At 38.2% G+C, this 144179-nt stretch overlaps 16 protein-coding genes across 16 annotated transcripts in view; 9 read left to right on the top strand and 7 right to left on the bottom strand.

Moving 5' to 3' along the window:
* Window positions 1–2424: 2424 nt before the first annotated feature.
* LOC141626057 (F-box/FBD/LRR-repeat protein At5g22700-like) lies at window positions 2425–3924 on the top strand. The gene has a single exon (XM_074440150.1). It carries the CDS (start codon window positions 2425–2427, stop codon window positions 3922–3924), a length of 1500 nt encoding a protein of 499 aa, XP_074296251.1.
* Window positions 3925–6157: 2233 nt separating this feature from the next.
* Window positions 6158–8299, top strand: LOC141626218 (putative F-box/LRR-repeat protein At5g02700). Its single transcript, XM_074440169.1, has 4 exons — window positions 6158–6553; window positions 6987–7316; window positions 7404–7493; window positions 8282–8299. The coding sequence occupies exons 1-4, from the start codon at window positions 6158–6160 to the stop codon at window positions 8297–8299; spliced, it is 834 nt and encodes a 277-aa protein (XP_074296270.1).
* A 6689-nt stretch (window positions 8300–14988) lies between these two features.
* On the top strand, window positions 14989–16440 carry LOC141626322 (FBD-associated F-box protein At2g26860-like). The gene has a single exon (XM_074440218.1). The coding sequence runs from the start codon at window positions 14989–14991 to the stop codon at window positions 16438–16440; it is 1452 nt and encodes a 483-aa protein (XP_074296319.1).
* Window positions 16441–29979: 13539 nt separating this feature from the next.
* On the top strand, window positions 29980–30639 carry LOC141626505 (FBD-associated F-box protein At4g10400-like). The gene has a single exon (XM_074440292.1). It carries the CDS (start codon window positions 29980–29982, stop codon window positions 30637–30639), a length of 660 nt encoding a protein of 219 aa, XP_074296393.1.
* Window positions 30640–38255: 7616 nt separating this feature from the next.
* On the top strand, window positions 38256–39698 carry LOC141626608 (F-box/LRR-repeat protein At4g14103-like). Its single transcript, XM_074440336.1, has one exon. It carries the CDS (start codon window positions 38256–38258, stop codon window positions 39696–39698), a length of 1443 nt encoding a protein of 480 aa, XP_074296437.1.
* A 5423-nt stretch (window positions 39699–45121) lies between these two features.
* LOC141626698 (FBD-associated F-box protein At4g10400-like) lies at window positions 45122–45973 on the top strand. The gene has a single exon (XM_074440400.1). It carries the CDS (start codon window positions 45122–45124, stop codon window positions 45971–45973), a length of 852 nt encoding a protein of 283 aa, XP_074296501.1.
* Window positions 45974–52200: 6227 nt separating this feature from the next.
* Window positions 52201–53035, bottom strand: LOC141626796 (putative F-box/FBD/LRR-repeat protein At1g78760). Its single transcript, XM_074440451.1, has 2 exons — window positions 52881–53035; window positions 52201–52735 (listed from the first exon to the last, which is right to left on the bottom strand). Exons 1-2 carry the CDS (start codon window positions 53033–53035, stop codon window positions 52201–52203), a joined length of 690 nt encoding a protein of 229 aa, XP_074296552.1.
* A 15416-nt stretch (window positions 53036–68451) lies between these two features.
* Window positions 68452–69336, top strand: LOC141626901 (F-box protein At5g03100-like). The gene is made up of 2 exons (XM_074440501.1): window positions 68452–68667; window positions 68908–69336. Exons 1-2 carry the CDS (start codon window positions 68452–68454, stop codon window positions 69334–69336), a joined length of 645 nt encoding a protein of 214 aa, XP_074296602.1.
* A 6438-nt stretch (window positions 69337–75774) lies between these two features.
* LOC141627105 (F-box/LRR-repeat protein 13-like) lies at window positions 75775–77184 on the bottom strand. Its single transcript, XM_074440588.1, has one exon. The coding sequence runs from the start codon at window positions 77182–77184 to the stop codon at window positions 75775–75777; it is 1410 nt and encodes a 469-aa protein (XP_074296689.1).
* Window positions 77185–89346: 12162 nt separating this feature from the next.
* Window positions 89347–90906, bottom strand: LOC141627416 (F-box/LRR-repeat protein At3g26922-like). The gene is made up of 3 exons (XM_074440720.1): window positions 90594–90906; window positions 90006–90487; window positions 89347–89784 (listed from the first exon to the last, which is right to left on the bottom strand). Exons 1-3 carry the CDS (start codon window positions 90904–90906, stop codon window positions 89347–89349), a joined length of 1233 nt encoding a protein of 410 aa, XP_074296821.1.
* A 659-nt stretch (window positions 90907–91565) lies between these two features.
* LOC141645939 (F-box/LRR-repeat protein At3g26922-like) lies at window positions 91566–94441 on the bottom strand. The gene is made up of 2 exons (XM_074454112.1): window positions 92990–94441; window positions 91566–92826 (listed from the first exon to the last, which is right to left on the bottom strand). Exon 1 carries the CDS (start codon window positions 94438–94440, stop codon window positions 93007–93009), a length of 1434 nt encoding a protein of 477 aa, XP_074310213.1. The 5' UTR covers window position 94441; the 3' UTR covers window positions 91566–92826; window positions 92990–93006.
* Window positions 94442–104542: 10101 nt separating this feature from the next.
* Window positions 104543–106009, bottom strand: LOC141627508 (FBD-associated F-box protein At2g26860-like). Its single transcript, XM_074440769.1, has one exon. The coding sequence runs from the start codon at window positions 106007–106009 to the stop codon at window positions 104543–104545; it is 1467 nt and encodes a 488-aa protein (XP_074296870.1).
* Window positions 106010–126156: 20147 nt separating this feature from the next.
* Window positions 126157–127671, top strand: LOC141627629 (F-box/LRR-repeat protein At3g26922-like). Its single transcript, XM_074440882.1, has one exon. The coding sequence runs from the start codon at window positions 126157–126159 to the stop codon at window positions 127669–127671; it is 1515 nt and encodes a 504-aa protein (XP_074296983.1).
* A 481-nt stretch (window positions 127672–128152) lies between these two features.
* LOC141627692 (F-box/FBD/LRR-repeat protein At5g53840-like) lies at window positions 128153–129439 on the bottom strand. The gene has a single exon (XM_074440935.1). The coding sequence runs from the start codon at window positions 129437–129439 to the stop codon at window positions 128153–128155; it is 1287 nt and encodes a 428-aa protein (XP_074297036.1).
* A 10055-nt stretch (window positions 129440–139494) lies between these two features.
* LOC141627740 (F-box/FBD/LRR-repeat protein At5g22700-like) lies at window positions 139495–140250 on the top strand. The gene has a single exon (XM_074440983.1). The coding sequence runs from the start codon at window positions 139495–139497 to the stop codon at window positions 140248–140250; it is 756 nt and encodes a 251-aa protein (XP_074297084.1).
* Window positions 140251–144075: 3825 nt separating this feature from the next.
* LOC141627803 (F-box/FBD/LRR-repeat protein At5g22700-like) overlaps window positions 144076–144179 on the bottom strand; it is a 1398-nt gene continuing 1294 nt past the window's right edge. Inside the window, exon 1 of the mRNA XM_074441036.1 lies at window positions 144076–144179. This exon is cut by the window's right edge and continues 1294 nt beyond it. Coding sequence (XP_074297137.1) covers window positions 144076–144179 — 104 coding nt within the window.

Raw genomic sequence — 144179 nt, forward strand, 5'->3', positions numbered from 1 at the left:
ACAAATAACATAATGGTCGATACAAACACATACATGCAAAAGAAATAAATAGAAAAAGAAAATAATGACGATGAAACTAACGGTGTGGCGAGATTTACCTGATAAATACAGAACGTAATAGACGATGAAAATCACGGTGACGGCGAGAAGATAAAGGGACGATGAGAAAGAGAGAAAGAGAGAAAGAGAGTGTGTATGTGTTTTGTGTTTGTTTGTCTGCTGTGTTTGTGTTTGTGTATTAAGGGTTGTGTTTTGTGGCTGCAGCAGACTTCTGTTTGTGTGGTTTATAGTATGAAAAGTATTGACAACGGTTATTAAACAACAACCGTTGTGAAATATGTTTTAACAACGGGTTGTAAAAAACACCCGTTGTTAAATAAGTTTTAACAACGGGTTCCAAAATCAACCGTTGTGATTACTTTTCACTAACTTTGCGCCAATTTTGCGCCAAATTATTAACAACGGTTGTGCATGTGTGACCCGTTGTTAAAACTAATAACAACGGTTTTTATAACCATACCCGTTGTAATTTATTTTAGTAAAATTCGCGCCATACATTCTACAACGTCTATTGTGATTTTCGTGAATAATCGTTGTTAAAGGGGCGTTGTAGTTGCCTGGATTTGTAGTAGTGTATACTCCGTACTAATTAGAGATTCATAAAGAACTAGTTTAGATCCCGCACAATGAATGCGCGGTATTTATAAATTTTTTATTTTTGTATTACCTAATCATACTAAATTAGCAGTTTATTAATTTTTCATATTTCACATTATTATTTTTTGAGGAAAAAAATTGAACTGTAAAATTATCAAGAAAACTAAGTAAAATTGAACTGTAAAATAATAGTGGTATCTCATTAATTGTCCAGTTTTCTTGTTATTATATTTTATTTCGAGCAAGAAATAAAATTAAACTAAAAATTAATCAAAGAGGATTGAGTAATGTGCTGAAATATACTCCCTCCTATCCGGAATAACTGTCCTATTTGGACAATGGCACGAAAATCAAGGAATAAAGTTAAAATAATGAAAAGTACTCTATAGGGGTAAGAATATATGAGTTAAATAATGAAAAATATTGAATATGATGGTTTAGAGGTGGTTGGGGTGATAAATAAAGAAAAAAGCAAAGGGTAGGAAAGTAAAAAAAACATGTCCTAATATGGCTGTTCCGGGTGTAATTCCAGAGCAGATATTTGTTACCACTCGTAGCTTGTAGAATGACGTCTTCGCTTGAATCCTCCTTTCGGTCTCCTGAAACGATGAACAAACTGAGGGCTCGGCTTTGGCCGAGCGTACTCACTCCGACGCTCAAGTCAGTAAACTTAGAGAGGCAAGTTGCTATAACTTGGCTAAGAGTATATTGTAGAGAGATAAGGAGGATATTACCAGATGAATAGTGATTATTAGGTTAAATTGTGGATCCTTTCCTCAATGAAGGTTGAGGAGTATTTATAGACTTTCACCTTTTGTCACGTAGTGGCCAAGTGGCCAAGTGGCTAGCAGGTGGAAAGACCGTTCTACCCTCGGCCGATGGGCCTATGGCAGGCCGGCCGAGGGATCTTGGATATGAGTACGCGGATATGTGCCCCCGTTTGGGGTTGCCGTGAGACCCAGTGACAGCCGACGGGTTGCATCGGTTAGACTGTCTAAGTCGTTGACTTTGCTGTGGATACCCTTGACCTTGCTCAATATGTTGACTTGGTCAGCGGTGCAGAATATGCCCCATCAATGGCAAATGGGACAGTTATGTGAATAGATGGAAATGACAAATGATACCGTTATTCTGAATAGGAGGGAGTATATTTTTTAAAGTATTTTTTTATACCATAACGCTAATGATTCCAATTTATAATTTCTCTCAACTTTTTTTTTTTTTTTTTATGAAAGTGTTATAGTTTGTTTATACATAGTATAAATAGTATGAGTCAACTCATTATCAAATAATAATATCAATAAAAAATTCAATAGTTTATAGTCTTATATTATTTATATTTTAATTAAAATATAATAGTTTAGTGTTTAGTGAAAATTATATAATTTGATAAAAATATTAATTTTAATGAATTTTTTTTTATTATGAAATACATTATAATTATTAATTTCCTTATTTAGTGAATACAATTAAATTATCAATAGATTCCTTATTTAAAAAGATGCTTTTTGGAGGGAAAATTTGTGAGTTCACCTATTCGTTTAGTAAATAGGGGATAATTGAACTCTGCTTTTAGGGTTACTCTACCCATTGACAATTGGTTTTGAGATGGACCCTCCTTGGATATATAGAACGGGCATTCTCCCCTCCTTGACGGGTTCGGCCTAGGCCCATGTGCGATCTAACATAAACCCTAAAGTTATTAAAAAATAAAGATGAAAAATTTGAACCCTAAAACCCCTTGAACGTATTCTTGAAGCATTACCAATGGCCGAAGAACGTGAAACTGCAAAATTGATAAGAAGTTCATGGACGAACAATAATAGTGAAGGAAGAAATCGAAGCGTAGACAGGCTGAGCTCTCTCCCTAACGACATTCTTATCGGAATTATTTCCCACCTTCCTCTCCGATTAGCCATCGTTACCGGGTCTTTATCCCGTCGATGGCGTGGTCTCTGGACTAACACAACCTCTATCGACATCACTCCCGATGATATTGATAAGTTATATAAACTCGATACCATAAATTTGCTTAAAGTTGATACTGCATTCAAGGAAATCATCAAGCAAATTACCTCACCTTTCATCGATAGATTCCGTCTTGAATTCGACAAACTCTTTTACATTTTGGTGCCTTCCATGGATACTTTAATTCGCGAAATTTGTGACCGGAACATCCATGAACTTAAGGTAATGTGTCCTTATACTCGTAGCGATATGTCTATAGTACCAAGTGTTATTTTCCAAACTCGGTCGCTAGTGTCGCTCGAATTGGGCTCGACTTATGATCGTTGTTGGGAGTTCCCTGATGATTGTAGTGAAACTATCCATCTTCCAAATTTGAAGAAGTTAATCCTTACGTTTGCTGCTACGCGGTTACAATGGATCGAAAAACTACTTAACGCTTGTCCATCACTTGAAGAATTGTCTTTAACTTGCGAGATCGACTCGGGGCCTTTGCAAAGCTTGAAATGTTCGAATAAAAATTTAAGATGGTTGCTTATCAAGTTCGATTTCATGGAAATTAATTCGGTTTCAATTAAAGCTCCAAAGTTGGAATACTTGGATATTTCAGCCCCAAAATCTGCGACCTTTTTCTTCGAGGAGGAACCAATTATGCTTCGTGAGGCGAAAATCAAATTTACTGATGAAGAAAACGGATTAATGTCGAAATTTTATGAGGCGATTTCTAATGTTACGTTCCTTACCCTTAATGTTTCTAAAATAGACAACTTGCCTAGGGTGTTTCGCAATGCAACTCGACTCACGCTTGATATGAATGTATCCTATACTTTAAAGACTATGTCATCAATATTAGAGATGTGTCCTTTACTAGACGTTTTGACCTTGAATGTTATGGATATCGGTAAAGACAACGAGCAGTCGTTATGTCCACTGCCTGTTAATGTAAGCAACTTACCGCGATCACTCAAAAGGATTCAGATCGAGATCTACAATTGTTGCAAGCCTGCAAAATGTTTCTTAGACCTAGTCGCGTACTTGTTGAAATTCATCCCGAATTTGGAGCACTTCAATCTTAGTGTACAAGGTTGTCAACATTGGCTGGCGGGCGATGTGGAGCGTAAAGAAGTACGCGAGTTGATGTTATGCAAGCTACTCTATCGGTGTCCAATGATCTCCAAGGGTTGCGATGTTGAGTTTAAAGGTAGATATCTCAAGATGTCCCGAAAAGATGGTCCTAAAGCTTGGATTCCAAACGGCCAAGTTATCAATTTCCGTCCTTCACCATTGAAATATTTCACTTAGAAATAATAATTACTTTTCCAGTTAGCGATCATCGATCATATGGTACGTATCTTAGCAGAAGTATCTATTACTTATGACGATATTCCCAAAATCTACGCAGTTTGTCCTATGAGGCATATGACTACTAATTTAGATTAAAATACTTAAAGAGTGTTTGAAAAGTCTTGATTTTTGGCACATATTTAGTTTACTCTTTTAGATAATTTTTCACCAATTTTCAGGATTTGTCGAGGTCATTTACTATTTTTACTCAATTTACAAAGTTTATTACACTGCAGTGTTGCTTGCCTTGTGCTCAGGAAGCATAATTCAAGCTCGAGCTCACCAACTATGAAAAATTGAGCTTATTATTAAGCTTGCAAATATAATCCCGGCCTGAGACGTGCTCAAGCTCAACTTGAGCCTATATAAGTACAATAGTTGGAAAATGTACTGTGAAAAGTATACATTATTGTTTCTTTTTCCTAGGTTGTGTTGAAAAATGCTATTGTATTTTCCTTTTTTTGTAAGGAAAATGAGATGGCGCCAATGGGTGGTATCCAATTTCGGCGCCATCGGGGATATATTTATAATTTACACGTGAGTTTCAATTCCCTCCCATCCATTTGAAACTTCAAATTAAATTTTCTTATAAGGGTATCTTTGGAATATTATAATTGGTTGCCCGAATCAATGAAATTAAAATCGTAAACTAGAAAAAAAATCGCTTTCACCATTAGTTTGTCATTAATTGCATTGCAAGTGCAATCGCCAATTTGTGCAGACAAAATCTTTGTGTAAAATACCGTATGCCAATTCGATCTTATTGTGTAAGATAACTAGTTAGTCCATGCTAATCATGGCATAAATTTAAAAATGATAAGGATGGTTAGGATCTTTTGCCAAAATAACCATTTCGTAAAAACTAATTTACCAAAATAACCATCTTCTAAAATTATTTTCCAAAATAACCAATTTCGCTAAACTGGTTTCCTAATGACCAAAATTTAAAATATGAAAAAACATTTTTTTTAGCTTCCACGATTGCTCGACGACAACTTTGGTTGATAATTAGAATGATTTTTGCTGATGTTTTCGGTGTTCTTGTCTCCTAGAAAATAATCAATCTCCTCCTACCTCTCCATTAATATCTTCATTGCTAATCTTGCGGACATGGTTCAGCTGTTGAGCCCCCTTATTCTATGGGTTTGTTTCAGTACCAAACATTTATTCGTAAATCAGTAATAAGATTGCTAATTTATGATTGCTAATTTATGAATCGATTGATCACAACACTAAAGCAACAAGCCAAATGACTTTTAAAAGTTGTGGCACAGACTTTGGAAGATCAACATAGTTAATCCCAAATTTTTATGGTTGCAAAAATTGCTCCCATGCTCCCATGCTCGTATACATGTCATTCTCCATGTATGAGATTATATTGAGAACTCTAAGTTCTTGAATTTGCAACAAGATTTATGCTTAGTATTATTTATCAAGATTGCTAAGGTTAAAAGAAGATTAATGATAGAATATTTTTGAAAGCATTCATGATAGTTTGGTTAAATTGGTAAATAATTTTAGAAAATGATTATTTTGATAATTAGTTTTACTAGAATGGTCATTTTGGCAAAGGACCCGGATGATTAAGCATGGTACAACTGTACAAGACAATAAGCTAAGTGTCACATAATTCATTAGACTTGTATGTATTTGGATCTTTGCGGCATGATGGGATTAGTGGATTAGCACAGAAGGATATAAGGAAGAAGACAACTACACAAATTACTTTTCTACCCTTTTATATTTAACCGCGAAATATATCGCAGATTTGTTATTTTACAATTTATTGATTTTTTTCATTATGGCACTAAAATAATGTGCCACCCGGTGACGCCCTATTGCCATCTTTTTTGTAATTATGCCATATATTCACCCAATCTCAAAACGCAACTTTTTCAGTAGATTTTAATACACGTCCTTACCTGAATCACCCTATATTTTAATGCACAAAATTTACCTTATTTACTAAATTAAATTAAATTTAGCCATAAAATCGAGTTTTTTAAACGGGTTCGGGTTCGGAGTTTAATTAGCTTGGTCAAGAATCAGGATTCTGAGTTTTAGGCATACAAATCTTTGGTCCATATCCAAGTGAAACTAAACCCAACATCGTAACTCATAGTACAAAGTCTACAAACGTATAAATACCAAATGAAAACTTAAACCCCTAAAATCTTGTTAAACCCTAATAATGGCTGCCAAAAACAGAGCAGAGCAGAGGAGGCAGAGGACTAAAAAGAAGGCAGACGCCAAACAAAAACAAGACAGGCTAAGCTCCCTTCCCGACGACATTCTTATCGGAATTATCGCCTACCTTCCTCTCCCTCAAGCCATCGCCACCGAGTCTTTATCTCGTCGATGGCTTGGTCTCTGGACTAACCGTACTACAATTCAATTAAGCAACCGTAATTACGACTGCTTACTTGAATTCTTTATCGCTTTTGATGATATCATGACTTACTTTACCTCCCCTGTCCTTCGTAGTTTTAGTTTCGAGTTAGTTGGCGTAAATAACCATTCGTTATATCTGCCTTCCATTGATTCGAAACTCAAACAAATTTGTGAGCTGAATGTCCGTGAACTCAAGGTAACATTCCGTGTTAATTATGATGGTATACATATCGTTAATTTTCCGAGTGTAGTTTTTCAAACGCAGTCGTTGGTATCGGTTGAGTTTTGCTCAACGGTTGGTTGGCAGTTGCCTGAATCGATCAATCTTCCCAAGCTGAAGAACTTAACTCTTTATCTTTGTCCTTTAAATTGCAATTGGTTCGAGAAACTAACCAAGGCTTGTCCATCACTCGAAGAAGTATCTTTAAACTACGAGGATCATAACTGTTTTTGTTGGCCGATACAATTTGGAAATTATACTTCTAATATTGAGTGTAGCAATCGAAATTTAAGACGGTTTGTTTATAAACTTGGAAAAAAGCGAATACCTTAAATTTCATATTAATGCCCCAAAGATAGAGTTATTGTCTGTTCGAGCTCCAAAATCAACGATTTGTACCTTTGGAAAGGTACCGATTATTTTACGTGAAGCAAACATCGAATTAACCGGTGTTGAACCTCCAGCGAAGGTAGATTACGAGTTAATGGCAGAATTTTACAAGGTTATGTCTAATGCTCGGGTACTGTCGCTCCATGTTTTTGCACTAGATAATTTTCCTACTACCTTGCTTCGAAAGGCTACCAGCCTTACACTCGACACGAAACTGTGTAACGATGTTGACACGAAGATTGCGTTGTCGTCTTTCCAAGAATTATGTCCAAAATTAGACGCTTTGACCCTTAAATTTTCGGATTTTGGGAAGAATAACGCGAAGTGGATCCTCCCGAAACCTTCCAATGTAAGCACACTACCACAAGGACTTAAGACGATAGTGCTCGAAACTCACTGGTACGCTTATTGTAAGCCTGTGAAATCTTTTTTACAGTTAATAAGATACTTGTTAAGTGAGGCCACATATTTAGAGCATTTCAAGTTCGATGCAAGAGGTTCCGAAGAATTGGAAGATTTCGAATCAGTAAGTGTAGAGCGTAAACAAAAAACAGAATTGATGTTTTGCAATCTACTCTTCCATTGTCCTACGACTTCGTTAGGGTGTGAGGTTGAATTCGTCGGGAGATTTTTCAGGATGTCTTGAAAATCCGGCCCCAAAGTAACTAGTTCAGATGGTGAAGTTATCCCTTTTAGTCGTTTGCCAAGGCATATTTTCAATCCTCTAGAATGACAAGAAAAAAAACTATCTTTTTGCTTTTATTATTGGGCGTTAGTATGGTACTAAGTATTTATGTAGTCGGATGGTATACACCAAAAAAAAAAAAAAACAGTATCGTAGTATTATGTATGAAGCAACTTCGTTTTTTTCAAAAGTTCATTGATGAAGCGTAAAATTTTATAAATTTATCGCCTCTTTTTTTTGTTTTGTTTTTTATAAACCGGATCCCATCATAACGTACTTAATCCCTTTTTATCGTCACACAAAGGTACAAATATAACACAAATGGGAGGGGGGTGTGGTTGGCATCATTGGAATAGATTTGAATGGATTGATCCATTATTCTAATATTTGGCTGGATTATTTTGGAATGGAGTTAGATACCCAATTGATTCTAACTCCATTCCAATCCCTTGTAAGTTGTAATCTCATATTTTTGAGCTTATTTCCATAAACTTTATTTGTTTTTGAGTATTTCTATGTTTTTTTGAGCTTATTAAAATTTATAAGTTAGATTTTATTTGTTTTCCGTCAAAACTCAAATTTTACTAAACTTATATGTAATGTTTTTGAGTATTATTGCAATTTTGTAGAGCTTAATGTTTAAGTAAATAAACTCAAAAAATTTATAATAAAACTCGAATTTTTTAAAACAAAACTCAAAAATTTTATTATAATGCTCAGAAACTATGGATTGGTAGTAATACACAGGGGCGAAGCCAGGATTGAAAATTTGGGGTAGCGAAAGTAGCGTGAAGCCGTGAGCACAATAACAACATAAAATTTATTTTATAAACAATTTGTTTTTTTGTTGTCAATAAGAACTACACTTTCAATTTGTAAATACGAAAAAAAATGTTTTCGCGATAATTGACGTGGTTGTTGACGGGGATGACGGTTGTTGAGTCAAATCCTAGGTAGTTAAGACCTTTCATTAAGCATTTTTTTTTGGCTCAAGCTAGTCGAGCCTAAAAAATTGAAGCTCGAACTCGGCTCGGGAAAAGCTCGAGCTCGGCTCGAACTCGAATCGAGCTCGTTTTATCATTATATATTTTCACTTTCTCACCTTTTAAATCTAACTAAATATAAATATTTTTGAACAATAAATAAAATTATAAAATATTAAAAATTATTATATTATAACATACTTATATAAATATCTAAATAAAATATAATTTGAAATAATAATAATATTACAATATAAAGACTATACAAAAAAATTACTCCCTTCTATTCACTATATTCTTCCCTTTTCCTTTTTGCATAAGGAATAAGAAATCGATTTTGGACCACATAAAACACACTACCCACATGTAATTTAATTTAGACCACACAAATCAACCCCAAAAAGGAAATAGGGAAAAAAACCCGAATAATCCGAATAAGGAAATAGGGAAGAAAATGGTGAATAGGAGGGAGTATAAACGAGCATTCGAGGGAAATAGAGTTCAGAATTATAGAATGGGATATTAGGAGAGATATTAGTGTAAAAAATTGATTATTGTAGGAGTCGAACCCGACTTTCGTGAGAGATGTACTTATACTTTACCACTAGACCATGTACATTCTGATGCTACCTTAGAAACATATTATTTTTTTATCCTTTGACATATATCAGCGATATATGGAGTAGCAAAATTTCGTCTTCTTAGTCAAATTTTCGGGATTTGGGGTAGCGGCTGCTACCCCATGCTACTAGGTAGCTATGCCTCTGGTAATACATCAGATGTATAATCCACTTACTGAATGGATTCTAACTCAATTCCAACCCCTTTACTTTATTTCCAATGAACCAAACCAGTTTGAAAGGTATGGAACTAGAACCCCATAATTATATGGTTTCTCATTCTATTCCTGAGCAGCGAACCAAACGGCCCCTAAAATCATTTATTTATAAGTTAGAAATATAACGTCAATGTCACCATAATAAAGAGAGGCGTTGTTGCGAATCAACTCGGTTTTTATTCCATATTTTCAATCCTCTAGAACGACTAGAAAAAACTATATTTTTGCATTTATTATTGGGCGTTAGTATGGTATTTATGTAGTCGGATGGTATACACCAAAAAAAAATTATAGTATTGGAGTATTATGTATGAAGCAACTTCGTTTTTTTCCTATATCAATTAAAAATGGTTACAATATATGATAAAATAGCTAGCTATGATTGTTAATTATGAAAACTTGTACCCACATAAACCTGTTTTCTTATAACAAATATAATATACATATTGTTTAATTTATGTCATATATACTGGGTTTGCCTGGAACCCATGGAATTATTAAGGGGGTAAGTTTTATTGGGCGATAATTACTGGGGAAATTAATTAGTGGGGTAATGAGTTCCTTGGTGATATGTTTGGCATAAGAGTAATGATTACTGAGTAGATCTTTTACTCCCTTAATCATTACCGAGGGGGGAGGACGGGTAATGTATTAACCCTTCACAAGGGTAATAATTCCAGGAGGTGAATAATTATCCGCATACCAAACATGAGAAATACACCTCACATATTGTAAACCATAAAAATTTGAACCTGCAATAATAAATAAGGAGGAACAAAAAAACAATATGGAAACAAGATTTTTATTTTATAACTGAAAGATGGAGGGTTACAATTTCCGTAACTCTCTTAATTCCATCTCTAAGGGATTTAGGGTTTTGATACTACTACGAGGGTCTAATCGACTTATTCTCGTAGGGAGATGATGGAGTCGTTTTGTGACTTATTCCATCCTACCTACAATTTGGTAGTAGGAAGACGGGGTCGTTTGACTTAATCCATCTGCTCTCCTTCTTTACCTAAAAACGGGGTTGTATTTATAGTTGTAGCTGCTTAGAGGGAAAGATAAAGATTTCTAAAATATCTATGATATTATCACAATATTTATTGATAATTATCTCTAAATACTAAAGATTTTATTCAAATAAATAGATACCAAAATATAAAATTTCGGTGTCTACACATATTACTCCCCTATTCATTCCCCTCCTATTACCCTCAATCCAAGCAAGCCCTAAATTGTGGTAAAGCCTATATTTACTATAGTCGAATTTGATTTAAAAAATAAAATAAAATCACAAATTCCTTGCGAAGAGAAAAGCTAAAAGACATAAACCCTAAAAACCCTTGAAGCCTTAGCAAAGATGGAAAGGACGAACAGGAATAATAGAAGGAGAAATCGAAGAGTCGACAGGTTGAGTTCTCTCCCCGACGACATTCTTATCGGAATTATTTCCCTTCTTCCTCTCCAATTAGCCATCACTACCGGGACTTTATCCCGTCGATGGCGTGGTCTCTGGTCCAACACTACCTGTATCGACATCACCGTCCATGACACCGACACTTATAAATTATTAGTACTTAATCCATTGAATAATACCATAAGACAAATTACCTCACCTTTTATCCATAGCTTCAGTATCGATTTTGTTGGATCCTTTAATCTGGACTTTTGGGCGCCTTGCATGGATATTATAATTCGCGACGTTTGTAACCGGAACGTCCATCAACTTAAGGTAACATGGTGTAATCCTGAAACTAGGTCTATGTATACATTACCAAGTGTTATTTTCCAAACTCAGTCGCTAGTGTCGATGGAATTGGGCTCCAAAGGCCGCGCTTATTACTATTATTATCGCGATTGGCAATTCCCTTATGATTGTGATGCCATCAATCTTCCAAATTTGAAGATTTTAACCATTTACTTTGCTTTGGAGTTCAAAACCTTAAAATGGATTGAAAAACTAATTAAGTTTTGTCCATCACTCGAGAAATTGTCTTTAAATTGCTTTGAAAGAAAATTTTATACGTCTTTGGAAAGCTACAAAATCGTGATTAATGCCCGAAATTTAGAATACTTGGCTATTTCTGCTCCGAAATCATTGACCTTTTCTTTTGAGGAGGAACCAATTGTGCTGCGTGAAACGAAAATCGAATTTACTGATCTCTTCGAAGGTCAAGCAGATAAAGAAAAGTTGACTAAATTTTACGAGGCGATTTCTAAAGTAAGGATCCTTACCCTTGATATTTCTACAGTAGATACCTTATCTACTCCGGTGTTTCGCTATGTTACTCGGCTCACTTTTAATATGAAACTGCGCCTCTGTTTAAATACTCTGTTGTCCGTGTTAGACATGTGTCCGGTATTAGACGTTTTGAACCTTAAATTTTGCGGTGTTGATGATAATAATGATAAGAAGCAGCCGTTATACCAAAAGCCTGGCGATATAAGCACCAGCTCACAGCAAGCAATCAGAAAGATAAAGTCGATAAACGTGGAAATCGATAACAGGAGAAGTTATTACAGGTATGCGGAATCTTTCTCACGCCTTATAATGGATTTGTTAAGAAGCGCTTGCGATTTGGAGCAATTGAATCTTAGAGTAAATTATTTTCTTCAAGATTGGTCACCACCGGGTAATTTGTTGCTTGATGAAAAAGACGAGATAAAGTTGTGCAAGAAACTGTATTGGTGTCCAACGATCTCCAATTGCGATGTTGAATTTAAAGGGAGTTTTATTAAGATGTCTCGAAAAGATGGTCCCAGAAGGATTTAATTTTACAAAAACAGTGACCCTGATATACTCTGTATTCAGTAAAATCTACAGGTATTTAATTTGTTTTATGATGCATATTAGTATGTGACTATACTAATTTGGTTTGAAATCTTTGATTGTTAATTACTCATCGGTAAAACATGTATTAGGAATATTAACATGCTCATAATATGTTCCACTCAGATGAGCATGTTTTTCGACGATGTTGAAATATTTTCGTTGTGTTAATCGTAAAAAATGCTCATAATATGTTCCACTCATCGATGAAAATGTGTACTCCTATATCCCACCCGTCCGTAGACCATAAGTAGTCCATCTTTCCAGCAGATATGATGTGCTGCTGCCTGCTTGTTTGCAAATAAATTGAAACAATGAGCATCTTCAATGGTTATATGAAAGGACCGATTTGCAATTTATTAAAGTTTTTAGGCAGGTTGCTTACCATTGGAGTCGAAAAAATACAACCTGCTAGAAAGCTACACCCGCTCTACCAAGTTACATGCTTGATTACAAGGTGCTTGCTTTTTATTGGTTGGTTTTATAAAGTGGGCCTATTCAAGCTACAAGATAATGATACCTTATAAGCAAGATTGCTAGAAATAACTACATGACAAATCAAGCTACAATAAAATATGGCTCACTACTAAAGATTAGAGACTTGAGTGGATAGGTTTGCATTTTGCAAATAACACAAGAACTCATGATACCTTATAAGCTACAAGATAATGATACCTTATAACCAATTTATTTAAGTAAAATATTAATAACAAGATTGCTAGAAATAACTCTATTTAGCATTAAATTTTATTTTCAATTAAATAAAAAAAATTACTTTAAAGTTGCATAACTCATAAATTTATCATTAATATACTGTATATTTCTATGACATCTTAAAAGTACGATGAAATAAATTATAAGACAAATTTACTCTCGCTATTAATATTTTACTTAAATCAATTGGTTAGCTAATATTGATAATTTTACTACTCCCGTTGTTACTTCTATTACTTCACTACTCCCCTCGCCGCTAATATTGTTATTTTGACTATTCAAATGAGTGATTGCTATCATATTACGGTGTTGTTTGGCCAAGCTTTAAAAATGATTTTCTAACTTAAAAAGCAATAGCTAGACCAAACACTATAAAATAGGGATATGCAAAACCACTTTTAAAAAGTTAAAAAGTGATTATTGACTCCAAAAAGTAGAAATAGATATTTTCTACTTCTCATTCTACTTTTCAAAAAATGCTAAACCTCTAATTATCTTGCGCATTTTTTTTTTGCCTCCAACAAGCCATAATCTAGACCTGGCAAAACGGGTCAACGGGTCTGGTTCGGGTTGGGCCAATTCGGGTCAGATCAGATCGGGTCTCTCACTGAATTCGGGATAATTCGGGTCGGGACAGGTTATTTCGGGTTTTGGGTCTGTTTCGGGTCAAGCGGGTCGGGTTGTTTCGGGTCAATGAATAATAAAGAAATAGTCATTTTAAGTCTTTTCGGTTCAATTAGAGTTATATTTTGTCGGGTCATTTTCGGGTTTGGTGGTTTCGGATCGGGTCATTTTCTGGTCGGGTCAGTTAGGGTCAAGAAAAGTCGGGTCATGTTCGGGTCGGGTCAATTCAGGTTTTCGGGTCATATTCGGGTGATGTAGTTCGGGTCACTTCGGGTCTCGGGACAGTCTTTTCGGTTCGGGTCAATCGGGTCGGGTTACTTTTGCCAGGTTTACCATTATCCCATATGTTGTATTATAGTGTGCTCCATTTTCTCTCTTCTCTCAATTCTTTGCTTCTCTCACATGTACCCAATAAAGTAACATGTAATTAATCGTCTACTCCAACTATTTTTTACTGCTACAATCTTAGTTCTATGATCTTATACTCCGTCCGTCCCAATAATTTATTTATCGTTAATCTTATACTCTCTCTGTCCCGATAATTTATTTACTATTAATTAAAATATCTGATAAAGAATATAAAAGGTAAATAAATGAATGAGACGGAGGGAATAACTATATATAAACAGCATGATTAATAAATAAAGCAAAAAAGCTAGATGGAAGTAGTTAGGCCAAACATGTAATTTTTATAAGAAAGAGTTTTTACAAAAGTATGGCCAAACAACCACAAATTTTCCAAAAAGTAACTTATAAATAAACTCCTTTTAAAAAAGAAAAGCTATTTTAGAGAAGCAAGGCCAAACAACACCTACTCAGTGTTATTACAATTCTTTTCTCTACTAACAGAATTACTTTTACTATTTTGACATTCAATTTTAGGGGCTTATATGTTTCTATAAAAATAATACATATATGCATTAAATCAAATCGAAATAAGTATAAAATATTATATTTTTTTTGGAAATCTAGCTTAGTTTATTTATCTTATAATAGTTTTCAAAATATAACATATTATATTATATTTGTGTATGTTAAATAATTAATATCTTTATACTAATTAATACCATCAGTGGGGGAGGTTTATTTTTGGGAAAATCTCAATATTCTAGTTTCTATTTTTATAAGGAGAAGAATATTTATGAAAATTTTATGGAAATTTGTATGCTCGTATAATTGAGCATGCAATTAAGAAACTACGTTATTTATAATCAATATATAAATATCCTTAACTTAGCCGAGATTGACATAGAAAAAAAAAAAATAGAAGCAAAATCAGAAAATTCTTGCAAAGAGAAAAGCTAAAAGACATAAACCCTAAAAACCTTTGAAAACTTAGCAAAGATGGCGACGACGAACGAGAACGATAGAAGAAGTAGTAATCGAAGTATCGACAGGCTGAGCTATCTCCCCGACGACATTCTTATCGGAATTATTTCCCTTCTTCCTTTCCAATTAGCCATCGCTACCGGAACTTTATCCCGTCGATGGCGTGGTCTCTGGTCCAACACAACCTCTATTGACATCGCCTTCCGCGAGACTTATAAATTACTTAATCTCGATACAACATTGAATGAAACCATGAGACAAATTACCTCACCTTTTATCCATAGCTTCAGTATCGATTTTAAAAAATCCTTTGATCTCAACTATTGGGCGCCTCTCATGGATATTGTAATTCGCGACGTTTGTAACCGAAACGTCCATCAACTTAAGGTAACATGGCGTGATGCTGCTTGTTGGTATAAAATATATACATTACCAAGTGTTATTTTTCAAACGCAGTCGCTAGTGTCGATTGAATTGGGTTCCAAAAGTGGCTCGTATGATGATTGGCGATTCCCTGAGGATTGTGATACCATCAATCTTCCAAATTTGAAGAACTTAACCATTCACTTTGGTCTGAATTATCAATGGATTGAAAAACTAGTTAAGGCTTGTCCGTCACTTGTAAAATTGTCGTTAAATTGCTGGGTTGGCTATATCGTCGTGTCTTTGCAAAGCGGTAGATTTGTGATTAATGCCCCAAATTTAGAGTACTTGGCTATTTTCGCTCCAAAATCCATGTGTTTTTCCTTTGAGGAGGAACCGATTGTGCTGCGTGAAACCAAAATTGAATTTACTGATCTTCACCAATATCAATCAGATAAAGATAAATTGTCTAGATTGTATAAGGCGGTTTCTAATGTAAGGATCCTTACCATTGATATTTCTGCAGTAGATGCCTTATCTACGGTGTTACACAATGTTACTCGGCTCACAATTAATATGAAATCGAGCCATAGTTTAAATACTTTGTTGTCACTGTTAAAGATGTGTCCTAAAGTAGATGTTTTGACCCTGAAAGTTTGGGGTGTCGATAATTATAAAGAGCCATTGTACCGAAATCCTGGCAATGTAAGCACCTCACGACGAGCACTCAGAAGGATAAAGTCGATAAATGTGGAAATCGATAATTGGAGAACTTATTGCAAGCCCGCGAAATCATTATCACGCCTTATAGTGCATTTGTTAAGAAGCACTTGCAATTTGGAGCACTTCAATCTTAGAGTAAATGATTTTCATCAAGATTGGGACTGGCTGCCGTCGGCTAATTGTTCGAGTAATCAAGAACATGAGTTAAAGTTGTGCAAGAAACTCTATCGATGGCCAACGATCTCCAGTTGTTGTGATGTTGAATTTAATGGGAGATTTTTCAAGATGTCTCGAAAAGATGGTCCCAAAATTACGACTACAAATGGCGAAGCTATCTATTTCCATCCTTCCCGGAAAGGTTTGATTTATAAAGAAAAATAAGTTTTTTTTGGTATAATAGAAGTATGTATTGTTTTCGATGATGTTGCAAAGATGTACCGAGTATTTAAGTTTCTGCTATACTAATTTGGTTTTGAATCTTTGTTTGTTAAGTACTACTCCGTCGTTTATTTAAGATTCTGCTGTATATTTCCATCAAAATGTTTCCTGTTTCCTAATAAGATAAAAATAGTTGGGTCTCAATTATCAGCATTTCGAAAGTGCTCGTCAGTCATCATGATTTGATCTTTGCCATTGCATCAACAGGTCAGAAGATGGACTCTTTACCATCGGACATGGGCAGATCACCGACCTCTTTGATGACTGTTTACAAATCGCATACCAACAGGTCTATATTTTAACTTGATGGGAATCAAACCCCTGACTTCAAGATTCAAGAGGTCAGAAGATGGACTCTTTACCATCGGAGCCAACCCTTGTTGTGGGCATAAAATGGGTGCTAAAACAAAATGGATATGATTTCGATTGGGCCATATTCAAATTAATGGGGTATTTATATAAATGAATACACGTAGTATAACAGAACACAAGTGAAAAACTAATAGGCTATAATATCGGAATAATATCGGATAATATCACAACGATATTATACGATATTATCACGATCACATTATTATTGTATTCCCTAATTACTAGGATTATGCTCACATTGTAAGCCTTATAAAAGGCCATGGATTGATTGAATGAAATACACACTTCACCTTCTCCTCTCCTCTACAATCTATACTCTTCTAATCTTATCAATAACCCTGAAATGTTAATAGTCAATTAGGCTGCCATAACCTCATCGATGGCCGTCAAAGATAAAGCAGCCAAGAGACGGAGAACAAATAGCAACTCCGAAGGCGGAGGCGGAGATCGAGGAGAAGATCGACTGAGTACCCTCTCAGACGACATTCTTATCGAAATTATTTCCTATCTTCCTCTCCGATTAGCTATTGTTACCGGTTCTTTATCTCGTCGATGGCGTGGTCTTTGGACAAATAGAACATCCATCTACATAAACAACCGTACATTAGGAGTGTCTCCTAATAATTTTTTTTTTCTCTATTGTTTTTCGTAACATCACGAAGCAAATTAGGTCACCTTCCATCCATAGTTTCTTCCTTGAATTAGACGGGTATATTCCGTATTGGCAGACTACTCTCTATTCTTGGCTTCATCAAATTTGTTGCTCCAATGTCCAACAACTCAAGTTAACGTGGCCGGATTTTTATTCTCATCCCAAGCCTATATTGCCTTGCAACTTTTTTCAAGTACGCTCGTTCGTATCGGTCGAATTAGACCAAATGTTCGGTTGGGTATTTCCTATGAATGTTCAAATCAATCTTCCCAATTTGAAGAAGTTGAGCCTTAAATTTCACGGTTCGCAACATAAATGCATAGAAAATTTGATCAAGATGTCTCCATTACTCGAAGATTTGTCTTTAAAGTTGGAGGATAAAGGTACGAGTTGCAATATTATGAACTATTCGCATCAAAATTTAAGGCGTTTGTCGTTGAAATTGGATATCAATTACAAAATCGAAGTTGTGATTAATGCCCCAAAATTAGATTATTTGGATGTTTGTGCTACTACAAATCCCTTGCATTAATGACGCTTTTTTAAGCGTTTGTGACGCTTTAAAGCGTAATTTTTTTGTTTATCGACGCTTTAAAAAAGCGTCACTTTTTTGGCCGTCATTATTTTTTGACGCTTTTTTTGTTGACAAATGTGACGCTTTAAAGTGTCTTCAGTGACTATTGACACTTTTTTTGTCAACAAATGTGACGCTTTAAAGTGTCTTCAGTGACTATTGACGCTTTTTTTTTGTCAACAAATTTGACGCTTTTAAGCGTCTTGGGTGACCATTGACGCTTTTATTTGTCAACAAATTTGACACTTTTAAGCGTCTTCGTGACTATTGATGCTTCTATGTGTCATTTGATGAGGCAAATTAAGCGTCAACTTTTTATATATTGACGCTTCAAACTGAATTAACGCTTCTTACTGTCACAGTATAATTTCGACTTTTAGATTTTTGGGAATTTGACTTCCTAATAAAAACGTAGAGATTAAATAGACCTATAAGTAGTAGTAGTACTCTTAGCTAACTATTATTAAATCACGAAAAAACATAATGCAATATATAATGAAGTAGTACCCACGTACTTTTATAAATATACGTCAGATGCATATATATCGTCTCCGTCACAAACATTAGTATTGACAATTTAACTAATATAAAAGTACTTTATAGTACGATGAAATAAAAAATATCAATTGGGATCCGGATGATAGTAAAATCCAACATAAAGTTGTCCAAAAAAATCGTAAATAGTGCTACGTAACTAGCTAGACCGGTACATTTGGTAGTTGTCCAAAAAAAATCATGTCGCCACTGGCGCAATGTCAAAGGGGCTTCAATCAACATATGACGGCGCATTGTCACCATCTGACGAATCTGAAACCTATAATGTCATACAACATATAGTTTATATGAATATATTTGAATAGTACAGTATATATACACTAAAGCAGGAATAACATAAAGCAATAATCAAACCGGGAATATGGCTTTCTTTCTAAGTGCACACTTGCAAAGTTGCAGACTAAGTTTCATGTTTTAGGAAACTTTAAAAAGAGCTCTGACGCTTTATCATCTTTGTTGCTCCAAATCTTCATATAACCTCTAATATAGTCAACTAGTCGTACATGATCAAAAACAGAGTTTTTCATAAACTAGCAAGGTTCGACACTTGGCCACACACTTGTCTTTGACTCGCTCGCGAGATACATATACATAGTGTACGAGAGATGAGCACGAGAATGAATAGAATCATTTTTCTTCTAAAAAATGAATGAACAAGTGAGCAACAATCATATACATGGCGAGCCAATCAGCCAATTAATTAAGAGCAGATGCAGAACAAAGACACACATGGGAACTTTGTACCTCCTCTTGCAACCGATTGACGACTTCTAGTAATCTTGCCGGAACAAAAGATTAGCAACCAAGTTCAAATTAGCACACTATAGGACTAATAGGTGAAAGTGTGGAACTAATAAGCCTAAAAAGACAACATAAAAAGCAATACTAGCTAGTCTAAGAAAGTATCGTAGATATAGCTCATTCAAGAGCACATTTATAGGAAAAGAAAATAAAACTATATTTCTTCCATCCTAGAACCTGACAATAGAATTGTGATTTAACACTAGCAGGTCATCTGAAACGAAACGAAACTCATCAGAATTTGATGTCTTATTGGCAAAATTATTATGGAATCATCTTTTCTCATGAAAATTGGAAAAACAACAAAAAAAACATAAAGATAAAGCTAAGGAGAAAAAACATGTACCTACAACTTGCAAATTCATAAAGTTTTCCTCAAGGAGAAAAAATGATAAGATCAACATCAAGCATCACAAAAAATCGAACCGAGAATGTTACTTCTTTGCTTTTTGCATTCTCAATCCTCTTCATTTGAGTCTTTCCTCTCACCATCTTCCTTCTCTATAATTACCTATTATTTATTGTCAACAATTTATTCATATTTGAGCTAAAATTGAAATAATAATTAAGAAAGCAAGGTATAAATAAAGTTAACTTACAAAAGAAATGGAAGCTTTCACGTAAGAAACGGAAGCTTTCACGTATCTAGTGAGAAACATGTAAGGTGTAGGAACTGTCAAATACCACTCCAAATTCCCAAGTATTACTTTCTCCATCGCCAACACTTGCTCTTAAGCATTCTCTGATATCTGAACAAAATCATTGACCTCAAGTGCCCAAATTTCTTCATACTTGCAAGCGATAAGCATCGACGCAATCCCTACCAACTGAAGCTCCTTCCTAGATACCGCCTTCATGGACAGGACGCAATCAATGATGTTTACATGAAGATACGAGTTTCCCCCTAAGTTCAAACTTGCTGAACTTCAATCAACCAGTCTACCAGGATTGACCTCATTTTCTCACTGATATCAGGCTGCGTACACATGTCATCACGAATCCTACCAACCTGATTCATAGTAGAAACTCTGTTTCCATGTTCACGAATATGTTAGGTTAGCTTAATTACTTGCATGATTTTAGCTATTAAACCAATATTGGTTTGGATTCTATGCTATACTAGTCCATATGGTCCTAGGAATGCTTTTTATGCCTAATCAAACAATATATTCTCGAAGGTTAATCAAGTAATTTGTGTATTGTGAGTTGACAACTATTATAAGCATGAAAGATCACAAAAACTTATACGAACCGGCATACGTTAAATCACTTTTATTTATAATATAGCTAGGATTATGGTGTGATTTGATACTTTTTAAGCTATTTTCATAGTTTTATGAAGGACTTGGATGATTCGATAGCTGATTGCTTCCTTTCTCTTCTTTCCTGTCTTTCTATGAGGTGTATGAAATTAAGAAGGGGTAAGGGAGGTTATACGACAATTAAGGAAGACGTTGTTTACGTTGAACGATATGTGTTGCTATATGGTGTGAATTCATGTGGGGTAAGACCGTAAGAAATCATTGACGGTTAATAGCAGGCTTGTGTATAACATGACATTGATCACAAACCAAAAAAAAAAAAAAACAACGAAGAGAGAATTATTTAATTTATTGTTACCTTAAATCCCAAAATTGATGAATCGGAAACTTTGAAACGAAACCCACAATTTCAATTAGCAGCAATAGTATCACAGTAGCAATTGTACCAAAGTAGCCCTGTGACTCAAAATGGAAAAAAAATTATCACTGACCAAATTGTTAGACGAAAAAAATGATCACTAAACAAAATTAATAATAAATGTGGGACTGGAATAGGGGAAGCAAGAAGCACGGCATAGTTCGATTAAATCATAACTTTGTGACTTACGAGTCAATAACTTCCGATTAATTGAAATTATCAAACTTAATCGTCTTCGTTGATCGAAAGTATGAAGCACGGACATAATTCGATTAAATCAATAAAGATTGCCATCAATAACATACAAGTAATTGAAAATGAATGAGAAGTAGAACCGTACCTATGATATGTAATTGGCAAATTGTATCTTTGTGATCGAGTTGAAGAATTAGAGGTGATCGGCAGATTAAATCATGTTTTTCGCTGATGATTGAACAAGAAGTTTAGGGGTTAGGGTTTTTAATTTGTAAAAAAATGATAGAGATAGTGGACCAGGTAGGGTATTAGACATAGTAGCGGGATTTTTTAGGTTGAATTTTAGATAATTGCCGCTTCCTTCTTAGTATAAGGGCGGTTCTTTAAATTATAAGATTGGAGGGTCATTTTTGAGGTCGACGCTTTATGAAAGCATCAATACGAAAGCGTCATCAATGTAAGGGATTTGTAGTAGCGTGGTCGGTATGACACGGTATTTTGTTTTGAGGAGGAACCAGTCGTGTTAAGCGAAGCAAAAATCCAACTTGATGACGACATGCCTTATGATGAAGGAGAGAGGTTGATGATACCATTTTATGAAGCGATTTCTAATGTCGAAACTCTTACATTGGATGTTTTGGTACTACATTATTTCTCTACTGTTTTCAGTAATGCAACTCGTCTTACACTTAATATGCGAACGTGCTATAAAATTGAAATACTGTCGTCATTACTGGATATGTGTCCTGCGTTGGACGTTTTAACCATAAAATTTGGTGATATTTCTAGCCATTTCAGATGGAACTTGAATCCCCCGAAGCATGACCATGTACGGCCCGTACCACGAGTTCTCAAGCGGATAGAGATCGAATACTTTTTGGGCGAAGATTATTACAAGCCTGTACAGTCTTTCTTAGAATTAGTTGAATACTTGTTATTTAGCAGAACCATTGCTTCAGAGCATTTCCATTTTAGTTTAACCGGTGATAAATATCGCGAAATGGAATGTGTAGACCGTGAAAAAAGAATGGAATTAGACTTGTGTAAGGTTTTCAGCAAGCTTCCATTGATTTGGATAGAAGGTGAGATCGAATTTGTAGGGGAGTATTTTAAGATGTCGCGAAGAGCTGGACCTAAAGGTCGGGGAGCAAGTCGCAAAGTTATCAATTTTAGTTGTTCGCCAGGAGACAATTTCAAATTTTAGAAAGAATAATTGATTTTACGTTTTTTTTTTAACAATTGTACCTTGTTAATTTATCAATTTGCTACTACTTTTTATTTGCGCTTACATTGTTATTGATTGTATTCTTGGCAGGAGTCTTTGAGACATTGCGATGAAAGCGTTGTTAGAGCTCCATATGGCTATAGTCATATTTATTACCATATATAACAAATCTCAAATGAGCATTAAACTATTAACTTTTCATTAAAATATAACTTTTCATTAAACTTAATTAATTTTTTAATTAAAATAAAATAAAAGTCTAAATACAAATTTTTAATCTTTGTTGGGGAATAATTTAAAGCATATTTGCTCTATATAAACCAAAAATATAAACTTATATTTTAGATTTGTGAAAAAAAAAAATAATTTGAGAAATTTATAAAATGAAATTATTAGCTTAGTGATAAAAAAAATTCATTTATATACACATTTCATGACATTACTAAATTTTATTAAATAGTTTTGTAGTTCAATATTTTTTCTCACGGCAAAATATAATAATGTGAAATATGAAAACTTAATGAGGTGTTAATTTAGCATCATAAGTAATAAAAAAAATAAAGACTCTATAAATACCACGCATTCATTGTGCGAGATCTAAATTAGTATTTAAATAAATGTATTAAATTTATTTGGGATATTCTACATGGTAGATTGGTAGCACTATATTTTTTTATATTTTAAGGGGTACCCCTCCTTTCCTACTAAAAAACTTTGACCGCGCATAATTCATGGTAATGAAATCGGAACGCGGCGTAACTGTTTTTTCAAATTGATCGTTTTTCCGAGATATTTGATTTTAAAAAAAAAATTGTCACTTTATGAACTTGTTGCAAGAGTGATGGTCGGTCAAATACTTTTAACCAAATAAATTTTGACTGACTATAGCTCATGGATACGAGTTCATAAAGTAACGATTTTTTTTTTTTCAAATTGATCATCTTTATGAGATGTTTAGTTTGGAAAAAAGATTTGTCGTTTTTGGAGTTCGTAACCAAGAATTATAGACAGTCAAAAATTTCTAGCTCAAAACGAGGGTAGAATATACAAAAACAAAGGGGTACCATATTGAATATCCCAATTTTTTTTTTTTTTTTGAAATAATATCCCAATTTATTTTCATTTGCGGTAAAAGTCAAATTAGGTTATACACAGTCAAATCATAACTCAACCAAAACACTGGGAAGATCTTGTGAAAGAGTGAAAACCCTTGAACGTTAAACTCCTGAACTCTCTTTAGCCACTTTAAACCACATCGATGGCCGTCGAAGAAAAGGCGAAGAAGAGACGGAGGAAAAATAACAACTTTCAAAGTGAAGAACAAACAAATGACCTGCTGAGTTCACTCCATGACGATTTACTTATCGTAATTATCTCCTGTCTTCCTCTTCGATCAGCCGTTGTCACCGGGTTACTATCCCGTCGATGGCATGGTCTATGGAAGAACATATCCTCCATTATCATAAGCGATCATAAGTCCGATTATAAGTTTGTATTCTCTGATGTTTTTCTTAACGTCATGAGGCAAATTAAGTCCCCTTTCATCCATCGTTTCCATCTCGAATTTGACGGCAATTTTTCGAGCAAGCATTGGCAGCCTCCTGACTATTCTTGGCTTCGCCGAATTTGTGACTGGAATGTCCGTGAACTCAATTTTACGCGCCCCTCTTATTTTTATGGTAAGTATAAGCTTAGATTACCGAGTTATATTTTTCAAACGCGGTCACTGGTATCCATCGAGTTGGACTCAATGGTCGATTGGGAGTTACCTAACGATGCTGATCCCATCATTTTACCCAATTTGAAGAAGCTAAGCCTTAATTTTTCTTATATTCGTTGCGAGTTCCTGGGAAAACTAATCAAATCTTGTCTATCGCTTGAAGAGTTGTCTTTAGATCAGTGCCTAGAGTCTAGGACAGATGGTTATTTGAAATGTTCGAATCAAAATCTAAGACGATTATTTATAAACTGGAAGTCCGGGAGTAAAAGCAAAATTGTGATTAACACCCCAAAATTAGAGTATCTGAATGTTTGTGCTCCGTTAGCTGCGATAGTTTGCCTCGAGGAAGAACCAATTGCGTTGCGTGAAGCTAAACTCCAAGTTACTGAAAAGCATCATCATCTAGACGATGAAGAAAAGAAGTCGATGTCAAAATTTTACGAAGCGATTTCTAGTGTTGGCTTGATTACTTTGGATGTTGCAGTACTAAATTGCATATGTACCGTGTTTCGCAATGTAAATAGGGTTACGTTAAACATGAAACAATACGTCGATACCCTTGATAGTAATTTAGTGTTGTCATTACTAGACTTGTGCCCCGTGCTAGACGTTTTTGCTCTAAAACTTGAAGGCGTTTGTACTAATACTAAGAATATACCGTGGTTGAAACTCCCCTCACATTCTCGCCGTTCAAGCACCTTACGACGAGTACTCAAGAGGGTGGAGGTAGAAATCGACTGGTGGAATTACAGAGTCCCATCAAAATATTTCGTGGAGTTAGTAGGATTCTTGTTACTAAGTAACACTATCGATTCAAAGCATTTCCATTTTAGGTTACATGCTGCAAGATATTGTCGAAAGGAAACTGTAGAACGTATAAAAAGAATGGAAATAGATTTATGCAGGATATTTCATCAAGCTCCAATGGTTTCTAAGGGACATGAGGTTGAATTTGTAGGGGAGTTTTACAAGCTGTCTCGTAATGCTTGTCGGAAATTTTCAAGAGCAAATCGGGAAATCATCTATTTTAGTTGTTCGCAACCACGAATAGAAGATTAGTTTACTTAAAGTTTCAATCTTTATTATATTTTCATTATGTTTAATATTGTTATTAGAGTAGTAGTTAGCATATTTAATGTTAATTCAAGTATGATTATTGAGTAGTATTCTCACTAGGGTTCGATTAGACCCCAACATGTTTATTTTATATGATTAAGTCTTGATTTTGATGAGTTGTTGAATAATCGGTTGGGATTGGTTAAGGGATAATTGGGAAGTTAGATGTGGCCCTAATGACTTAGACCATGACTAGGATATCATGGGAGTGGGTTCTAATTTTTTGAAGTACCATCATTGCGTGAATGTTATGGTTTGTTATGTACTTATAAATTCCAAAAGTGAGAGCTTTGGATACTTGGCCAACATGTTTCGCTATTGTGGTGTGGTGGATTTGGAGGTGGAGGAATTGTTGGAGTTTTGGTAGGATGGAGGATATCCCTCAAAACATGTTCACTTTCTTAATGCAAAGAATTTGGGAAATACGGAATGCGAAGGAATCCATTGACTTGCTAGCTGAACCAGGTCGTTTGAAGTACCAAGAAACTTTTGTCAGGTGGGTTGCACCACCAAAATGGCGAATTGTACTTAATATCGATGGAGCCTCAAAGGGTAACCCGGGTCCGTCAGGGGCGGGGGGCATTTTCAGCGACACTTCAGAGAACTTGCTTCTAGCTTACGCAGAATGCTTAGGACTAGCGACGGTCACTAGGGCTGAGTTGATGGCCTTGAAGCGGTGGTTGATGATTGCGAAGGAGAGATTTGGTGGTCGGCTTATTATGCAAACGGACTCAAGCACGGTTGTAACTATGCTGGAGGAGAGGGAGGAATTACCGGCGGCACATGCTCATTTGGTCCAGATTTACAAGTGTTTCCTAAACGACCATCCACGAAATATTGAGGTACACCATATTTATCGCGAAGCAAATAAATGTGCGGATTGGCTCGCAAATATGGGTGTTGGGCAGGTTCAGCGAGTGGTTGTGTGGGAGCCTGATGATATACCGAATCCGCTTTATCGTTTTATGCAGCAGGACATTGGAGGCGTGTCATGGCCAAGGATTGTCCCAATCAATAAGTCGTAGTTTGTTTGCTCTGTTTTTTCTTTGTACTTTCCTTTTCATGTTGTTCGTTATCGTTTTCGCTTTTACTTATTTACTAGCTTAATACCCGTGCAGAATGCACGGGTATATATAATATCATTTGATATTCTCATAGCATAATATTCAGATAGTTTACATAGATAACCTCCTACGAATCAATTGACTCCTCCCGAGAAAAAAATATAATGAACAAATCAATTAAAAATAATATGAGAATGTCACCAAAATATGTGAGATAACTTGTAGTCTTGTACGCCAGTTTCAATAAGGAATACTCATGAATTCAAATTTAAACTAATTGATATCATAAACTAATTGTCGAAATATACTTTCATCGAATAATCCTATAAATTGTCTACCAGCATTAGATATAAAGCTATTTTCTTACATCAGTTTAGATTAGTTAAAGTTGTTGTCTCAATACTCATCAAACTTTTTCTTCCTTAAAGTTGCAAGAGAGATGATTTAAATTGGTTAATATCTATCAATACAAATTGATCAATTTTTCAGATCCTATGAGTCATTTTCCATGTTGACGTGAGTGAAACCACCTAACATAATCTCCATTTACTAAACTTCATCATTAAAGTTTCAGCAACACATGCCTATGTTACGGTTAATGAGTGCCTGTGATAAACAAATCTCCCATTCTTTTATTAATTTCTTGCGACTTGCGAGTTATCACTTTCTCTTATAAAAGAACTGAATTGGAGAACAATTATAGAGCACGAAGAAGGGAAGTACAATGATGATTACATATATTTAAAAACAGAAGAAAATGTGTGTTTAAGCATTTAGGGTTTTGGGTGAATGGGGAAGAAAAAAAAAATTCGAGTAGAAAGAGAACTTAATTAAATTTTTAAACATGTCATAATTGAAATGAAAAAAGAGGATGAATATTAGCCATAAATTTAAACACTGAACTTACATACTCCATCGTCATCATACTGTCTTATTCATTGTAAATGCTCGACCCGATTGCATTGTTTAACAAAATTTTAGTAATTGAAGCCTAAATTAGCCAAATCAATAATAACATACATACATAAACATCATGAAATCACTCTATTGAAACTAAATTATTCAGAAAATAGGTAAAAATTAAACAATACCAAGTAAATGATCAATAAACTTAGAACTCTGCCTCCGCTTATTAAAGGATAGGTATATGTGATATGAGAAAATAAGGTCCTTTGAATTTAGTAGGTGATTGTGTAGTAGGCGTGATGGTCTCAAGTCAAACCTCGCAAGTGCACGATTTTATCGTTGTACACTTAAAAGGGTCGATCCCACAAGGAGTAGGTGGAGTACTAATCGTTCTAATTCACCGGTTTAGCTAAGTCGATAAATAACAAAGAGGGTAGTAACAAACTAGCACTAAACTATTAAATTTAAAGACTAAAGACAAGGTAAGGTAAAAACAAGTTAAAGATAAAAGATAAATCAAATAAAGAGAAAGACTAGAACTCGGTCCGACCATGAATATGAGTAATTCCACATACTAATCGTCTCGGCTAATCAAAAGGGGTAGAAAGGTAAGGGGGAGATGGCTCTAATTCGCCTAGAACCTCCCTTCCGGTCTCGCACTAGGACACTAGTTACTCCGACTAACCCCCCTCCCGGGTTCGAAAGCCGGTCTCCCTAACTCAAAACCCGACAACCCCCAAGAACATGCATTTTCCCAAGGAGGTCAAGTAAATGGTCAAGGTCATTAAGCCCTCATCTTATTCCGGGTCATCCCACTCCCCCTTCCGGAGGTCGATTTCAAACACTAGCCTAGGGGCACCCTCCCTCGGTTCTCCCTTCCGGTCTCAACCTTAGTTGGTGACAAGGGTCGGTCCCCAAATACTCGACTAACAACCTAACCAACTTCCGTTGGTGTGGCAAGGGTCAAAAGCCGACACTACCCGGAAACCAAACCTTAAGCATGAAAATTCCCCAAGACTACCCTAACCAATTTTCCCCACAAATTAGCCTTAGTGACAATTAATTAGTGAAATTACCCATATCGGGCCAAACCGAGTCCTAGAAGGAGACTACTCACTAATCATGGTTCTAATTGCAAAATAAACAATAAAGATGGAAACTTTGGTCACAAACATGGTGAGGAGATAAATCTTACTACTAAGCATGCAACAAATCAACAATAATTAAGAGGAAAAGTGATATTAATCTAATAACAAGGATTATTAAACTAAAAGGCACAATCTTTAACCAAATCCACTCAAAGATTAAGTCTTTAAGGACAACTAACCAAAGATGAACAAATGAAAGAGAATCAAAACAAAGATGAACAATGAAAAGATGAACAATGGTGAAAATAAGAACAACAAACAAACAACAACAACAATTTTAACATAAACAATCAAATAAACTTGAAGGAAGAACAAAATGTAAACAAATGGAAATAAGGAAAGAAATAATACCAATCAAGAAGCAAGAAAGGAAGAATGATAGAATAAATAAGTATAAACTTTCAATCTTCTTCTTACAACCCAAATTCAATCACAAATTGATTGAATTACTACTCTAATTAAGGAATGATTAGCAAAAGGATTAGCAAAGTTTTAAACTTGAAAGGGAAATATTCTTAGATCTAGGGTTGTGTGTACAAAAGGGTTTAAGAGAGGGTATTTATAGGTTACACAAGGATTAGGACAGAAATTGGAAATGGGCTTTGAAACACGTATATGCATTCCCTACGGTCAGCCGAACCGCTTTGCGCCGGGGCCGGGAGATCTGGAACTTTGAACGAGTTTTGGAGGTCATCAGTGTGCACGGCCGGTCAACCGCCGCCGGTCACCGACCGGGGGGCACCCTTGACTTCAATCTTGACTTTTGGCCTTTTGGAGGACTCCCGGTAGCTAGCTGGCCACGGCCATTTGATTGACCTACTGGGAGTTTCCTGTAACATTCCTTCATTTTCTTGTCTTCAAGCTCATATGGTCTTCCCAGCCGGCTAGCCGGCTGGGGATGCTCCTTCCAACTTCTTCCTTCATTTCCTTGTAAATGTACTCCCAGCCGGCTAGCCGGCCGCCGGCCTACCGGCTGAGGGTACTCCTCAGCATAACTCCCTTCATCTTTCATGCATAGCTTAGAAATCCCGTCTTTCTAGCTTCGTTTCGCCCGTTCCCGCCTCAATTTCTGCAAGGGGGCCAAAGTGTCATAGTAAAGGGAATCGGGACTAGAAACGAGAGTAAAGGGGGTACAAAACCGCCTTAAATGGGGTTGAATATGCATGAAAATAGAGGGAAAAAGAGTGCAAAATGGTCCTATATCAAGGCGGGAAAAAACACATGTGTGGTTTCTGTATTATAGATTAGTAATTAGTAATGGGCTTAATCCCGCTTCTTGTAACCCAAAAACAAATAGAGTTTTTTAAACGGGTTCCGGTTCGGAGTTTAATTAACTTTGTCAAGACTCGAGTTTTAGGCATCAAAATCTTTGGTCCATATCCAAGTGAAACTAAATCCAATATCGTAACTCATAGTACAAACGTATAAATACCAAATGAAGACTTAACCCCTAAAATCTTGTTAAACCCTAATAATGGCTGCCAAAAACAGAGCAGAGCAGAGGAGGCAGAGGACTAAAAAGAAGGCAGATGCCAAACAAAAAGAAGACAGGCTAAGCTCCCTTCCCGACGACATTCTTATCGGAATTATCGCCTACCTTCCTCTCCCTCAAGCCATCGCCACCGAGTCTTTATCTCGTCGATGGCTTGGTCTCTGGACTAACCGTACTACAATTCAATTAAGCAACCGTAATTACGACTGCTTACTTGAATTCTTTATCGCTTTTGACGATATCATGGCCTACTTTACCTCACCCGTCCTCCGTAGTTTTAGTTTCGAGTTAGTTGGCGTGAATAACCATTCGTTATATCTGCCTTCCTTTGATTCGAAACTCAAACAAATTTGTGAGCTGAACGTCCGTGAACTTAAGGTAACATTCCGTGTTAATTATGATGGTGTACATATCATTAATTTTCCGAGTGTAGTTTTTCAAACGCAGTCGTTGGTATCAGTTGAGTTTTGCTCAACGGTTGGTTGGCAGTTGCCTGAATCGATCAATCTTCCCAATCTTAAGAACTTAACTCTTTATCTTTGTCCTTCAAATTGCAATTGGTTCGAGAAACTAACCAAGGCTTGTCCATCACTCGAAGAAGTATCTTTAAACTACGAGGATCATAACTGTTTTTGTTCGTAGCAATCGAAATTTAAGACGTTTGTTTATAAACTTGGAAAAAAAGCAAATACCTTAAATTTCATATTAATGCCCCAAAGATCGAGTTATTGTCTGTTCGAGCTCCAAAATCAACGATTTGTACCTTCGGAAAGGTACCAATTATTTTACGTGAAGCAAACATCGAATTAACCGGTGTTGAACCTCCAGCGAAGGTAGATTACGAGTTAATGGCAGAATTTTACAAGGTTATGTCTAATGCTCGGGTTATGTCGTTCCATGTTTTTGCACTAGATAATTTTCCTACTACCTTGCTTCGAAAGTGTTGGACCTTTAGTCCTAATTAATTGTTTTGATAATGACAGTAATGATTTGTATGTGGACTTAATATTATAAACATATGCGTGTAATTGTGTGCTTAAGTGTTAATTTAGATAGGAACAATTACAATGACGCAAGCTTGAAGTATTGGACCAAGGAGGTTTTACTTCAAAGATATTTGATCGTAATGTTCAAGATCAAGACCAAATAACAACCACGAGACTCAAGATGAGAGACTTGTGAAGAGACGATTCGTTTCTTCAAGATCTACTCAAGATTAGATAGTATAGGTCGTCATTCGGTAATGGCTTTACTTTGTTTGATTTAAAGGTTAGTGAAGTTATGACCTAATAGCCATAATTTCATTGCTAGACAAAAATGATGCGTTAATTTTTGGAAAATGTATTTTTAGTGATTTATTAAATAAGAGAGTATTTATTTTAATTGGAATTAATTAATAAGAATTTAAGTTGAATAAACTGTTGGTTTGTAACACGATATTTATATCGTCATGCAACCTAGGGCTTTAACTAAATTCTATCTCGATTTGTTGTGGGCTATGGAAGCAATAGTGGACCGAAGAAGGCCCAGAGGCCGGCCGAACCCTAGGGAGGCCGAACCCTAGGTGGCCGAAAACCCTAGGAGGCCAAACTCCTTCTTCCTTTGCTTCTTACTTGTTCATCAAGTCGTTTTGGGATTTATTCTTCCAGAACATTCCTATGCCCTAATTTCAGAACATTCCTAAAACCTAATTCACTCTACTATAAATACTCTCATTCATTCAACATTAAAAGTAGAACACACATCTACACTTTTAGAGAGAAAAATATTTTAAGCAAAATTCTTTGAGCCTTAATTTTTATTTTCCAATTTGCTTATACAAAAATTGCGCATCAAATTTGTCAATCACTCGAAGTAAAATCGTTATAGGATACTAAGTACACAAGATATTGTACTCACTCGCATAACGTGAGATTAATATTTATCGTTGTACTTTTCTTATTAACGTAAGAGCAACCTAGAGTATTTAGCGATACTCAATCTGAGTTATAATCATATAGTTGATTATACGAGTGGATTGATAATTTTTGTAATCCGGAGAAAGGTACTAAAAATTATTAATCGAGAATAGTGGACGTAGGTTTCGACTTGTGAAACTGAACCACTTCAAAATCCTGTGTGTCTCTCTTTCTCTCTCTCTCTTTATTATTGTTATTTCGATTTTGCATTTATTGTTAGTAATTTAATTAGTTGATTTTAATCAATAAAATCAAATAATTAATTTATATCATATATTTCGAAAAAGCGGTCATCGTTTTTAATACTCAATTCACCCCCCTCTTTCGTATTCGATCAATAGACTCCTCAGAAAGGCTACAAGTCTTACACTCGACACGAAACTGTGTAACGATGTTGACACGAAGATTGCGTTGTCGTCCTTCCAAGAATTATGTCCAAAATTAGACGCTTTGACCCTTAAATTTTCGGATTTTGGGAAGAATAACGCGAAGTGGATCCCCTAAAACCTTCCAATGTAAGCACATTACCACAAGGATGTTTTGCAATCTACTCTTCCATTGTCCTACGACTTCGTTAGGGTGTGAGGCTGAATTCGTCGGGAGATTTTTCAGATGTCTCAAAATCCGCCCAAAGTAACTAGTTCAATTCAGATGGTGAAGTTATCCCTTTTAGTCGTTTGCCAAGGCATATTTTCAATCCTCTAGAATGACACGGAAAAAAAAACTATGGTACAAAGTATTTATGTACTCGGATGGTATACACAAAAAAAAAAAAAAAAAAAAAAAAAAAACTTATGTCATAGATACTCGTAATTGTGCTAAAGCTTATTTATTATAGTCGACTTTAATTTAAAAAATAAAATAAAATAAAATCACAAATACCTTGCGAAAAGAAAAGCTAAAGGATGTTGAAGATATTACGGTATATTGCATGTAATATACGGTAATCGGAATAATATTAGTATTATAGAATAAAGTATATTATGCTACTACTATTAGAAGATACGATTGTTATCTTCGGATCTTTGGACTAATATAAACGCGATATCATTGTAATTGGTTCAGACACAAACGAACTATTATCAATAATATGATAATTACTCTTATGCAATTCTCCCTCTCATTTCTATTATGGTTTCCGAGCCTCACGCTCTTGAGGCCTAAAAACAATATTATTGCGCCGCTTGCTGGAGGGACTAATAAATTATGATGCCCTCCGGCGGGAATTTACGAAAATATAATTATTAGTGTTGGCGAAAATTTTATATAGAATAATATTTCTTTTATTAAGAAAAAGGGGACGATTTTGAATAGTTTTGGTTCGTGGCTAAACAAATTGAATTGGCCAATGATGGCTTTCAATTTTAGCAAATCTATCATTTTGATTCATATACACCGTAATGGTGTTGTTTTGATCTGAATTACGCCCAGATGGTGTTTTTTAATGGCTGCTTTTATCATCTGGTGATATGGTATTCCGACATTTGGACTGCATTCATCATGTAATGATTGGTGATGTGGGACGTTATATTATTGGCGATTTACGCGAAGCTCGGTTTGGCGAGTCCTATACGCATCGACTGGCGAGTCACGCACCAAAATTTGTCAAGTTCGAAAAAATGCGACGTTCTTGACAACGAAATTTCAACGATTTGGTGGGTTCGAAAAGCGACGACGTTCCCATTCGCCAAAGCAGTTCGAAAAAGAATGGCCTTCCTCTTAAAGATCGAAGGTTTAAAAAAAATGGTTTTATTGGTCTTTGTTTTCCTTGCAAACCCTTGAAAATTTAGACAAATTACCATGGGTTTGAGGAGGGATGTTGAAGATATTACGGTATATTATAATATACCATAATCGGAATAATATTTGTATTATAGAATAAAGTATATTATGCTACTACTATTAGAACATATGATTGTTATCTTCGTATCTTTGGGCTAATATAAATGCGATATCATTGTAATTGTTTCAATAGGATAATATTACAATTACTCTTATGCAATTCTCCCTCTCAATTTCTATTAAAGGACATAAACCCTAAAAACCCTCAATTTCTATTAAAGGACATAAACCCGAAAAAGCCTTGAAGCCTTAGCAAAGATGGAAGGGACAAACAGGAATAATAGAAGGAGAAATAGAAGGGTGGACGGGTTGAGTTCTCTCCCCAACGATATTCTTATTTTAATAATCTCCCTTCTTCCTCTTCGATCTGCCATTGCTACCGGGACTTTATCCCGTCGATGGCGTGGTCTTTGGACTAACACAACCTCTATCGATTTCACCTTTGGTCCTTACCGGAATCAATTTAATCTCGATACCGCATTGAATGGAACCATGAGACAAATTACCTCACCTTTAATCCATAGCTTCAGTATCGATTTTGTTGAATCCTTTAATGCGGACTTTTGGGCGCCTTGCATGGATATTGTTATTCGCGACGTTTGTAACCGGAACGTCCATCAACTTAAGGTAACATGGTGTAATAATCCTTTATGTAGGTTTTCTAATTCCTATACATTACCAAGTGTTATTTTTCAAACGCAGTCGCTAGTGTCGATGGAATTGGGCTCCAAAGGCGGCTCGTATGATTATTATTATCGTGATTGGCAATTCCCTTATGATTGTGATGCCATCAATCTTCCAAATTTGAAGATTTTAACCATTTACTTTGCTTTGGAGTTCGAAATCTTAAAATGGATTGAAAAACTAATTAAGTTTTGTCCATCACTCAAGAAATTGTCTTTAAATTGCTATGATAGAGAAATTGATACGTCTTTGGAAAGCTGTAAAATAGTGATTAATTCCCCAAATTTAGAATACTTGGCTATTTCCGCTCCGAAATCATTGACCATTTCTTTTGAGGAGGAACCAATTGTGCTGCGTGAAACAAAAATCGAATTTACTGATCTCTTCGAAGGTCAAGCAGATAAAGAAAAGTTGTCTAAATTTTGCGAGGCGATTTCTAAAGTAAGGATCCTTACCATTGATATTTCTACAGTAGATACCTTATCTACTACGGTGTTTCGCAATGTTACTCGTCTCACTTTTAATATGAAACTGCGCCTCTGTTTAAATACTCTGTTGTCCGTGTTAGACATGTGTCCGGTATTAGACGTTTTGAACCTTAAATTTTGCGGTGTCGATAATAATCATAAGAAGCAGCCGTTATACCAAAACCCTGGCGACATAAGAAGCTCACAGCGAGCACTCAGAAAGATAAAGTCGATAAACGTGGAAATCGATAACAGGAGAAGTTATTACAGGTACGCGGAATCTTTCTCACGCCTTATAATGGATTTGTTAAGAAGCACTTGCGATTTGGAGCACTTGAATCTTAGAGTAAATGATTTACATCAAGATTGGTCACCGCCGGGTAATTTGTTGCTTGATGAAAAAGACGAGATAAAGTTGTGCAAGCAACTGTATTGGTGTCCAACGATCTCCAATTGCGATGTTGAATTTAAAGGGAGTTTTATTAAGATGTCTCGAAAAGATGGTCCCAAACTTAGTACTCAAAATGGCAAAGTTATCTGTTTTGGTCGTCCCAGAAGGGTTTAATTTAACTCCGTATTCAGTAGAACTATCTATTGTTTTTGGACGATGTTGCAAAAAACTACAGGTATTTAATTTGCTTTATGATGCATATGAGTTAATTTGGTTTGAAATCTTTGATTGTTAATTACTCATCGGTAGTTGAATTATATTTTCGTTGTATTAATCCTATATCCTACCCGTCCGTAGACCATAACTAGTCCATCTTTCCAGCAAATAAATTGAAGCAATTAGAAACTTAGAGTGGATAGGTTTGCATTTTGCAAATAACACAAGAACATTGTTTCATCGTGTTAGTTTCGGAAATCGTATAATGTAAGACCGTATCAGTGTGAAATGTTATTCTTTTATTTAGTGTAAAGGGAGCAATAAGAGGGATTTTGATTTTGATGGTGACAGGATTTGAACCCAGGTTATGAGCACCACTGCTCATGACTTTATCAGTTAAGTTAATTGACACGCACAATTACCCTTATTAACGCTATGTTATCCACCACCTAACTAAATCTATAAGCTATATTACCTTAAAAAATTTAGTAGGAAAAAACACAGATCCTCGTTTGAATGTCTTTTTATTTATAAAGGCCATGAGAAACATTTTTTTTTAGAAGGAAGACGATCCTTACAAAATTTGCCCAAACTAAATGAATAGTTCTACAACTAGCCATCGTACCATATAATTCACACTTTTTAATTGGGTTACTCTTATCTATAAAATCTAATTAAAAAGATACCTAAAATAATGTGACATGAAAATTTTTGATGTGACATGACATCTTCAAATGCGATGTTACATATTTTAAATGTGACATGGATTATCAATTTCACTACTCCCATTGTTACTTACTTCTATTACTTTCATTACTCTCGCTCGCTGCTAAGGCTCTGTTTAGTAAAACTACCTGAAAAGATACCTGAAACCTGAAAAGGCACCTGAAAATTGAAAAGCTAACTGAAACCTGAAAAGGTAGCTGATATGGTAACTGAAAATTGGGAGCTGAAAAGGTAACACTGATTATATAGAAAATGTTTGGCAAACTAGCAGAAAAGGTAGCTGATTTTTGGTAAAATGACGTAAAAGGATATAATAATTATTTAATATTATAAATTGAAGGGGTAAAACATGGAAAATAACTTATTTCAGGTACCTGAAATCTCAAATGCTACTCTAGGTAGCATTTCATTTTAGGTAGCTTATTTGGACAAATAAGCTACTTGCCAAACACTTGCACAAAAATTAGGTAGCTGAAATTTTGGTCAAATAAGCTATTTTGGTCAAATAAGCTAACCTGAATTGACATGCCAAACAGAGGCTAAGATCGTTATTTTAACTATTCAATCATATTACTATATCCAATGTTATTATAATTCTTTTCACTGCTAACATGAAATACTTTTAGCATGGGTGGTGCTCATTCATGGACAAGTTTTACTCTTTCATGAACGTAAATGATCATAATACCCTTTTTATTTTAATGATTTTCGTTCTAAAACCCTTCTTTCATTCTATCTCTATCTTCTTCATCTACTCTTTTCTCACTCTAACTACCACCATCCAACCACCACTACCCGCCAGCCACCACCCTCACCGCCGCCTCCCTTGCGCTCCCGGTTGGTCTTGACGACCTCCTCAGACCGACCATCAGACGATTTCACAGATCCGCCTCTCACCACATATACCCCTTTCCCTAACACCACTGAAGCATCTTGTGACACCACCGAGAGGACGAATCATGAATAACACCGCCGGACCACCCGAACACTGTACTCATCGTCCACCCCCTACCATACTACCACAAAACAATTAACAAAATTGAAAGGAAAAAAAAACGAATACCTTAAACTACAATGGCCGAACAATACTCTTGGATATACGACTTAATTTATTACTCATTTGTAACTCAAAATCCTTAGTGTAGTATATACTTCATGATAAACCAGTAAATCTAATTTATCAGTGACGGTTTAAACAGACCCTAATTTAATTAGTGTAAATCAATTCCTTATTTTGATATAATATAATTAACAGATTGAGAATTAGAATTATTACTTAATCGATACGAGAATTAACATCCATAATTGTGTAATTTGACGGATTTGATTAATGTTGTGAATTTGATTAATTTTGTGAGGGAGAGAATTAGAGAGATTTTTTTTGTGTTTCTAGGCAAATGACATATTGTGGAAAAATAATGAAAAAAGTCCATGAAAAGAGTAAAACCCGTTCATGATGAGCAACTAACTATTTAGCCATGCAATTTTAAAAGGTTTATATATACATAAAAAAAATACATATATGCATTAAATCAAATCGAAATAATTACGGAATGTTATATTTTTTTGGAAATCTAGCTTGATTTATTTATCTTTTAATTAATTGTTTCCAAAATATAACATACTCATATTATATTGGTGTTAAATAATTAACATCTTTATACCAATTAATATAATTAGTAGGGCATGTTTATTTTAAGGAAAATCTCAATATTCTAGTTTCTATTTTTATAAGGAGAAGAATATTTACGAAAATTTTATGGAAATTTGTACGCTCGTATAATTGAACATGTAATTAAGAAATTACGTTATTTATTAATGAATAAAAATATTCTTAAATTATGTCATAATCATTCGAAATAGTAAACTTATAGCCGAGTTTGACCTAAAAAAAAAAAGCAAAATCAGAAAATTCTTGCAAAGAGAAAAAGCTAAAAGACATAAACCCTAAAAACCTTTGAAAACTTAGCAAAGATGGCGACGACGAACGAGAACGATAGAAGAAGTAGTAATCGAAGTAACGACAGGCTGAGCTATCTCCCCGACGACATTCTTATCGGAATTATTTCCCTTCTTCCTCTCCAATTAGCCATCGCTACCGGAACTTTATCCCGTCGATGGCGTGGTCTCTGGTCCAACACAACCTCTATTGAAATCGCCTTCCGCGAGACTTATAACTTACATAATCTCGATACCACATTGAATGAAACCATGAGACAAATGACCTCACCTTTTATCCATACCTTCAATATCGATTTCAAAAAATCCTTTGATCTTGATTATTGGGCGCCTCTCATGGATATTGTAATTCAGGACGTTTGTAACCGGAACGTCCATCAACTTAAGGTAACATGGCGTGATACTTCTTGTTGGGATAATTACTATGCATTACCAAGTGTTATTTTCCAAACGCTGTCGCTAGTGACGATTGAATTGGGTTCCAAAAGTGGCTCGTATGATGATTGGCGATTCCCTGAGGATTCTGATACCATCAATCTTCCGAATTTGAAGAATTTAACCGTTCACTTTGGTCCCAAGTATCAATGGATTGAAAAACTAGTTAAGGCTTGTCCGTCACTTGTAAAATTGTCGTTAAATTGCTGGGTTAGCTATATCGTCGTGTCTTTGCAAAGCGGTACATTTGTGATTAATGCCCCAAATTTAGAGTACTTGGCTATTTTTGCTCCAAAATACATGACTTTTTCCTTTGAGGAGGAACCGATTGGGCTGCGTGAAACCAAAATTGAATTTACTAATCTTCACCAATATCAATCAGATAAAGATAAATTGTCTAGATTGTATAAGGCGGTTTCTAAAGTAAGGATCCTTACCATTGATATTTCTGCAGTAGATGCCTTATCTACGGTGTTACACAATGTTACTCGGCTCACAATTAATATGAAATCGAGCCATAGTTTAAATACTTTGTTGTCACTGTTAAAGATGTGTCCTAAAGTAGATGTTTTGACCTTGAAATTTTGGGGTGTTGATAATTATAACAAGCTGCCGTTATACCGAAATCCTGGCAATGTAAGCATCTCAGGAAGGATAAAGTCGATAAATGTGGAAATCGATAACTGGGTAACTTATTGCAAGCCTGCGAAATCATTATCACGCCTTATAGTGCATTTGTTAAGAAGCACTTGCAATTTGGAGCACTTCAATCTTAGAGTAAATGATTTTCATCAAGACTGGGACTGGCTGCCGTCGGCTAATTGTTTGAGGAATCAAGAACATGAGTTAAAGTTGTGCAAGAAGCTCTATCGATGGCCAACGATCTCCAGTTGTTGTGATGTTGAATTTAATGGGAGATTTTTCAAGATGTCTCGAAAAGATGGTCCCAAAATTACGACTGTCAATGGCAAAGCTATCTATTTCCATCCTTCCCGGAAAGGTTTCATTTATAAAGAAAAATGATTTATTGTCTTATAATGCACGTCACTCAACTTAACATCGGAGGCAAGTTTGATGTCTATTAGTAAAAAAGTCCGATGTCTATCACGGTTTTTGTAGTAGTGTATATAATTATAGTAGAAGTATGTATTGTTTTCGTTGATGTTGCAAAGATGTGCCGAGTATTTAAGTTTCTGCTATACTAATTTGATTGTTAATCGTAAAACAAGTTCAGAATATGTTGTACACAACAATGAAAATGTGAGTATCCGACTCCTCCAGGAACCATCAAAAGTTAGGTTCATGGGTATGTCTTACCCACTTCAAGGACTAGGCAGATCACCGACCTCATCCCTTAACCATGAGGTCAGGGGTTTAATCCCTTCTCATGAAAATGGAGCAAACTCTTTGACCATCTTTTTACCTTTTTGTGAGAGCACCATGGCAAGGATTATACCGTTGTCAACGGTGGACACCTCGCTTTACAAAAAAAAAAAACAAGTCTATATTTTAACTCTATGGGAATCAAACCCCTGACTTCAGAGGCGTAGCTACCTAGTAGCATGGGTAGCAGCCGCTACCCCAAACCCCGAAAATTTGACAAAGAAGATGAAATTTTGCTACTTCATATATCGCTGATATTTGTCAAAGGATAAATAAATAATACGTTTCTAAGGTAGCATCAGAATGTATATGGTCTAGTGGTAAATTAAGTACAGGTACATCCATTAGGAAATGCGTTTGACACCTATAATAAGCAATTTTTTTCACACACTCACGTGTTGAGTTGTATATTGCTTGTATATGGTACCCACATTATTTTTTAACCTAAATAATATCTCTCCTAATATCCTATTCTCTAATTCCCAAGTCCATTTCCCTAAAAAAAAAAAAAAAATCTCAAATCATAGGTAGTTAAGACCTTTCATCAAGTATTTGTTTTGCGAGAATAATTCGTATGACCATGTAACTAATAAAATAAAATACAATATTTAATAGACTAATACGTCAACTGAAAGTCTAGTTCTTATCGACAATAAAAAAACGAATTGTTTATAAAAAAAATTCTATTTTGTTATTGTGTTCACGACTTCACGATACTTTCGCTACCCCAAATTTTTAATCCTGGCTCCGCCCCTGTCTGACTTCAAAAGGTCAGAAGGTGGACTCTTTACCATCGGAGCCAACCCTACTTGTGGGCATAAAATGGGTGCTAAAACAAAATGGATATGATTTTGATTGGGCCATATTCAAATTAATGGGGTATTTATATAAATGAATACATGTAGACATGTAGTATAACATAACACAAGTGAAAAACCCTTATCGATGGCCGTCGCCAAGAGACGGAGACCAAATAGCAACTCCGAAGGCGAAGGCGGAGATGGAGGAGATCGACTGAGTACCCTCTCAGACGACATTCTTATCGAAATTATTTCCTACCTTCCTCTCCGATCAGCTATTGTTACCGGTTCTTTATCTCGTCGATGGCGTGGTCTTTGGACAAATAGAACATCCATCTACATAAACAACCGTACATTAGGAGTGTCTCCTTATAAATTTTCTTTCTCTATTGTTTTTCGTAACATCACAAAGCAAATTAGGTCACCTTCCATCCATAGTTTCTTCCTCGAATTAGACGGGTATATTACGAATTGGCAGACTACTCTCAATTCTTGGCTTCATCAAATTTGTTGCTCCAATGTCCAACAACTCAAGTTAACGTGGCCGGATTTTTATTCTCATCCCAAGCCTATATTGCCTTGCAACTTTTTCAAGTACGCTCGTTGAAGGAAAGAGGTCGATGATACCATTTTATGAAGCGATTTCTAATGTCGAAACTCTTACATTGGATGTTTTGGTACTACATTATTTCTCTACTGTTTTCAGTAATGCAACTCGTCTTACACTTAATATGCGAACGTGCTATAAAATTGAAATACTGTCGTCATTACTGGATTTGTGTCCTGCGTTGGACGTTTTAACCATAAAATTTGGGGATATTTCTAGCCATTTCAGATGGAACTTGAATCCCCCGAAGCATGACCATGTACGCCCCGTACCACGAGTTGTCAAGCGGATAGAGATTGAATACTTGTTGCGCGAACAGTATTACAAGCCTGTACAGTCTTTCTTAGAATTAGTTGAATACTTGTTATTTAGCAGAACCATTGCTTCAGAGCATTTCCATTTTAGTTTAACCGGTGATAAATATCGCGAAATGGAATGTGTAGACCGTGAAAAAAGAATGGAATTAGACTTGTGTAAGGTTTTCAACAAGCTTCCATTGATTTGGATAGAAGGTGAGATCGAATTTGTAGGGGAGTATTTTAAGATGTCGCGAAGAGCTGGTCCTAAAGTTCGAGGAGCAAGTCGCAAAGTTATCAATTTTAGTTGTTCGTCAGGAGACAATTTCAAATTTTAGAAAAATTTTACGATTTTTTTAAACAATTGTACCTTGTTAATTTATCAGTTTGCTACTACTTTTTATTTTTTATTTGCAATTTACATTGTTATTGATGTATTCTTGGCAGGAGTCTTTGAGACATTGCGATGAAATTATACATGTCGTTGTTATTAGAGCTGTCAAACAATGACACGATACGAACCCGACACAAAATTAATGGTTTTCAGTTAAGGTTTAATGACCCATTTATGTAAGTGGATCGACATGAACACGACACGATATTTAATTGGGTTGGGTTTGGGTTGAGCTCTCTAAACACGAACCCGACACAAATGACCTGTTTATCATATTAATCCTGATTTTTCTTGATCCTCCATCACATAAATATACTTAAACTTTCCAAATATGCACATGACAAAACACGACACGAACCCGACACGAAATTAACAGGTTAGGGTTGAGGTTTGATGACCCATTTATGTAAGTGGGTCGCCACGAACACGACACGATATTTAATTAGGTCGGGTTTGGGTTGGAGGGTTTGTTACCCATTTACATGTGACACGGATATGAACCCAACACGACCCGATTTGTTTGTCAGGTCTAGTTGTTATAACTTCATATGGTTATAGTCATATTCATTACCATATATAAGAAGTCTCAAAAAGTTTCCTTCGGAAACAAATGAGCATTAAACTATTAACTTTTGATTAAAATATAACTTTTCACCAAACTAAATTAATTTTTTAATTAATCTAAAATGAATGTCTAATAAATACAAATGTCTAAACTTTGTTAAAGAATAATTTAACGCATATTTGCACTATATAAAAAAAAACTTATATTTTAGATTTGTGAAAAAAAAAACATTAAAGTAATTTGAGAAATTTATAAAATGAAATTATTAGCTTAGCGTTTAAAAAAATTCATATACATTTCATGACATCTCAATTTTATTAAATATTTTTGCATTCAGTTTTTTAGTGAGTAATAAGTAATAAAAAAAATAAAGAATCTATAATTACCGCGTATTCATTGTACGGGATCTAAATTAGTATTTAAATAAATGGGTTAAATTTATTTGGGATATTTTACATGATAGCCCTATATTTTTTTTATATTTTATGGGGTACCTCTCCTTTCTTACTGAAAAACTTTGACCGCGCATAATTCATGGTAATGAAATCGGAACGCGACCTAATTTTTTTTTCCAAATTGATCGTCTTTCCGAAATCTTTGATTTAAAAAAAAAATTGTCACTTTATGAGCTTGTTGCAAAAGTGATGGTTGGTCAAATGCTTTTAACCAAATAAACTTTGAGTGGCTATATCTCATGGATAGGGATGGCAACGGGTCGGGTCTGGATCAGGTCTAACTAGATCCAGACCCGACCCGTGAAAACTCACCTTAGACCCAGACCCGACCGAAACCCGCAAGGGTCTAAAATTAATAGACCCATACCCGACCTCTTCGGGTCTAGGTCTGGTCCGGGTCTACCCACGGGTCCAAAGTTTCACAGTTTTTCCCTCTACTGTGCCCTCCTTTTCTGCTTTTTCTTTTATCCCTCTCTCCTTCGTGCTTCTTCATCCAACGAATATGAACATTCAATCAACAATGTTTCACACATCTCACTTCCCTGGATTTATTTCTTCTATTCAACCATCCAACAATAATTAAAACCTCTAATTTCTCCCTAAAAAACCCTAATTTCTTTTACCCATGTAAATCAAAATCCAAAGAATTATGGGAAACCCTCGGAAACTTTCAATCAATATCAGCAAAGAACAAAGAAAAATAAGATTTGCTCATCAATCAGAAATTTATCCTTTTTCCTCTACAAACATGAAAACCTTGTCCTACAAGAGTACAAATAGATTTATTTTGGCAAGAGGATTTAGGTTTAGAGAGAGTTGAATTTATCTTAGAGGAGGATTTGGGTTAGAGGGGAGAAGAATGAAAGGAAACAAATGAATCCCGTCATCCCGTGTTTGTGTGTTTGTTAAGTTTAAGTTTTTTTTTTAATTATACGGGTCTATGGGTCGTGTCTGGGTCCCATAAATCAGACCCGGACCCAGACCCAAAGTATTTTATTAAGACCCATACCCGACCCATACCCATTCGGGTCTCAAAAATTCAGACCCAGACCCGACCCATTAGGGTCCGACCCAAAGGGTGTGGGTTGGGTCCCCGACCCACTGCCATCCCTACTCATGGATTCAACTTTATGGGCTTGCCTGAATCCATGGAATAATTCGGGGGTAAAATTTAATTGAGTGATAATTACCGAGGAAGTTAATTACTTGAGTAATGAGTTCATTGATGATAGGTTTGACATAAGGATAATAATTACTTAGAGTATGTTTTACTCCCTTAATCATTACCCAGGGAGGAGGGTGGGTAATGCATTACCTTTCCATGAGGGTAATAGATTCGGGAGGTGAATAATTACTCTCATGCCAAACATGGAAAATGCACCTTATTATTACTCCCATATTCATTCCCCTCCTTTTACCCTCCAAGTAAGCCTTATAAAGTAACGATTTTTTCTTTCAAATTGCTCGTCTTTACGAGATGTTTAATTTGGAAAAAAGATTTGTAGTTTTGGAGTTAGTAACCAAGAATTATAGGCGGTCAAAGATTTTCCCAGCCCGGCCCGTCCCCTGGCCTGGCCCGTGTTCCATTTTCCCAGCCGGTCCCGCCCAGGTCCGTCTATTTTAGAAAAAAATTAGGTTAGGCCCGCCAGCCCAACCCGTCCCCACCCCATCTCGGGCCCAGACCAGGGTCAAGCATGTCACAGCCCGGCCCGACCACTAGCCTGACCCGGGTCTGACCAAAAGAGCCCGGCCAGAGTACAAGTCTAAATTGAGGATACCATATTGAAATATCCCAGTTTATTTTCATTTGTTTGCGAGAAAAGTCAAATTAGGTTTTACTCGGTCAAATCATAACTCAACCAAAACACTGGGAAGATCTTGTGAAAGAGTGAAAACCTTTAAACGTTAAACTCCTGAACTCTCTTTAGCCACTTTAAACCTCATCGATGGCCGTCGAAGAAAAGGCGAAGAAGAGACGGAGGACGAATAACAACTTTCAAGGTGTAGAACAAACAAATGACCTGCTGAGTTCGCTCCATGACGATTTACTTATCGTGATTATCTCCTGTCTTCCTCTTCGATCAGCCGTTGTCACCGGGTTACTATCCCGTCGATGGCATGGTCTATGGAAGAACATATCCTCCATTATCATAAGCGATCGTAAGTCCGATTATAAGTTTATATTTTTTGATGTTTTTCTTAACGTCATGATGCAAATTAAGTCCCCTTTCATCCATCGTTTCCATCTCGAATTTGACGGCAATTTTTCGAGCAAGCATTGGCAGCCTCCTGACTATTCTTGGCTTCGCCGAATTTGTGACTGGAATGTCCGTGAACTCAATTTTACGCGCCCCTCTTATTTTTATGGTAAGTATAAGCTTAGATTACCGAGTTATATTTTTCAAACGCGGTCACTGGTATCCATCGAGTTGGACTCAATGGTCGATTGGGAGTTACCTAACGATGCTGATCCCATCATTTTACCCAATTTGAAGAAGCTAAGCCTTAATTTTTCTTATATTCGTTGCGAGTTCCTGGGAAAACTAATCAAATCTTGTCTATCGCTTGAAGAGTTGTCTTTAGATCAGTGCCTAGAGTCTAGGACAGATGGTTATTTGAAATGTTCGAATCAAAATCTAAGACGATTATTTATAAACTGGAAGTCCGGGAGTAAAAGCAAAATTGTGATTAACACCCCAAAATTAGAGTATCTGAATGTTTGTGCTCCGTTAGCTGCGATAGTTTGCCTCGAGGAAGAACCAATTGCGTTGCGTGAAGCTAAACTCCAAGTTCTTTGAAAAGCATCATCATCTAGACGATGAAGAAAAGAAGTCGATGTCAAAATTTTACGAAGCGATTTCTAGTGTTGGCTTGATTACTTTGGATGTTGCAAGACTAAATTGCATATGTACCGTGTTTCGCAATGTAAATAGGGTTACGTTAAACATGAAACAATACGTCGATACCCTTGATAGTAATTTAGTGTTGTCATTACTAGACTTGTGCCCCGTGCTAGACGTTTTTGCTCTAAAACTTGAAGGCGTTTGTACTAATACTAAGAATATACCGTGGTTGAAACTCCCCTCACATTCTCGCCGTTCAAGCACCTTACGACGAGTACTCAAGAGGGTGGAGGTAGAAATCGACTGGTGGGATTACAGAGTCCCATCAAAATATTTCGTGGAGTTAGTAGGATTCTTGTTACTAAGTAACACTATCGATTCAAAGCATTTCCATTTTAGGTTACGTGCTGCGAGATATTGTCGAAAGGAAACTGTAGAACGTATAAAAAGAATGGAAATAGATTTATGCAGGATATTTCATCAAGCTCCAATGGTTTCTAAGGGACATGAGGTTGAATTTGTAGGGGAGTTTTACAAGCTGTCTCGTAATGCTTGTCGGAAATTTTCAAGAGCAAATCGGGAAATCATCTATTTTAGTTGTTCGCAACCACGAATAGAAGATTAGTTTACTTAAAGTTTCAATCTTTATTATATTTTCATTATGTTTAATATTGTTATTAGAGTAGTAGTTAGCATATTTAATGTTAATTCAAGTATGATTATTGAGTAGTATTCTCACTAGGGTTTGATTAGACCCCAACATGTTTATTTTATATGATTAAGTCTTGATTTTGATGAGTTGTTGAATAATCGGTTGGGATTGGTTAAGGGATGTGTATTGTTATTGTTATTGTGACTTGATCCTTGACCCTTGTCCACCGGTGGTAACCTATTGTTATTTCACTTGGCTAGTTTCGCCGACTTAGGTTGAACACAGGAGTGGGAACCGAGGTGCCCTTGACCTTCAATTACAAGCCTACCCTTGGGAAAGGGAGGGGGATAATTGGGAAGTTAGATGTGGCCCTAATGACTTAGACCATGACTAGGATACCATGGGAGTGGGTTCTAGTTGTGACCTGGGATACCGATTGTGAACCCGAGGGAGGTAATCGAGACTACTTTATTGACCTTTATTGACCTCGAACCCGGAAGGAAGGTGGGAGATACCTTGAGACGTTTTCCTCCTAAATCGGTTGCTTGACAACTAGTTAAGGAGACTTATGAATGTGGATGAAACTTGTCGGTGGTGTAATCGGACCCTAGACTTTTCTTTATTGCTCAAATCTCTATTTCATTACTTGTTTAATTAGTTTAGTAGTCTTAGATAGTTATTAATTTAGTTAATTAGTTTAATATCAATCATATTCTTGATTCGCGTAGCTAACCTATAATCTAAGACAAAACCAGTACTCAATACTTGATCTCCTTGTGGTTCGACCAAGCTCCAATGGTTTCAAAGGGACATGAGGTTGAATTTGTAGGGGAGTTTTATAAGTTTTCTCCCAATGCTTGTCGGAAATTTTCAAGAGCAAATCGGGAAATCATCTATTTTAGTTGCTCGCAACCACGAATAGAAGTTTAGTGTTTTTTTAAAATATACTTCTGATTGTTTAAGTTGCCGTTTGTATTTTACATTTGGCAGGAGTCTTTAAAACATTGCGATATGGCTCTAGTTCATGCAACAGCGACTGGGTTATTGCTTTAATTAACAATGACATTTAATTTTCTGATCATTACAAGAGACAGCGACTGGATTCTACTTGGCAGTACTTTCTTTGTTCCAATGAATTATTTGGTACAAGATTTCAATTCTTTTAAAGAACGACCAACTGATTTGTTTACTTTTTAATTTGACACAAAGGACTAAAGAAGGAGGAACAAACCATATGTAGGTCATGTTAATACGAAGCAGATGACAAGTTGTCACGGTCCGCTACTTTTGCCGGACCGTGGCGCGCACCCTTGCCCGTCTCAAGGCAAGATGCAAGCGACAAGGATCTTCGTACTAGTGAGGGATCGCCCACTAGCACGATACTCGGGTCTCGGGTCGGTGTGTGTCGGGAATCCTAGTCACGATTATCAAGTCCGGCACACGAAAGCAATAAAAGTAAGCAATACGATTATTGAAAGCAAGCAACAAGCAACAACAAGCTTTTGGATGAGAAGCGGTTTTTCATTGACTAGCACCTCTCAAAGAGGCAAATTTGATAGTTTGGTCCTGGTAGCAGGAAACATTGAATTTACAAGTTTAGTGTAGAATAGCGATATACCTATTTATGGAAACCTATTCTAAAACTACTAAGAAAATACTTACTACAAATGCACAATGGAAAATGAAATTACATAAGCATAAATAAATCTAAGGGTTCAAGTGTGCGGATCGTCACACTCTCCCCCACCTAATCTGTTGCCGCCCTCGGCAACACAAATATCTTGAATGGTGCTTCCGTGAGACATCCTCGGTGAGCTCTGACTGTCCATGCGGTGTTGGGGGTTGGCTTGTACAACTCGGCTTGAATCTGCGCTTCATCCCAAAAAATGACTGGCATCTTCGTCCCTTCAAGGATAGGCTGGAGTTCCTTGACATAGAAGCTGCCGAACATCATGTTCTCCAAGTCCACCACATGCTCCTTGTCTCTCGGGAAAGTCCACTTTGCCGCTGCTTGAAAAGAACTCTTTCGGGCTTTCTCCAAGTACTGGCTCCAACGGACCTTCATCTTGTCTCTCGTCACTTCAACACCTGCATTCAAGGGAATGTGAGTCCTCCAGGACGCCGAATCAGCATTTCGGCGCGGCCCCCGATGGTACGAGGCCTTCTCTCTTGGGTCGATGACCCAAACCGAACCAGGACGTCGATTCAGCACATCGACGCGGCCCCCCTGATGGTACGAGGCCTTATCTCTTGGGTTGACTGACCCGCAAACCAGGACGTCGATTCAGCACTTCGACGCGGCCCCCTGATGGTACGAGGCCTACTTCTTTGGGCACATCTGCCCTCATTGTCTACTCCTCGGTGAGGGGGTAGACTCTTCTTCCGTCCCCCAGGCCACTTAGCATCGTAGTTAGCCTGGGTCTTGTTCGCCCTCGGCTCCACCGAACCCTTAGGCATTCTCCAAGGTCGCATCCCTTGTTTCGGCATCGGTATCACCCTCATAGCCGAAATTCGATGCTGCCCCTTGTCTTCGTCGCCATCTACCGTATTCACTACGATAGACCCCATTAGTAGCATCGATCCGTCACTTGGTTTCAATACTACCAATGCTTTCTGAAAGAACTGCATCCCGAGTACTAACTTGAAGTCATCCAGCGGAACGGTGGTGAAGTCGAGCTCCCCTGCCCACTCACCCACTTGGACCGCGACCTTCTTAGCCACTCCTTGGACGCGCCTCATTTTCCCATTGACCGGCTTCAGGCAGCTGTTAGCATCCCGCAAAACTAGCCCCAACCGATCAGCTTCTTCTTTCGTAACAAAGTTGTGGGAGGCACCCGAGTCGATCAAAGCTCGTGCGTGCTTCCCATTCACCATCATGTCCACGTACATGAGCCCGTCGGATTTCTTGGCGGAGGAAGCTTCGTACTTCCCCATCGCGCTGATCCTTTGAAGTGAGCCCATCCGTGGTTGGTCTTCACCATCACTCGAGTTTTCGTTACACTCTTGGTGATAGTCGGCCAACGCCCCATCAAGACGTTCTTGAGCCCCCTTCGGCATCTTCTTGAACATGGCATTGAACTCCGCTTGGTTCGGACAATCGGCCATCTTGTGAGGACCCTTGCACACAAAACACGCGAACGGTCTCTTCGTTGAGGAAGCAGTAGAGTTTCCCACCTTCGAAGACGAGCTTGAGGGCGAGTTTGTAGTGCTCGCCGATTGGGCTTGACTTCCTTGCGAGCGGAACCGGCTGTTCCCAGCCGAAATGGCGCTGTTTTGTGGCCTTTGTCCATTGTACCCACTCTGTGAGGCACCAGTATTCCCCGTTGGTGCCACCACTCTTGGTGCCTCTCGCTCCCCGTGAAAGTTGAGCAGGCGTTCCGCAGCTGATATGGCCGAAGACAGAGTTTTGGGATTCTGCCTCATGACCTCCTGTTGTGCCCACCTCTTCAACCCGTCAATGAATTCGAATGTCTTATCCGTCTCGGACATTTCTCTAATCTCGAGCATGCACGCTGAGAATTCACTCACATATTCTCGGATTGATTTGGTGTGCTTGATTTCCTTCAACTTCTTCCGAGCAACAAACTCCGTGTTCTCGGGGTAGAAGTGATCCTTCAAGATCCTCTTGAAGTCGGCCCACGATGTCACCGTAATCGTGCCCGCATCGATTTCCTTGTACCTAGCCCTCCACCACATCTTGGCATCGTCGACTAGATACATGCTTGCCGTGACAACTTCCGCGTCTTCGTCGAGCCCACTTACTCGGAAGTATTGCTCCATATCGAAGATAAAGTTATCCACCGCTTTCGAATCCCTCGCCCCATCGTAGGCACGAGGTGGAGGGGCCTTCACGTTATGGCTCCCCACAGATTTCCCGTCATTAGCCACCGCTTTCACGAGCGTGGCACACGTGTTCTCTAACATCTCAACCTTCCGATGCATATGATTGATCTCTTCCTCCCGATCGTCGGGGATCGCACCACTGATCGCTTGGATGCGGGTATCCATCCCGTCCACCTTCGTCTCAAGGTCACAAACCGTCTTTTGCAACTCCTCGAGGCTCGCGGCCATCCGCATAACGATGTCCTCGAGTTTGGGAAGCTTGACGTCGATTGCGTCCTCTAAGGCATCCACTCGGTCCTCGATTGTTCCGCCCATTTTCTCGATCTCGATGAACAAATGCGGCGTGCAGAAACCCGTCCGAAGACCGGGCTCTGATACCAAATGTCACGGTCCGCTACTTTTGCCGGACCGTGGCGCGCACCCTTGCCCGTCTCAAGGCAAGATGCAAGTGACAAGGATCTTCGTACTAGTGAGGGATCGCCCACTAGCACGATACTCGGGTCTCGGGTCGGTGTGTGTCGGGAATCCTAGTCACGATTATCAAGTCCGGCACACGAAAGCAATAAAAGTAAGCAATACGATTATTGAAAGCAAGCAACAAGCAACAACAAGCTTTTGGATGAGAAGCGGTTTTTCATTGACTAGCACCTCTCAAAGAGGCAAATTTGATAGTTTGGTCCTGGTAACAGGAAACATTGAATTTACAAGTTTAGTGTAGAATAGCGATATACCTATTTATGGAAACCTATTCTAAAACTACTAAGAGAATACTTACTACAAATGTACAATGGAAAATGAAATTACATAAGCATAAATAAATCTAAGGGTTCAAGTGTGCGGATCGTCACACAAGTGGACCAAAATACTTTATACTCCGTAGTCCATACCATGCCTATTCTCAAAGAACTTGGGTCAACCGATGGTAACTCGGCCTACTTATTGGGATGGTCCTTTCGTTACATTGCCAGGTTTATTTTTCAAACACAATTAGTTACCTCGGTACCGATTATCTCGCATTGCCATACAATTAGTTATACTGGCAATTGGGCATTGTTTCTTGTTGCGTATGTATGAAGGGGCTATCGAATAATCTTGAGCTCCGGAGTCATTTTAATCAAAGGTAAACAAATGATTGGGATGGAAGAGTATATAGGATGGTAGCCACGAAAATATTTTCAAGATTCGAGCATGTATTGACAGAATTATACAATCAGTTGATTATAACTCCAAAATATAACTGTTAGATTCGCACATGGTAAACCTAAGTTAATTGATCGACGGGCACTACACGATATAAGAATCATAAGTTAACAGAGAGCTAAGCATAATTTACAGAGTACATACTAAATACCATAAAATCATGCAGATGTCGCGCTTGATCATAAAAGTTTGAAACTGGATAATACGAGTACATAATGATATGATCGCCAACAAAAGTAATTGTTCTTTCTAATTGAAATATTTCAATGGTGAACGACGAAAATTAAATGGACAACTTAGCTGTTTAGAGTCCGAGCTTTATGATGGACAATCTTTCACATCTTGACATATCTACCTTTAAACTCAACATCGCAACTTGTGGACGCTATTGGACACTGGAATAGTAGCTTGCTTAACATCAACTCGCATGCTTCATTATTCTCGTCATTGCCTACCAGCGAATATACACGAGAATTTACACTAAGATTCAATTATATTGCTCCAAATTAGGGGCGTTTCTTAACAAGTACGCGATTAAGTCTAAGAAAGATTCTGCAGGCTTCTCACAAGTGTAATTCCATATCCAGATATCTATGTGAATCCTTTTAAGTGCTCGCAGTAACGTCTCCTCGTTATCTTTACCTTTATCCAAAACATCCACGGTCCAAGCGTCTAGTACAGGACACATCTCTAATAATGATGACATAGTCTTTAAACTTTGGGATACATTCATATCAAATGTGAGTCGAGTTGCATAGCGAAAGACCAAAGACAAGTTACCTACTTTGGAAATATTAAGAGTAAGGAACCGAACATTAGAAACCGCCCCATAGAATTCTGACATAAGCCCGTTTTCTTTATCAGAAAGAGCACCAACATCATTAGTAAATTTGATTTTCGCCTCACGAAGCGCAATTGGTTCCTCCTCAAAAGAAAATATCCCTGGTTTTGGAGCTGAAATATCCAAGTATTCCAATTTCGGAGCTTTAATCACAATTGAATTGCTTTCCGTAAAATTAGTCCTTATAAGCAACCACCGTAAACTTTGATTACAACATTTCAAGCTTTCCAATTGATGCAAAGACCACGGGTTCTTTCTCAAGCGAGTTAAATACAATACTTCGAGTGATGGACAAGCCTTAAATTAGTTTTTCAATCCATTGTCACCGGAAAGAAACAAATTGAAGGCTTAACTTCTTCAAATTTGGAAGATTGATGATTTCACAATCATCAGGCAACTCCAAGCTATTACCAGAAGACGAGCTTAATTCGATTGACACTAACGACTGCGTTTGGAAAATTACAATTGGTACGACTAACATATCCCGACCAATATAACGCCCGCCTATGGCCCATGTTACCCTAAGTTGATGGATGTTCCGGTCACAAATTTTGCGAATTAAAATAGGTATGTTAGGTACGAGAATTTCAATTACGAGACAGAAACTATTGATGAAAGGTGAGGAAATTTGCATCAAGATTTCATTCAATGTAGTATCAAATTCGCGTAACTTAGAATCACGGTACGTGAAGATGTCGATAGAGGTTGTGTTAGTCCAGAGACCACGCCATCGACGGGATAAAGTACCGGTAGCAATGGCTAATCGAAGAGGAAGGCGGGAGATGATTCCGATAAGAATGTCGTTAGGGAGAAAGCTCAGCCTATCAAACTCCCATTTATTTCTTCACTATTTTTCGTCGTTGAACTTCCGCTGTTGGTAAGGCTTGAGAGAGAATACGTTAGGGTTTTTGAATGATTTTGTGATTTTGCTTTTTCAATTGCTTTTTCATAGGGCACGCGTTAGAAAAATCGTTAATATAGTCATTAGGAATGTAAATAACGACTAAACAATATTTTCTAAATTCTAATATACCTGGCAAACAGATCGGGTCGTGTCGTGTTCGTGTCCGTGTCAACATTAAATGGGTCACAACTACCCCAACCCTAACCCGACCCAATTACATAAACGGGTCATTTGTCTCAACCCTAACCCAACCCATTTAATTTTTCTATAACCCAACCCGACTTGTTTAACCCATTTATCATTTAGCAGGTCATTTTTAACACACTTAATCCGTTTAACCCAATAAGCTAATAACATAAACTAAGCTTTATAGCCCTATTATCCTAAAAATAACGAATGAAAATGCTTATTTTTAAGTTGTTTGATTGGGTTATTGATTCAACCCAAATATATTATGACACTTTTAAGTAAATGAGTTATTCGTGTCGGGTTCGTGTCAAAAGTGCACAACCCTAACCCGACCCATTTAAGTTTCGTGTCGTATCCGTGTCAACTCAATTACTTAAATGGGTCACAATGTCTTTACCCTAACCCGCTAATTTCGTGTCGGGTTCGTGTCGTGTTTTTGGGTCGTGTCAATAATTGCCACCTCTAATTTCTAATGACTATATACGAAAAATATATCACAATATAGTATAGTGATAAATAAAAAATAAAATAATAATATCCCTTCCGCCTCGTTTTTTGTTTGCCTATTTTACGCGAGAGTGGTAATTAAACTTCAAGCCCCTTAAGTTTCACCAAAAGTGAAATTCAATCCCAATTGATAAATTTTCACCAAATTCTTATAATAAAACCGTTTTATAATCCAATTTATCAAATATAAAATAAGTTTTTTTTATGATTTTAGAATTTTATATATTTATATTAAAATTTGAGATTTTTTTTTTTTAGTTTTATAGTATTTAGACTATTTTTATACATACATGGAAATTAAATAAATAATGATTTAACCTAGCTCGAGTTGAGCTCGAGCCTAAACCAAGCTGATTCCGAGCTTTGATTTTTTAAGCTCGTAAAATTCTGAATTGATTCTGAGCTCAAGCTCAAGTTTCCGAGCCGATTCCAAGCCCACTCAAGCTCGAGCTAAAATCAGCTCGGTTACACCCCTAGTCCCAAGTATTTTTCATGTTTTTGATTAAAAAAGTATTTTTCATGTAATTAAAGTGGTGTTTGCCTAAACTTCTTATATTGTTTTTGCCTCTTATAGCTTCTTTGTTTTCCTTTTATTGTAAAAAATTTAAGGAAACTGTGTTTAATTGTTTATGTAAACTTCTTATTATTTTTGGGGTAAACGTAATTTTTCTTTATGTTATACTCCATTTATTCCGTATATAAACAAAAGAAAGAGGCAAAAATTAGGTCAAGAACACACTCAATAACCCTGAAGCTTGAAATTTGTTTAGGCCTACAGAATGGAGATTGGCGTTGAACTTGGTAATCATAGCGTCGATAGGTTGAGTTCCCTCCCCGACGACGTTCTTATCGAAATCATCTCCTTCCTTCCTCTTCGATTAGCCATCGTTACGGGGTCATTATCCCGTCGATGGTGTGGTCTTTGGACTAAAGTAACCTCTATAAATATAAAACTCCCTGATTTCAAGAATTTTCCTGACTTCATGTCACATATTACCTCACCGTCAATCTACCGTTTCTTCGTCAAATGTGCGGTTGAAGTTGACGACTCAATCTCGTGCTCTCTTTTGAATTTTTGGTTTCGACAAGCTTGTGACCGCAACGTCCGTGAACTCGAGTTAGCATGTCCTCCTCGTTTTAAGGGTTCCAGCTACCGTGAGAATATATTGCCAAGTTTTGTTTTACAAACGCAGTCGCTGACGTCAATTGAGTTATACTTCGTATATAATTTGCAGTTGCCTGATGATGGACAAATCAATCTTCCTAATTTGAAGAGATTACGATTTACACGCTATCGTGTTGATTTGAAGTTGTTGGGAACGTTAATCGAGGCTTGTCCATCTCTCGAAGATTTGTCTTTAATAGATTTCTTGTTTATGTCGACACCGGAACGTGACATTAAGGTTTTCAATCGAAATTTACGACGGCTAGTTATCGACACAGGTTGTATCGAAGATAGACGTTTTGCAGTTGTGATTAATGCCCCAAAGTTAGAGCAGTTGGTTTGCCATACTGTAAAATCCGCCATCTTTAGTTTCGAAGTTAAACCTTCAGCGTTGTGTGAAGTAAAAATCGACTTCATCAACCACAAGGTTAGACTACAAAGCCGGGATGAAAAGAAAGTAATGTCAAAGTTTTATCAGGCAATTAGTAATGTAAGTTCCCCTCACACTTGATGATTATGTACTTCATAAGGTGTCGTCGACCGTGTTTTGCAACGTAACTCGATGTACACTAATTATGAAAAAATGGTATAAGATCAAGACCGTGGCTTCATTATTAGAGTTGTGCCCTTTGTTAGATATTCTGACCCTAAAAGTCGATTGGGATAGACATATCACGGAAGAGAGGAAAACCGGGAAGCCTAACCGTAAAAGAACCTCACGACGAGTACTCAAGAGACTAGAGATAGCGTACTGTACGACTTATCGCAAGCCTGCAAAATCATTCTTAAAACTAGTACAGTACTTGTTAAGTGATTTAAGTGGTGCCATAGATTTGGAGCACTTGTATTTTAGGGCAGTTGGTCTGGAATTTTTCACAGACGAAGTTCGGGAAAGGATGGAATCGAATTTGTGCAAGCTAATATGCGAGATGGAATCGAATTTGTGCAAGCTAATATGCGAGTGTCCTATGGCATCAAGTATGTGTAAGGTTGAATTTGAAGGGATGTTTCACAAATATGTTTCAAGATCGAATCAAGGTTGATCGGAAAGTAATAGCCGTGAAGTTATCTTGGCGATCAAATTCCTTTAGATTTTATGGTATATATTTAGTACTTCCTCCGTTCCAATCATTGTTTACTTTCATTAGCAAATGATTGGGTCGGAGGTTTTATGTGTTATGTACTCGGTAACTCAATACAATCATTCATTAGTTCCATATTTAGTTACTGATAACTGTTATATTGTGTTGTGCTAGTCGTTCAATTAAATTCTATTTAATGGATGTTTCTTACAATGGTTTAACATAAAGTAATTTGATTTGATGACCGATGAGCGATGACATTATTGGTTATACATTTTAGTTTCAGTTGGAAGCTTAATTTGGGCTTGACTATGCACTCTTTCATGCGTATAAGCTATATCTTTAAATACGGGTCGGTATGTATTGCTAAAGGACAAAAAGGCGTACACGAGTAACATTTTTCTTCTTCGGTGTATATTATACATCAAATAACCAACAATGTAACCGAGAGAGCAGTACAAAATCTTGTAATTTGTCTCAACTAAGAAGAATGACAAAAAGGCGTACACGAGTAACATTCTAAATTTGATAGGCTAACAACTGAAAATAAACAAACCTTTTTCAGGAACGAACGATGGAAACGGATAACTTTGCCATCTGTAGTCCAAGCATTGGGACCATCTTTTTGAGACATTTTAAGAAATCTCCCTTTAAATTTAATAGGAACATTACAACAAGTGGAGACCATTGGACACCAGTAGAGCTAGAGTAGCTTATTGTCACGGTCCGGTACTTTCGCCGGATCGTGGCGCGCACCCTTACCCGAATCAAGGCAAGATGCAAGCGACAAGGCTCTTCGTACTAGTGAAGTATCGCTCACTAGCACGATACTCGGGTCTCGGCAACACTCGACAGGATTGCACGAGAGCATCAGGCACTAGTGTTTGTCAAGCACTAGGCACTCGTAATCGGTCTCGGGGGTGTGAGTCGGGATCCTAGTGTCGATCCCACAAACACGACTTGTTAGAAAAGTGAAGGCAAAGAGTCGTTCACAACCAAGCAACAACAAGCAATACGAAGGCACAAGGTAGGAAGTAGATTTTCATTCACTAGTACTCCCTAAAGAGGGAAATATGATTATTACATCCTGGTAGCAGGAAACATTGAATTTACAAGTTTAGTGTAGAATAGCGATATACCTATTTATGGAAACCTATTCTAAAACTACTAAGAAAATAATTACTACAAATGTACAAGGGAAATGAAATTACATAAGCATAAATAAATCTAAGGGCTCAAGTGTGCGGATCGTCACACTCTCCCCCACCTAATCTGTTGCCGCCCTCGGCAACACAAAAATCTCGAACGGCGCTTCAGTGAGACATCCTCGGTGAGCTGTGGCCGTCCATACTGCATTTAGATCTGGCTTTCTCTTGAGTCCGGCTTGTAGATACTTCTCGGTCCACACCATGATCGGATTCATCGTCCCTTCAAGAATAGAGTGCATTTCCTTGACGGCGAGACTCCCGAACATCATGTCCTCCAAGTTTATCACTCGCCTCTGATCATTCTGGAAAGTCCAAGTCCTCGTTGCTCGAGCGGAAATTTTACGAGATCGTTCAAGGTGCTCGCTCCATCGCACCTTCACCTTGTCCATCACCACTTCAGTACCTGCATTCAATGGTAAGTGAGTTCTCCAGACGCCGAATCGCATTTCGGCGCGGCCCCCGATGGTACGAGGCCTTCTCTCTTGGGTCGATCGACCCGAAACCAGGACGTCGATTCAAAGACATCGACGCGGCCCCCTGATGGTACGAGGCCTATTTCTTTGGGCATTTCGGCCCTCACTGTCTACTCCTCGGTGAGGGGGTAGACTCTTCTTTCGTCCCCCAGGCCACTTAGCATCGTAGTTAGCCTGGGTCTTGTTCGCCCTCGGCTCCACCGAACCTTTAGGCATTCTCCAAGGTCGCATCCCTTGTTTCGGCGTCGGTATCACCCTCATAGCCGAAATTCGATGCTGCCCCTTGTCTTCGTCGCCGTCTACCGTATTCACTACGATAGACCCCATTAGTAGCATCGATCCGTCACTTGGTTTCAATACTACCAATGCTTTATGAAAGAACTGCATCCCGAGTACTAACTTGAAGTCATCCAGCGGAACGGTGGTGAAGTCGAGCTCCCCTGCCCACTCACCCACTTGGACCGCGACCTTCTTAGCCACTCCTTGGACGCGTCTCATTTTCCCATTGACCGGCTTCAGGCAGCTTTTAGCATCCCGCAGAACTAGCCCCAACCGATCCGCTTCCTCTTTCGTAACAAAGTTATGGGAGGCGCCCGAGTCGATTAAGGCTCGTGCTTGCTTCCCATTCACCATCAAGTCCACGTACATGAGCCCGTTGGATTTCTTGGCGGAGGAATCTTCGTATTTCCCCATCGCGCTGATCCGTTGGAGTGAGCCCATCCGTGGTTGGTCTTCACCATCACTCGAGTCTTCGTTACACTCTTGGTGATAGTCGGCCAACGCCCCATCAAGATGTTCTTGAGCCCCTTTCGGCATCTTCTTGAACATAGCATTGAACTCCGCTTTGTTCGGACAATCGACCATCTTATGAGGACCCTTGCACACAAAACACGCGAACGGTCTCTTCGTTGTGGAAGCAGTAGAGTTCCCCGCCTTCGAAGACGAGCTTGAGGGCGAGTTTGTAGTGCTCGCCGATTGGGCTTGACTTCCTTGTGAGCGAAACCGACTGTTCCCAACTGAAATGGCGCTGTTTTGTGGCCTTTGTCCATTGTACCCACTTTGTGACACACCAGTATTCCCCGTTGGTGCCACAACTCTTGGTGCCTCTCGTTCCCCATGAAAGTCGAGCAGGCGCTCCGCGGCCGATATGGCCGAAGACAGAGTTTTGGGATTCTGCCTCATGACCTCTTGTTGTGCCCACCTCTTCAACCCATCAATGAATTCGAATGTCCTATCGGTCTCGGACATTTCGGTAATCTCGAGCATGCACGCTGAGAATTCCCTCTCATATTCCCGGATTGATTTGGTGTGCTTGATTTCCTTCAACTTCTTCCGAGCAACAAACTCCGTGTTCTCGGGGTAGAAGTGATCCTTCAAGATCCTCTGGAAATCGGCCCACGATGTCACCGTAATCGTGCCCGCATCGATTTCCTTGTACCTAGCCCTCCACCACATCTTGGCATCGTCGACTAGATACATGCTTGCCGTGACAACTTCCGCGTCTTCGTCGAGCCCACTGTAACACCCCCATACTCCAAGTGCCTTACCAGGACCACTCAGATATAAGGATACTACCATCTCGGTTGCCCGAGGTACTGAATATCATAAGACAATAAAGAAACGTACTTTTAAAGTAATTATAGATTAAGTGATTACATGTTCAAACCAAAACTAATAAAAGGAATTACAAGGTTCTCATACGGTCTACAGCTAAAACTATCAAAGCTACTAGACTTCGTCGACACAATGAAGACTTCTAACAGCCACGTGATGACTCATCCCGGCTATCCCATACGCGTCATATCACACCAAGCTCAATAACTCGCTCACCACCCCGAATGGATTACCACGCTTTTAAAACATTTAAACGGGTCAAGACTAATCACACAATTCAATACATACATCAACAATAAGATAAAATGAGACATGCCTTAATCACACACACACAACCAACCAACTCCAATCACCTCAATCATTGATCGTCCACCGGACCCATTACCACCACCGCCATGGGGGACCGCAATCGTTCCCACCTAAGCCCCGCTCATCATACCGAGCGATAACCCTGTCCATTAATGTGCACATCCCCTTCCGTGGCGGGTTCCACGAAGGGCGAAATTAGGGCGTGAAGCCACTCCCGCAAGTGACTCCACTCAGCCGAGAACGCATCTCGAGAACCATATACAACCAATCACAATCACAATCACAGCCGTCACAATACAATTACCATATCAAACAATCAATCTCAACACATCAACAATCATCCCATTATGGGACTAATACTGAGTAGGAAATCCTACCCGGAAAGCACAACATCAGACGGTATCAACAATTTTGTATCAAAAGTCTCTTCTACGAACCCTCCTCCTATCATATAACACATAGAGGCTACACATCACAAACTACACACAAAACCCCCAATCTCTAAATTAGGGTTTAACCAAACTTAACAAAACATTATAAAAATTATATTAAAAGCTTACCCTCGACGCAGGGAACTCAACGATACGAATAACGACAAGAACCGACCGTCTCGAACTCCGGAATTGCTAAGGATGCGATTAGGAAGATGAACTTGTTGCTTTCTCTCTTAAACAGGGTTTTAGGTTTTGTAAAAGTGATTTAAAACAATGACGACTATGTTTAAATACCTTAATCGCATAATTAACAAAACCCGAGAAAACTCCCCGTAAAACCGGACACTCGATCGAGTACCCAAGGTACTCGATCGAGTACCCCTACTCGATCGAGTACCCCAAATACTCGATCGAGTACCCAACAGTCGAAACTATTTTATCTCGCAACTTACTCTTACTCGACAGAGTAAGGGCTACTCGATAGAGTACCCCAAGACTTATAAATACGGGTATTACGGTCTTCCCTCCTTAAAAGGAACTTCGTCCCGAAGTTCAACCCATACATAAAAACAACCATACAGACTCGACCAAGACACAACAACTTAGCTAAGGACTCAAGAACTCGACCGAACATAGAACAAGAACTCTTAACACCCACTCCACCAACTATGTTTACTTCCACAACATGACTCACTATATCGTATCTACCACATATATATCTCTCACGACACCAACTCCATACATAACCAACTACCATCCTCTAATGCTGCTAGCTCCATAATATCATCAACTATCAAATCCAATACCAAGACACTCATAGACATCAAACGGGATATTACATTCTACCACCCTTAAAAGGAACTTCGTCCTCGAAGTTTACTCACACTCGTAACTCATCATCCAACTGTCAATACTAGCGAAATATTCTCACACTCCTAAACATCACGCTCCTACAAGCACGGTCATGACCTTTAATAAAATCACCCACAACACGAATCGATCTTTTATTCTACATCAAGACTCAACTTCCGAATATATTACCATATGTACAACCATCAAAATCTGTTTTATCGCATCCTACTCCTCTTAAGACAAATGTTACGTCCTCGTAACTCACTAATACCAAACCATATCTATATCTCATTACCCTATGTACCACCACATGTCAAAGATAACCGTCTATCAACCAAACACTCACCATTCTTATATCCAAGGCTCCCATACCTAAACATTTCCCATTCCTCAACTCATTCGGCAGCGCACCTAACCTATACCATAAACTCGTAGCAAATCACCATACCCACTCTTCATTATTACTGCCAAACAACATACCTCTCTACGTAAGGCACTTATCTCCCAGAAGCATAACTCACGGTCCGCACTCGTTACGTACACGCACACTAGATCCTCAAGTTCTTTCTTTCATTACCGCAAACTTCATACACAACTTAACATGACACTAGTTTCCCCAACACCCTACACTCACTGTCTCAACGAAAGATTATGAACTACCTGCCGCTTTCAGCTCATTACAACACATGTTCCACGAATCATTTTCCATTACCATGTCTACCGATGTCTCATCTGAAAACAAGATCAAAATTACCGTAACAACCTCTCACAACCGTGTCCCATCAACAGATTATCACTATCCCATGACAACAACGAAACATATACAACTCTATTTCACATCATACTCTACCTCATTCCCAACTTAACCTGGTAAAGAAAACATGAATAAGCAAGACAACTGTCTATCAGCACAAACTGACACTCGCAGAGAGCAACATCAAACAAAACAACAATCTATGTATAACTGGTATGTACTTTCGAAACCCGAATCATAATCATCCCGCCTACTCCACCACAACCAGTGACGGCATCACAACACCGCCACCAACAGCCACACCGTAGTGCGAAAATACCCGCATCACAGCACTATGTACCGTGCCCGGATCACCACCCGAGGCACCACAACCACACCGATAGACATCACAACTGCATACAATTCCCATAAATACTGACTTAGCATAACTTCTCAGACAAGAAAAACTTACTCAAATCCACTTTATTAAATCACCACGCAACATATTATATGGATAAACAGATAAGCATCTCATGAACATCCTCTCTGCCATTTCCCGGAATACACATGTGTTATCAATACACATAAAATTATAACTAGCCATGTCAAATCAATCAAATTATTACCTTTTTGGATATCATTAAATTAAACTACCGTGTCCAACATATATATTACCGAACATTCATAAAACAATTTTATAATTATCATACCATACCACTTCTTGTGAGGTCAGAACCTCACACAATCATTTACACAAATCACGGACCCGTAATCACAACCAACTAGTCAATCCTGACCACGTAAGTCACCTACTCGAAAAGGTTACCTGCCGCCCGAGTTTAACTCATATGCCCCTCATAACATATTTCCCCATTCGCACAACCATCACTTCCTGCCAAATATAATCACACCTTCACTATTCAACTAATAACGTCCGCCTCATCTAACCACATCTTATACCCTCTCACAATCATACACAACAATCAGGTCCCTACCAAATCAACCTCTTTAGAATTGCTGCCTTTCTAATATTCCATCACTCTTAGCCATTAGTGATAACACCACAATGCCACCGCTGCTCGCATATCAAATCTCTTACACTCATATCAAAATAACATGGTTTTTCTACCATTTTTGGTTAACATTGCAAATAACGAACATCAAACCCATCCACAAAATTACCTCAACATTATTCCCAATGCTATCTTATTTGTATTGTCATCCAACTCTCCACCAAATATCTCGTATCGTGCCAATACTCCACCAACTTCTTACTCCCTTAATTCCTCGAAACTCATTGCCAATCATGTTGCCCTGAAACTCCTATATAACCTTTAGCTAACATCCTCGTGATACCATCACATATTTCGATGATTTCTTATCTTTATATCACATAGCTCCGGTGAACATTTTCCTCAGCTTACTTTTATCCTTCTTTTCTCTTTACACTCAATAATACCAATTAATAGTTCAACTCCTTATTCCTTCTAGCTAACTCTTTAGAAATCAAGTTACCCCTTCGTTGCTCCAAAACTTAATTCCATTATTTTCTACCGACATCATCTCACTCTTTCTTACCATGGATCTTTTCTTATTATGCTATCACTCATACTTGCCACTAATCTATCCATAGAACCAACATTTAATGTTCAAACAATTGCATCCCCCGTTTTACATCTCTAGAAATCGACCATTTAATACCGTTAATTACCCAAGGAAATCACACAGTAGTTTCATCTTTTAATAAACCAAACCTCCCAAACTCACTCACTGTCTACAAATACACCTCGCGACATGTCTCCACAAAGTTCACTATATATTACTCTTCTCAACCCCCTTTAAACGAACTTTCACTACATAAATCCATAACCCACACGACTCCTAACCATTTCCCTCCTTAACTCTTTACACATCTCAAGCTGCCACTTTCCACATTCTTACTTTCAATCTTTTCATTCTCACGTTCATTATACTCACATCATCCCTTGTCTATATTCACTTATTTTTACATTACTCAACACACAATCATATCACTCATCCCGTCTCGCAAAACGTGTGCCATGCCTTAATAAACTATACCAACCTTCCTTTTCTTTTTCCACCATCTATCATAATCACATATAACTCATGTCCTCCCCACCGAACTCATACTCATCATAGTGCCACTCTTTACATCATAAGATTGGGTAACTTACGCTTCAGGACCAACACATACGTAAAACAATGCATAAAGAAGTAATACAACACCTTTGAATTAAACGTAATATGCAACGAATGTCAAAAGACAAACATATGACCCGAAATACGCATATGACCTGCACAGACCCCACTCGATCGAGTACCAGAACCTACTCGATCGAGTTGAGGCTACTCGATCGAGTGCCCAACATGCTCGATCGAGTGCCCCGACTCCAGAACCCAAACAGACCTTCTGATCTCTCGACTTTCACTCGACCGAGTAGCCCGGCTACTCGATCGAGTGACCCCATACTCGATCGAGTGCCCGAGGTACTCGATCGAGTGCCCAAAAACACGATTCTGGTCAACATAACGACAAGTACCCACTCGATCGAATCAAACCCACTCGATCGAGTCATGCAGACTCGCGAATACTACCCGAATGTTATCTCACATATCCTAACGTACTATGCATTCATTATTATTTCAACATTATGATTACAACTACGCATTCAAATCTGCGCGACTCCTCATACAATTAACAAAATAATCTACTTCGTGTTATCAAGTGCCACGTTATAAACAACCATCATGCTTTTCATCCAATTCGTTATATAAAACACATATCATTGAACCTCTATTCTTCATGTTACTACTTACCAGAAGTCAAACATTACCATCTATCATGCCCATATAACATTCAACTTTCAATCATGTATTACCCGCATGTTTTAAATTTTCATAACTTTTCATAACACAAACCACACCCATACACTACAAATCCTATTTCCATGTTGCTAATACAACAACATTACAAATCCACTTCATCACACATCATCATATACGAACTACTTTCTTTTTCTACCATAACATTCATCATTCTCATATACTTTTCCAACGATTCCAACCAACATGTCAACCAACTATCATGCAACATGCTTTCAACAAACCATATACAGCACAATTAACACACACGTCGCACATATACACACAGAATCCACGTTCCCATACCATGTGACTGGCTTAAGTATCATGGGGCCAAGATTTTGAAGTGAGGGCGCCTACTCACCCAAAACCTAGCATCAGCCGGGGCTCCCATTACACATACACCAGGTTCATTTTATTAGACTCCCTATGTTCATTATGTTCATTTGTTACAGGTTCCAAAATCGTCGCTCTGATACCATTTGTAACACCCCCATACTCCAAGTGCCTTACCAGGACCACTCAGGTATAAGGATACTACCATCTCGGTTGCCCGAGGTACTGAATATCATAAGACAATAAAGAAACGTACTTTTAAAGTAATTATAGATTAAGTGATTACATGTTCAAACCAAAACTAATAAAAGGAATTACAAGGTTCTCATACGGTCTACACTAAAACTATCAAAGCTACTAGACTTCGTCGACACAAATGAAGACTTCTAACGCCACGTGATGACTCATCCCAGCTATCCCATACGCGTCATATCACACTCCGCTCAATAACGCTCACCACCCCGAATGGATCACCACCGTTTTTAAAACATTTAAACGGGGTCAGTACTAATCACACAATTCAATACATACATCAACAATAAGATAAACAGACTGACTTAATCTGTCACACACACACAACCAACCAACTCCAATCACCTCAATCATTGACGTCCACCGGACCATACCGCCAGCTGGGGACCGCAAATGCTTCCCACCTAAGCCCCGCTCATCATACCGAGCGATAACCCCGTCCATTAATGTGCACATCCCCTTCCGTGGCGGGTTCCACGAAGGGCGAAACTAGGGCGTGAAGCCACTCCCGCAAGTGACTCCACTCAGCCGAGAACGCATCTCGAGAACCATATACAACCAATCACAATCACAATCACAAACCACAATACAATTACCATATCAAACAATCAATCTCAACACATCAACAATCATCCCATTATGGGACTAATACCGAGTAGGAAATCCTACCCGGAAAGCACAACATCAGACGGTATCAACAAAGATGTATCAAAAGTCTCTTCTACGAACCCTCCTTCTATCATATAACACATAGAGGCTACACATCACAAACTACACACAAAACCCCCAATCTCTAAATTAGGGTTTAACCAAAATTAACAAAATATTATAAAAATTATATTAAAAGCTTACCCTCGATGCAGGGAACTCAACGATACGAATAACGACAAGAACCGACCGTCCAACTCCGGAATTGCTAAGGATGCGATTAGGAAGATGAACTGGTTGCTTTCTCTCTTAAACAGGGTTTTAGGTTTTGTAAAAGTGATTTAAAACAATGACGACTATGTTTAAATACCTTAATCGCATAATTAACAAAACCCGAGAAAACTCCCCGTAAAACCGGACACTCGATCGAGTACCCAAGGTACTCGATCGAGTACCCCCTTACTCGATCGAGTACCCCAGCTACTCGATCGAGTACCCAACAGGTCAGAAACTATTTTATCTCGCAACTTACCCTTACTCGACAGAGTAAGGGCTACTCGATAGAGTACCCCAAGACTTCTAAATACGGAGTATTACACCCACTTACTCGGAAGTATTGCTCCATATCGAAGATAAAGTTATCGACCGCTTTCGAATCCCTCGCCCCATCGTAGGCACGAGGTGGTGGTGCCTTCACCTTATGGCTCCCCACAGATTTCCCGTCATTGGCCACCGCTTTCACGAGCGTGGCGCAAGTGTTCTCTAACATCTCGACCTTTCGATGCAGATGATTGATCTCTTCCTCCCGATCATCGGGGATCGCACCACTGATCGCTTGGATGCGGGTATCCATCCCGTCTACCTTCGTCTCAAGGTCACAAACCGTCTTTTGCAACTCCTCGAGGCTCGCAGCCATCCGCATAACGATGTCCTCGAGTTTGGGAAGCTTGACCTCGATTGCGTACTCTAAGGCATCCACTCGGTCCTCGATTGTTTCGCCCATTTTCTCGATCTCGATAAACAAATGCGGCTTGCAGACGCCCGTCCGAAAACCGGGCTCTGATACCAAATGTCACGGTCCGGTACTTTCGCCGGATCGTGGCGCGCACCCTTGCCCGAATCAAGGCAAGATGCAAGCGACAAGGCTCTTCGTACTAGTGAAGTATCGCTCACTAGCACGATACTCGGGTCTCGGCAACACTCGACAGGATTGCACGAGAGCGTCAGGCACTAGTGTTTGTCAAGCACGAGGCACTCGTAATCGGTCTCGGGGGTGTGAGTCGGGATCCTAGTGTCGATCCCACAAACACGGCTTGTTAGAAAAGTGAAGGCAAAGAGTCGTTCACAACCAAGCAACAACAAGCAATACGAAGGCACAAGGTAGGAAGTAGATTTTCATTCACTAGTACTCCCTAAAGAGGGAAATATGATTATTACATCCTGGTAGCAGGAAACATTGAATTTACAAGTTTAGTGTAGAATAGCGATATACCTATTTATGGAAACCTATTCTAAAACTACTAAGAAAATAATTACTACACATGTACAAGGGAAATGAAATTACATAAGCATAAATAAATCTAATGGCTCAAGTGTGCGGATCGTCACACTTATGCATAACTTCAACTCGCGTTCTTGTCTACGCCTCAGCCTCACATTACCTTAAGATTAAAAGTGCTGCAAGTCAAGGGTGTTTCAATGGGCATTTTGTGAGAGGAAACGGTGTGACGGATATCGTCCGTCTTCAATGAGATTTTGTGTTCTTAGCAAATGATTTACAGGGTCTAAGAAGGATTTCACAGGTACCTAACATTAGAAATTGCCCCCATCAAATTTTGACAAGTTATGTTAATCTTTATATTTAAAGATGTATGGTGGTGCTCTCCCGAAGGAATTAGTATGTTACTATAAAAGACTTGATGTTCTCTCCTTAGAAAAATACATAGGGGTGTATATTTAGGAATTTTAGCATGTTCGACAAATCAATATGCTAATTACAAGTTGTTTCGTATGTTAATTCAGAGTTCTATGATGAGTTAAAAAAATACTTTCTCCGTTTCGGTCATTTGTTAGCACAGAGATCATAAAAAGAGGAGTTGAAAAGATAGTTTCCTAATTTGAGGGAAGCGCTTCTTTCCTAACTGTGCCCATATTTCTCATCAGTTGAATTTTAAATTAAAAATTCTATTTTTGATCTCACCCTGGAAAACTATTCCCTATAAAAAAAAGTCAGAAAATCCTTGCCAAGAGAAAAGCTTAAAACTTGAACCCTACTAAAATCCTTGCCGAGAGAAAAGCTTAAAAAATCATGAACTTAATTCTTGAAGACTTAGCCGTCGAACGTGAAGCGGTAAAGATGAGAGTCGACAGGCTCAGTTCTCTCCCCGACGACGTTCTTATCTTAATTATCTCCCTTCATCCTCTCCAATTAGCCATCGCTACCGGGACTTTATCCCGTCGATGGCGTGGTCTCTGGTTCAACACAACCTCAATTGACATCACCTTCCGTGAGACTTCTAAGTTGGTACGTAATCTCGATACCACATTGAATAATACCATGAGACAAATTACCTCACCTTTAATCCATAGCTTCAGTTTCGAATATGTTGAACCCTACTTTAATCTAGACTTTTGGGCGCCTTGTATGGATATTATAATTCGCGACATTTGTAACCGGAACGTCCATCAACTTAAGGTAACATGGTGTAATCCTTCATCTTGGGATAACATATATACATTACCAAGTGTTATTTTTCAAACGCAGTCGCTAGTATCGATTGAATTGGGCTCCAAAAGTGGCTCGTTTATGCGTAAAGATTGGCAATTCCCTGAGGATTGTGATAACATCAATCTTCCAAATTTGAAGAACTTAACCGTTCACTTTGGTCCGAATTATCAATGTATTTCAAAACTAGTTAAGGCTTGTCCGTCACTCGAACAATTGTCGTTAAATTGCTGGCCTCACCATATCTATGGGCCTTTGCGAAGCCACACATTTGTGATTAATGCCCCAAATTTAGAATACTTGGCTATTTCCGCTCCAAAATACATGACTTTTTCCTTTGAAGACAATCCAATTGTGCTCCGTGAAGCCAAAATCGAATTTACTGATCTCCCCCAAGTTCGATTGGATAAAGATAAATTGTCTAGATTGTATAAGGCGGTTTCTAATGTAAGAATCTTTTACTCTTGATATTTCTGCAGTAGATGCCTTATCTACTACGAAGTTTCGCAATGTTACTCGGCTCACTTTTAATATGAAACTGAGCTTCTGTTTAAAAACCCTGTTGTCCGTGTGAATTGTATAATTCCCTGACTTGGGAGTTATTCTATTAGGCATTATATAGGTACAAAGTACAACAATAAGATCCTAATTACAAGGCAAGAATATCTCTAATTAAGCTAACAAATAACTAGAGGATATTTACAATCAAATCATAATATTTACTAATACACCCCCGCAGTCGGAGCGGGAGAGGAACGGACGCTGAGGCTGGAGCGGAACCGTGTAAAGAGGTGCTTGGGAAGACCTTTTGTGAAAATGTCGGCGTACTGGTATTCGGCCGGAACATGAAGAACTTTGACTTTCCCAAGACGAACCTGGTCGCGAACGAAATGTATATCAATCTCTATGTGCTTCGTTCGCTGATGTTGAACTGGGTTGCCGGATAAGTAGACCGCGGAGACATTGTCGCAATAAATCAAGCTAGCCGTCGAGATAGTAACGCGAAGTTCTAATAGTAAATTTCGTAGCCAGCTTGTTTCCGCAACCGCATTAGCAACACCCCTATATTCGGCTTCGGCACTGGATTTGGATACGGTAGCCTGACGCTTGGAAGACCAAGAAATCAAGTTATCGCCGAAAAAAACGCAGTACCCAGAAGTAGACCGTCGTGAGTCGGGACACCCACCCCAATCAGCGTCGGAATAAGCAGTCAATGTATGGGCGGCTGATTTGGTGAAGGTAAGGCCGTAGTCCATAGTCCCTTTAATGTAACGTAAGATTCGTTTCAAGAATTGAAAATGGGGCTCACGAGGGGCGTGCATAAAGAGACAAACCTGTTGGACCGCATAGGTAATATCGGGTCGAGTGATGGTGAGATATTGAAGAGCGCCGGCGAGGCTTCGATAAAGTGTGGAATCAGCAATAAGCGGGCCTGCCGTGGAGCTTAGTTTGGACCCGGTTTCCACAGGTGTATTGACGGGGTTACAGGATGACATTGAGGCTCGGCTTAGAATATCACGGGCATACTGATTTTGAGATAGAAACAGCCCGGTTTTTGTTCGAGTAACCTGTATCCCGAGGAAATGATGTAGCTTACCAAGGTCCGACATCGCAAATTCCTGTGATAAATCATTAATAATATTTCGAAGCAAGGAATTACTGGAGGCCGTGAGAACGATATCGTCGACGTAGAGGAGCAGGTAGGCCGTGTGAGGACCATGATTATAAATGAAGAGGGACGGATCACATACGCTGCTACAAAAACCTTTTGATAAAATGAAATTTGCAAACCGTTGATACCAAGCCCGGGGGGCTTGTTTTAAGCCATAGAGAGACTTACGCAGTCGACAAACATGGTGCGGAGCTGCTGGGTCGACAAAACCTGGTGGTTGATGCATGTAAACGGTTTCAACAAGGTCCCCGTGGAGAAATGCGTTCTTTACATCTAATTGATGTATTGGCCAAGACCGATTAATAGCAAGACTGAGCACAGTACGAATCGTCGTCGGTTTGACCACCGGGCTAAAAGTCTCATCGCAATCAATTCCAACCTGCTGACATTTACCATTCACTACAAGGCGTGCCTTGTAGCGCTGCAAAGACCCGTCATATTTAAATTTATGACGATATAACCACATACAATGGATAACAGAAACGTCAGTGGGACGCGGTACGAGTTCCCATGTTTGATTTTCAATTAAAGCACGATATTCATCATTCATGGCGGAAGCCCAGTTACGGTCCTGAAGGGCGAGGTGGGGGCTTTTGGGAATGGGTGATAGAGGGGGTGTGGTGGTGGCTGCCATGACGCGGGGTTTAAAGATCCCGTTCATGGCTCGGGTTGTCATTTGATGGTCACGGAAGGAGGTAGGAGGCGGGTCAGGCTGTTGGTGCAGGTTGTGGGAGTGGGGTGTGGTGCGATGGGCAGGTGACAAAACAGGAGATGAGGCAGGGATTGAGGTTGGTGTGGCAGGGGTGTGGACAGGGGTTACGGGCGTGGTTGGGTGAGGAGCCGGTGAGGCCGGGGAGGCAGGGGACAGTGGGGTGCGTGGTGAGGCAGGAGGTAAAGGTTGGGTCTGGGTAGCAGGTGGGTCGGGGTAAGTGGGAGTTAAGAAGGCGTCTATAAGGGCAGGGGAGAGGGAGGTCGAAGGAAGTGTGGTGGTGAGAATGGGTGGTTGGGTGAGTGGAGCTGTGGCGGATTTTGCGAAGGGAAAAACGGACTCGTCGAAGGTAACATGGCGCGAAATGATGAGTTTACCGGTTGAGGGATCGAAACATTTGTAGCCACGGAATTCTTGAGGGTAGCCGAGGAAGACGCATTTTATGGACCGGGGTGCGAGTTTATGTGGTCTTTTGGCGGATAAATTTGGATAACAAGCACACCCAAAGACTCGGAGATGGGAGTATGAGGGATTTTTCAGGAAGAGAGCGGAAGTGGGGGAGCGGAATTGGAGAATTTTGGTGGGAAGTATATTGTGGAGGTGAACCGCACTGTGAAGTGCATCGACCCAAAATTCAAGGGGGATGGAGGCGTGGTGAAGCAGAGCAAGAACGATTTCATTGATGCGACGGATCATTCGCTCGGACTTGCCATTTTGTGGTGATGTTTGCGGACATGAGAAGCGAAAAACTAGACCGTTTTTATGGGCAAAATCTTTAAATTCATTGCTATCGAATTCTCGTCCTAAGTCACATTGAAAAGCTTTTATGGAGCGTTGGAATTGTGTTGTGACGTAATTTCGGAAATTTATAAATTTGGTGAATGTTTCAGATTTGAATTTTAAGGGGTAGACCCATACATATTGAGTAAAATTATCAATTAAGATCAAGTAGTATTTGTAACCGTTTTTACTCTTGACTGGCGACGTCCATAAGTCGCTGTGAATAATATCAAAAGGGGCAAGAGTATTAGACAAAGAATCGGAAAAAGGCAATCTTTTATGCTTACTTATTTGACATGAATGACAAAGATTGTTTTGTTTGCTACTACAATCAACAATAGAATTTGACTTAAGATAATTAAAAACATGTGCACCCGGATGACCTAAATGAGAGTGCCAGACATCGGATGAAAGAGCTAGGAACGACACAGGTGACTTGGTTTCTTTTGACATAGCTAACACGGGATAGAGATCGCCACCACTATTGCTCCTCAGAATCAGATTCCCATTCGCTAAATCCTTCACGGAAAAACCACAAGGATCAAATTCGACGGACACATGATTATCTTTGGTAAATTGTCGAACTGAGATGAGATTTTTAATGATATTAGGTGTGTATAAAACGTTTTGCAAGTGAAGGGAACGGGTTTGGGTGGGTAAATGGGTGTGTCCAGAACCGTGAACAGGTATACTAGAGCCGTTTCCAACATAAATCGATTTAATCGTGCTAGAATTGAGAGGGGAACGAAAAATACCTGCGTCGGCACTAAGGTGAGAAGAAGCTCCTGTATCCATATAGAAAGGTCCGCTAGGGTAGGGTTGCAGGGTCATGGCATTGAAAGCCTGTCCTAAGTCCGTAGGTTGTGGATGATCTTCGGTTGCGATATGGGCCTGACTGTAACCAGAAGTTTGTTGCCGCGTACTGGGTGTGCGAGCAGAGGAACGCGGGGCAGATTGTGGTGCCATAGGCCACGGCTGCCAAGGATTAGTCCACCCTGGATAGGTGGGGTAAGGGCAAGGTGGTGGTGTCCACGGGCTAGGCCAGGTGGGCACGGGTCCCCAGTTTGCAGGAGACGGGGAGGACCCCTGTTTTGATTGGTTGCGATGTCCCCCACCCTTAGAGCTGCCACTGTGGCGTTTACCGTTGTGGCGATTGCTGCGTGGCTGATTGGACTTGGGTGCATCATCCCAAGCACGGGAATCAGACGGAGGGGTGGAGGGAGCAACTAAGGCCGCTGGTTCATCACGACCAGCAGTACGGTGGATCTCAAGCTCTATCATACTTCTTGCCGTCTCAAAATTTGGTAGTGTTTGGTTGATGTATGCAGCGACCGTATCATATTCCTTCGGTAAGCCGCGAACAAATTGGAGAACCAAACGTTGGTCATTAATGGCGGCACCAACGTCCTTCAACAAGCCTGCCAACTCTCGGAGACGTTGACAGTACGCGTCGAAAGAAGGTTGTTGAGCGAGTTTGAGATTGTTGAACTCATGTTCAAGATTGGCAGCACGGGCTCCCTTATTATTAAGGAAAATGTTCTTGACTCGCGTCCAAGCCTCAAGGGCAGTGGATTCGGATTCCAAGACACGGGGCAACAAGTCATCGGACATGGTGCCGTAGATCCATTGGAGAACGTGGGCATCGATCTCGTACCACGCATCATACGTTGGATCAGTTTTGGGAGGAGCGGGTGTGCCATCTATGTGATGCAATACCTTGTAGCCACGGGCATGAAGGTTGAATAGGTTGACCCACGATGCATAGGTAACCTTGGTACCGTCGAGAACACGTACCTTGTTTTGGATGTTGGTAACGGTGTAGACGGGATGTAGTGAGGGTTTGGCCGTAGGTGGGTTAATTTTGTCATCGCCGGACATTGTGAGGGACCGAGGAGACGGAGGACTGGTTTGCCGTGAGCAAAAACCAAAAAGGAGGAAAAGTTTAACCTAAAACTACTGATACCATGTGAATTGTATAATTCCCTGACTTGGGAGTTATTCTATTAGGCATTATATAGGTACAAAGTACAACAATAAGATCCTAATTACAAGGCAAGAATATCTCTAATTAAGCTAACAAATAACTAGAGGATATTTACAATCAAATCATAATATTTACTAATAGTCCGTGTTGGACATGTTTCCCATAGTAGAGTTTTTGACCCTCAAATTTTGCGGTGTCGGTGATGATAAGAAGCAGCTGTTATACGGAAAGCCTGTCAATGTAAGCGCCTCTCGAGAAGCAATCAGAAGGATGAAGTCGATAAACGTGGAAATAAATAACAGGAGTAGTTATTGCAAGCGCGCAAAATCTTTCTCAAACCTTATAACGGGTTTGTTAAGAAGCACTTGCGATTTGGAGCACTTGAATGTTAGTGTAAATGATTGTCGAGAGTGGGAGTCGAGTAATGTGATGCGCGATCAGGAACAAGAGTTAAATTTATGCGTGGAACTCTATCGTTATCAAATGATCTCCACTTGTGATGTTGAATTTAAAGGGAGATTTCTCAACATGTCTCGAAATGATGGTCCCAAAGTTACTACTACGAATGGCAAAGTTATCTATTTCCTTCATTCTCGAAAAGGTTTTATTCATAAAAAACAATGATTTTTCTTTTTCTAATGGTTTGCGACCTCATATAGTATCGTCTCATCAGTAGAACTTAGAGGTATATTTCGATGATGTTCCAAAGATGTACGAGTATTTAATTTCCTTTATGATGCTTATGGCGATATTAATTTATCTACGGAGTATGTCCTATTGTCGATGGTAAATTATTCTTAAGGTAGACGTAGTGTTTGCGAAGTTAAGTCGCTTCAATACGATTTTGGCATACAACGAGCTGTCACAGTTTGTCGGATTTACTTGGCATGTCTACGCCAAATATAGTGATCCGAAAACTAGTAGTTATTACTCCGTATAACTTATATTGTAGTCTAAATCACTCATAATTATAACTACTAGTTTAGTTTTGCGATCACTATATATGGCGTAGAGATGCAAATATTGTCGTCACTGGGATAACTACTAGATTTTCGATCAGTATATACTACAATGTGTTCGTACAAATGTAAAATACTCTGTTTAAGGTAGCTCCGCTCTTTTAGCATTTATACGATCCAAAGTTTTTGTGTATAACTATATGCCAAAGGAATACGGAGTATTACCTTAAGACTTACTGTAAAATAAGTTCAGTTCAATTCAACACTATTGTTAAGCCCTCTTCTTTTGGACTGAAATTTAATGAATTGATCTGATCTAAAATGAATTGAATTGAATTAAACTGATCTAAAATGAATCGACTTACACTAAACTGAACTAAACTTATTAGAGTTCAGTTCATATCAGATCGCTCAAAAGGATAAACATAGAAATTGACAAATGGGACTCTAATTGCAAACCTGCGTAATCCTTCTTAGACGACCCTGTAGATCATTTGCTAAGAAACACCCTTTATTTGCAGCACTTTTAATCTTAGGGTAATCAATTGTAAGGAACATCCGTTAATAGATCAAGCAAAACAGAAGTTAATTGAACGACTAGCACAACACAATATAACAGCTATCAGTAACTAAATAAGGAACTAATGATTGTATTGAGTTACCGAGTACATAACACATAAAACCTCCGACCCAATCATTTGCTAATGAAAGTTAACAATGATTGGAACGGAGGAAGTACTCAATACCATAAAATCTAAAGGAATTTGATGGCCAAGATAACTTCACGGCTATTACTTTCCGATCAACCTTGATTCGATCTTGAAACATATTTGTGAAACATCCCTTCAAATTCAACCTTACACCCACTTGATGCCATAGGACACTCGCTTATTAGCTTGCATAAATTCGATTCCATCCTTTCTCGAACTTCCTCTGTGAAAAATTTCGGACCAACTGCCCTAAAATACAAGTGCTCCAAATCTATGGAGCCACTTAACAAGTACTGTACTAGTTTTAAGAATGATTTTCCAGGCTTGCGATAACTCGTACAGTACGCTTCAATCTCTAGTCTCTTGAGTACTCGTCGTGAGGTTCTTGTACGGTTAGGCTTCCCGAGGTTCCTCTCTCTCGTGATACGTCTATCACAATCGACTTTTAGGGTCAGAACATCTAACAAAGGGCACAACTCTAATAATGAAGCCACGGTCTTGATGTTATACCATTTTTTCATAATTAGTGTACATCGAGTTACGTTGCAAAACACGGCCGACGACACCTTATCTAGTACATAATCATCAAGTGTGAGGGAACTAACATTACTAATTGCCTGATAAAACTCTGACATTACTTTGTTTTCATCCCGGCATTGTAGTCCATCATTGTGGTTGAAGTCGATTTTTACTTCACGCAACGCAGAAGGTTTATCTTCGAAACTAAAGATGACGGATTTTACAGTATGGCAAACCAACTGCTCTAACTTTGGGGCATTAATCACAACTACAAAACGTTTATATTCGATACAGCCTGTGTCGATAACTAGCCGTCGTAAATTTTGATTGAAAACCTTAATGTCGTCACATTCCTCAAAGTCGTCACATTCCGGTGTCCACATAAACAAGAAATCTATTAAAGACAAATCTTCGAGAGATGGACAAGCCTTGATTAACGTTTCCAACAACTTAAATCCAACCCGACAGCGACAGCGTGTAAATCGTAATCTCTTCAAATTAGGAAGATTGATTTGTCCATCATCAGGCAACTGCAAATTATTTATGGAGTATAACTCAATTGACGTCAGCGACTGCGTTCGTAAAACAGAACTTGGCAATATATTCTGACGGTAGCTGGAACCCTCAAAACGAGGACACGTTAACTTGAGTTCACGGACGTTGCGGTCACAAGCTTGTCGAAACCAAAAATTCAAAAGAAATAGCGAGATTGAGTCGTCAACTTCAACCACATATTTGACGAAGAAACGGTAGATTGACGGTGAGGTAATATGTGACATGAAGTCAGGAAAATGCTTGAAATCAGGGAGTTTTATATTTATAGAGGTTACTTTAGTCCAAAGACCACGCCATCGACGGGATAATGACCCCGTGACGATGGCAAATCGGAGAGGAAGGAAGGAGATGATTTCGATAAGAACGTCGTCGGAGAGGGAACTCAACCTATCTACGCTATGATTACTAACTTTAACGCCAATCTCCATTCTTTAAGGCCTGAACAAATTTCAAGCTTCCGGGATTGAAGGGTTATTGAGTGTGTTCTTGACCTAATTTTTGCCTCTTTTTTTTTTGCTTATATACGGAATAAATGGAGTACTCCTTATAATATAAATTGCTTATGGAGCTCGAGTGGGCTTGGAATCGGCTCGGAATTGAGCTCATAATTGATTCGGAATTTTACGAGCTTAAAAAAACAAAGCTCGGAATCGGCTTGGTTTAGGCTCAGCTCGAGCTTAACTCGGGCCCAACTCGAGTTAAATCAAAACATGTTAAATCATTATTTCTTTAATTTCTTGAAATTAAATCAAATTAAAAATAACTATATTTTAAGAAAAATGCAAATATAAAATACTTAGCAAATATATAACAAAAATATAATTATAAATTTGAAAGTAGAATTCTATTTAGAAGAAAAACAATTGTAAAATGCCAAAATAAATAATCATAAAAATTACGTTTTTTTCCCATGGTACCCTCGAACTTTGGCAGATTACACATAGTACCCTCATTTTAAGTTTCTACATATAATACCCTTGTTTTTACCTTTTTCTTTCCTAAAATACCCTTAACAAACTTTCCGTCATAACACAGTTAATTTACATCTACTACACACTTTACCACTTACTTTTACCCATAATAAATCATCACAACTATTCACCCTCCATCGTCACCAATTACCATTAATAAAAACCTCACTCCATAACTCAATCATACCAATTACCCAATTCAACTTAACGTTGGTTATCGGTGGGAGTCGGACCTTTTTTTTTTTTGGAAGAAGACGTGCTTAAATTAAAAAAAGTTCAAAGTAGCAGATACATCAAGGGGGCGGGTCTGGGGGGAGCGGCTCAATAGCTGCAATAAAGTCAGTAGTACATAATCGAAGGACAAAGGAAGGTGCCGAGTCCCAATTAATACAACCATTACTAGAACTATCATCAAATAAACCGGCCTTGGCAAGAGCATCCGCAACTCCATTGGCCGATCTTTTCTCAAAGACGATCTTCAACCGGGGAGAGCTTTCCACGAGGTCCCTACACTCAAGGATAACATTAGTAAATTGACCACAAGGTGGAGCCTTGCTTAAGATAGAAGTAACCGCATTAAGGCAATCAGAGGCAATAATAAAACAATCCATGGACGCAAGACCGGCCCTCAGACCCTCTCTAATAGCTAAGATCTCGCCAACAAAGGGATTAGGAGCAAGAAAACGTTTAGACCAACCCCGAACCCACGAGCCCGAGTCGTCTCTGATCACACACCCAATACAAGCTAAGGAAGAAGAGGGGGAGAAAGCCGCATCAACGTTGATTTTGAACCAACAAAGCGGGGGAAGGGCCGAACTACCAGGGTAGTAAGAGGCAGAGGGTGGGAGTCGGACCTTAGTATAGAGGCTTAATCATTTGACCTTGACCTTTCATCTGCGGGAGTGGGAGAGGTTGGAGTCGGGATTCGGTTGTTGGGTGAATAACCTTAACTTGTGTCGGGTTATCCATGGGAGAACCAAAGGTGATTTGGCCTTTGGGAGGCTTATAAGATTTGGTACAGTAGAGACAATATCCCACCTAATTAGTTAAATTATGACTTGGGTAAGGAACTTGAGGCGAGAAAGAACCGGATTGACGACTTCATCGGATTCTAAACTTTTCTTTATCGTTTAAAATAGTGTTTATATTACTTGTTAACATAGTTTAGCAAGTAGACTTGGTTATTTATTAATTTGGTTAATTAGTTTAATATTAACCAACTCCTTTATTTGTGTAGCTAACTTGAATTATAATTTAAGACGTATTAGTATTTAATACCTTGATCTTCTTGTGGATTCACCCGAGCAAAAGCTGGCTCGAGAGCTTATCGAGTCAAGCCGAGCAAACGCTGGCTCGACCTAAAAAGCTCGCGAGCGACTCGAACTTGTGTGATTAGATATATTTGTATCACACATATCAAATGTCTCACCTATTGCCAAATATTTCTACATATAACCTTCGAGCTTTCTTATTGAAAGTATCGGGAGAAAAAATCAAAAAATTGGCAATTATATATAGGCTCGGTTTGGGCCCGATTTTGGCTTGATCTCACATTAAAGCTCGCAAGCTTGAAAACGAGCACCTTTTTTTCAATTTCGGGTAAGCTCGAGACCTGCTCGAGCTCGAGTTTTGGTTCTTGAGCACAAGTCGGGCAAGACCAAGCTCGGGCTCGGCTCTTCTCGTTAACACCCCTAGTTGGACCATTAGACTTGGAAGTCGTCAGTTGAAAAAAATTAGGTCAAATACACACGGCACACACGCTTAAACCTTTTTCGTAGAAAACATAGATGACTATCAAACGTAGAAAACAAAGCTATGACAGGCTCAGCATTCTTCCTGTCGAAATCCTTATCGGAATTATCTCTTTGCTTCCTCTCCGATTAGCCATCGTTACTGGGTCTTTATCCCGTCAATGGCGTGGTCTTTGGACTAACGTGACCTCTATAAATATCGGCAGCCATGAATTAACGCACTTTCCTGAGTTCATGACGCATATTACCTCACCGTCAATAGACCGTTTTGTTATCGAATCAATAGATCAAGGTAAAAACACGATCTGGCCGCCTCCTTTGGATTCTTTGCTTCAGCAAGCTTGTGACCGCAATGTCCGTGAACTCAAGTTAACGTCGATATTTGGTTTGCAGTTGCCTGATCAAATCAATCTTCCGAATTTGAAAAGATTGTTGCTTAACCAATTTCCTTTCGATTTTGAGTTGCTTTTAGAATTCTTCGGCAAGCTTGTGACCGCAATGTCCGCTATTGAAGGCTTGTCCATCTCTCGAGGATTTGCTTTTTGAATTCTTCTATTGCGATGGATTTCAACATGATATTATGATTTCCAATCGAAATTTAAGACGGTTGGATATCCACACAAGTATTATAGGGAATATCATAGTTGTGCTTAATACCCCAAAGTTGGAGCATGTTAGGAATTTGTGCCTTGAATTTGTGTCGAAGACGGATTAAGCAAAGACAAGTAACAAAGAAGTTAGAAACAAAGACAAAGGGGATTGCCGAGTGGAATGCGGGTCGTGAGTTTCCTACGCAGGTCGTTTATCTTCCTGTGTTTGGCTATATACATGACCTTGGTTTAAGAAACACAATGGGTCCCACATTTAATTAGTCAAGTTGACTATATGTTAAGTCTCCGTGGCTTTGTTAATTAGTAGTTTCTACTTCCTACCGTATTATATTGAGATTAGGAAATAATTATTTCCTATTAGTTTATTCTTATTTAGTCTAGATATTTTATCTTGGGTGGAATAAATATATAAAGACCCAAGTTTTATTCTAGGTTAATTAAAAGAGAGAGATTTGAGAGCACAATAAAGAGGGTCGATTTGTGAGGTTCCTTCTGAAGAAGAAAACTCAATTTGTTCCGGGCTCTATTATTGGTGTTCGTCTGTCTTTGAAGATCGGAGGAGTTTGTTCAGATCTTGGTAGGCCTCAAGATTATTTGTCCTTCGTCTTATTGGGGTAGTCTCTTTTGTTCCTTTGAGACTACTATATTTGTTGATAGAATAGAGTATACTTTTGGCTCATATTGAGCGCGTGTGTACCGGTCTACTGTTGTACTATTTTCTCCACATAGTGAAATTTGATCTCCTCGCAGGGTGGACGTAGCCAGTTATTTTACTGGTGAACCACGTAAATCTTTGTGTCAACTTTTACATTCGTTATTTATTGTTCTTATCGCCTAATCAATTAACTATTTGGGTAACGGGACGCCTCCGTTACAACAATTGGTATCAGAGCTAAGGTTCTGATTTGGGATCTGCTTCCGCGTTAGTTGTCTTTTAGGCGTTACTTGGGTTTCTTGATTTTGGGGTGAAAAGATGTCGGGAACGAATGTTTTGAATGTTGAAAAGTTCATTGGGAGAAATAGTTTTGGGCTGTGGCAGTTAAAGATGAGAGCTTTGCTTAGACAGCAAGGCGTCTGGTCTGTTATCTCAAAGGCAAATTCAGCAGGTAGTTCGTCTGATGCAGCAAAGACAGATGCAGATGTAGTCTTAGAGGAGAAGGCTCATTCTTTAATTATGTTATGTTTATCTGATCACGTTATGGTTGAGGTTGCCGATGAGGAAACTGCTATAGGTTTGTGGTTGAAGTTGGAATCTTTGTATATGACAAAGACTCTAACCAACAAGTTGCTTCTTAAGCAGCGTTTGTTTGGTCTTCGTATGCAAGAAGGTACGTCTCTCAAGGACCATCTAGACCGTCTTAACTCTATTTTACTTGATTTACGTAATTTAGATGTTAAGGTAGATGATGAGGATGTTGCCTTAATTTTGTTAGTTTCTTTGCCAAATTCGTTTGAGACTTTTGTGGAGTCGTTTGTTGTTGGTAAAGATTCTTTGACCCTAGAGGAAGTGAGGTCGGCGCTTCACACTAGGGATTTGCGCCGAGTAGCGTCAGGTGGTGTTGTAGACAGTAGTCCTGTAGGGCTTGTTGTGAATTCGGAGGGTTCTAGTAAGGGTAAAGCCAAGTCTAAGGGTCCTCGTAAGAATGTCTCAATTCGCAAAGAACCAGGTCATTGGAAAAATCGGTGTCCTAAGTTGAAGGAAGTCGGTGTTTTATTTCATTGCACAAAAGGTTGCCAAATATGATTCTGAGGAAGATTATGCTCTCGTTGTTGATGTTGTTCCACGTTCTTCGGATAGTTGGATTTTGGATACGGGATGCGTTTATCATATGTGTCCTTTTAGGGAATGGTTTACTTCTTATGAAGCTTTACATGGGGTTAATGTTGCCATGGGTGACGGGTCTATTTGTGAGGTGCTTGGAGTTGGGACTATTCGGGTTAGGACATGTGATGGTGTTGTTGTCTTCCTAGAAGGTGTTAGGCATGTTCCACGTTTGAAGAGAAATCTTATATCACTTGGGATGTTAGTTGATCAGGGCTACAGTTTTCAAGGTGATGGTGGATCGTTGTGCGTTGGTAAGGGTTCTTCTGTTACTTGGAGGGGTGTTAAGGAAGGAACTATTTATGTCCTTCATGGCACTCTGCTGACTGTTGGAGCATCAGGTAATCGTTCTTCTGTCTCTCTCGAGTCTAAGTTGGGGCATATGCAACTTGGATATGTGAACGATACTTTGAAGCACATCCAGTTTGGGTCACTTGGGTCACTTGGTGATATTCTGGATAATTCGGGTTTGGATAGCTTTAGTGAGAATGGTAGTGTTGACAGTAAGGTGGAGTCTATTCCGGTACACAGTCAAGCTACGGGTTCTCAAGACAAGCTATCTACTTTTGTCTCTGCGCCTCGGTAAGGCGGTCTGCGCCCCAAGAGGTGGGGTGGTTTGAGGCTCCAGGTGGAGCTGTTTGTGGCTCTTGAAAGAGAGCCGTTTGGGACCTCATAAGGGGTCATTTGAAACTTCGACGGGAGTTTATTCTTTGGAGCTTTTGGGTTGGACTATCTTGTCTAACAATTTGTACCTTTGATGGAGGTAATTTGTGCTCACTTAGAATGTTTGTTTTTTGTTTTGGTTTCGGCTTGAGTTTTGTTGCCTTGGTGTAGGCATTTCTGTGGTGGTCATGACACCTAGTATACTCAAGTGAGACATTTGTTTTGTTCGTGGCGTTTGTGTTTCTTTTGGGACAGTTTGGTACGACGGTACATTTAGCCATGTAGTTTGGAGGAGATTTTGTTTGGAGTCTTGTGTGCGTTGTTTTTGGTACACCGTTCCATCATAGTGACATTTGATATCTCATATATTTGTGTTGGCGTTTGGTAGTTTTTGTCCTCTTCGGAGTTTGCTACGTTTGGCCTTCCTATTGGTATAAGATATGTTGGGTACTTAGTACATTTGGTAGTCGCAGCTTGCTACATTGGGTACTTTGTATATTTGGTCACATTTGTTGCACACTTGGTTCGTTTGTCCGTTTTGTGAGTTGTGTTCAAGTCAAAGTGGAGACTATCGGGACAGGTAGTGACTTGAGGATCGATTCCGTTGAAGCTGATTTCGGTTTGGTTCTCTTGTTTTGGTTCGTGTTTGGATAATTCAAGTCAAGGTGGAGATTTGTTAGGAATTTGTGCCTTGAATTTGTGTCGAAGACGGATTAAGCAAAGACAAGTAACAAAGGCCTGTTCTTTTGGATCAAACTTATCGATCTGAATCGAATCAACTTATAGGATCTCGAATCGAATCGAATCAACTTATAGGATCTCGAATCAACTTATTGGATCTCGAATCGAATCGAACTTATAGGATCTGAACTGAACTGAACTTATAGGATCTGAACTGAACTTATAGGATCTGAACTGAACTTAACTTAACTTATAGGATCTGAACTTAACTTAACTTAACTTATAGGATCTGAAGTTAACTTAAATTAAGTGAGGTATAGGATCTGAACTGAACTTATAGGATCTGAATCGAATCGAATCAACTTATAGGATCTCGAATCAACTTATAAGATCTGAATCGAATCGAACTTATAGGATCTCGAATCGAATCGAACTTATTGGATCTCGAATCGAACTTATAGGATCTCGAATCGAATCGAATCGAACTTATAGGATCTGAAGTGAACTTAAATTAAGTGACTTGAAGTCCAAAAGAACAGGGCCAAAGAAGTTAGAAACAAAGACAAAGGGGATTGCCGAGTGGAATGCGGGTCGTGAGTTTCCTACGCAGGTCGTTTATCTTCCTGTGTTTGGCTATATACATGGCCTTGGTTTAAGAAACACAATGGGTCCCACATTTAATTAGTCAAGTTGACTATATGTTAAGTCTCCGTGGCTTTGTTAATTAGTAGTTTCTACTTCCTACCGTATTATATTGAGATTAGGAAATAATTATTTCCTATTAGTTTATTCTTATTTAGTCTAGATATTTTATCTTGGGTGGAATAAATATATAAAGACCCAAGTTTTATTCTAGGTTAATTAAAAGAGAGAGATTTGAGAGCACAATAAAGAGGGTCGATTTGTGAGGTTCCTTCTGAAGAAGAAAACTCAATTTGTTCCGGGCTCTATTATTGGTGTTCGTCTGTCTTTGAAGATCGGAGGAGTTTGTTCAGATCTTGGTAGGCCTCAAGATTATTTGTCCTTCGTCTTATTGGGGTAGTCTCTTTTGTTCCTTTGAGACTACTATATTTGTTGATAGAATAGAGTATACTTTTGGCTCATATTGAGCGCGTGTGTACCGGTCTCTTTGTTGTACTATTTTCTCCACATAGTGAAATTTGATCTCCTCGCGGTGGACGTAGCCGCTATTTTATCTTGGTGAACCACGTAAATCTTTGTGTCAACTTTTACATTCGTTATTTATTGTTCTTATCGCCTGATCAATTAACTATTTGGGTAACGGGACGCCTCCGTTACAACAATTGGTATCAGAGCTAAGGTTCTGATTTGGGATCTGCTTCCGCGTTAGTTGTCTTTTAGGCGTTACTTGGGTTTCTTGATTTTGGGGTGAAAAGATGTCGGGAACGAATGTTTTGAATGTTGAAAAGTTCACTGGGAGAAATAGTTTTGGGCTGTGGCAGTTAAAGATGAGAGCTTTTCTTAGACAGCAAGGCGTCTGGTCTGTTATCTCAAAGGCAAATTCAAATAGTAGTTTGTCGATGCGGCAAAAGACAGATGCAGATGTAGTCTTAGAGGAGAAGGCTCATTCTTTAATTATGTTATGTTTATCTGATCACGTTATGGTTGAGGTTGCCGATGAGGAAACTGCTATAGGTTTGTGGTTGAAGTTGGAATCTTTGTATATGACAAAGACTCTAACCAACAAGTTGCTTCTTAAGCAGCGTTTGTTTGGTCTTCGTATGCAAGAAGGTACGTCTCTCAAGGACCATCTAGACCGTCTTAACTCTATTTTACTTGATTTACGTAATTTAGATGTTAAGGTAGATGATGAGGATGTTGCCTTAATTTTGTTAGTTTCTTTGCCAAATTCGTTTGAGACTTTTGTGGAGTCGTTTGTTGTTGGTAAAGATTCTTTGACCCTAGAGGAAGTGAGGTCGGCGCTTCACACTAGGGATTTGCGCCGAGTAGCGTCAGGTGGTGTTGTAGACAGTAGTCCTGTAGGGCTTGTTGTGAATTCGGAGGGTTCTAGTAAGGGTAAAGCCAAGTCTAAGGGTCCTCGTAAGAATGTCTCGCATTACATCGCAAAGAACCAGGTCATTGGAAAAATCGGTGTCCTAAGTTGAAGGAAGTCGGTGTTTCACAAGTTGCACAAAAGGTTGCCAAATATGATTCGAGGAAGATTATGCTCTCGTTGTTGATGTTGTTCCACGTTCTTCGGATAGTTGGATTTTGGATACGGGATGCGTTTATCATATGTGTCCTTTTAGGGAATGGTTTACTTCTTATGAAGCTTCACATGGGGTTAATGTTGCCATGGGTGACGGGTCTATTTGTGAGGTGCTTGGAGTTGGGACTATTCGGGTTAGGACATGTGATGGTGTTGTTGTCTTCCTAGAAGGTGTTAGGCATGTTCCACGTTTGAAGAGAAATCTTATATCACTTGGGATGTTAGTTGATCAGGGCTACAGTTTTCAAGGTGATGGTGGATCGTTGTGCGTTGGTAAGGGTTCTTCTGTTACTTGGAGGGGTGTTAAGGAAGGAACTATTTATGTCCTTCATGGCACTCTGCTGACTGTTGGAGCATCAGGTAATCGTTCTTCTGTCTCTCTCGAGTCTAAGTTGGGGCATATGCAACTTGGATATGTGAACGATACTTTGAAGCACATCCAGTTTGGGTCACTTGGGTCACTTGGTGATATTCTGGATAATTCGGGTTTGGATAGCTTTAGTGAGAATGGTAGTGTTGACAGTAAGGTGGAGTCTATTCCGGTACAGGTCAAGCTACAGGGTTCTCAAGACAAGCTATCTACTTTTGTCTCTGCGCCTCAATGAGGCGGTCTGCGCCCCAAGAGGTGGGGTGGTTTGAGGCTCCAGGTGGAGCTGTTTGTGGCTCTTGAAAGAGAGCCGTTTGGGACCTCATAAGGGGTCATTTGAAACTTCGACGGGAGTTTATTCTTTGGAGCTTTTGGGTTGGACTATCTTGTCTAACAATTTGTACCTTTGATGGAGGTAATTTGTGCTCACTTAGAATGTTTGTTTTTGTTTGGTTTCGGCTTGAGTTTTGTTGCCTTGGTGTAGGCATTTCTGTGGTGGTCATGACACCTAGTATACTCAAGTGAGACATTTGTTTTGTTCGTGACGTTTGTGTTTCTTTTGGGACAGTTTGGTACGACGGTACATTTAGCCATGTAGTTTGGAGGAGATTTTGTTTGGAGTCTTGTGTGCGTTGTTTTTGGTACACCGTTCCATCATAGTGACATTTGATATCTCATATATTTGTGTTGGCGTTTGGTAGTTTTTGTCCTCTTCGGAGTTTGCTACGTTTGGCCTTCCTATTGGTATAAGATATGTTGGGTACTTAGTACATTTGGTAGTCGCAGCTTGCTACATTGGGTACTTTGTATATTTGGTCACATTTGTTGCACACTTGGTTCGTTTGTCCGTTTTGTGAGTTGTGTTCAAGTCAAAGTGGAGACTATCGGGACAGGTAGTGACTTGAGGATCGATTCCGTTGAAGCTGATTTCGGTTTGGTTCTCTTGTTTTGGTTCGTGTTTGGATAATTCAAGTCAAGGTGGAGATTTGTTAGGAATTTGTGCCTTGAATTTGTGTCGAAGACGGATTAAGCAAAGACAAGTAACAAAGGCCCTGTTCTTTTGGACTGAAACTTATCTGATCTGAACTGAACTGAACTTATAGGATCTCGAATCGAATCGAATCGAACTTATAGGATCTCGAATCAACTTATTGGATCTCGAATCGAATCCGAACTTATAGGATCCGAATCGAATCGAACTTATAGGATCCGAATCAACTTATAGGATCTCGAATCAACTTAACTTAACTTATAGGATTCAACTTAACTTAACTTAACTTATAGGATCCGAAGTTAACTTAAATTAAGTGAGGTATAGGATCTGAATCCGACTTATAGGATCTCGAATCAATCGAATCAACTTATAGGATCTCGAATCAACTTATAAGATCTCGAATCGAATCAACTTATAGGATCTCGAATCGAATCGAACTTATTGGATCTCGAATCAACTTATAGGATCTGAATCGAATCGAATCAACTTATAGGATCTGAAGTGAACTTAAATTAAGTGACTTGAAGTCCAAAAGAACAGGGCCAAAGAAGTTAGAAACAAAGACAAAGGGGATTGCCGAGTGGAATGCGGGTCGTGAGTTTCCTACGCAGGTCGTTTATCTTCCTGTGTTTGGCTATATACATGGCCTTGGTTTAAGAAACACAATGGGTCCCACATTTAATTAGTCAAGTTGACTATATGTTAAGTCTCCGTGGCTTTGTTAATTAGTAGTTTCTACTTCCTACCGTATTATATTGAGATTAGGAAATAATTATTTCCTATTAGTTTATTCTTATTTAGTCTAGATATTTTATCTTGGGTGGAATAAATATATAAAGACCCAAGTTTTATTCTAGGTTAATTAAAAGAGAGAGATTTGAGAGCACAATAAAGAGGGTCGATTTGTGAGGTTCCTTCTGAAGAAGAAAACTCAATTTGTTCCGGGCTCTATTATTGGTGTTCGTCTGTCTTTGAAGATCGGAGGAGTTTGTTCAGATCTTGGTAGGCCTCAAGATTATTTGTCCTTCGTCTTATTGGGGTAGTCTCTTTTGTTCCTTTGAGACTACTATATTTGTTGGTAGAATAGGGTATACTTTTGGCTCATATTGAGCGCGTGTGTACCGGTCTACTGTTGTACTATTTTCTCCACATAGTGAAATTTGATCTCCTCGCAGGGTGGACGTAGCCAGTTATTTTACTGGTGAACCACGTAAATCTTTGTGTCAACTTTTACATTCGTTATTTATTGTTCTTATCGCCTGATCAATTAACTATTTGGGTAACGGGACGCCTCCGTTACAACAGAGCAGTTGGTTACGCATACTCTAAAATCCGTCATATTTCGCTTTGAACAGAAACCTCTTTCGTTCTATGAAGCAGAAATTAACAGCGGCAGCAATGAACATTTATCCGCGGATCAAAACAAGGCAATGTCGGAATTTTATGGGGCTATTAGTAATGCTAGGTTCCTTAAGCTTGACGTTTTTGTACTAGATAATGTGTCTACCGTCTTTGGCAACGTAAATCGACTTTGCACTAAATATGAAATTGTGCCACAACATTGAGATCGTGCTGTCATTAATCGAGTTATGTCCTTTATTAGACCTTCTTACCCTAGACTTGTGGGATATAAGTATCGAGGATAGACATACAACCCTCGTGAATCCTGGCCGTATAGGAGGAACCTCACGACGAGTACTCAAGAGGATAGAGATCGAAGGTGGCTGGACATATCATAAGGTTGCACAATCATTCCTAAAGTTAGCACAGTACTTGTTAAGCGGGGATATAGACATAGATCACTTCTGTTTAAGGGTGGGCTGTCCTAAACATTTCGCACAGAAAAGTAATTTAAATCTTAGACGAAAAGAAGAGTTGAATTTGTGCAAGCTACTATGCAAGTATTATATGGCATCAAGGCAATTTGAGGTTGAATTTGTAGGGATGTTTCACAAATATGTTTCGAATGGTCGGTTGAAAAGGTTGACAAGCAGTAGATGAAGTTATCCCTCTGCCTTTTAATTCCTAGCAATTTTATCATATTTTTTTTGTGTGTGAAGGGAGTCACATGAGTGAATATGCTACTGACGGGGTTTGAACTGAGGTCATGAGTGTATCACCCATTAAACTAGCTGACATCTGCATGATTCTATGGTATTTATATGTACTCTGTAATTTATGCTTAGCTCTATCTATTAACTTATCAATTTATGAGAAACATATATTTAATTTATGATACGAAAATTGTCAGAGTTATGAACTTGCAGCGGAAACATCACGAAACCAACAATAATTGTAAGATAATATAAACGGCAACTTAAACAATCATTGACTCATTGTATCACAATGTTTCATAGACTCCTGCCTATTGTAACTTTGTAATATAATATAAACGGCAACTTCTATTCGTGGTTGCGAACAACTAAAATAGATGATTTCCCGATTTGCTCTTGGAAATTTCCGACGAGACAGCTTGTAAAACTCCCCTACAAATTCAACCTCATGTCCCTTTGAAACCATTGGAGCTTGATGAAATATCCTGCATAAATCTATTTCCATTCTTTTTTATACGTTCTACAGTTTCCTTTTTACAATATCTCACAGCACGTAACCTAAAATGGAAATGCTCTGAATCGATAGTGTTACTTAGTAACAAGAATCCTACTAACTCCACGAAATATTTTGATGGGACTCTGTAATCCCACCAGTCGATTTCTACCTCCACCCTCTTGAGTACTCGATGTAAGGTGCTTGAACGGCGAGAATGTGAGGGGAGTTTCAACCACGGTATATTCTTAGTATTAGTATAAACGTCTTCAAGTTTTAGAGCAAAAACGTCTAGCACGGGGCATAATTTCAGTAATGACAACACTAAATTAGTATCAAGGGTATCGACGTAATTTTTGATGTTTAATGTAAGCCTAGTAACATTGCAAAACTGAAGAAACCCAAAGTTCCACATGTGAGGGTTGTCCCACATTGATAAAAGAGGTGAAGAATTACCACTTTATAAGGCAAGGGGCTACTCCCTCTATCGCCAATTGGTTTTAGAGTGGAACCCTCTTGGGCCTAAGTTGTGGACTCTTTCTCCTCCGTTTGGGTGCGGCCCATGCCCGTTGTTGAATTTAACAAAAACACGGTACGTATGCAATCTAGTACTGCAACATCCAGAGTAATCAAGCCAACACTCGAAATCGCTTCATAAAATTTTGATTTCAACTTCTTTTCTTCATCGTCTAGACGATAATGCTTTTCACTAATTTGGAGCTTAGCTTCACGCAACGCAATTGGTTCTTCTTCAAGGCAAATTACCGCAGCTACCGGAGCACAAATATTCAGATACTCTAATTTTGGGGCGTTAATCACAATTTTGATTTTACCCTCGGACCTCCAGTTTATAAATAATCGTCTTAGATTTTGATTCGAACATTTCAAATAACCATTTGACGAATTATCTACGCACTTTAAAGACAATTCTTCAAGCGATAGACAGGATTTGATAAGCTTTCCTAGGCACTCGCAATTAAAATAGCGAAAATGAAGGCTTAGACTCTTCAAATTGGGTAGAATGATTGAATCGGCACCAATAGGCAACTCCCAACGGAACGTTGAGTCCAAGCTAATGGATACGAGTGACCGCGCTTGAAAAATATAGCTAGGCAACAGAACCTGAGACTTACACGAAAAATAAGGCCACGTTAACTTGAGTTCACGGACATTCCAGCCAATGCATTCTCGAAACATTACCCTCAAATACGAGATGGAAACGATGGATGAAAGAGGACTTAATTTGCATCATGACGTTAAGAAATACATCAGAGAATAGAAAATTATAATCAGACTTAGGATCGGTCATGATAATGGAGGATATGTTCTTCCATAGACCACGCCATCGATGGGAAAGTAACCCGGTGACAACGGCTGATCGAAGAGGAAGACAGGAGATAATCACGATAAGTATATCGTCATGGAGTGAACTCAGCAGGTCATTTGTTTGTTCTACACTTTGAAAGTTGTTATTTTTCCTCCGTCTCTTCTTCGCCTTTTCTTCGACGGCCATCGATGAGGTTTAAAGTGGCTAAAGAGAGTTCAGGAGTTTAACGTTTAAGGGTTTTCACTCTTTCACAAGATCTTCCCGGTGTTTTGGTTGAGTTATGATTTGACTGAGTACTACCTAATTTGACTTTTACCGCAAATGAAAATAAATTTAACCCGTTTATTTAAATACTAATTTAGATTATTGCGCAGTATTTATAGAGTTTTTATTCCTCTATTACTTATTATTATACTAAATTAACACATTTTTTTTTTCATGTTTCACATTATTATATTTTGCTGTGAAAAAAATATTGAAATGTAAACTATTTAATAAATTGAGCAATGTCATGAAATGTATATATTAATGAATTTTTTTAATCACTAAGTAATAATTTAATTTTATAAATTTCTCAAATTACTTTAATGATTTTTTTTTTCACATATCTAAAAATATAAGTTTATATTTTTGTTTAATATTGCAAATATGCTTTAAATTATTCTCTAATAAAGATTAGAAACTTGTATTTAGACTTTTATTTTACTTTAATTAAAAAATTAATTTAATTTGAATATGACTATAGACATATGGAGCTCTCTAACAACGACGCCGTATAATTTCATCGCAATGTCTCAAAGACTCCTGCCAAGAATAGATCAATAACAATGTAAACTGCAAATAAAAAATAGACAAGTAGTATCAAATTATTGATAAATTAACAAGGTACAATTGTTAAAAAAAACGTAAAATCAATTATTCTTTCTAAAATTTGAAATCGTCTCCTGACGAACAACTAAAATTGATAACTTTGCGACTTGCTCCTCGAACTTTTGGACATCTTAAAATACTCCCCAACAAATTCGATCTCACCTTCTATCCATGTCAATGGAAGCTTGTTGAATACCTTACACAAGTCTAATTCCATTCTTTTTTCACGGTCTACACATTCCATTTCGCGATATTTATCACCGGTTAAACTAAAATTGAAGTGCTCTGAAGCAATGCTGCTGCTAAATAACAAGTAGTCAACTAGTTCTAAGAAAGACTGTACAGGCTCGTAATAATGTTCGCCCAAAAAGTATTCGATCTCTATCCGCTTGACAACTCGTGGTATGGTGCGTACATGGTCATGCTTCGGGGGATTCAAGTTCCATCTGAAATGGCTAGAAACATCTCCAAATTTGATGGTTAAAACGTCCAACGCAGGACACATATCCAGTAATGACGACAGTATTTCAATTTTATAGCACGTTCGCATATTAAGTGTAAGACGAGTTGCATTACTGAAAACAGTAGAGAAATAATGTAGTACCAAAACATCCAATGTAAGAGTTTCGACATTAGAAATCGCTTCATAAAATGGTATCATCGACCTCTTTCCTTCACCACAAGGCATATCGTCATCAAGTTGGATTTTTGCTTCGCTTAACGCGACTGGTTCCTCCTCAAAAAAAAATACCGTGTCATATCGACCACAAACATCCAAATAATCTAATTTTGGGGCATTAATCACAACTTCGATTTTGTAATTGATATCCAATTTCAACGACAAACGCCTTAAATTTTGATGCGAATAGTTCATAATATTGCAACTCGTACCTTTATCCTCCAACTTTAAAGACAAATCTTCGAGTAATGGAGACATCTTGATCAATTCTGCTATTATATTTATATCCTGGAGGAGACGGATACTCACATTTTCATTGTTGTGTAGAACATATTTTGAGCTTGTTTTACGGTTAACAGGAAGAAATCTAAATCAACGACGGAGTAGTACTTAACAATCAAAGATTCAAAACGAAATACTCGTACATCTTTGCAACATCATCGAAAACAATACATACTTCTACTATCACTACTACAAAAAACCATGATAGACATCGGACTTTTTTACTAATAGACATCATACTTGCCTCCGATGTTAAGTTGAGTTTTTTTTTTGGTCTAAACCATCCGGTAATCCGAACCACATTGGGCCGACTAATCCGGATTTCGGGGCGTGTCCAAGGATTACGGTATTTAAACCCCTCCCAATCGCAGTTGTGGGGGATCGATCCGCAGACCTCCCTACCAAGCGCAGCCCCATGCTACCACTGCGCCAACCAACGATTATAAGACAATAAATCATTTTTCTTTATAAATGAAACCTTTCCGGGAAGGATGGAAATAGACAGCTTTGCCATTGACAGTCGTAATTTTGGGACCATCTTTTCGAGACATCTTGAAAAATCTCCCATTAAATTCAACATCACAACAACTGGAGATCGTTGGCCATCGATAGAGTTTCTTGCACAACTTTAACTCATGTTCTTGATTACTCGAACAATTAGCCGACGGCAGCCAGTCCCAATCTTGATGAAAATCATTTACTCTAAGATTGAAGTGCTCCAAATTGCAAGTGCTTCTTAACAAATGCACTATAAGGCGTGATAATGATTTCCCAGGCTTGCAATAAGTTACCCAGTTATCGATTTCCACATTTATCGACTTTATCCTTCTGAGTGCTCGTCGTGAGGTGCTTACATTGCCAGGATTTCGGTACAACGGCTCGTTATAATTATCGACACCCCAAAATTTCAGGGTCAAAACATCTACTTTAGGACACATCTTTAACAATGACAACAGAGTATTTAAACTATGGCTCCATTTCATATTAATTGTGAGCCGAGTAACATTGTGTAACATCGTAGATAAGGCATCTACTGCAGAAATATCAATGGTAAGGATCCTTACTTTAGAAATTGCCTCATAAATATCGGATTGATATTGGTGAAGATCACTAAATTCAATTTTCGTTTCACGCAGCATAATCGGTTCCTCCTCAAAAGAAAAGGTTAAGCATTTTGGAGCGAAAATAGCCAAGTACTCTAAATTTGGGGCATTAATCACAATTGTACCGCTTTGCAAAGTCACAACCATATTGCTAGCCCAGCAATCTAACGACAATTTTACAAGTGACGGACAAGCCTTAACTAGTTTTTCAATCCATTGATAATTCAGACCAAAGTGAATGGTTAAGCTGTTCAAATTTGGAAGATTGATGGTATCATAATCCTCAGGGAATCGCCAATCATCATCCGAGCCACTTTTGGAACCCAATTCAATCGACACTAGCGACTGCGTTTGAAAAATAACACTTGGTAATGTATATATATTATACAAACAAGCAGCATCACGCCATGTTACCTTAAGTTGATGGACGTTCCGGTTACAAACGTTGCGAATTACAATATCCATGAGAGGCGCCCAATAGTCGAGATCAAAGGATTTTTTAAAATCGATATTGAAGGTATGGATAAAAGGTGAGGTAATTTGTCTCATGGTTTCATTCAATGTGGTATCGAGATTACGTAATTTATAAGTCTCGTGGAAGGCGATGTCAATAGAGGTTGTGTTGGACCAGAGACCACGCCATCGACGGGATAAAGTTCCGGTAGCGATGGCTAATTGGAGAGGAAGAAGGGAAATAATTCCGATAAGAATGTCGTCGGGGAGATAGCTCAGCCTGTCGATACTTCGATTACTACTTCTTCTATCGTTCTCGTTCGTCCTCGCCATCTTTGCTATGTTTTCAAAGGTTTTTAGGGTTTATGTCTTTTAGCTTTACTCTTTGCAAGAATTTTCTGATTTTGCTTTTTTTTTTTTTTCTATGTCAATCTCGGCTATAAGTTAAGGATATTTATATACTAGGTTTTGTGCCCGTGCGTTGCACGGGTTATAATATTGGTTCACCTCTAATTATTATGGTAAGTATGGTTTCTTCGATGCATACGGGTAACCTAATATAGTCTTGAATATTTGAGCTTCCAAAACATTGTTGGGGATGTTTATTAATTAAAACGGACTTGGTTACAAACTTACTTGAAACACTTACTTGCACGGGTTTCCTATATTGTCTTGATTTATCAATTGGACAATAGTGTTATTATTGTATATTTTTGTCTAATTATAATTATTAACATGCCATAAAAAAATGAATCATACATTAATTTAAAGATACCAACTATATTATTATCAACAAAATTTGTGAAAATACACCCCTGTATCAAGAAATCAGTTTATAGACATAAAAAATATTTAATTTTAAACAAAGGAAATAAAATAACGTGAAGGTCTTAAAAATAAAAGTATATATAATAAATTGATATTCAACCTGCAAAAACGTCTCTTTATTGCTTATAATAATATATATAATGATGTTATGTCTTATCATTATTGTTTTTGATGTCTTTTTGTTGCTTGTTTATTCCCAAAAGTGCCCTTCTCTTTTTGTGAAATTTTATCCCGCATGCGTTGCATAATGTTGACACAATAAAAATAAATTAAATTAATCAGCCCGAAAAATTGCATATTCAAACACAAATTAATTACACTATATAGATAATCATGGAGTACCATAAAATATCAATTTCGCCGAGTCCACATGCACCTGAAAATACGAAGGAAAACAATTAGCGATAATTAATCTGCAAGAAATTATACAAAAGCAATAGAATAAAAATAAAAACACATAATAATAATAGACATAAAATAGAATGGGGAAGGAAAACCGTATTTGTTGTTGCTTTTTATATGCATGTTAAAGGGTGTTTGTTACAAATGTAACTCTATCATATTAATTAGATAGAGTTTGTTTTTTAAATAATATCTGATAAATAAATATAAAATTTTGGGGGATAATTTACATATTAATATATCTGTTTTAATCTCTATCTTATTTAAATTTTATCATTAATATTTTTGTAATTTCTCTATTATTTATCTATGTTGCTCGGACTCTTCGATATTACCTCACGTACCTGCGTCGGACACTGGACACTCGGACACTTCATTTTAGTCCAAAAACATGATTTTTTTTAATAAAATAGATGAATCCGACACTTGGACACGTACCCGTGTCGGATACTTGTGACCGAGTCCGAGCAACGTAGAGTGAAACAACTACACAATATTTAAATATATACAACTACTTCATCCTCTTAGAATGTAAAAGACCAACCAAAGTTGGCTGGTGTGAATGGTAAGGGCTCTCATCTCTTAAACAAGTGGTCAGGGGTTCGATTCCTGACTCTTGCGAATGAAAAAGTCAAACTTGGGAGGGGTCAAAATTGGGAGGGGTCAACCCATTAAATTGCCTTCAGTACCCCGAAGGAGATTGCCCCAATTGTCGGTAGGGGATACTCCTGACCACCACTGTCCACAAAGGCTAAAAAACATCCACGCCTCAAACCCAAAAGGAAGTTCCGAAACAATCACTTCTTCAAAAGATTAGTCATCAAAAAGGAAAAAAAATTGAGGCATTCAACAAATTTAACTTGCATAGAAAATTTACAGACTTTCCAGCACCTATGAAACCACTATATTTTGGGTATGAATTATGATGCAATTGTTATGCAACTCTCATATTGAGTCATCAGAAAATCTCTTTATAAGTTGAAAGTAACACATTCAACCTTTTTACTACGACACAGGCATGAACCTCTGAGGCAATAGGAAAATATCATTTAGCGATTCAGGTGTGTGGATGTAGCTATTCTAATAGTCCATTGTACGCATCAATAATAAATCACCATAAAAAAGCGTTCCTCATTTACCACACAATGGAGGCGGACTATCAAGCGACCCTTTCCCAACATCTAAGCAACCACCAGCACAAATCGTTCCTGCTGTATAGAGCCAACGCAGTGACATTATTTTCCAAAATAACCATTTTGTTAAATTATTTGCTGTACTAACCAAAGTCATTACTAAAACCCAAAAATAATGAAGAAAACGCAACAGATTGATCTTCCAGACTTGAGAAGTTCAAGAAGCGCTACCAATCTACCAAGAAGAGCCAAAACCGAGACGGCTAGACCATGAGCTTGTATTGCCAGCAAAGATGGGTTCATTGAAATGCTTGTACTTGTCTATTTTCGAGAGACATGCCCTCTTATTATTTCATGTTTCATTATTAAAGTAATAATTAAAATGTTATCCATTCGAGTCAAATTCGGAGCAATTGCATTATAGTACCATTGTTATTAGAATCCCATCCTTGATATTATGATTTTACGATCCATAACGGCGTTGCAGATCCCAATTTGTTTGTTCAAATGAATCTACACTTATAATTATAGCACGATTCTACAAATTGATGACCTTGTAACTTAATTTGATTTTATTGCAGATATGCCTTCCTTTTTTTTCTAATTCGAGGACACTGATTTTAGCAACATTGACTTGTTCATAGACGAATGCTAATGGCATCATGCGGTGCTCTAGATTTAACAAAAGTAATGACTGATTTGGCATTACTTGTTCTTATAGTGCCAAGGTTGCCCCTCCATGACTTTAATTTTCGAGCAGTGGAGTCGTCACCATCGGCGTACACAAGACCCGCTTTGGAACCAACTGGAAGGGGCGCCTGATGGGTAAAAATTTGAGGTTGTCTGAATTTAGAAGGGTAAATGACATCAAGGTATGACGAAACCGAATGCTCGGACCATTCATATTTTTCATGGAACAACAAGTTTTTGCCATCCTTGTGGTAATTCCATGTTAAACCTTGTGCTCTTGTACCGTCTCCCTCGAAAGCGGCTTTCTCTTGTACAACACCATTGATCAGGACATCCGCTGCAACTCTCTCTTCATCGTTAATTAGCATCGCTGTTGGGGCCATCTTACGCTTTGTTAACCTGTTTCATCCAAGTAATATTATTGTTAGTCCAAATATTTCATATTAGTTGCGTCGTAGAGCCATTTAAGGAGTTTAAACAAATTGAATAAAAAAGATAATCACTCTAATATATATACATGCAAAGAACATTCATTCATTCAATAGAGTAATTATACAAATAAGAGGCAGAGAAAAACAATAATAAAAAGCATAAATATGGGGTCTAGGTTTCTTTTGCTAATCAAGTTACATATGGAGAAACAATAATAAAAAGCATAAATATATATAGTCATTAGTCATACGAAGCTTAGGTTTCTTTTACTAATCAAATTACATCTTATCAAATTCTCTATCTTTTAAGATTTATTTTTAAAATAAAATTAATTTAATTTTTATATATCTTTTATATCTTTTAAGATTTAGTTTTAAAATAATATTAATTTAATTTAAAAACTATTTAGGTGTTTTAGAAAGCATGGAGTCTCTAGAATTGCCTGAAAAAAGCCTCTTTTATATATATATATTGATATATTGATTGATATATTGATTGATTGATTCATTATAAATAACGTAGTTTCTTAATTGCATGCTCAATTATACGAGCATACAAATTTCCATAAAATTTTCATAAATATTCTTCTCCTTATAAAAATAGAAACTAGAATATTGAGATTTTCCCAAAAATAAACATACCTCACTGATGGTATTAATTAGTATAAAGATGTTAATTATTTAACCTACACAAATATAATATAAGTATGTTATATTTTGAAAAATATTATAAGATAAATAAACTAAGCTAGATTTCCAAAAAAAATAAAATATTTCATACTTATTTCGATTTGATTTAATGCATATATGTATTATTTTTATAGAAACATATAAGCCTCCTAAAATTGAATGTCAAAATAGTAAAAGTAATTCTGTTAGTAGAGAAAAGAATTGTAATAACACTGAATATAGTAATATGATAGCAATCACTCATTTGAATAGTCAAAATAACAATATTAGCGGCGAGGGGATAGTAGTGAAAGTAATAGAAGTAACAACGGGAGTAGTGAAATTATCAATATTAGCTAACCAATTGATTTAAGTAAAATATTAATAGCGAGAGTAAATTTGTCTCATAATTTATTTCATCGTAATTTTAGGATGTCATAGAAAAATATATTAATGATAAATTTATGAGTTATGCAACTTTAAAATAATCTTTTTTTATTTAATTGAAAATAAATTTTAATTCTAAATAGAGTTAGCCTAGGCGGGGTTGGGCAGCAATACTTGTCTTTTACTATTTTTATATCTTAATTAGTTGTGATTTTATTAAATTAAGTCGGTTCTAGAAATTGAAATTTTAACTTTGGTAGGGAAAGGGTTGGTGGTGGAGGTAGAGGATAGCAGGGTGTGACGATCCGCACACTTGAGCCCTTAGATTTATTTTATGCTTATGTAATTTCATTTCCATTGTACATTTGTAGTAAGTATTTTCTTAGTAGTTTTAGAATAGGTTTCCATAAATAGGTATATCGCTATTCTGAACTAAACTTGTAAATTCAATGTTTCCTGCTACCAGGATGTAATAATCAAATTTCCCTCTTTAGGGAGTACTAGTGAATGAAAATCTGCTTCCTACCTTGTGCCTTCGTATTGCTTGTTGTTGCTTTGTTGTGAACGACTTTTAGCCTTCACTTTTCTAACAAGCCGTGTTTGTGGGATCGACACTAGGATCCCGACTCACACACCCGAGACCGATTACGAGTGCCTAGTGCTTGACAAACACTAGTGCCTGACGCTCTCGTGCAATCCTGTCGAGTGTTGCCGAGACCCGAGTATCGTGCTAGTGAGCGATCCTTCACTAGTCCGAAGAGCTTGTCGCTTGCATCTTGCCTAGATTCGGGCAAGGGTGCGCGCCACGGTTCGGCTAAAGTACCGGACCGTGACATTTGGTATCAGAGCCCGGTCTTCGGACGGGCGTCTGCAAGCCGCATTTGTTTATCGAGATCGAGAAAATGGGCGAAACAATCGAGGACCGAGTGGATGCCTTAGAGGACTCAATCGACGTCAAGCTTCCCAAACTCGAGGGCATCGTTATGCGAATGGCAGCGAGCCTCGAGGAGTTGCAAAAGACGGTTTGTGAACTCGAGACGAAGGTGGACGGGTTGAATACCCGCATCCAAGCGATCGGTGAGGCGATCCCCGATGATCGGGAGGAAGAGATCAATCATCTGCACCGAAAGGTCGAGATGTTAGAGAACACTTGCGCCACGCTCGTGAAAGCGGTGGGCAACGATGGGAAATCGTTGGGGGGCCATAAGGTGAAGGCACCTCCACCTCGTGCCTACGATGGGGCGAGAGATTCGAAAGCGGTCGATAACTTTATCTTCGATATGGAGCAATACTTCCGAGTAAGTGGGCTCGACGAAGACGCGGAAGTTGTCACGGCAAGCATGTATCTAGTCGACGATGCCAAGATGTGGTGGAGGGCTAGGTACAAGGAAATCGATGCGGGCACGATTACGGTGACATCGTGGGCCGACTTCAAGAAGATCTTGAAGGATCACTTCTACCCCGAGAACACGGAGTTTGTTGCTCGGAAGAAGTTGAAGGAAATCAAGCACACCAAATCAATCCGAGAATATGTGAGGGAATTCTCAGCGTGCATGCTCGAGATTAGCGAAATGTCCGAGACGGATAGGACATTCGAGTTCATTGACGGGTTGAAGAGGTGGGCACAACAAGAGGTCATGAGGCAGAATTCCAAAACTCTGTCTTCGGCCATATCGGCTGCGGAGCGCCTACTCGACTTTCACGGAGAGCGAGAGGCACCAAGAGTTGTGGCACCAACGGGGAATATGGGTGCATCACAAAGTGGGTACAATGGACAAAGGCCACAAAACAGCGCCATTTTGGCAGCCATGTTGTAGGGTTTAACGAGGTTTTAGGGGTTTGAAGTGCATAATTAATTAGCTAGCCTTCTTTTGGTATTTATACGTTTGTACTACCATTTTAGGTTTGTGGGTTTATGGATATGGTCCAAAGATTTTAATACCTAACACTCGAGCCTTGACCAAATTAGTTCGAATTCCGAACCCAAACCCATTTGAAAAACCCGATTTTATGGCTACACTTACTTTTATTTAATTTAATTGATATAGTGTGATTTATTTAACGTTGTGCAATAAAATATACTAATATGTGTCCTTTGAAATTGGGTAAATAATATAAATATATGACAAATTATAAATACGAAAATACAATAGCATTTCTTAACACATCCTTAGGAAAAAATAAACAATAATATATTTTTTTTGCAGTAGCATTTTTTAGCAAAGAGTATTTGTTTAACAATTTTATATAGGCTCAGCTTGAGCTTGGGCTTAACCTCGCAAGTTTAATAAGAAGCTCAATTTTTTAAGCACAGATGAGCTCGAGTTTGAGTTTTGTTTCATGAGCACATGACAAGTAAGACCAAGCTCATGCTCTGTGAAGGATGGAGCCTGGAGGTAGGATGTGTAAAGAATGAGACGGTTTAATATGATTAGTATTGATAAGATAAAGGGATTTCAAGGAGTACATATTTATACTAAAACAATAGCTAACTAAATCCTAGATACAAATTAATAGAAGCATAGAATAAGGGATATACTTGACTAACTATTTTACATAACAAGAGGAGAGGAAGTAGGAGGAGTCACGTATGACTCGGGTGACCAACAACTAAATTGTTGGACTTGTTTTGATCATTGACTTTTATAATATCCTTGACACGCTCCCGCAAGATGAAGGGTCGGAGAGTAAGTCCAATCTTGGAAGCAAGTGACGAGAAACGTGGTCTTGGCAGTGGCTTGGTAAGAGTGTCGACTAGTTTATCATCACCATTGATATGTTGAATATGAGTCGCACCAGAGTGCACTTGTTCCCGAACAAAATGAAAGGCAAGAGTGAGGTGTTTCATATGCGAATGAAATATTGGATTGGCGGAATAGTTTGTTGCACCAAGATTATCGCAAAAAATAACGAGGGGTTGTGGTAACTGAATACCGAGTTCAGAGAGCAGCGATTTTAACCATAGCATTCCTGATGTAGTATCGGCTACAGCTCGAAATTCAGCTCGGTTGATGACCGTGACAAGGCACGCTGCTTTTTCGAAGACCGGGAAATCGGATGAAGACCAATAAAAAAAACATACCCAGTAGTCGATAAATAATCATCGTGATCATTGGCCCAATCCGCATCCCAATAAGCATGTAAGTTAAAAGGATTATTTTTGCCTAGATAATTCCGTGGTGCATCGTACCTTTAAGAAATCGAAGTAACCTTTTAAGTGCGCACCAATGAGTCGATGTTGGATGACTAAGAAATTGTGCGAGCTTATTGACGGGGAATGCGATGTCGGGGCGGGTCAAAGACAGGTATTGTGGACTCCCAACAATAGCACGGTAGTTGGTCGCATCTTCAATAGATTGATCATCTTGACGAATTAAAGGTGGATGAGAGAGCATCGGAGGGGAGGACGGGCTGCAATCGAGCATGTTATAGCGTGAAAGAATGTCAGCTATATACTTCGGCTGATTTAGGTGTAAACCAGAGATAGTAGACGTGACCTCCATGCCTAAAATGTATGACAGCGGACCCAAATCTTTAAGAGAAAACCGATTAGAGATAGCTTGAATAAAACGATTCATCACTTCGGTGGAATTTGGACCTGTTCTGACAACAATATAACCTTCACCACGGTTTAAACCACCACCCTCTTGAGTACTCGATGTAAGGTGCTTGAACGGTGAGAATGTGAGGAGAGTTTCAACCACGGTTTATGTCTAATATTACCTTCTTCAAGTTTTAGAGTAAAAACGTCTAGCACAGGGCACAATTTCAGTAATGACAACAATAAATTAGTATCCAGGATATCGGGGTATGTTTTCATGTTTAGTGTAAGCCTAGTTACATTGCGAAACACGGTTGATATGCAACCTAGAACCGCAACATTCAGGGTAATCCGCCAAACAATAGAAATCGCTTCATAAAATTTTGACATCAACTTCTTTTTTTCATCGTCTAGAGGATGATGATTTTCACTAATTTGGTGTTTTGCTTCACGCAACGCAATTGGTTCCTCGTCAAGGCAAATTACCCCTGTTATCGAAGCACAGACATCCAAATACTCTAATTTTGGGGCGTTAATCACCACTTTGCTTCTATTCACTGACCCCAAGTACATAAATAAACGTCGTAAATTTTGATTCGAACATTTCAAATAACCATTTGACAACCTATCTACGCACTTTAAAGACAATTCTTCGAGCGATGTACAAGATTTGATTAGCTTTCCCAGGCACTCGCAATTAAAATAACTAAAATAAAGGCTTAGGCTCTTCAAATTGGGTAGAATGAACATTGAGTCCAACTAGATGGATACCAGTGACCGCGTTTGAAAAATATAACTCGGTAATCTAAGCTTATACTTACCATTACAATAATGGGGCCGCTTTAAATTGAGTTCACGGACATTCCAGTCACAAATTCAAGATGGAAACGATGGATGAAAGGGGAATTAATTTGCATAATGACGTTAAGAAAAACATCAGAGAATACAAACTTATCATCAGGCTTACGATCGCTTATGATAATGGAGGATATGTTCTTCCATAGACCACGCCATCGACGGGATAGTAACCCGGTGACAACGGCTGATCGAAGAGTAAGACAGGAGATAATCACGATAAGTAAATCGTCATGGAGCGAACTCAGCCGGTCATTTGTTTGTTCTACACTTTGAGAGTTGTTATTTATCCTCCGTCTCTTCATCGGCTTTTCTTCGACCGCCATCGATGAGGTTTAAAGTGGCTAAAGAGAGTTCAGGAGTTTAACGTTTATGGGTTCACTCTTTCACAATATCTTCCTAGTGTTTTGGTTGAGTTATGATTTGACTGAGTATAAACCTAATTTGACTTTTACGGCAAATGAAAATAAATTGGGATATTATTTCAAAAAAAAAAAAAATTGGGATATTCTATTTTTATCCCTCGTGATACCCTCTTTTTGAGCTAAAAATCTTTTACCGTCAATAATTTTTGCTCGAACTCCAAAAACGACAAATCTGTTTTTCCAAACTTAACGTCTCGTAAATACGATTAATTTGAAAAAACAAAATTTGTTACTTTGTGAACTTGTATCCATAAGTTATATAGTCAGACAGTCAAAGTTTATTTGGTTAAAAACATTTGACCGACCATTACTCTTGCAACAAATTTCGAAGTATACTACACTTATGATAATTTTTTTATAGTTGAACTTCAACACAAATTTCGAAGTATATTACACTTGTGCATTGATAATTGAGGCCTCATTTTTTAGTGGTGCACACCCACAAGGTCTCCATTTATTTTAAAATGTCCCCGGACTCGAGACTAAATTAATAACCGGAACTCGACTCTTATGGCAAATTTTCTTTTATTTAGTAAAATCAAAAGTAAGTTTATACTAGAACTAATATAGCGCAACTGAACAGAACATATAGAAACCGAAATTAAGTTCAAAAGAACAGGGTCTTAAGGTAATATTCCTTTGGCATCTAATTATATCATTCAGCCTATATTAAGAGCTAATCCTCCATAATGCATACATAGTATAAATTATGAGTAACTTCACCTTGTAGATAGTACCAATGCAACCTTCCGCGAGCTTGTTTAAATTGGAGAAATTATTTGTTGCAATTTTAATTATATTGAAGTCGAGTTGCAATGACTCAAGTCACTCAACCATCCCGATTCCCGCCTTCATCATTTTCGTCATCTGGTTTAGTAGTGAAGTTAAAATCACGGAATGAGAAGCAATTCAAGCAAACCAACTGCATATCGACGTATAAATGCACTACGCCAATTAAGTACTCTAACAACGGTTAAATACTCGTACATTTTTGGAAAATCATCGAAAACAATAGATACTTTTAAGTTCTACTGATGAGACGATACTATATGAGGTCGCAAACCATTAGAAAAATCATTGTTCTTTATGAATAAAACCTTTTCGAGAATGAAGGAAATAGATAACTTTGCCATTCGTAGTTGTAACTTTGGGACCATCGTTTCGAGACATGTTGAGAAATCTCCCTTTAAATTGAACATCACAAGTGGAGATCCTTTGATAACGATAGAGTTCCTCGCATATATTTAACTCTTGTTCCTGATCACACATCACATCATTACTCAACCGCCACTCTCGACAATCATTTACACTAACATTCAAGTGCTCCAAATCGCAAGTGCTTCTTAACAAACCCATTATAACGCATGTCAAAGATTTTGCGCTCTTCCAATAAGTTCTCCTGTTATTGATTTCCACGTTTATCGACTTCATCCTTCTGATTGCTGCTTCTCGTGAGGTTCTTACATTGCTAGGCTTTCCGTATAACAGCTGCTCCTTAACATTATCGACACCGCAAAATTTGAGGGTCAAAAACTCTACTACGGGAAACATGTCCAACACGGACAACAAGGTTTTTAAATAGAGGCTCAGTCTCATATTAAATGTGAGCCGAGTAACATTGCGAAACACCGTAGTAGATAAGGCATCTACTGCAGAAATATCAAGGGTAAATATTCTTACATTAGAAACCGCCTTATACAATCTAGACAGTTTATCGTTATCCAAGCGAACTTGGGGGAGATCAGTAATTTCAATTTTCGCTTCGCGGAGCACAATTGGATCGTCTTCAAAGGAAAAAGGCATGTATTTCGGAGCGGAAATAGCCAAGTATTCTAAATTTGGGGAATTAATCACAAATGTGCGCCTTTGCAAAGACCCGTGGATATTCCTAGCCCAACAATTTAATGACAATTGCTCGAGTGACGGACAAGCCTTAATTAGTTTTACAATAGATTCATAGTTCGGACCAAAGTGAACGGTTAAGTTCTTCAAATTTGGAAGATTGATGGTATCACAATCATTGGGGAATTGCCAATCTTTACGCATAAACGAGCCACTTTTGGAGCCCAATTCAATCGATACTAGCGACTGCGTTTGAAATATAACATTTGGTAATGCAAAATTAATATACCAAGATGAAGGATTACACCATGTTACCTTAAGTTGATGGACGTTCCGGTTACAAACGTCGCGAATTATAAAATCCATGCAAGGCGCCCAATAGTCGAGATCAAAGGAGGTATGGACAAAATCGAAACTGAAGGTATGGATGAAAGGTGAGGTAATTTGTCTCATGGTATTCTTCAATGTGGTATCGGGATTAAATAACTTATCAACGTAACGGAGGGGGATGTCAATAGAGGTTGTGTTAGTCCAGAGACCACGCCATCGACGGGATAAAGCTCCGGTAGCGATCGCTAATTGGAGAGGAAGAAGGGAAATAATTAAGATAAGAATATCGTCGGGAAGAGAACTAAGCCTGTCGACTCTCATCTTTACCGCTTCACGTTCGACTGCTAAGTCTTCAAGAAGTAAGTTCATGATTTTTTCAAGGATTTTATTAGGGTTCAAGTTGTAAGCTTTTTCTCTTGGCAAGGATTTTCTGACTTTTCCTTTTTTATATAGGGAATAGTTTTTCCGTGTGAGATCAAAAATTGAGTTTTAAAATTCAACTAGGTTTAAACCCGTGAAAATTCACGGGTTTGCTATAAAGAAACTCACAATTAGTTATTATATGCAGTTATGTAAAACATACAAATAACTAAAAAACATTATTCATTGCTTTGTGATGAAGATAAGTCAGGTTTAAATATGTTTGTAACCGATATAAAATTTGATATTTTGTAAATGTATCATTATTTTAAGAGTAAATTAATAATTACCGCCTTTTATATATCACTTTTCTAAAAAAACTCCCTTTTATAAATTTTTTAATAAATTACTCCCCTCAAATGTTCACAGGTCAAAAATTGCACCCATTTTGACTTTCAGGTGAAAATTAGTTTTTTATGACCGTTATGCCCCTATCATAATATTTAGACAACATTCACTTTTGATTATCTCATCTTTTTTTTCTCTCATTTTTATCACATTCAATTCAACATCAAATTTTAACTCTTAAATTTCCCCCAAATTTGAGCCTTGTTGAATCAAGCAACCCTAATTTGTGGCGATTTCAATACCACATTCGTCATCTCTTTCCCCTACTATCTCTCTAGTCATCTCTAACCTTGTCGAAATTTTCATAGCATTTCCCTTGCTCCATAAACCAACTCGTTTTGGGGTTTGAAAACACCAAGTTTTGGATTAAAAAGTTTTAGATTAGATAAGAAGAAGAAAAAAGAGAGTAACTATCACTTTCGTCATCTTTTTGTTGCTAAGTTATCCTCACAAATTTTTTTGTTCTTGATTTTAGTTTCTGGGTTCATTTTTGACAAATTTATGGGTTCAAAATCCTAATTTATGGGTTTGAAACTCCCAAATCTGGGTTTAAAACCCTAATTTAATTGGTGTATAACCCTAATTTGTGTGCTTTAAGACCTAATTTATATGGTTTTAAGTCTAATTTCTGGGTTTATAATCCCAATTTATGTGTTTTTAAGTCTAATTTCTGGGTTGGAAACCCAAATTCCTGGTTTGAAACCCAATTTTTTGGGTTTAAAACGCAAATTACCTGCGTCCCAAATATCGGAATGTAATAGTCTTCATCAAACAGCAGCTCTTCATCGTCCCAAATCATTAGGAATCATTGACGTTGAGGATTACAAGTTAGAAGATATAGCAATTTACAAATCGTAATTTAAGAAGAGGTGTAAATGAAATTTAAGATAACATTTTACTTCTTCTGAATGAAGTGAAAATATAAGGAGAATGAAGAGAAGACATGAAGTATATGATAGAGTAAAGAAGGGCATTTTCGTCATAATTTTAGGTTTTAAAACAGAAAAATTGAATTTTGACGGAATATGTCACCGGAATGTGAAAATGGGTGCAATTTTTAACCTGAGAACATTTGAGGGGAGTAATTTATTAAAAAGTTTATAAAAGGGAGTTATTTTAAAAAAGTGGTATATAAAAGGGTGTAATTATTAATTTAATCTTATTTTAACTTATTTGATTAATTTTTAGTAATTATATTCTATTTGAACGTTAGGAGTAATCATTGCATATAATAGCACCAATTTTATTTTTGATCAAATACTTTATAATAAATATTTTATAACAAAAATTCCGTCTCTTTATATTATTATATATTCAAGATTGATAAAATTAGTTATATAGATGTATTGAGCCATACTGCTATTAACAACTTTAAAACATTTATATGTTCATTCAAAATGAATGATTTCCATTTTCCACTAATTACTCGTAGTTGATAAGTTCAGCCCACTTTATCCTGTATGTGCTTTTAGAAATGATTACACCCGTGTAATTTGGAAAAAAAGTACTTGAAAAATGATTTTCAAAAAAGCTCCTATAAAATTTATATTTGGATTGCTATTATAGTTGTTCATAAGTTAACTATAAAATCAACTAAAATATTTTTAAAAAAGATAGGGAATACATTATATTTTATTTTAAATTCATTTTTTATTATAAGAAGCTTTAAATTTGTTGCCATATTTGTGTTTTGAACTTAGTTGTTTCATTAATTGACATGTCATCTTGAGATCAAATTTTGTGATACGATGTTAGCGGCTTTGACTTTTGCATTAGATAAATATATGATGATTGGTGAGAAATATGTGCACAATTAGGGAAGAAGTGCTTCCCTCAAATTAGGAAACTATATTTTCAACTAGTCTTTCCTTGGTCTAAAATAAAAGGTAAACAAATGACTGATACGGAGAAAATATATGATATCACTAAAACTTGGGAGAGACGGTCTCTCAGTAAGTTATTGAGAGACCAATCTTTCATACCCTTTTATTTGTATTTCGTACCCCTTTTGTTGTTGATCGTGACATAGTATTTCATACCTATTTACATAATAAATGTACCCATTTTATCATTAATCATGATTTGTAACTATTTTATTACCTTTAGTATCACTTTTTCTTAAAATTGTACAATGGTCTCTCAATAAAGCTTATTAAGAGACCGTCTCTCAGAAGACCTAACCGATATGATATAATGAGCCATATGGGTGAAAAAATGTTTATAGAGTAATACAATGGTTAGGATATTAGCCACAAGTTTAGCAAGGGAATTAACATACAAAATAATTGGGAATTAGCATATTGACTGGTCAAACATGCTAAAATTCTTAAATATGCTAAAAATCGGTCAATATGTCGTTTACCAAACACCCTATATATTTTCCTAAGGGGAGAATATCAAGTCTTTTATAGTAACAAACTTATTCCTTTGGGAGAGCACCATACATCTTTAAATATCAAGTATTTTATATTAACAAACTTAATAAGGGAAAATTATGCGTGTCACATACTCACATCCAGATTGAGACGGTCTTACATTATATGATTTTCAGAACTAACACACTGGAACTATGTTCAATTTATTTGCTAAGATCATCCCCAAGCAAAGGTTGCGCTAACTAGGTCGCGACCCGATTTTACTCTTAATCCCACCATATTAACCTTGACCCATTTTCACCCACCCAAGTAGAAGGTCGCGACCTAGGTCATCAACCCAATCATTATCCACTTTATAACATTCTTAATCATTTTCCACATTCTCTAACCCACTTTTCTCTCTCTTACTTTTACAATTATTTTTGTTTAACATTTTATAAATATAGTTATTTTTCTATTATTGTAAATATTTTAATAAAAAAAAACTACACCAATATTTTACGACTATATTAATCTTATGGTATACTTTAAGGAAAAAAAATACTATTAAATAACGTTATAATTTTGAAAAGTGATTAGACGATTTCATTAACAATTTAAAAAAATACCGTATACATAATTAAAAAAACATTAAATTAAAAAACATTAAATATTACCGAGTTACTCATCTAATTCCGAGTAACCAATTAATAAAAACCGAGTTGCTCATCTAGGGTTGTAAGAAATATTTTGAACGAATACGATGAACTCATCAATAGCTGATCTACTCCATTCTTCTCCATCAACAGCCGATCAATCTCCTTCCTTCTCACACAGTCGATCAACCGTATTTCCTTCTCCATTAACAGCCGATGAAGACCATCATCTCCACATCCGAATGGAGTAGATGAAGACCATCCTCTACATATCCACAGTCGATCTACTCTTCAAACCCGATCATCATCTTCAAACTCAATCATCATCTTCAACAAACGATCGTCTTCGTCACACGTACCGGCCGATCTACTCCATTCTTCTTCACACATACCGGCCGATCTACTCTATGTTTGTGTAAGCTCCTTTCTTATTATTAATCTCCTGTGTTTTTGATTCAAAAAGATAATAATTTTTTGTTGTTCATTAATTTGCGCTCTTGTTTGCGATTTTGTTCATTAATTTGTTGTTGTTGTTCATTAATTTGTTGCTGTTGCATTGATTTTGTTGTTGTCCATTAGGTATTGGTTGAAATTGGAGTTGGTAGTGAATGAAGGTAAGTGGAGATATTCACTAGCATATTCACTGGCAATATTGAAGGGAAGTGCAAGCTGTAGTATTTCATCAGTCATCACTCATTCACGCAGTAGCCGTGCATTGGAAATGTAGTTTCTTTTTTATTATTTTCTAATTGTTACACCAATCAAATTTGGACACATAGAAAGTCACAAAAGTGGTCAATTTTGTTCAAGTATGGTCACAAATTGACCTTTGGTCACAAATTAACAACTTTGGTCACCAATTAAGTATGTACCATAATTAACTTATTAATCATGACCAAGCAATTGACCTTGTTTGGGGATGGTCTAACAAGCAGCACACCATATGTACTTGAAGATAGACTACTTATGATGGTGTATAGAGGGGTCCAATATAGGAGTGCGCGTTTTCATCGATGAGTGGAACATATTATGAGTCTGTTTTACGATTAACACAACAAAAATATAAATCAATTACCGACACTACAGGGAAAAGTCCAGTTTTCAACCAACTGAATTGGTCGCTAATAAGTGAAAATTGGTCGCTAAATAGGTTTTGCAACGAATTTAGCAACCAATGCAGGTTGGACGTAAAAGCCCCAGTCGCTAATTCATTTGGCCGCTAAATTAACAATCAAAGATTTTTGCAACAACATTAAAAAACAATAGCTTTGGGACCCAGTACGTCCTACTTAACAAATCCATTCCTAAGACAAACAATATGCGATTTCTAATAAATAGTTCAATCAATTGAGATAACTAACCCAGTACGTGCTCTCGTAACTTTGGGACCGTCTTTTCGAGACATGTTAACAAATCTCCCTTTAAACTCAACATCACAATTGGAGATCGTCGGACACCAATAGAGTTTCTTGCACAGTTCCACCTCTTGTTCTTCATTAAGCAATAATTTAGCCGACCAATCTTTATCAAAATCATTTACACTAAAATTCAAGTGCTCCAAATCGCAAGTGCTACTTAACAAATCCATTATAAAGCGTAAGAAAGATTTTGTGCCCTTGCAATGACTTCTTCTGTTATCCGTTTCCACATTTATCGACTTTACCCTTCTGATTGCTTCTTGTGAGGTGCTTACATTGTCAGGCTTCCCGTATAACGCTTGCCTCTTATCATTTACTTTGTATAACTGATTCCACTTATCATCATCGACACTGCAAAATTTAAGGTTCAAAACGTCCACTGGACACGTCTCTAACACGGACAATAGAGTATCTAAATTGTGGCTCAGTTTCATATTAAAAGTGAGCCGAGTAACATTGCGAAACACCTAGTTAAGGTATCTACTGCAGAAATATCAAGGTTAAGGATCCTTACATTAGAAATTGCCTCATAAAATTTAGACAATTTATCTTTTATCTGATTGATCTTGGTGAAGATCAGTAAATTCAATTTTCGTTTCACGCAGCACAAACGTCGCGAATCATAATATCCAAATAAGGTGCCCAAAATTTCAGATTAAAGTAAGTATCAACAAATTCGAAACTGAAGGTATGGATGGAAGGTGAGGTAATTTGTCTCATGGTATTATTCAATGTGGTACCGAGATTACGTAACTTATCAGCGTAACGGAGGCGGATGTCGATAGAGTTTGTGTTAGTCCACAGACTACGCCATCGACGAGATAAAGTCCCGGTAGCGATGGCTAATTGGAGAGGAAGAAAGGAGATGATTAAGATAAGAATGTCGTCGGGAAGAGAACTAAGCCTGTCGACTCTTCGATTTTTACTTTTTCTATTGTTCCTGTTCGTCTTGCCCATCTTGCTAGGGTTTTTTTGTTAGGGAATAATAGTTCAAGGGATTTTCTGATTTTTTTTTTTTAGGGAATAGTTTTCAAGGGTGAGATCCAAAATAGACTTTTTAATATTCAACAAGTTTTTGAGCTTATTACCTCAACTCTATTTGTTTTTGAGCATATTAAAGTTTATAAGATAGATTTTAATTATTTTTCCGTCAAAACTCAAATTTAATTAAACTTATATGTAATGTTTTTGAGTTTTATTGTAATTTTTTTAGAGATTAATGTTTAAGTGATTAAACTCAAAAACTTTATAGTAAAACTCATAATTTTTAGGGATGTTTCACAAGTATGTTTCGAGTGATCGGTCGAAGAGCTTGACAAGCAGTAGAGAAGAAATCCCTGTCCTTTGGAATTTATGGTATTTTTTTGTGTGTGAAGGGGAGTCACATAATCGATATATCGATGTTGATGGGTTTGGACCCAGATCATAAATATTATTGCTTATGAGTTATTCCATTTGTCCCGGTCATTTGTTGTCCTTTTTCATTTTGGGGTGTCTCAATTATTTGTTGTCCTTTCTATTTTAAGAATGAATTTGATGAGTAATTTGATCATTCACACTCAATTTATTCCACTTGTAATTTAGTAATTGGCTCCCTTCCATTTCCTTGATCTTTATGCCAAAACCAATAGACAACAAATGACCGGGACGGAGGGAGTATGATTTTATCAGTTAAGCTACCTGACATCCAAGTGATTTTATGATATTTAGTATTTACTGTGTAATTTATGCTTAGCTTTTAGAATAATGATAGGGCGTCACCGGGTGGCGCCGAAATTGGGTGTCACCCTCTCACATGTATCCTTTATTGAAAAGGTCCTCGCTTATTGCATGTGAGAGGGTGTGCACGAAATTGAATGTCACCCGGTGGCCCCAACTCATTTTCCTAGTTTTTATATACTCCCTCATATTTTCCATATTGTTCCATTCTGCTAAGGGCGCAAGGATTAAGGAAAATAATAAAATATGAGTAAAAGGGTGTGTGGGGTTTGGTAATAGGAGAGAACTAGTATTGGTGCCCGGCTTCGCCCGGGCTACCTCTACTTACCAATAATTTTTTTTTTTCATTAAATACAATTACTTAAAGTTGCATAACCCGTAAATTTATCATTAATATATTTTTCTTTGACATATCCTAAAATTACGATGAAATAAATTTTGAGACAAATTCACTACTCCCGCTATTAATATTTTACTCTTATTAATGAAACAATAGTAATAACATTTCACTACTTGCCCGTAATTACTTTCACTACTCCTGCCGTAATTATTGTTACTGTCACTACTGTCGGCATTAATATTGATAATTTCACTACTCCCGCCGTAATTATTGTTACTTTCACTATTGCCGCATTAATATTGATTATTTCACTACTCCCGTTGTTGTTTCTACCACATTCACTAATCTCGTTGATAATATTGTTTTTTTACTATTCAAATGAGTATTCAAATGAGTGATTACTATCATATAACTATATCCAATGTTACTACAATTCTTTTCTTAACTGACGAAATTACTTTTACTACTTAAGCATGCAATTTTAAGAGGATTCTATATTTATATAAATATATTACATATATGCATTAAATCAAATCGAAACAATTATGCAATATTATATATTATGGAATCTAACTTGAATTATTTATAACCTACTTATATTATATTTTTGTATGTTAAATAATTAACATCTCTATACATCTAATAAACTATAAAGTTTAATAAAATTGCATAGATTTTAAATTTAATATATAATTTTATGATGTTAATAATTAATAGCGTAAGTGTACATGTTTATACTAATTAATTATTTTATTTTAAGGAAATTGACCATCTTCTAGTCTTCTATAAATATTTAGGAAAATTACCAAGCATCTTCTTTCTTTTAGTCTCCTTGAAATTGACCATCTTAATTAATTATTTTATTTTAAGGAAATTGACCATCTTAATTAATTATTTTATTTTAAGGAAATTGACCATCTTAATTAATTATTTTATTTTAAGGACATGTTTTAGTCTCTTACAAATGTTTAGGAAAATTATCAAGCTTCTATATAATTTAATTTTAACCCAAACTTAATAATATTTGCATTGAGATCCCTTAATCGGATCCATCACACGGTGCTAGTGATTTAAAACTATATAGTATAATTAATTTGTATAACTTTCTTTAATTACATGGAAGTCCCTTGGTTTCTGGATTTAATATATAGTATTGATGATGAATAATTAAAAGTTAAATAAGGAATTGTGGGGCCAAAACATTAAGGAAAATAATAAAATATGAGAAAGAGTTGGGTGGGGTTTGGTGATAGGAGAGAGAAATGGATAAAATAAGAGCAAAAGTTTTCAAAATAAGAAATTGGAAGAAACCTGAATAATCCGTTTAAAAAAATAGGGAAGAAAATCTAGTATATATATATAAAAGAGAGTTTTTTCGAGCGATTCTAGACTGTCCACATCATCACAAATTAATTTAGGAAAGTTGTATAAATAATATTTTTGATGTAAAAAATAAAGTGGTAAATCTTTTAGTTACTATAATAATAGAGAGTTTTTTCGAGCGATTCTAGACTGTCCACATCATCACAAATTAATTTAGGAAAGTTGTATAAATAATATTTTTGATGTAAAAAATAAAGTGGTAAATCTTTTAGTTACTATAATAATATATATTTCCTATGTTATAGTCAAGCGATCTTTCTAATTTTCATATAAAAAGTTTTACATTTCATTTGGCAAAATAATGTCGGTAAAAAAATTATGAAAATAATATAATTAGATTCGTGGTAAGAAATGTTATCATTAGAGTATAGATTTCATATAATTTGCACATATTTAGGATGTTGTATTTCTTAATATGTTATATGTTCTACCTTGAATGTATAAATATTAGAATTTTCTCACATCGAAAGATTAACACAAGGTGAGCTGATCCTATGATTATAAATAGAAGACATCACTGGAACTCATATATCAACCCAAAATCTTTTGAGTCTCTCAAGTATTGTCTTAGAGAGTTACTAAGAGTTAAGATTTTGTATTATTATCTCCATATTATAATATAAAAAAATAATGTGGAGGATATTTTAATTATTATAATATATATTTTTTAAGTTTCATTTGCAAAAGTATCGTTAAAAAATTATGAAAATTATATAATTTGATTTGTGATAAAAAAAATGCTATCATTAGAGTAAAGATTTCTTATCATCTGCACATATTTTAATTGATAAAAAAAAAATATTAACATAGTATAGTATTAATCGGGTTGGATGTCAAACTAGGTCCGAAAAAAGATGGTGTACTTCTTACTTCTTAGTGTGTTATTTTTCCACATTAATAATTTAGGCGTTGTTAATATATAATGTATAAAGAGTAAAATTGTCCTACATCGGAAATTACTATAAGATGGGGTGATCATATGATATGGTAAAAAAAAAATTATGAAAATAATATAATTAGATTCATGGTAAAAAAAAATTGTTATTATTGGAGTATGGATTTCATATTATTTGCATATATTAAAGATGATATATTTCTTAGGAGTCGTTTGGTTCGAGATGAAGGAATGAAATGGAACGAAATATGATATCATAGCTGTATGAGATTCCAACTTCATTTCATCTCAAAGTTATTTGATTCAATTTAAATAAGTAAAGGGAAGGAATGAAGTTTATTAAAGGGGAGATGGTGGATGTGAGTTTTCAAGGGGTTGAGATGTAGTTAGAATCTATTGAGTATCCAACTCCTCCAAAATCACCCAACCAAACATTTGAATTGATTCAATCCATTCCATTCAATTCCATATTAGCCAACCAGGCACCCATAAGTATGTTATATGCCCCACATTGAACATATAAATAATAGGATTGTCCCATATCGAAGGATTAACAAAAGGTGGGTGGACTTATGATTATAAATAGAAGGCATCCTTTGAACTTAGATATCAATCCAAAATCTTTTGAGTCTCTCAAATATTATCTTAGAGCTAGAGTTCTTAGGAGTTTATATCATTATCTCCATAATATGATATTAAAAATAATGTGGATAATGTTTTAATTATTATAACACGTATTTCCTATGTTATACTCAAGTGATAGTTTATAATTTTTATATAAAAGCTTTTTCATTTCATTTGACCAAAAAGTATATTTAAAAAAACTATGAAAATTATATAATTAGATTCATGGTAAAAAAAATTGTTACCATTAGAGTATAGATTTATTATCATTTACACGTATATTTATACATTATATATAATCTCTTTTCCAGGATGGCTCATATTTATAATCATGGGATCACCCCCTCTTATGTTAATCTTTCGATGTGGGACAATTTTATTATTTATATATGTAGTATATTCATCACACTAGATTATGTTTTAATGTGGAACATATAACATACTAAGAAGTACACAATTTTTTATATTAACAAATTATATGAAATCGATACTCTAATGATAGCATTTGTTACCACAAATCAAATGAAATGTGTAATTTTTTATATAAAAATTAGAAATATCACTTAAATATAATATAATATAATAAATATTAAATTATACTCCCTCCGTACCACACCAAATGTAACGTAGGGAAAAGTGGAGTATTTAAGAAAAAGTGGAAAAAGTAAGGGTAAAGAGGGAAAAAATAGGTGGGGTATGTAATTGTGGGTTTAATTGTGGGTTGATAGGTGGGGTATGTAATGGCATTTTGTATAAATATCAAATAGGTATAAGGATAACTTGGTAATATTGTGGGTCAAATAAGGAATGTTACCTTTGGTGTGGTACGTCCGTTTATAGTAAGTGTTACCTTTGGTCTGGTACGGAGGGAGTAATAATTAAAAGATTCTACACTTTATTTCTTGCATCCAAAAATATTATTTATAATACTTTCCTAAATTAATTTTTAGGAAACTCCACCTTGATAATCATCTGAGGTGGGACAATTCAACTATTTATATGTAGTATTCACCACACCTACATTATTTTTCAATGTGGGACAAATAATATACTTAGAAAAAACATCATATCATATATATAAGTATAGAAAAATCGTACGAACATAGCATATTATTTTCTCATTATTAATCGGGTTGGATGTCGAACTGGAGGCGAAAAACATAGTGTATTTCTGACAATGTTATTTATTCCATATTGAAAAAAAATGTAGGTGGTGTTAATATATAATGTATAAATAGTCGAATTGTCCCACATCGGAAAATTACTATAAGGTGGGGTGAACCTATGATTATAAATAGGAGTCATCTTTGGCACTTAAATATCAACCAAATTTTTTTTGAGTCTCTTAAGTATTGTCTTATTAGAGATCTCTTATCTTATTAGAGTTTCTATTATTATCTCTTTAATAGAAAAATTTATTTATTATTAATTTTTCTCGTATAATCAATAAACGGTAGACGTGTTTGTATTTATTATTTATTTTCTTTGAAAGAAATATTTTAATAATATGTAAACAAATGATTATCATGTAAACATTAAAGTTTTAGAACATTTTTTTCATTATAACCAAGTTAATTAACCCGTTGCAACGCACGGGCTTTCAATCTAGTAGTGAATAAGATGGAGTATTAGTTAACTTATGATTCTTATACGTATATGCTAAATCCCGCACATAGTTTTACTGTTTCCCGCACACTTTACCTCACTATTCCATCATTGCCCCTCTAAAGAAAAAAAGGAAAATCAGAAAACAAACCCCCACCCTTTGACGACCTTCCTGACCACCCATCCTCCAACCACCGCCCTACGCCATCGGCGACGACCACCCTGTAAGAATTATCATATTAATTCTCTATTATGTGGACCTAATTACTGACGTCAGTCACTCTAATAGATAATAGCTAAATATGATGTTTCGGGTTTTTAGTCGGAGTAATAGATTAAGTGGATTACGGTTAATGTTTACAGACCATTAACATATTAGGCCCACTTATCTAATTATGCCCCTCCTGCCACCTATATAATAAAAGCTACGCATGTTTGTGGTTTAACCTAATTCATTAAGAGAAACGCACAAGAAGAGAATTAGAGAATAAGGGAGGCAGGAGAAGGCAAAAGATTGGAGTTTATCTTCTTGTTGATTTCAAGGAATCTCCTTATCAGATCTAATGACTACTCCACGTAAGTACTCATCTGTAATTATCATTGCAATCAAGATCCTCTAAATTTAGGTTTACATGTGGTATCAGAGCAGGATTGTGATTGCAGTTATAGTTCTGATTAATGTTTCAATTATGTCTTTTGAATGAAATTAATGTTTACTTATGATGTTATTATTTTCATTCATGGTTGATTGTTTACTCGTTTGATTATGATTGTTTCCGCTGCCCTAATTGAATTATTTCAATTCTTATGATGCCCTAATTGAATTATTTCAATTCTTATGATGCCCTAATTGAATTATTTCAATTCTTATGATGTCCTAATCGAATTATTTCAATTCGTATGATGTTTGTATTTTATTGTTTATGGTTCTTAATCGCACATCTACACTGTTCACCGACAACACTATTCACGAGCACTGTTCACGCAGAAAGTTAATGTTCATCAGTTTTGAGTGTCGGATTTTGATGTTATAATAATGTTTTTCGAGTGTAAACGGCGTTCTAAACCAGACTGCATAGCAGGGTTAGTGTTTTTAAGCCTAATTCTGACGTCTTCATTGAGTTTCAGGACGTTTTTGGTTAAAAATTATGATTTTTTGTTTTATTCATAATAGTTCTCGATCGAGCTAATGTTTCACTCGATCGAAGCTCTTAAGCATGAATAAGTACCTTCTCGCATTATAGTTTACGATACCTTATGTTTGATTATGTATGCTCGTGTGATATTTATATTATTAAGTACAAAAGTTAATATAATTATCATATTGTTGTTGTAAGCCTACATATTATTTGTGTAAATATATCATTTGATATCGAATGTAAGAGACTTTCGCATTATGACAAGTTGAAATTCACCACAGTGATTCATCTCGTACGCGATCAAATCTCATAATGGAATCATATTGAACATTCACATTAGGTTGAGGTTCGCCACAGTGGACTCAAATTATGTAGTGAATTTCCGACTAAGCATCTAACAGAGTAAAGTAACTTGTATTAAGGTTTACCCACAGGTAACCTGACATTAAAGTGAAACACTCATTAAGGAGAGTATACTCTATTATGTAATTAAGCATGTGTAGGTTGTCCACAGATACTATACTTGCCTGATGAATGTTTATGAGTTACTCATTTAAGTTTCAAGTCTTAGTCATAATTGCTATTGTGTGTTAAACTCAAAGCCTAATGTTTTGAGCATTGTTCATAATGCAGTACCGTTGCAAAGCTCTCTCAATAACTGTGTTCAAGCTGTTCCACAACTTGATGGTACTAATTACTCAGAATGGAAAGAGCATCTCGAGTTCTATTTAGGGATCCTTGAACTCGATCAAGTGCTTACTGGGTCAGCTCCAGCTGAACCAGCTTCTGATGCGAGTAAAGAAGTACTCGAAGAGTATAACTGGTGGAAGAAATCTAATAGTCTTTGCCTAAAGTTTTTGTGTCTTACCACTGCACCAAACATTAAGTCCTCCATTTCGGAGACAGGCTGTAACACAGCCAGTAAGTACATGGAAATCATTAAGGAACGCTTTCAGACTACCGATAAAGCGGTAGCTGGAAGGCTTATGTCTGAACTTACCACTGCTAAGTATAATGAGAGTGTAACCACCATGCAGCAGCATGTGTTACACATGACGAATCTGGCAGCTAAGTTGGGAAAACTGGGCATGAAAGTTGAGGATCCGTTCCTCGCCCAGTTTATCATCAACTTTTTGCCTGATAAGTTTGATGCTTTCCATCTTCATTACAACACTGTTAAGGAAATTTAGAGTGTTAATGAATTGACCAATAAACTGGTTCAGGAAGCAGCAAGAATCAAACAGAAAGATGAGGCTGATGCCTCAAGTAAGAGTACTGGCTTATCCCAGGCACATCATGTGCATCATGTAAGCAGGAAACCTAAGGGTAAGTTTGGAAACAGAAAGGGCATGAAGTCTAGCCCTTCTGATAAGCTGTCTGGATCTGGCATAAAGAAGGATATTAAGAAGCAGGAAAGTTGTTTTTTCTGTAAGAAACCTGAGCACTTTCAGAATGACTGCATAAAGCGTAAGAATTGGTTCGAAAAGAAGGGTAAGCCTTTGGCTTTAGTATGTTTCGAATCAAATTATGTTGAAGTTCCTTCTAATACATGGTGGCTAGATTCAGGCTCTAATGTACATATTTCGAATTCCTTGCAGGGATTCCTTACGACAAGAACCATAAATCCAAATGAGGCCTCCTTATACATGGGGAATAAAGATAAAGCCTCCGTAGAAGCCATTGGAAGGTTTAGCTTGGAATTAAGCACTGGATTTAAGTTGAAGTTGGAGGATACCCTTTATGTTCCCTCCTTCGGACGCAATTTAATTTCAGTTTCTAAGTTAGATAATGATGGTTTTAAATTAAGTTTTGGACAAGGTTGTTTCAGTATGTTTCGAGACAATATTTTTGTTGGTTCTGGAATTTTGGAAAACGGATTGTATCGAATTTATTTAGATAAATTGTTTTCAGAATCTCTTTGTGTTTCTCATAATGTTTCCCCGCATAATAATGTTAGTTCGAAACGTGGAAGGTCTAATGAAAGTTCCTCCTTCTTGTGGCATAAACGTTTGGCCCATATTTCAAGATAAAGAATGAGCATATTGGTTAAAGACAATATACTACCTTCTCTTGATTTTACGGATTTTGGGACGTGTGTGGAATGCATTAAGGGTAAGCAAACCAAACACACCAAGAAAGGGTCCACAAGAAGCACTGCTCTTTTAGAAATTATACATACAGACATATGTGGTCCATTTGATGTTCCCTCCATGAGCGGAGAGAAATATTTCATCACCTTTATTGATGATTATTCACGTTATTGTTATCTTTACCTTTTGCATGAAAAATCTCAATCAGTAAACGCTTTAGAGGTTTACATTAAGGAGGTGGAAAGGCAATTGGGAAAGAAAGTGAAAATCGTAAGGTCAGATAGGGGTGGTGAATATTATGGCAAATATGATGAATCAGGACAACATCCTGGTCCTTTTGCAAAACTCCTTGAAAATTTGGGTATTGTCCCTCAGTACACAACTCCTGGTTCTCCATGGATGAATGGTGTTGCTGAGAGGCGTAATCGAACCCTATTAGAGGTTGTGAGGACAATGATGAGTAATACCAATCTACCCATGAAGTTGTGGATGCATGCCCTTATGGCTGCTGTGTATGTTGGAAATCGGGTTCTCAGTAAAGCAGTTTCAAAGACACCATTTGAACTGTGGAAAGGATGGAAACCGAGTCTTCAACACTTACATGTATGGGGATGCCCAGCAGAGGCACGCATTTATAATCCACATGAAAGGAAGCTTGATCCTAGAACCATTAGTGGTTTCTTTATCGGCTATCCAGAAAAGTCCAAAGGGTATAGGTTTTACTGTCCTACACACAAGACAAGAATTGTTGAAACCGGAAATGCCAAATTCCTTGAGAATGGCGAAGTTAGTGGGAGTGATCAGGTAAGGGATGTCGTCGTTAATGAGGTTAGGGTGGCAATTCCAGTTCCTTTGCCCCCAATTTCTATTGATGAAGTTCCACATAATGATAATGTTGACTCAGTCAATATTGTGGAACCTAATGTTGATGATCCTCCACTCCCGAATGATAACATCGCCACCGAGGTTGTTGATACAAAGACCAAATAACATTAAGAAGGTCCACAAGACCTAGAAGGCCAGCTATTTCAGATGACTATGAAGTATATCAATGTGAATTTGACATTAGTGTGGATAATGATCCGGTTACGTTTTCACAAGCTATGAATAGTGATGATTCCGATAAATGGATTAATGCCATGAAAGAAGAGATGGAGTCTATGGCTAAGAATGAGGTCTGGGAGTTGGTCAATTTACCAAGAGGTCATAAGGTCAGTCACTACAAGTGGGTCTTTAAGACCAAGCGCGACTCCTTAGGTAATATTGAACGACATAAAGCCAGACTGGTAGCTAAAGGCTTTAATCAGAAAGAAGGCATTGATTATAATGAAACCTTCTCTCCAGTTTCTAAGAAGGTTTCTTTACGGATCATTTTAGCTTTAGTAGCTCATTTTGACTTAGAGCTACATCAAATGGATGTGAAAACGGCATTCTTGAATGGGAGTTTGGAAGAAGAAGACTATATGGCTCAGCCTGAAGACTTCATTATTGATGACAAAGAGGACAAAGTCTGTATATTAAAGAAGTCCATTTATGGGCTTAAGCAATCTTCTCGGCAATGGTATATTAAGTTCCATAATACCATCACCTCCTTTGGGTTTCAAGAAAACACTGTTGATCAGTGTATATACCTGAAGATCAGTGGGAGTAAGTTTGCATTTTTGGTCTTATATGTCGATGATATACTCATCGCAAGCAGTGATTTGGGACTATTACATCAAACTAAAGATTTCCTATCAAGCAACTTTGAGATGAAAGATATGGGAGAGGTGTCCTATGTGATCGGGGTGGAAATATCTCGAGACAGATCACAAAGGACATTAAGGTTGTCTCAGAAAGCCTATATCATGAAGGTCTTAGAAAGATTTAACATGGTAAAATGTAATCCCAATGATGTTCCTATTCAGAAAGGGGATAAGTTCAGCTTAAGTATGTGTCCTAAGACTGAACTAGAACGAAATGCCATGAAAAACTTTCCTTATGCATCTCTAGTTGGAAGCTTAATGTATGCGCAGTCTGTACAAGACCTCGACATAAGTTTTGCGATGGGTATGTTGGGTCGATATCGGTCCAATCTGGAATGGGTCATTGGAGTGCGGCTAAGAAAGTTTTAAGGTACTTAAAGGGAACAAGGGACAAAATGCTCACTTATAGACATACTGATCAGCTTGAGGTTATTGGATATGTTGACTCAGATTTTGGAGGATGTGTGGACTCAAGGAAAAGCACCTTTGGTTATGTGTTTGCTTTAGCTTGGGGGGCAATCTCTTGGAAGAGTGCTAAACAGACAATTATTGCCTCATCCACTATGGAAGCTGAATTTGTAGCGTGCTTTGAGGCTACTATTCAAGCTTTATGGTTGAACTTTCTTTCAGGGATTAGCATTATGAATTCTGTTGCAAGGCCGCTGAAAATTTACTGTGATAATGTTGCAGCTGTCTTCTTTTCGAAGAATGATAGGTATTCTAAAGGTATAAAACACATGGAAATGAAATACCTATCAGTTAAGGAGGAAGTTCGGAAAAACACTGTGTCAATTGAGCACATCACGACTAGTGCCAATATAGCAGATCCTTTAACTAATGGGTTACCTCCAAAGACATTTTTAAAGCATGCTACTGATATGGGTCTGGAGGATAATCATTAAGGCTTTTCGTTTGTGTTTGGATCATGCTAGTGTTTTGTAATGATGACACTTATGTTTTGATTAATCAACTTATGTTTTCTTATGATGATGGTTTCCGAACGATTTTCTGTATCGTATTATTGTTATTGTATACATTATTATTGCACGATTAACAGAATCAGTCCTTTTCCTCAAGGACATTATCGGGGATTATGTTTGCTCCTAATGTGCAATTAATCCTGCCATCATCTGTCATCTTCATTTTCATTTTCCCTCCATTAATTCATCATTAATCTACCATTTTCACTCCTCTAATCACCATTAATACTATTAACCCAAACTCCATAGAAGTAAATCAACAAGTTACAAACCAAACTCCTTTGATCCCTCCTCCATTCACACCCATTATCACCACCATCAACAACCATTCACGCCCAATCCGAGCCCGCCGACAAGTTCACAAACCGCTCCATCACGCACCACCAGACCACCGAGCCGCATCTAGTCACCGATTCACCTTCTGCGACAAGCAAGCACCACGAATCTCGAACTCGGAACCAAAACCCGAGCCTAATCGATCCCGGTTAAATGCGAATCACCTTGTCTAGCCACCACTGGAGTTGTGAGTTTTGTCGAAAGAAGACAAAAAATGATTTTATTGTCCTCGTATTCATTAACGGATATTGTGTTTTGTATTTGGGGCAAGTCGTTTCAATTATTTCATTGGGGCATTATAAATACTTGAAAATCAGAAATTTGTAGGGGAGATAGGGTTGAAATTGGATCTTCTGGGTTTCATTATCATCATCAAATTGATGGTGATGTTGAATTTGGAAACTAATGTTGATTTGTTAATTGTTGTTGTTTTTTATCTTTTTTGCTGCTACTGTTGTTTATCCTAAGGTTTGGTGATTGATGATGGAAGAGATATTGGATGAAGTTACCCAGTCAATGTTACTGTTGTTTTAATGAATTATTCTCTTTTTAAAAAAAAATAAAAATTGGTGACCTGACTAACAGGTAGGTGGTTACTAAGTGTAGTATGAGAAGATGAGGTTAGAAGTATGAATTATTCTCAGTTAAACAATATTTTGGTTTAATATGAGAAGTAAGGTCATAGTTTGGATTATTCTCATCAATTAACCCTTTTTTTTCCAACCTCATCAAACCTTCATCATCTACTTCTTTCATCTTCACCCCCTACCTTGACCTCTTTACCATTAGCACTCCTCCTTGTTCTCCTTCAACGAACCTTGTTCGCCATTAACACTCCGCCAATTCATCTTCATCTGAAATTATTCACAACACAAAGTGATAGATAAGTGAAAAGGAAGGAACAAAGGAGGGGAAATTGAAGACTTGATAATTAATAGATTTTAGAAGGGGAGAGTATTTCATAAGATACGACTTTATATTATTGATAAACTTGTGTTATGATATGAATACATAAGACCATATTTATAGTATTAACTAATACTTTAAGTTTAACCCTAGATCTAGAATATACCGACTTATTCCGTAAGACAATAATAATATCTCTTATTTTATACTCACACAATATTTATCATATTGTGTTTCATAATCTTACCCTAGATACCTTATTACCCTCCCTTATACTTATGGTAATTTGACCCAAATTTCCATGAGTTTGAAATTACAATACAATAAATTAATAAGAAAAAAAATGTCGACTTTTCTTCGTCTTCATTATCTTCTTCTTCATAGGTGCGTATACGACCCGCCGGCCACGATAATGCATAATCGACTCGCCAGTCAAGATAAGTGAGTAACTCGCCAGTACATACGAGGGGTAACAACCTACCCACCACTCAATTCAATACGTGCGTAACTCGCCAGTACAATAATGCGTAACCGACTCGCCAGTCAATATGTGCGTAACTCGCCAGTAAATACGACTATATGAGCGATAACAACCTACCACTCATATAAATAAACAACTCTTGTCTTACGACGAGGAGAGCCAAACCAATACCAATACTTCATGATACGACGTAGAAAATTGCATACAACAATTCTCAATTAACTTGCAATTACTTTGCACACTTGAATAACCCACTTGAACTTGCTCGCATACTTTAGTAATACTTGTGTGTATCGTGTACGTACTAGGTATTAGGGATTTCACGGATTTTTTTCAATATGTAATATAAAACAAAGATTAGCATACGTAATTCCCGCCGGTGGGCATGACAGATAATTAACCCACCGACAGGACAGCGGAATTTTATTTATTTAGGCCTCAAGAGCGAGAGGCTCTGATACCATAATAGATTTTAGAAGGGGAGAGTATTTCATAAGATACGACTTTATATTATTGATAAACTTGTGTTATGATATGAATACATAAGACCATATTTATAGTATTAACTAATACCTTAAGTTTAACCCTAGATCTAGAATATATCGACTTATTCCGTAAGACAATAATAATATCTCTTATTTTATACTCACACAATATTTATCATATTGTGTTTCCTAATCTTACCCTAGATACCTTATTAATAATGGAGAATGAAGAACTGGAGAAGAAGGTTGTTTAAATAAGAACAGTGGCTCCAAAATAATATTTTAACCGGAAACACCAGGTAAAAAGATGCTAAGTTTAGTCTGAAATGAGGGAGGTCAATGTCGGGTTTATTGTGGGTTAAACTAAGAATTGGATTAATATGGGAAGACCACCTATACTATAGATTATTCTTGTTAATTTTTTCTTAAATAAATAGGTTAAATTTATTTGGATATTTTACATGGTAGCCGTATATTTTTTTTAGAGAGAATATCCCAATTTATATTCATTTGCAGTAGAAGTCAAATTAGGTTATACACAGTCAAATCATAACTCAACCAAAACTCTCTTTAGCCACTTTAAACCTCATCGATGGCCGTCGAAGAAAAGACGATGAAGAGACGAAGGAAAAATAACAACTTTCAAAGCGTAGAACAAACAAATGACCTTCTAAGTTTGCTCCATGACGATATACTTATCGTGATTATCTCCTGTCTTCCTCTTCGATCAGCCGTTGTCACCGGGTTACTATCCCGTAGATGGCGTGGTCTATGGAAGAACATATCCTCCATTATCATAAGCGATAGTAAGTCCGATTATAAGTTTATATTTTCTGATGTTTTTCTTAACGTCATGTTGCAAATTAATTCCCCTTTCATCCATCGTTTCCATCTCGATTTTGATGGCAATTTTTCGAGCAAGCATAGGCGGCCTCCTGACTATTCTTGGCTTCGCCGAATTTGTGACTGGAATGTCCGTGAACTCAATTTTACGCGCCCCTCTTATTTTTATGGTAAGTATAAGCTTAGATTACCGAGTTATATTTTTCAAACGCGGTCACTGGTATCCATTGAGTTGGACTCAATGGTCGATTGGGAGTTACCTAACGATGCTGATCCCATCATTTTACCCAATTTGAAGAAGCTAAGCCTTAATTTTTCTTATACTCGTTGCGAGTTCCTGGGAAAGCTAATCAAATCTTGTCTATCTCTTGAAGAGTTGTCTTTAGATCAGTGCCTAGATTTTAGGACAGATGGTTATTTGAAATGTTCGAATCAAAATCTAAGACGATTATTTATAAACTGGAGGTCCGGGAGTAAAAGCAAAATTGTGATTAACGCCCCAAAATTAGAGTATCTGAATGTTTGTGCTCCGTTAGCTGCGGTAGTTTGCCTTGACGAAGAACCAATTGCGTTGCGTGAAGCTAAACTCCAAATTTGTGAAAAGCATCATCGTCTAGACGATGAAGAAAAGAAGTTGATGTCAAAATTTTATGAAGCGATTTCTAGTGTTGGGTGGATTACCCTGGATGTTGCGGTTCTAGGTTGCATATCATTCGTGTTTCGCAATGTAACTAGGCTTACACTAAACATGAAAACATACCCCGATATCCTCGATACTAATTTATTGTTGTCATTACTGAAAGTGTGCCCTGTGCTAGACGTTTTTACTCTAAAACTTGAAGAAGGTAATAGTAGACATAAACCGTGGTTGAAACTCTCCTCACACTCTCGTCGTTCAAGCACCTTACGACGAGTACTCAAGAGGGTGGAGGTAGAAATCGACTGGTGGGATTACAGAGTCCCATCAAAATCTTTCGTGGAGTTAGTAGGATTCTTGTTACTAAGCGGCACTATCGATGCAAAGCATTTCCATTTTAGGTTACGTGCTGCGAGATATTGTAGAAAGGAATCTGTAGAGCGTATAAGAAGAATGGAAAAAGACTTATGCAGGATATTTCACCAAGCTCCAATGGTTTCAAAGAGACATGAGGTTGAATTTGTAGGGGAGTTTTACAAGCTGTCTCGTAATGCTTGTCGGAAATTTTCAAGAGCAAATCGGGAAATCATCTATTTTAGTTGTTCGCAACCACGAATAGAACTTTAGTGTTTTTTTTTCTTTTTTTTACAATAGTGAATGTTGCATCTTATGCAAAAGTATACTTTTCATTGTTTAAGTTGCCGTTTATATTATCTTACAAAGTTACAATAGGCAGGAGTCTTTGAAACATTGCGATACAATGAGTCAATGATTGTTTAAGTTGCCGTTTATATTATCTTACAATTATTGTTGGTTTCGTGATGTTTCCGCTGCAAGTTCATAACTCTGACAATTTTCGTATCATAAATTAAATAGATGTTTCTCATAAATTGATAAGTTAACAGATAGAGCTAAGCATAAATTACAGAGTACATATGAATACCATAGAATCATGCAGATGTCAGCTAGTTTAACGGGTATAGTCATGGGGGTGATACACTCATGACCTCAGTCCAAACCCCGTCAGTAGCATATTCACTCATGTGACTCCCTTCACACACACAAAAATACGTAAAATTGCTAGGAGTTAAAAGCCGTAGGGATAACTTCATCTACTGCTTGTCAACCTTTTCAACCGACTATTCGAAACATATTTGTGAAACATCCCTACAAATTCAACCTCAAATTGCCTTGATGCCATATAATACTTGCATAGTAGCTTGCACAAATTCAACTCCTCTTTTCGTCTAAGATTTAAATTACTTTTCTGTGCGAAATGTTTAGGACAGCCCACCCTTAAACAGAAGTGATCTATGTCTATTTCGCCGCTTAACAAGTACCGTACTAACTTTAGGAATGATTGTGCAACCTTATGATATGTCCAACCACCTTCGATCTCTATCCTCTTGAGTACTCGTCGTGAGGTTCCTATACGGCCAGGATTCATTAGGGTTCTATCCTCGATACTTATATCCCACAAGTCTAGGGTAAGTACGTCTAATAAAGGACATAACTCGATTAATGACAGCACGATCTCAATGTTGTGGCACAATTTCATATTTAGTGCAAGTCGATTTACGTTGCCAAAGACGGTAGACACATTATCTAGTACAAAAACGTCAAGCTTGAGGAACCTAACATTACTAATAGCCCCATAAAATTCCGACATTGCCTTGTTTTGATCCTCGGATAAACGTTCATTGCTGCCGCTGTTAATTTCTGCTTCATAGAACGAAAGAGGTTTCTGTTTAAAGCGAAATATGACGGATTTTAGAGTATGCGCAACCAACTGCTCCAACTTTGGGGTATTAAGCACAACTATGATATTCCCTATAATACTTGTGCGGATATCCAATCGTCTTAAATTTCGATTGGAAATAATAATATCATGTTGAAATCCGTCGCAATACAAGAATTCTAAAAGCAAATCCTCGAGAGATGGACAAGCCTTCAATAGCGTTGCCAGCAACTCAAAATTGAAAGGAAATTGGTTAAGCAACAATCTTTTCAAATTCGGAAGATTGATTTGATCAGGCAACTGCAAACCAATTATCGACGTCAACTTGAGTTCACGGACATTGCGGTCACAAGCTTGCAGAAGCAAAGAATCCAAAGGAGGCGACCAGATCGTGTTTTTACCTTGATCTATTGATTCGATAACAAAACGGTCTATTGACGGTGAGGTAATATGCGTCATGAACTCAGGAAAGTACTTTAATTCATGGCTGCCTATATTTATAGAGATTACTTTAGTCCAAAGACCACGCCATTGACGGGATAAAGACCCCGTAACGATGGCTAGTCGGAGAGGAAGCAAAGAGATAATTCCGATAAGGATTTCGACAGGAAGAATGCTGAGCCTGTCATAGCTTTGTTTTCTACGTTTGATAGTCATCTATGTTTTCTACGAAAAAGGTTTAAGCGTGTGTGGCGTGTGTATTTAACCTAATTTTTTTAACTTACGACTTCCGAGTCTAATGGCCCGACTAGGGGTGTTAACGAGACGAGCCGAGCCCGAGCTTGGCCTTGCTCGGCTTGTGCTCAAGAACCAAAACTTGAGCTCGAGCCAGTTTCGAGCTTACCCGAGCTTGAAAAAAAAAGGTGCTCGTTATCAAGCTTGCGAGTTTTAATGTGAGCTCAAGCCAAACTCAAGCCCAAACCGAGCCTATATATAATTTGCCAATTTTTTGATTTTTTTCCCCGATATTTTCAATAAGAAGACAAGAATGTTGTATGTAGAAATAATTGGCAAATCAGCGAGACATTTGATATGTGTGATACAAATATATAATCATGATAAAATATTTTTATAACATATGAGCAATATCTTAAAGCGGCGTTCATGATAGAATATTTTTATAACATATGAGCAATATCTTAAAGCGGCGTTTATGTAAACTTCTTTTTCTATTGTTTTTGGCTCTTATAGCTTCTTTGTTTTCCTTTTCTTGGCAAAAATTTAAGGAAACTCTGTTTATGTAAACTTCTTATTATTTTTGGGGTAAAAGTAATTTATCTTATACTCCATTTAGGCCCTGTTCTTTTGGACTGAAATTGTCTCAATCAATCAATCAAATTGAATCAACTTAATGGAGTGAATCAATCGAATCAACTTAATGGAGCTGAATCAATCGAATCAACTTAATCAATCGATCTCAAATCGAATCAATCAATCAATCAAATAATAATAAAAAGATTATATTAATAATAATAATAATAATAATAATAAATATTATTATAATATTATTCATTAATAATAATAATATATTATTATAATCTAATAATAATAATCTAATAAGATATATAAAAAATAAAATAATAATATATTAATAAATATAGTAATAATAATAATAATAATAATAATATTAGTAATATAAATGATAACATTAATAATAATAATAATAATAATAATAATAATTTAATATATATTAATAATAATAACTAATAAATAAATAATAATAATAGGTCTAATATAATAACTTATTAATATAATAATATTAAATATAATAATTGTTCCGGGTGTAATTCCAGAGTAGATATTTGTTACCACTCGTAGCCCGTAGAATGATGTCTTTGCTTGAATCCTCCTTGCGGTCTCCTGAAACGATGAACAAACTGAGGGCTCGGCTTTGGCCGAGCGTACTCACTCCGACGCTCAAGTCAGTAAACTTAGAGAGAAGTTGGTATAACTTGGCTAAGAGTGTATTGTAGAGAGATAAGGAAGATATTACCAGATGAATAGTGGTTATTAGGTCCATTTGTGGATCCTTTCCTCAATGAAGGTTGAGGAGTATTTATAGGCATTCACCTTTTGTCACGTAGTGGCCAAGTGGCCATGTGGCTATCAGGTGGAAAGACCGTTGTACCCTCGGCCGATGGACCAGTGTCAGGCTCGCCGAGGGTCTTGGATATGAGTACGCGGATATGTGCCCCGGCTGGCTAGTTGTCAGGCCGAGACCCAAGTGACAGGCCGATGGATTGCATCGGCTAGACTGTCTGAGTCGTTGACTTTGCTGTGGATACTCTTGACCTTGCTCAATATGTTGACTGGGTCAGCGGTGCAGAATATGCCCCATCAATTTGCCCCCAGCGTAGTCTATGCCGTGGTATGGGCTCCGATGTATGTTGAGCGTATATTCTGCGTAAGTCCCCATCAGAAAAATTTCTGGTATCGGCGTCTTCTGATGCATCGGCGTGGTTCTTGTTAGGCCGTGCCGTATCCCCCCTCCACATGGATGCGTAAAGGGTATCCGATGTGGGAAAGAATGTGACGCTGGCCGTGACTAGGGCTGGGAGTGCCGGTTATTTTTGGTTGCCCCCGGCCGGTGCTTCCTGACCTGGTTGATCATGTGGCCGGCGGATAGCAGGTACCTAGGAATTTGCTGAGGGAGATGGATAGGCGAAGAGATGTGAATGGGCGTGTTGAATACGCTTGGTAACTGTAGCATTGATTGACATTTAACTGTTGCAACGATTGACATTCCGTGGTTGCATGTCTGACGCGTGTCTGTTCGCTGATTGGTTGACTCTTCATGGGCTGTGCCCTGATTGGCCCTTCTTCATGGGCTTTTCCCTATAAATAGGGCAGTTCTTCCGTGATTTTGGCCATTACTTTCATTTCTTCAAATTTTCTAAAATTTTTACCAAGATCTTCATCTCTCTAAACTCTCAAGGGTTTCCATTTCCTTGAATCTTCAGAGTTTTTGATCCGGCGAGTGTATTTCTTCGAGGTAATCAAACAACTTCTTTTATTTCGTTAGTAATTATTGCGAAAATGTCTTCTGTTGATGCTGGACCTAGTAAACCCGCGTCGGGGGGCCCTAGGTCTCCTTCTCCTGAAATTGATCCTCAAATTCTTGAGGAATGGGAGGACTCTGATTCCTATGGTGATTTTGGTGATGATTTTGGTGATGAAGTGGAGAGCCCTCGTCCTAATGAAGGGAGGCAGTACGTCCTGGATCACGGCGACGCTTGTAAGGTCCATCCTGACCGTGCTTGGACTCATAAGCTCGCCAGTTGTTCAGGCGACAAATTTTTCGAGGGCCATTTTTTCTTTGGTAGGGGATACAAAATTGTTATCCCTGAGGAGGGTCAGGCCGTCTGTTGCCCTCCACCGGGCCATACTGGCGTGTATATGCAGCATTTGGAGTATGGGCTCCGGTTTCACCGAATGGGGTACGTCATGGCCATTATTAGAGCCATGAACGTTGCCGTTGCACAACTACACCCGTTGGCTATGAGGACCATAATTGGCTTTGTCTGGCTCTGTCTCTTCAAGGGAGAGGCCCCAACGGTGAATTTATTCCGCCGGCTTCACTGTCTCAAACCATTCTCTGGCCGCGTCGGATGGTACAGTGTGCAGAAAGAGTCGGGTTATGTCTCTGTCGACAAACCTCCTTCTTGCAAGGACTGGCAAGGCCGGTGGGTGTACGTTAAGGTGCCGGATGACTATCCGCTTCCATGCTCCTTCCAGCACCGAGTTAACTTGCGGTGTGAGACTCAGGCGGAGCACGATAGATGGGTTTCCCGGAAGAAGCTCAAAATGGATGCCAGCAGCGTCTATCTCAAGGAGGATGAGAGGCTGGCCCTGAGGCTCTTTGAGGTGGACAAGAGTGGGGTGCCGAAAAGATGGATTCCCCCGACGCAGATCATCCTCCAGGATGAGCCGCTCTGCCATGTCGGCCTCATACCGGCCCTAGCACAGGGTGAGTGGGGTCGGTGTGAGGCCCATCGCCGCTCTTAACGCTCTTGTTCCTCGAGCTTCGATTTATTTCCCTTACCTTAACTCTTGCGTTGTTTCTTTCGCAGATCACTTTGGAAAGGACTTGTCTGAGAATCTTCTCCGGAGAATGGGGCTGCACAAAGATGGGACCGTTGCTAACTTACATCCCAAGGCCTTAGCCCATGACCGCAGGAAGTCGCCGAGTGATCTTTTGGAACAAAGGGTGAAAGGCCTGAGCGTGGAGGAGGCTCAAGCGAGGGTCGTTAGCGGTGTAGTGCGTCGGACGCGGAAGACGGCTTCGACCCCGGTTCAACCTCCTATCCCCTCCCCTAAGAAGGTGGAGATTGTTGATATTCCTGATGAGGGGGACTCCGATGCGGAGGGATCTCCCCTCATTCGTAAGAGGAAGAAGACAGCCTCTACCGCCGGCGAGGAGGTGCCTCCTCCGGCCAAGAAGGCCAAGCATGGTACCTATCTGTCCCGTGACTTAAAATCTAGCCGGGCTTTCTGATATGTCGATACACGTTGATACTGATGTCTTTATTAAATTTTTGCAGACCAACCGCAGTCGGGTTTTGCCGTCGTTGGGCAGCAGGTGGAGGGGTCCTCTGCGCAGGTTGGTGATCAAAGCGTCACCGTCAACCCTTCATCCCAGAAGGCTTCCTCCTCCCAGCCGCAGGCTGGTGGTCAAATTGTTACTACCGTCCCTTCATCCCAGAAGCCTTCCGTCTCCCAGCTTATAGAGGAAGGCACGAAGCTAATTAGGGAGTTGGCAAGGTGGAACGTGGCTACCGGTGCTCGTCTTAAGGAGCAGGAGAAGACCGTGGCTCGCGTTGTTCATGAGCGCAATGTCACTAAGCGGGTGGCTGTGTCGGCGAAGCTGGATCTCCTTAATGAGCGGAAGCTTAGGGGAGATGCTGAGAAGGCGCTCTTGGCTGAGAGAAAGCTCAGGGAGGACGCTGAAAAGGAGGTCCTTGCTGAGAGAGCCAAGAGCGAGGCTGCGGCAGCCGAAGCTGCGAAGTTGCTGGTGAAGTGCAACCTTGTTCAGGGGCAGGCCGACCTCTATCTCCAGCAGAAGAACGAGTTCAGGGGCTTGTTTAAGGCCCAGGCGGAGGTGGTCCGGAGCAAAGAGGCCATCATCAAGCAAAAGGAGGAGGACCTTGAGATGCTCCAAACCGTCATGCTCCCCAACCTGTGCGCTGAATTCCGGGACTTGGCCGAAGGAGCTGCTAGGGAAACAATCGGGGAGCTTTTCCCTCTTGATGGTTCCTTCCCGTGGGGCAAATATGACGAGCTGCTTGAGGACAAGCTTGAGGCCAAGGAGAAGGAGGCGGTGGAGAAGGCCAAGGAGGCGTCGAGGGCGAAGATGGAGAAGGAGGCGGCCGCGGAGAGAGCAGCTCTTGCGGAGAAGGCTAAAGCGGCCAAAGAGGAAGCCGAGAGAATGAGGGCAGCTGATGATGCCGAGGCCAAGGCGGAGGCTGCCAGAAAAGCTGCTGGGTTGCCTGTTGAAGAAGATGCGGCCACCGCTGCCGTAGGTGAGCAGCGACAGACATAGGAAGGCGGGCGGTCGTCACCAGGCTCACCCGGCGTCTCTGATAGCTTCAGCTCCTCACTAATACCATGGGCTGCTTGATGAGAACAAGTTTACAGCAGATCTGCTTCAGCTCCTCATACACTACTATGTGTTGCTTGATGAGAACAAGTTTACAGCAGATCTGTTTCGGCTGTTCGGGAGCCAATTACTTAGGCCTTCCTCCCTGCCCTCTTTTGGTGCTTCAAATGACGCTTGTAATTTTTGCTTTTCTTTCCTTGTATTTTGTACAACTTTGGTAGGTTGTGTTTTGGCCTATCCCAATGGGGACGGCCGTCGTCCGGATTCTTCTTGCCTGTAAACTGTTATTATTAATAAGAGTTCGTTTCTTTTGCCTTCGGCATGGCCGAGGCTTTTACCTCCTTTTTGCTTGTCTGAGTTTGTCCCCTCACGTTTTTAATTGAGTCTCTTTTATTTCCGCCTTGGCTTGGCCGGGGCAGTTTAGAGTGTGCGTCTCAACTGTTAACGCTTTTAAGGCATTTTGATTTGTTTATCAATCATGCTAGCCGCGCCTGTCGCGGTATCTGCTTTCTGATGGGGACCGCCGCTCTTGTCGATACGACAGTATGAGTCGGCGTCCGGATAGCGTGTTACGCGGCGTCTACCACTTTAAGTGACTGCCGAAGCGTCTACTATTTGGGGTGACTGCCACAGTGCTACATTTCTTCATGGGGACCACCGCTCTTGTCTATGACGGTGGTCAAGCGTCCGGATAGCGTGTTACGCGGCGTCTACCACTTTAAGTGACTGCCGAAGCGTCTACTATTTGGGGTGACTGCCACAGCGCTACATTTCTTCGCAACGACTGCCGCTCTTGTCCAATCGACAGTATGAGACGGCGTCGGCGTCTTCACAACGACTGCCGCTCTTGTCCAATCGACAGTATGAGACGGCGTCGGTTCTTCACAACGACTGCCGCTCTTGTCCAATCGACAGTATGAGACGGCGTCGGTTCTTCTAACGATCGCCGCTCTTGTCCAATCGGCGGTATGAGACGGCGTCGGTTCTTCTAACGATGCGCTCTTGTCAATCGACGGTATGAGACGGCGTCGGTTCTTCACGCGCGCTCTTGTCCAATCGACAGTATGAGACGGCGTCGGTTCTTCACGGCGATGCCGCTCTTGTCCAATCGACAGTATGAGACGGCGTCGGTTCTTCACAGCGATCTAGCTCTTGTCCAATCGGCGATATGAGACGGCGTCGGTTCTTCATAACGATGCCGCTCTTGTCCAATCGACGGTATGAGACGCGTCGGTTCTTCACGGCTCGCTCTTGTCCAATCGACGAGTATGAGACGGCGTCGGTTCTTCCACAGCGATCTAAGCTCTTGTCCAATCGACAGTATGAGACGGCGTCGGTTTCTTCATGCTAGTGACTTATGGGGAAAATGGACATCTTTATGGAAGACTTTGCCGACTTTACATTAGATATAAACATGCGTCGGGGTGCCCACAACTGTTTTGGACACCTCCGCCGCTATACAAAGTCTACCAGTTTCCTAACGCCTCACTAGAGGCACTTCCCCCCCGTCAACCGTCGGTCGCATCCATGAGGTCGCCTTCCCGCCTTGAAAACGAGCTCTTCCCCTTCTCCGACTGCTTCGCCACCTTGAGGGATTGCATGTTGCATCCTCTGGCAGATATCTGGACGTTGACTACCTCGTCCTTCTCGTCTTTGGAGACGAGCTTATGCGCTTCCCCCCGGTCCGAGACGTACACCAGTGTGAGGGCCCGGATGGACATTACTGCGTCGGCGTCGCTTAGAGTGACTCGGCCTATGAGAACGTTGTAGGCGGACGAGCCGTCAATGACTACGAACTCGGCTAAGACATTCTTAGCCGCATTCCCCTCGCCGAACATCACCGGTAATCTGATTGAACCTAGGGGGACCAGGCCAGCCCCGGAGAAGCTGTATAGTGGATTGGTGCAGGGGCTCAAGTCTTTCACTCTCAGGCCGAGGCTAAGGAAGCACTCCCTGAACATGATGTTCGTGTAGGCGCTTGTGTCAATCAGGCACCTCTTCACCAGGTGGTTGGATATGTCCAAGTTGACTACGAGTGGGTCACTGTGAGGGGCGATGACTCCCTCGTAGTCCCTCCTCCCAATAGTCATATCGGGAATGTCGGGGGTGGTTGCCGTGTTGGGCACAAAGTTGATGGCCTGATACAGCTCGTTTAGGTGCCGTTTGTGCCCATGAGCTGACCCGCCGTTCTCGTTCCCCCCGATGACCACATTGATCACTCATATCCGTTGAAAAACGGATTTCTTATCAGAGCCGCTGGCGTCGGTCTTCTGGCCTTTGGCCACATACTTGTCGAGGCTTCCCTTCCGGATTAGCTCTTCGATAGCATTCTTCGAATGCCGGCGATTGTCGGTGAGGTGGCGGTGCTACCGTGGTACTCGCGATCGGCTCGAGTCACCGTCTCCTTTTGGCTTGGGAGGCCGTTCCACTTCCTCGCCCTCGCTTCGGCTCGGGCGAAGACACAGGCGGCCGATGCGACTAGAGGGGTTTTGTCATGGTAATGCCTTTGGTAAAACATTCCCGAACTCCCCCCGGCGCCCGTCGAATCCTGCTTCTGGGCAGATCTATCTGGCCGTGACCTGTTATTGTCACGGCGTTTCTCATCGGACCGTGACCGGTTATTGTCGCGGCGTTTCTCGTCCGGGCTGTCATTCCGGCGGCTTTTCTTCTCTGAGGGCTCGGCCTCGCTGGGGCCTACCCAGGTCGTGTGGTAATCTTCCACCTTGATGGCCTGGTCGGCGAACTTCCTCGCGGCGTCTAGGCCCAGGCCCCCGTGCTTGATGAGCTCGTCTTTTAAGCTTCCCTTCGGGAGGCCCTTCATCGATCTGAAGCCGCCAATTCGGGGTTGATCTCCGAATCTGCTTTGTCCTCTGCCGTCGAACCTTTTCACATAGCCTCGTAGAGACTCGCCCTCTTCCTGTTTGATAGTTAGGAGGTCCGATGTCTCCACTGCCTTCCTCTTATTGCAAGAGTCCTGGGCCAAGAAGGCGTCCTTTAGGTCGGCAAAGCAGTATACCGAACCGTCGGGAAGCCCCTTGTACCAATTCTGAGCCATCCCATGCAGAGTCGTCGGGAAAACCCGGCACCAGACCTCATCGGGCTGCTCCCATACCGACATGTAAGACTCAAACGCCTCGACGTGGTCGGTTGGGTCACTGTCTCCCTTGTACGTGAACGCCGGCAACTTCAGCTTAGGTGGCACGGCGATGTCAAGGACATAATCACTGAGGGGCTGCTTGACCACGTGTCGGATGATACGTGGCGACCGACTCCTCGCATTCCTAGTCCGGCTTCTCTCCTCGTAGCGGGAAGGGCTCCTTCTCCGGCTTGGGCTTCTTCTCCGACTCTCCTGAGTCGGGCCGCTTTCCCCCCGGGGTGTGCCTCGTCGGTGTTGCGGCGGCGATGTCCTCTCCCGAGTGCGAGCAGGACTTATGTTTACCACGACCACCTTGGGCTCCTCCGGCGTCTTGATAGGGTCTGCCTCCTCCAGTGCTCCGTTCAAGTTTCTAGGAGTCACGTTCTGGGTCCTGGTCTCCTGGACGGCTTCCGCCGCTCGTGTCGGCGTGCCTGTGTGAGCTGGTGTACTCCCAATTAGGTCCAGGAGTGTCTTCAATTTTGCCACGTCAACCACCTGTCCCATGATGGTGACCTGGTTGATGGGCGGCGGTGTGTCCGGTATTATCGGCATTCCGAATTCTGGTTGGACTACTCCGCCGGTGGAGGGTTGCACTACTCCAGAATGGTGAAATGTATCATCTTGGTGTAGCTCGGTTTCGTCGGTCACGACTACTTGTTGTTTAGACATCTTCTTAGCTTTTTGGGTGGGTTTTTTTTTTGTGTTTTTGTTCTTGTTGTTTGGGAATAAATGTGACTAGCTTCTAGTGTCTTCCCCACAGACGGCGCCAATTGTTTCGGGTGTAATTCCAGAGCAGATATTTGTTACCACTCGTAGCCCGTAGAATGATGTCTTTGCTTGAATCCTCCTTGCGGTCTCCTGAAACGATGAACAAACTGAGGGCTCGGCTTTGGCCGAGCGTACTCACTCCGACGCTCAAGTCAGTAAACTTAGAGAGAAGTTGGTATAACTTGGCTAAGAGTGTATTGTAGAGAGATAAGGAAGATATTACCAGATGAATAGTGGTTATTAGGTCCATTTGTGGATCCTTTCCTCAATGAAGGTTGAGGAGTATTTATAGGCATTCACCTTTTGTCACGTAGTGGCCAAGTGGCCATGTGGCTATCAGGTGGAAAGACCGTTGTACCCTCGGCCGATGGACCAGTGTCAGGCTCGCCGAGGGTCTTGGATATGAGTACGCGGATATGTGCCCCGGCTGGCTAGTTGTCGCCGAGACCAGTGACAGTAGATGGATTGCATCGGCTAGACTGTCTGAGTCGTTGACTTTGCTGTGGATACTCTTGACCTTGCTCAATATGTTGACTGGGTCAGCGGTGCAGAATATGCCCCATCAATAATAATAATAATAATAAATATAATAATAATAATAAATATGTGATTAATAATATTAATAAGAATGAGTATATTAATAAAATAATAAATATAAAATAATAACTTATTAATATAATAATATTAAATATAATAATAATAATAAATATGTTATGAATAATATTAATAATAATGAATATATTAATAAAATAGTAAATATAATATAATAATAATAATAATAATGATAATAATAATAATAATAATAATAAGTATATTAAATATAAATATAATAGTAATATAAACAATACGAATAAATTATTAATAAATATAATAGTAATATATTAAATATAAAAATAAAAATATAATAATAATAATAATAACATTAATATAAAACTAATAATAATGATATCAATAAGAATAATAATAGTGCTGTTGAAATAAACTAATATGAACTCAATCGAATCGAATCAATCGAATCGAATCGAATCGAATGGAGCCGAATCGAATCGAATCGAATCGAATGGAGTCGAATCAATCAATCGAACTTATTAGAACTGAAATTAAGTCCAAAAGAACAGGGCCTTATTCCGTATATAAGCAAAAGAAAGAGGCAAAAATTAGGTCAAGAACACGCTTAAACCCTGAAGCTTGAAATTTGTTTAGGCCTACAGAATGGAGATTGGCGTTAAACTTAGTAATCATGGCGAAGATAGGCTGAGTTCCCTCTCCGACGACGTTCTTATCGAAATCATCTCTTTCCTTCCTCTCCAATTTGCCATCGTTACGGGGTCATTATCCCGTCGATGGTGTGGACTTTGGACTAAAGTAACCTCTATAAATATAAAACTCCCTGATTTCAAGAATTTTCCTGACTTCATGTCACATATTACCTCACCGTCAATCTACCGTTTCTTCGTCAAATGTGCGGTTGAAGTTGACGACTCAATCTCGTGCTCTCTTTTGAATTTTTGGTTTCGACAAGCTTGTGACCGCAACGTCCGTGAACTCGAGTTAGCATGTCCTCCTCGTTTTATGGGTTCCAGCTGCCATGAGAATATATTGCCAAGTTTTGTTTTACAAACGCAGTCGCTGACGTCAATTGAGTTATACTTCGTATATAATTTGCAGTTGCCTGATGATGGACAAATCAATCTTCCTAATTTGAAGAGATTACGATTTACACGCTATCGTGTTGATTTGAAGTTGTTGGGAACGTTAATCGAGGCTTGTCCATCTCTCGAAGATTTGTCTTTAATAGATTTCTTGTTTATGTCGACACCGGAACGTGACATTAAGGTTTTCAATCGAAATTTACGACGGCTAGTTATCGACACAGGTTGTATCGAAGATAGACGTTTTGCAGTTGTGATTAATGCCCCAAAGTTAGAGCAGTTGGTTTGCCATCTTTGTAAAATCCGCCATCTTTAGTTTCGAAGTTAAACCTTCAGCGTTGTGTGAAGTAAAAATCGACTTCATCAACCACAAGGTTAGACTACAAAGCCGGGATGAAAAGAAAGTAATGTCAAAGTTTTATCAGGCAATTAGTAATGTAAGTTCCCTCACACTTGATGATTATGTACTTCATAAGGTGTTGTCGACCGTGTTTTGCAACGTAACTCGATGTACACTAATTATGAAAAAATGGTATAAGATCAAGACCGTGGCTTCATTATTAGAGTTGTGCCCTTTGTTAGATGTTCTGACCCTAAAAGTCGATTGGGATAGACATATCACGGAAGAGAGGAAAACCGGGAAGCCTAACCGTAAAAGAACCTCACGACGAGTACTCAAGAGACTAGAGATAGCGTACTGTACGACTTATCCCAAGCCTGCAAAATCATTCTTAAAACTAGTACAGTACTTGTTAAGTGATTTAAGTGGTGCCATAGATTTGGAGCACTTGTATTTTAGGGCAGTTGGTCTGGAATTTTTCACAGACGAAGTTCGAGAAAGGATGGAATCGAATTTGTGCAAGCTAATATGCGAGATGGAATCGAATTTGTGCAAGCTAATATGCGAGTGTCCTATGGCATCAAGTGGGTGTAAGGTTGAATTTGAAGGGATGTTTCACAAATATGTTTCAAGATCGAATCAAGGTTGATCGGAAAGTAATAGCCGTGAAGTTATCTTGGCCATCAAATTCCTTTATATTTTATGGTATATATTTAGTACTTCCTCCGTTCCAATCATTGTTTACTTTCATTAGCAAATGATTGGGTCGGAGGTTTTATGTGTTATGTACTCGGTAACTCAATACAATCATTCATTAGTTCCTTATTTAGTTACTGATAACTGTTATATTGTGTTGTGCTAGTCGTTCAATTAAATTCTATTTAATGGATGTTTCTTACAATGGTTTAACATAAACTAATTTGATTTGATGGCCGACGAGCAATGACATTATTGGTTATACATTTTAGTTTCAGTTGGAAGCTTAATTTTGGCTTGACTATGCACTCTTTCATGCACTCTTCCAAGTTGTTTCGTATGTTAATTCAGAGTTCTATGATGAGTTAAAAAAATACTTTCTCCGTTCCGGTCATTTGTTAGCACAGGGATCACAAAAAGTGGAGTTGAAAAGATAGTTTCCTAATTTGAGGGAATCGCTTCTTTCCTAATTGTGCCCATATTTCTCATCAGTTGAATTTTAAATTAAAAGTTCTATTTTTGATCTCATCCTATAAAAAAAAAGTCAGAAAATCCTTGCCAAGAGAAAAGCTTAAAACTTGAACCCTACTAAATTCTTGAATTATTCCCCCAAAAAAATCATGAACTTAATTCTTGAAGACATAGCCGTCGAACGTGAAGCGGTAAAGATGAGAGTCGACAGGCTGAGTTCTCTCCCCGACGACATTCTTATCTTAATTATCTCCCTTCTTCCTCTCCAATTAGCCATCGCTACCGGGACTTTATCCCGTCGATGGCGTGGTCTCTGGTTCAACCCAACCTCAATTGACATCACCTTCCGTGAGACTTATAAGTTGCTACGTAATCCATAGCTTCAGTTTCGAATATGTTGAACCCTACTTTAATCTAGACTTTTGGGCGCCTTGTATGGATATTATAATTCGCGACATTTGTAACCGGAACGTCCATCAACTTAAGGTAACATGGTGTAGTCCTTCATCTTGGGATAACATATATACATTACCAAGTGTTATTTTTCAAACGCAGTCGCTAGTATCGATTGAATTGGGCTCCAAAAGTGGCTCGTTTATGCGTAAAGATTGGCAATTCCCGGAGGATTGTGATACCATTAATCTTCCAAATTTGAAGAACTTAACCGTTCACTTTGGTCCGAATTATGAATGTATTGAAAAACTAGTTAAGGCTTGTCCGTCACTCGAACAATTGACTTTAAATTGTTGGCCTCACCATATCTACGGGCCTTTGCAAAACCGCACATTTGTGATTAATGCCCCAAATTTAGAATACTTGGCTGTTTCCGCTCCGAAATACATGACTTTTTCCTTTGAAGACGATCCAATTGTGCTCCGCGAAGCCAAAATTGAAATTACTGATCTCCCCCAAGTTCGCTTGGATAACGATAAACTGTCTAGATTGTATAAGGCGGTTTCTAATGTAAGGATCCTTACCATTGATATTTCTGCAGTAGATGCCTTATCTACTACGGTGTTTCGCAATGTTACTCGGCTCACTTTTAATATGAAACTGAGCTTCTGTTTAAATACCCTGTTGTCCGTGTTGGACATGTTTCCCATAGTAGAGTTTTTGACCCTCAAATTTTGCGGTGTCGATGATGATAAGGAGCAGCTGTTGTATGGAAAGCCTGTCAATGTAAGCGCCTCTCGAGAAGCAATCAGAAGGATGAAGTCGATAAACGTGGAAATCAATAACAGGAGTAGTTATTGCAAGCGCGCAAAATCTTTCTCAAACCTTATTATGGGTTTGTTAAGAAGCACTTGCGATTTGGAGCACTTGAATGTTAGTGTAAATGATTGTCGAGAGTGGGAGTCGAGTAATGCGATGCGCAATCAGGCGCGTGGAACTCTATCGTTATCAAATGATCTCCACTTGTGATGTTGAATTTAAAGGGAGATTTCTCAACATGTCTCGAAATGATGGTCCCAAAGTTACAACTACGAATGGCAAAGTTATCTATTTCCTTCATTCTCGAAAAGGTTTTATTCATAAAGAACAATGATTTTTCTAATGGTTTGCGACCTCATATAGTATCGTCTCATCAGTAGAACTTAGAGGTATATTTCGATGATGTTCCAAAGATGTACGAGTATTTAATTTCCTTTATGATGCATATGGCGATACTAATTTATCTACGGAGTATGTCCAATTGTCGATGGTAAATTATTCTTAAGGTAGACGTAGTGTTTGCGAAGTTAAGTCGCTTCAATACGATTTTGGCATACAACGAGCTGTCACAGTTTGTCGGATTTACTTGGCATGTCTACGCCAAATATAGTGATCCGAAAACTAGTAGTTATTACTCCGTATAACTTATGTTGTAGTCTAAATCACTCATAATTATAACTACTAGTTTTCCCATCACTATATATAGCGTAGAGATGCAAATAATGTCACTGGGATAACTACTAGATTTTCGATCACTATATACTACAATGTGTTCTTACAAATGTAAAATACTCTGTTTAAGGTAGCTCCGCTCTTTAGCTATATGCCAAAGGAATGTTACCTTAAGACTTACTGTAACTTTTAAATTAAACTTAAGTTCTTATAAGTTCAATTCAAATAAGTTCAGTTCATTTCAGTTCAATTTAACACTATTGTTAAGCCCTATTTTTTTGGACTGAAATTTAATGAATTGATCTGATCTAAAATGAATTGAATTGAATTAAACTGATCTAAAATGAATCGACTTGCACTGAACTGAACTAAACTTATTAGAGTTCAGTTCATATCAGATCACTCAAAAGGATAAACATAGAAATTGACAAATGGGACTCTAATTGCAAACCCGCGAAATTGACCCCGTAGATCATTTGCTAAGAAACACCATTGTAACGAACATCCGTTCATAGATCGAGCAAAACAGAAGTTAATTGAACGACTAGCACAACACAATATAACAGTTATCATCAGTAACTAAATAAGGAACTAATGATTGTATTGAGTTACCGAGTACATAACACAAAACCTCCGACCCAATCATTTGCTAATGAAAGTAAACAATGATTGGAACGGAGGAAGTACTCAATACCATAAAATATAAAGGAATTTGATGGCCAAGATAACTTCACGGCTATTACTTTCCGATCAACCTTGATTCGATCTTGAAACATATTTGTGAAACATCCCTTCAAATTCAACCTTACACCCACTTGATGCCATAGGACACTCGCATATTAGCTTGCATAAAT

The sequence above is a fragment of the Silene latifolia genome, chromosome 1 (assembly GCF_048544455.1).
Source record: "Silene latifolia isolate original U9 population chromosome 1, ASM4854445v1, whole genome shotgun sequence".
Taxonomy (NCBI): domain Eukaryota; kingdom Viridiplantae; phylum Streptophyta; class Magnoliopsida; order Caryophyllales; family Caryophyllaceae; genus Silene; species Silene latifolia.

What these genes read in the sequence shown, in the direction of transcription:
- LOC141626057 (XM_074440150.1), top strand. Translation starts at nt 2,425, where the DNA reads ATGGCCGAAGAACGTGAAACTGCAAAATTGATAAGAAGTTCATGGACG.
- LOC141626218 (XM_074440169.1), top strand. Translation starts at nt 6,158, where the DNA reads ATGGCTGCCAAAAACAGAGCAGAGCAGAGGAGGCAGAGGACTAAAAAG. An exon ending in TGAATGTCCGTGAACTCAAG is followed by an intron (nt 6,554 to 6,986) that starts GTAACATTCCGT and finishes ACCTTTGGAAAG; the next exon opens with GTACCGATTATTTTACGTGA. An exon ending in TCCTCCCGAAACCTTCCAAT is followed by an intron (nt 7,317 to 7,403) that starts GTAAGCACACTA and finishes TCTTTTTTACAG; the next exon opens with TTAATAAGATACTTGTTAAG.
- LOC141626322 (XM_074440218.1), top strand. Translation starts at nt 14,989, where the DNA reads ATGGCGACGACGAACGAGAACGATAGAAGAAGTAGTAATCGAAGTATC.
- LOC141626505 (XM_074440292.1), top strand. Translation starts at nt 29,980, where the DNA reads ATGGCTGCCAAAAACAGAGCAGAGCAGAGGAGGCAGAGGACTAAAAAG.
- LOC141626608 (XM_074440336.1), top strand. Translation starts at nt 38,256, where the DNA reads ATGGCGACGACGAACGAGAACGATAGAAGAAGTAGTAATCGAAGTAAC.
- LOC141626698 (XM_074440400.1), top strand. Translation starts at nt 45,122, where the DNA reads ATGGCCGTCGAAGAAAAGGCGAAGAAGAGACGGAGGACGAATAACAAC.
- LOC141626796 (XM_074440451.1), bottom strand. Translation starts at nt 53,035, where the DNA reads ATGTTAGTCGTACCAATTGTAATTTTCCAAACGCAGTCGTTAGTGTCA. An exon ending in CTTCAATTTGTTTCTTTCCG is followed by an intron (nt 52,736 to 52,880) that starts GTGACAATGGAT and finishes GTTGCTTATAAG; the next exon opens with GACTAATTTTACGGAAAGCA.
- LOC141626901 (XM_074440501.1), top strand. Translation starts at nt 68,452, where the DNA reads ATGAACTTAATTCTTGAAGACTTAGCCGTCGAACGTGAAGCGGTAAAG. An exon ending in TCCGTGAGACTTCTAAGTTG is followed by an intron (nt 68,668 to 68,907) that starts GTACGTAATCTC and finishes TTTCAAACGCAG; the next exon opens with TCGCTAGTATCGATTGAATT.
- LOC141627105 (XM_074440588.1), bottom strand. Translation starts at nt 77,184, where the DNA reads ATGGAGATTGGCGTTAAAGTTAGTAATCATAGCGTAGATAGGTTGAGT.
- LOC141627416 (XM_074440720.1), bottom strand. Translation starts at nt 90,906, where the DNA reads ATGGCCGTCGAAGAAAAGGCGAAGAAGAGACGGAGGAAAAATAACAAC. An exon ending in TTTCCATCTCGTATTTGAGG is followed by an intron (nt 90,488 to 90,593) that starts GTAATGTTTCGA and finishes ATATTTTTCAAG; the next exon opens with CGCGGTCACTCGTATCCATT. An exon ending in TGATTACTCTGGATGTTGCA is followed by an intron (nt 89,785 to 90,005) that starts GTACTAGATTGC and finishes GGGTTTCTTCAG; the next exon opens with TTTTGCAATGTTACTAGGCT.
- LOC141645939 (XM_074454112.1), bottom strand. Translation starts at nt 94,440, where the DNA reads ATGGCGAGGACGAACGAGAACGATAGAAGAAGTAGTAATCGAAGTATC.
- LOC141627508 (XM_074440769.1), bottom strand. Translation starts at nt 106,009, where the DNA reads ATGAACTTACTTCTTGAAGACTTAGCAGTCGAACGTGAAGCGGTAAAG.
- LOC141627629 (XM_074440882.1), top strand. Translation starts at nt 126,157, where the DNA reads ATGGCCGTCGAAGAAAAGACGATGAAGAGACGAAGGAAAAATAACAAC.
- LOC141627692 (XM_074440935.1), bottom strand. Translation starts at nt 129,439, where the DNA reads ATGACTATCAAACGTAGAAAACAAAGCTATGACAGGCTCAGCATTCTT.
- LOC141627740 (XM_074440983.1), top strand. Translation starts at nt 139,495, where the DNA reads ATGGAGATTGGCGTTAAACTTAGTAATCATGGCGAAGATAGGCTGAGT.